Source organism: Ochotona princeps, chromosome 25, assembly GCF_030435755.1.
Source record: "Ochotona princeps isolate mOchPri1 chromosome 25, mOchPri1.hap1, whole genome shotgun sequence".
Taxonomy (NCBI): domain Eukaryota; kingdom Metazoa; phylum Chordata; class Mammalia; order Lagomorpha; family Ochotonidae; genus Ochotona; species Ochotona princeps.
Window position 1 is genome coordinate 13064294 of NC_080856.1, and position 144179 is coordinate 13208472.

Genomic DNA, 144179 nt, shown 5'->3' on the forward strand with positions numbered 1-144179 from the left:
GTCCGAATTGCTGCTTAGATAGCTCTAGGGTGACCCCACTGTTTCTGGGTTCTGAGTCAATCCTAAAGATTCCCAACGCCAGTAACTCTTCTTTTGGAGAACCTCTAATCACTCAATAATGCTGAGCTTTGAACACCTATAATACAAAAGATAAACCCCGGATTGTCTAGCAGGATATTTTTTTGCCTGACATGATGTTGGTGCAGGAGACTGGTCACATTAGGCAGGTCCATAATTTTAACTAGCACTCTAGAACCTTATACTGGGGTGGACTCTGTGCAGGATGTGTGGGCCACACCCTGTAGAAAGTTTGACCCCACTGGTAAACCTAAATTTTAGGTGGTTATGGACTAAGCTAGGTGTGACCAAGGAGCCTGCCATCAATCACAGGTAAAGGGATCCACCATAGACTGGACTGGGCAAGGCAGCAGCACCCAAGTGTGCATCCTGAATAGGCTGTGGGGTGGGCCGGGCTGCAACATTCACCAGCTCATACAAGGCCAAATGGGAGGCCAGAGTACACCGGGCACTGGCCTAAAAACCAATGGCATGTATGTAAACTGGGTTTGGGAGTGGATCAAGTGGAGGTACTTGGGAAGCTCCCCTGGCGAGTCATAGCTCTCGCTGGTGAACATGCCGTCCAAATCTGGGGGTCAGACTAGCAGGGCATAGTAGCTCCAAAATGTGTAACTTGGTAATGGACCGTAATGTACTGGGCAGGACTGAACAAACCTTTGTTTACAAGCAAACTAGAAACCAGCATGGAACACAGGTCATACCGAGCTAGGCTCTTGCACCTACTGGTCCCCAAAGCAACCACGGGCAGGTGCATGATTTACAGCTAGGAACAAGCCCAATCGGGGAGGTAACGGGACACCCTAACTAGGTTGAGGTTCCCACCAAGGGGCGTATGTGCTAGAATTGGAGCTGCGTTCTATCTAGGAAACAGTTGCAGTCACCCGAGGCACTAGTGTGGGCTGGGATTGGATGCACCAGGCCAGTTCAGACCCCAACACCATCTGGTGGCATGGAGAACCAGGGGGTAGATATGGGACTGACTAGGCTGGGTCTCAACCCCCTACTGAGCCATGCGTGAGCTGTATGTGGGTATGGACGAGCCATGGCTGGGCTGAAACATCCAACAACAAGAACCAGAATGGGGTGAAAGCCAGCCAGGAAAAGCCACTGTTCCTGCTAGGGCAGGAGGTGAACTGAGTAGGGTTGGCTCAAGGACCCCCTGGCATGCGCAAAACCTGCCTTTGGGAGGGGATCTGATGGAGGAGCCTGGGCAACTCCTCTGGCAGGACACAGTCCCTGCAGGTAAGCGCAAGAAGCATGATAGGAAACAATCCAGAATAGGCCATGGAAAGTTTCCCACTGGCACACACTCAGCATGGGTCAGGAGCAGACCAGGCTGAATCAGTCCGTATCACCCACTGGCAAATCCGATCACCAGATCAGAGTGTGGGATGAGCCGGGTTTGGTCGCGACAAAACCAGCACACATTATGGAATGCCAGGGCGTGGTTGCCTGTACTGGATATGAATGCAGCACCCAAACAGCACACATGAGATCCAGGAAGGAAGGGAGGGGCAGAACTGGCGGGGGGATTAAGGGGCTGGTTCCCTCGCCGGACAGCTACTCCCAATGGAGAGCGTGGGCTGGGATAGAGACAGACTAGACTATGCAAGGCTACAACACCTGTGCGCTGCATGTGGAATAGATCAGGGAAAAGCCAAGCTGGGCTGATTATTCCTGCTGGTACAAGCATAAATTAGAGTGGGTGAGGGATGTTTGGGCATAGCCGCAGAAGCTGGCACTGGGGACTAATTCTGTCAAGTCAAATCACAGAATCACCTAAAGAGTGCATAAACCGGGACAGAGAGACCTGGGAGGGAAAAAGTGGGTTCCCCCTTCTTGGGTCACTATTCCCGTGGGAGGGCATGAAGACTGGGACGGGGGCTGGGATGGCTAGATAGAGAGGCACTCAACAACACCCGTGAGGGCTGGATGGTTGAGTTGGTTAGATAGAACTAAGCTTTAATACCCATTGACACGTACAAGAGCCAAATGGGATGGGGGACAGACTGGTCTTCTGCTACACATACTGGCAAACCAGGGTAGGGGGCGGGCCTGGTGGGGGTTATTGTGGGTCGCCCCGACTAGGCTGCAGCTCCCACTGGTTTGTGTGAGGGCCGAGTACGTGCTGGGCAGAACCAGACTGGACTGCAACACCCATTGGTTCCAGTGCAACTCAGGACTGAAAACAGAACCAACCCAGCAATTGCAACCACCAGCTGATCGTGGTGATGGACTGTGCCGGGCCCTGTGCTTGCTAGAGCATACAAGAAACTAGTCTGGGAATACCTCAAAGTTTCTTTGGAGATCTCCCTAATCGAACTGCTGGACTCAGAACTCTAATCAAGAAAAGACAGAAGACAGAGCAGATCAATCATTCATCTCAGCTATATGTTGGCAGCGATATATGGGGCAAACGGAGACTTTATGATGGACCATATCAATCAGTGGACGACCTCATCGAGCGAAACTGGCAGCGATTCATAACCGGAGAACTATTAACACCACTCGAGCACATATCTCAGAGCATGCCCCACATCCGGGACTCGGGGTGGGCGGGAAACCGGGTGGGGCTTCCCCCTCAATATCCCCCTTTACCTCAGATACTATGTAAAGATTGTCAACAACACAATAAAATAGATTATTAAAAAAAAAAAAAAAAAAAAAAAAAAGAAAATGGTTGCTTCTTAAATGTTTCTGCCTCTTTGCACATTTCATATCACAAGTATAAACATCATTGCTGGAAATCTTTTCCATTTTCCCTGTGTTCTAACACTCAGCCATAGTGGTAACTGAGTCACCTTAAACATAGGTTTATCCTGTTTCCAAATTAAAACACAAAAATATACACCTTGATTTAAGGAAAATGCATATTATATTGGAAGAAATACAAGGACCATGCCTTCTGAAAATAATTACTGTTTTTATTTACTTAAAAAATCACAGAAAGAGTTGAATAACTTATTTTTTGATGAATTAAAGATTTTTCCTCTTCCTTTTGCAATATAAATTTGTTAGGTAATAAAAGGGGAAAGAGCATGGGTTTGAATTGTTTTTATACTACATATTGAGGTGTGAATGACCCTGTGGTTGAACTCATTAGGAAGTGTGAAACAGTTATCAAACAGTGTGCACTTGAGGGTTATCTAGAGGTGAGAAGCATTGGCTGATGTTTTCAATGCAAGATTCATTCAAAATGGAGAGAAAGGGAACAGAGCCATCGGTAGAAAAAATTCCATGATTTACTCCCAGTAATTTATCTTCTAAAATAAGAACATGAGAGATACCTGCTTTCCTTTTTCTATTTTGTTTTTTGCAAACATCTCACTAGCAATAACCTCCAGCTACAGGGAAGGATTATGTTTTCTGCCCAGGAAAGACTGAACTGAGATAAAAAGGCCAAAATAAAGGCAGATTGTCCAGCAACCCAAGGAAGCCAACCATTTAAGATAAACATCTCTGTCTTACAAAGGTCAGAGCCAAACTCATTAAAGTCTATGGGAACATCACCGGGTGTTCCTTTTGGGCCAGGATGCTCAGAATTACAGATTTATTTGGCTAAAGATCAGCCTGTATTTAAAAACAGTAAAGTTCTATTTGTGCACTTGGGGTCAGAAGCTATCCAGAACCCAATGTACCTTAACACCTACAGAATACATCTGCCAAAAGCTACCCACACAACAGTGTTACAGATAAAAGAAACACCCAAACTATGAAGAGGACAGACTGGGTCTTATCAGTTAGATTGAAAGATGTGCTAACGTGGGCACTGAAATGTTCCCCAGTGCCAAACTTTCTTTCTTTGATGGTTGAAATACGCAATTCACTCTTCAAGCATGACTGAGTTGGTATTTTTAAGCAGAGGGGAAAATATGTTTCAATGTAAATATAAAATGTCATTGGTGACATCAGTCTTTTATATCAGGATTTGACTTGAAATTTTAGTAGTTGCCGAATGGGTTGTGAAACACAGTACTTCTCGCCTTTGATTCTAGACTCTATGCTCAGAAACTTCATTGAAAGAATGAATTTCATCTTTAAAGGGCTTATTGCACATAATAACAACAAACTCAAAAAAATATATAAAACAAATCTCAGAGAATTGTTTAATTTCCCTGAGAATCTGATGTTTTTATTTTAGGTTACATACACAGAAATTTTTGATTTTTTTTCTTTTTATTTTTTTAACTTCATTGCCTTTTTTACGATATAACATTAGTCATCACTATGCAAGTTTTCATTGGAAGGTAACCCATCTAGGGATTATTTTCTTTTTGTTACAGACTTAAAATTTCTATCATTTCCAACTTTAATTGGAGCGCTGAATTTCCATGGCCACAGCTGTCATATGATGAAAACACAGCATTTATGTATACTTAAATATATGCATATATTTAATATGTGAGGGTATCTCAGAAAGTTAATGGAAAAATAGAATCAAAATAAGCCTATTTATAGGTAAATCATTTTGAAATTTGCTTAGTTTTCAACAGCACTTACCAATTGCTGTGAACATTGTAATGATCCTCCACAGGCATAGATTTGTTCTCTGAATTATTAAAGTACTTTCAAATTATATGATATATTGACAGAAATGTAGATATAAATACACATCATTTATTTATGATCAGTACTATTTGCAGTCAATAATATTACTTCTGTAAAAATAATATTCACATTAGGACATTTGACATATATTAATGTTTTCAGCAAATCAGTTATTTAAAAAGAATATAAAAACCACAAACAGTTGAAAAATGGCTTGAATGAGTTAATGGAGCCCAAAAGGTGATGGCTGAGAAAATGTGACCCCCACCAAAATTCAAATATGCAAAATAAAATGAGCTTACGTTTTAGCACGCTATGATTAAATTGCCCTAAATAGCTAAAGACGCATTGGAAGGACTATAAAATTTAGAGAAAATGATAAAATGTATACGAGATGTTTTCCAAATTAGATAATACATAGCTAAGTTTAAAAGAGTATAAATTTGACATCCTTTTTATCAACCTGTAACAATTATGAATCTTGATCCAATTTTTTCGTGTCCTATAGATTTAAATAGAATACTTTTTCCTTCGGTTTTGGAAGTACATAATCCCTCAGTTGCTGCAATTAGAATGCTCTGCACCCTTTCTCATACTAATAGTTATCCATGGTCTCTGCTTGTCTTTACCTGAATTAATGAAGTGATTCCTCTGAGGATTAACTCCTCTGTCTTCAAGGTTCTATGTTTCTCTTCCTGATGGGATTTGACAGAAAGAGATCATGCCTGACTATGTCCTGTAGTTCCCAGTATAACTTCTATGGGTCAGAATCTTTCAAATCATCCAAAAATGTCTTCTGACCAGTTATTTTTTCATGCTCATTCTCCCATTTTGAAGCCAGGGCTTATTTAAACCTCATGGTCCTGAGTACTTGGGTTAATACCACACTTTCCTTGGTAACTGGATGAGCAGATGCCGGCTGGCTTAGGAATCTACTTTGTTGTTTAAGAAGAGGTGTCTTCCTCAGCTTAAAACAAACTGTAACATACATTTAAACAGAAACATAAAATTATCCCCCTTATAGATCAACTAAATCACCTTCACAGTTGCTCAACACAGATTTAATCACATTTTCCCAATCCAGTACTCCTAGAATTACAATATTTACCAACTTCTTATTAACATATTTCTTAATGATTTCATTAAACTTCTGACAAGAAAATAATGTTGCATTTTTATGAACAAAATATTTTGTAATCCTAAACTCAAATACACCACATTTGTAGAAATAAAATGGAAGATTGAAAAATAGCAAATAAACTTATATTCCTTTTCATCTTTAAATTAAATGATTTTATTTCCATGGTTCCCTGAAGAAATTCCATCAACAATAATAATTTTAATTTTGTTAGAATAAGGGAGAAAATTTACTTCTCTAGACTTATTTCCTTATAATCTTTCCACGTCCACTATTATAAGCATTTTTTTAAGGTTGTTGGATATTTTCTTTGCATTTGACAGAGTCTTAGTCACATTTCAAGACCAACTCGGAGCCCCTTTGTGAGGACATTCACAGTTGTTACGTGCCGGCATGCAACAATTCCGCAAAAAGCAAGGCTGAACACAGGAGCTGAAAGGCTTCAAGATACAAGAGTTAGGATTGATGGTGGGGGCGTGGATGTGAAGAGAAAGGTTACTACTTCACTGCTGGTAGAAATGTAGGCAAGTACATTTCTATGGAAGTCAGTATGGAGAATGCTGAGAGAACTGAAAATAGACCTGCCATTACACTTCTCAGAATATATCCAAAGGAAATGAAATCTACACATAAGGAAGGGATCTATAATCCTATTTTTACAGCAACACAATCTATAATAGCAAAGACATAACCCAGATGCCTGTCTAAAAAGAAGTGGATAAAGAAATTGTGGTACATCTATTCAAAAGAATGAAATTCTGCCATTTGCAACCAAATAGTCCCAATTAGAGACCATTATGCTCAGTGAAATAAGGCAAACCCAAAAGGATAAACATTGTTGTTCTCTCTGATATACAGCAAACTTCATGCAAAATACAAGATTGATAGATAAAGAAAAGCTTCTACAATAGATATATAAGTAAGCTTGCATGTACATTTATTTATCGAGAGGCTCCGTATAATGTAGACAAGTATACCATGAAGTAGAGATACATTGCAGTATGCATCTCTACTTCTGAGTAAAAGATGGACTTCCAATGAAATTGTTCCATACATTTTGACAATGGAATGCTGGGGTTTGTATCATTGTCTATACCTACAATGTCATGATACACTTATAGAAGAATGATGGACTTGTGACTATCATTGAAGGACGAAATTGTTATTAAAATGTAGGGAAAAAACAGGGTGAAAGAAGTGGCAGGGGAAGGTGGAAGGGGAAAGCCCTGAACCTAAGGAACTCTACATGAAAAATAAAGAATTTTTAAAAAAAGGATTGAGCACAGGGACCAGCGGACTCGATACACTCTCAGTCAAGTGAGTGGGCAAGTCACTTCCGGACAGCAGTTTCTTTATGTTTCTTGCAACATGTCAATACATTTAAGGGCCTTGTGTAAAGAATAGAGAAGGAAGGATCACAGAAGCATAGCAACATAATTAACAGTCTTGTTCATCGCAACTGTTCCGGGCAACTGGATTGCAGGTGGTCGACCTTCCTCTCTCCGGATTAGCACTCAATCAACAATAAAAGGGTTCCCTGACCTCCCAGCCAAAACACAGAATTTAGGACTTCCATGTGTTTATTACCACCTTTCTCAGGCAGTTAGCCACTCAGATGTCGGGAGTTCCCATGCTTCTGATGAGGTTGCCAAGGGTAACACTGTGAGCAAAGAGTGTCTAACCTTGAGAAAACAAGAGGTCTTGCACTGCTCCCTGCTTGCCATGGCCTACTTAATTCCTAAGGCCAAGCATGCTGAACCACCAAGAATTCCCAACACAAAGTCAGGTCTCAATTACTCATTGCACCATCTGTGATCCCCTAGGCCCTTGATCATGCTTCATTCCAGACATTTAGCATATTTTCTTACATTTTAACTCACCTGTGTCAGTATCTCCTTTTAGACTGTGAGATCCTTCAAGACAAGAATGATGTCTTGGTCTGCAGGATCTGGCAGACCACTGGGTGCAAAAGAGATATACGCATTTAATGAAAAATCCATATGATGATTAGAAACACAATCACAACACTGAGACCCAGAAGAGAAGCCAAATGCTTCCTCTAAAACAAGAAAAGAAAGTTATAAATACAGGCTTGGCAGGAAACTAGAACCAGGAGATGGAGCTGGGAATAGGACTCATGTATTCTGAAGTCTGACCGAGGCTTTTAAAACACTACGCCAAACGCTTGGTTCCTTGTCTTTTCCAATACTGAAAGTATTCTATAAATAATTCACCAGTGAGAAAGCGAATATAATAATGACTGCATTTGATTAACACAATCAGTACATTAAAGCTTTCAATTATAAATAAAAGATTTATTGAAGTATTTAAACTCACTTGCTTTCAAAAATCAAAAATAGGATCTTACAGTCTAATTAAGCATATAAGCCACACATTAAATGTCCTGAATCAGGTTAGGTTCACCCAGATAAAATAACATGTATGTTTTCCTCAAATATTGTTGCCTCACTTACGTGTAAATACCTGCTAGTGTTAACCTTTGTTCTAGGCATCACTTTATGTTTGGGAAGGGGGTAAATGACACATCTCAGAAATCCTATGAGGAAATTTTCAAGAAAGTATTTACTTGAAAACCTTATCTTTCCACATTCCATTGGGGGAATCACGCTTACAAGGTCTAGTTCCTGATTCCCTAACCTTAACCCCCATCCAGGACCCCATGTACATTCCTAACACAACTCCTGCTTTGAGCTCAGTGCCACAGAACTGAACGTGACTTCTCCCAATTATAGGACTAGTTAGTTTAGGCTAGCAGAGTTACCTCTGCCCTCTTTGCATTCTGGACTGGCATTTGAGGTTTCTGCTTGCTTCTCTTCGTGTTTGTTGTGTTCTTTTTCTTTGCGCACCATAAAAACAGAGAGGTTAAAAAAAAAAAAAAGGCTCAATCAAAAGCCTAGAAAAAGACAAGTGACCCAATTAAGTTCTGTTGTCAGGCTGAAATCTGGAGAAATCTTCCACAAACTGTTAGTGAAATGCAGTGTTCAACCACAGTTATAAATCCTGGGCTATTCAGACAAGTTCAACCACAGCAATGGTGCTGTAAATAGTACTAATTTTTTTCTCTTTAACACAATACAGTAACTGCCTGACTATATAGCAAATATACATCTAGTATGTCCATTCAATCTGAGTCACAAACTTTTACAAGATAGTTTACCCTCTGGGCAGTGAATTTTTTGATGACTCAATAAGTAACACACGTGTTCATATTTTTGCTGACCATTTCCAATTAGAACAATTTATAGCACACATTACTAGAGGTTTTTTAGTAACAATTTGGCTCCTAAAATTGCATGGGTATGTATATTGGGGTACTTAAGGTTAAGTAGAAACTATTAGAAATAATAACAAAAATTAAAGTCCATGGTTGTACAACAAAAATTTTAAATCAATAGCTTTCTAATATTCAATCAATAGCTATGTAGAAAATTTATAAAATCCAATTTATATGAAAAATTAAAAGATAAAATATGTAGCTGTACCTTTCCAGGAAACATACAAAATAAAATCTCTAAAACTTACCATACCAAGATATATAAAATTAAAGACATTATAGACTGCACACTATATGCTTATACATCATGAAGATAATATTATAAAGATTTCAGTTCTTTCCTAAGTTACTTGGTAAGTTAAAGGCAAACACAAATAAAATTTCAAACAGTTTTTTTTAATTGTACAAAATTATACTGAGGATCAACTAGAAACATAAACAAGAATGAGTAGTTTTAAAAAAGTTTGACAAGTGAAAAGTAAAATAGGACAGCTCTTCTAGGTCATAAGATTTCAAATAGTGTCAATAATCAAGTAAATTGACTCTTGGAAGAAATAGTAAAATCAATGGAGCAGAACAAAGTCATGAAATGGATCAGAATATAACACATATAAATGCCCCATGTCAGTGTTATTTCAAGTCGACATGGAAAAACTCCTGTTTGACAAAAGGTAAAATTATAACCACGAGATAAACCAACATACAAAGAAAAAGTGCTTTAACATGTAAAACATGATTAATGTCTTTAGTTTAAAAGAATTCATATAAATCAATAAGGGAAAGATGAAAAATCAAAAAGTCAAAGATATACTTAAATGTGTAAGTAGAAAAATATAAATCATCAATTATCAAATGTAAATTTCAGTCTCAATAATTTAAGAAATGCAGATCTAAATAATGATTAACAAATAAGAACAATAAGAATGCAGAAGTCTAGCGATCTCCAACTAGTGAAGGTGAAAAAAGAATGTTTTTACATATTGGCTGTGGATGTACAAACTGACTCAAGCTTTCAAAAGGACATTTGACAACATCCGATTTTTAAAACCACACATTCCTTAGCTCAAGAAATCTGCTTGGAATTTTCCCAATGGAATGTTGGTAAAGTGCAACAAGATATTCATAGTAGTATCTGAGGAGATGGGTCTGAAATATTATAATACAATCATACAATGCAATGTGCATAAGGAACAGGGAAAATGACATATACTAGCAAAAATAAAATTCTAAAATATAAAATTCTATTTTCTTAAAATGCTATTTTTAAAATTTCTAATATTTTATTTTATTTGAAAGCCAGAGAGACACAAAGCAACAGATGGAGGGAGACCATCCATTTGTTGGCTCACTACCCGAATGCCTGGAATAGTCTGAGCCGAGTTAGGCTGCAGGCAAGCACCAGGACTCAAACTGGGTCTCAAACACAGGTGGTAGAGACCAAGGGCACCTGTTAGTCACAAGCTTCAACCTTACACGTCAACATGAGATGCAGATGTCCCCCAAAATTACTAAATTACAGTGCCAAAAAAGGCCCTAAAATATAAAATTTCTGAATGAATTTTCCAGTGAGGAAATGTTTGTAAGTATATGTAGTATTGTGTGAGAGAGCAAAATAAAGGCAGAAATGCAATTATAATGGAAGATTGTGACTTAAGGAGTTTGGAACGAGATGGGAAGAGAAGCACTCCCAGCTTGTATCTTTCTACACTGCATGTATTTTTCTACTCTCATTCAATTTTTAAACAAATCAGTATATGATACATGTGCTGGAATTTTAGGTCAATGTCTATTTTCCTGACTTCATTTATATTGAATATAAAATCCAGACTACTGTAACACTGTTAAAGAAATTGCTTTCTATTGCCTATAATTCATTCTAAAATTCTCAGTAGTGGACCATGTGATAGATGACTTTCAGTTTATTCTGTCCTAGGGGTGGGTACTTGTCATTTTGGAGATCTTTTTGGTTGGTAAGCACTTAACAAGCTCTAGGTAAAACTTAAAATCCAGAATCTGCTACACCAGCCTTTCAAACCTCCAATCAACACCAGAGACTCTGTTGTAAGATAGAAGTGATTTTTTGCACCAGTAAAATGGTGCATAACATTTGGGAGACTACTAAAGTAATCCAGATTGGTGATGATGGTGCCTGGGGTTACACAGGTGAGATGTAGTAGGATTCTGGATATAGGTCAATATACAGTCATAAGAATTTTCTAATTTTGATATGAAAAAAGAGGAGAAAGAAAGGAAAAGAGAAAGAAAGAGAAGTGAGAGACAGAGGGGGAAGAGAGAGAGACTCAAGGTTTTTAGCCCAGTAATTGAAGAGTGAGAGTAAGAACAATTGATTTGGGTAAAACTGTGGATGCAGCTGGTTTGGGGAGAAATATAAAACTTTAGTTTTGCATTTACAGACATAGTAACCATTTCTTGTATTCTTAATTGTTTTGTGTAAATCTGTGTTTCCAATTCATACCATTTTTCTATTTAAAGGAACTCCTTGAATATTTCTTATAGTAAATCTCAACTGTTGATTTTAAAAATGTATTCATTAGTCAGAAATATTTTATGTACTCTTCCATCTTTGAATGAATAGCCTGGCGTCTGGGCAATCCTAACTACAAAATAAACCCTAGCTCATGATTATGAATAACTTATTTGACTGCCTGATGGAAGATTTTTGTCACTTATTTCTTACTAAAGCATTAATTATATATTTTTTGAATTTGCATTTGTTTAGTTGTGAAGACAAAGTATATAGGCCAGTTGAGAGAGAGCTTCCATCTGCTGGTTCATTCCCCAAATTCCTGTATTGACTGGATTTGGGGGGAAAGCCAAACTCAACACTTAAGACATTACTGCTGTCTCCCAGAATCTGCACTGATGGGAATTAGGGAGTGAGGAGCTGGTGCCAGTATCAATCTTGGCACCTGATACAGGAAACAGACACTTGGAACCTTCTATACCAACCTAAATGCCCGCTCTAAAAATTAACATTTGACATTAAAATGTCCATTAGCCTCCGTTAAAGTCGGTATGCAAGTTTCTGGCAGAATGTCTATAATAATAATTTACACGGAAGGCCAGATGAATGCTTTTTTTTCCAATAGTCACTATAATGAAAAAAACTGTATGTGTATCAACATCAGTCTGAGACTTTCATTGTAATATATCACTTCATTGTGACATTACGGGGGAAGAGAACTAAAATCCTCATCTAACTTTACTTTTGGTGGTCATCCCATGTGTCTATACCACAGAATGAATTATTGTGAATGACCAACTTTCCTTAGGTCAGCTGGCAGCAAATTTAGAAAAGTGTTAGGGATGGGAGTTTGAAAAGAGAGCTTGCAAACCGCCTCCAGCCTGGTTCTCTTTCAACTGCTGGTCTCTATCACAGCTGGTTTCTAGAAATGCAGACACCAATCAGGGCTTTAGAATTTAACAATGGTGTTGAGAAGGATCTTTACATTTCTTCATTACAGTAAAAGTTGTCTATCTTCCCCTTTCCCGTGCCATTTGAGATCACTATCGTGTCCCCAAGGCTTTTCTCCTGTGGGGCTTCTTTGGCAGGCCTGCTATCAACTTTCCTCCGGAGATACTCAAAGCATTCCGCTGTCTCTCAATTTGCAATGCCCCAGAGCTGGTTTAGAGACTTCACTCACCCTGCTAAAAGCCCTGACAAAATCTGCTGACTGTAAAAAAAAAAAAAAAAAAAAAAGAAGAAAGCCCACATTAGCAGTAAAAACAGTGTCCTTCATAACATCAATTTCTACTTTCAGTCCAGTCATCTTCATTGTGCATTGCCACGTTTCCTTCATTGCTTGAACTATCACCTGTGTATTTCTCACTGGTTTTACTCTGAGGGGCAGGTTTCACCTTTCAATTGCCTCTAAAAATTTTAGGTTATCTAATTCTTTGGCACAAATACTTGGGACCTAGCATCCATGTGGGAGACTTGGAAGAAGCTCCTGGTTCCTGGCTTCAGAAGGCTCAGCTCCAGCCTTTTTGGCCACTTCAGGAGTGAATCGGAGGACACAGCATCTTTCTGTAAACCTGCCTTTCTGATGAAACTAAAATAAATATTAAAAAGAAAACACAGTAGTTCACATAAATTTGAATGCCTTGCCTTTACAAATGTGAATCTTTCGTGTATTTTATGGTTGGTTTTGTTTTTGATGTATCACCCTGGCATTACAAATTTAAATTATGTTCAGAGTTCATCACGGATGCAGTCAGTTATATCACAGGTTAACTCTTTGGGAAATTTAATTGGTCCTTGTTTTTTGGGGGATGGATTTTTGGCTGGTTTTTTTTTTTTTTTTTTTTTTGGTTGTTGTTGCTTCTCATCGGACTATAGTTTATGTCTCATCACTAATTTTACATTCTGTCCTCAGATCATCTGTTTTTCAAACAGGGAGGGGTTCTGAAATTGACTAGAAGCAAAATCTGATAAAGATCTGAGATAACTGGGATTTTAGCAGTGATGTTTCAGAGAGGTTTTGCAGGTTGTTCAGAGATATCTAGCAGGTCAGTGACAAAGCAGGAATCAGAACCTAAATCTCCTGGCCTCAGGCCATTTCTCCCAGGGATACCAGGGCACTTTCTCTTTCATTATCTGACTCACTATGGAATGGAAAAGTCAACCTTTGAAAATTAGAAATACCACATATGTTAAAGCTAAAATAAAACCTAAGTGGAAATTTTGAATTGCATTGTTTAGATAGAGATAAATTTTTAGCAACATTAACTCTTTGTTAATTTTTGACAACCAAAATTCTGTCTTATACTCCTTTTTTTATGTTACCAGTTCATTGGAGTTGGGGGATTGGTGGTCTTATGTCTTTCGATTTCTTTGAGACCCCCATATAAAACCCTTGGCATGTTGATGCGACTGAACCATTCCTGAAGCATCATTTCCAAATTCCATTCTTTGTCTGTAATAATTTTACTTCTAACCCTAAAATAAATGACTTTCTCCCCTGTATTATCTTTATTAAAAAATACTTATTTTATGTATTTGAAAGGGAGCTTGGGAGAGAGAGAGAGAGAGAGAGAGGCTGGAATCTTCCATCTGTTAGTTTACTCCTCAAATGGCCTCCTCAAATGGCCATAATGGCTGCAAATTACATAATGGCTGTGCTAGGCTGGGCCAGAACCAGAATACAAATTTCATTCAGGTCTCCCATATGCATGGCAAGGAACCAAACACTTGAGCCTTCTTCCACTGCTTACCTGAACATCTTAGCAGGGAGCTGGATTGGAAACAAAGCAAGATGGTGCCTTTGCAGGCTCTGACACTGGTTCCACACTGTCCTTCTTCAATTTCACTTTGAATTGGCATAGGATAACAGGTACATAGCGACAAGCGACACTATGAAGTGGGTTCTTCTATCCTGAAGCAAAGATAATTTCTCAATTACATGCATTTGATGCTTTCTGGTAGTTGATCAAGGTCCAAATGGTACTGCATCCAAATGAATACCTGACCCCATATCACTTATAGTAGTAATAGCATAAGGTATGACACTCAGTAAGCACAAGAATTTTTTAAATCTATTAAATCATGTACAAAATACAGTATCTTGAAGAGGTCCTCTAGGTATGGTTCAAGTACTTTTGAAATTATTTTAGTTAGTTACACAGTATCTTAGAAACACCTAAATATCATTGAATATTACTGTCAGTTTTTTTAAGCTTAGCTTGGAATTCTGTTTTCTTTGATCATGCTTTCTTGCAAGAATTTTTCAGTCCTTTCTCTAAAAAGTCTCCAGGTACTTCTGCTACCTAGTCTGCATTGGTAAAACAATCTCAAATTTCATTTCGTTGTGCTCATTTCTCATTACCACATTGTAATTCTTTTTCCCACAAAACTAAAAATAAACATTAGACAAAAGCAAAGTTCTTCCTCTGTTTTCACATCCATGGGACATGATACACTTGGAGAAATGACTATCAAAGGGGCAGGTTCATAGAAACTCAGGTATGTAGAGAATGAAAGATATTGAATCTCAAAACATGTTTTACTTCTTTGAGTAATTATCTCTGTGATCAACTCCCCTGGATTTTATGTTTCTCAGCTCTAAAATAGGGATCCTAAAAACATAAGCTAAGATGTAACTAATGTAAATCTTGAATAGCTGTTTTACTATCTATCACATAAGAAAACACAGTAATATGACCAGGCAATAAAGCTGTCCACTAATTTGTTAGTTAGCCAAAGTATATATACTTTCCTCATGCATACCTAATCTCATGTGTGGAACAAACATACACTTATAAAGGACTCATAAATGGCCAATTATCAGTTTTTATCTCACTCTGGTAGTAGATCCACAGAATAATGAAACCATATTCTTTTAAAATTATTAAATTATAACACCTATTATATGATAGGCATTGGAATGTATAATCACATTACTAGAGTATTCTGGGGTTATTAGATGAAATGAGGTGGAATTCTCTGAAGTTCAGTGTTTCAGTGCTTTAAAATTTCTCTTTTCTCCCTTCAGATTTTTAATATTGCTTTTTAATTGTTAAAATAGGATAAAATTGACTTCAAACAATATTAGGCTGTACCATAAAAGGAAAGGTTGAGTAACTAAAATATTGCACGTTATTATAACTGATAAAATCAATTACAGAACTGGATTCGGTTTTCTTTTAGTTTTAAATGACTTTTAACAATATTTATTCATTTTTATTTTACAGAGAGCAACAGACTGGGAGAGGGGCCTTCCATCCAGTGGTTCACTTCTCAAATGGCTAAAGCTGAGCTGATCCAAAGCCAAGAGCCACGACCTTCTTTCTTGGTCTCCCATATAGGTGCAGGGACCCAAGGATTGGGCCATTTGCTGCTGCTGCTTTCCCAGGTCATAAACAAATAGTTGGATTTGAAGTGGAGCAGCCAGGACCAGAACTTATGCTCATATGGGATGCCAGCTCTGGCAGGTGGAGGATTACCCTGTGACACCATCTAACTGACTCCTTAAATGATTTTTTAAAAAAGATTTATTTAATTTTATTACAAAGTCAGATATACAGAGAGGAGGAGAGACAGAGAAGAAGATCTTCCGTCCGATGATTCACTCCCAAAGTTACTGCAACGGCCGGTGCTGCGCCAATCCGAAGCCAGGAGCCAGGAACCTCTTTCGGGTCACCCATGCAGGTACAGGGTCCCAAGGCTTTGAGCCATCCTCCACTGCTTCCCAGGCCACAAGAAGGGAGCTGGATGAGAAGTGGGGCTGTCGGGATTTGAACTGACGCCCACATGGGATCCTGGCGCGTTAAAGGCGAGGGCTTTAGCTGCTAAGCCATGGCACTGGGCCCTCCTTAAATGATTTTCAAAATCATTATTTCACAGGCAGAGAGACAGAATAACAGAGACAACCCTCTCATTCATCAGTTCACTCTCCAAATGTCTACAACAAATTGGGAAAGCAGTCGAAGACGGTCCAAAGCTTGAGACCCTGCATGTGTGTGGGAAACCCAGAAGAGGCTCCTGGTTCCTGGTTTTAGATTGATTCAGCTCCAGCCATTGTGGCTGCCTGGGGAGTGAATCAACAGATGGAAGATTTTCTTCTGTCTCTCCTCCTCTCTGTGTATCTGACTTTCCAATAAAAATATGTATATTTTTCAAAAAAAAAAAAAACCACAAAAACAAACAAACCAGGTGAGGGTATAGCATGGTAGCCTAGCAGCTGAAGTTCTCGCCTTGCACACGCCAAGACCCCACATGGGCACTGGTTCTAATCCCGACAGTCCCACTTCCCATTCAGCTCCCAGCTTGTGGCCTGGGAAAGCAGTCAAGGATGTTCCCAAAGCCTTGAGACTCTGCACCTGTGTGGGATTACCAGAAGAGGCTCCTGGCTCCTGGTTTCAGATCAGCTCAGCTCCAGCTGTTGCGGTCACTTGGGGAGTAAATCATCAGATAGAAGATCTTCCTCTCTATCTCTCCTCCTTCCTGTATATCTGCCTTTTCAATAAAAATGAAATAAATCTTAAAAAAAAAACAAGGTGAAAGAAAAAAATAAGAAAGAACATTGCACACTCAAGAAGTTTTTAGTTGCTAGTTTGAAATTGTAGTAATAAGCATTATGAGTTTAATAGTAAACAATCAAGAAGATTTAAAAAGGTGCATATTAATCTCATCAAGTTAGCATAACAAGAAAAAACAGACTAGATGACTTGAGAATGGAAATGCATTTTCTTACACGTGAATTACACAAACAAAAATATTCAGTTTCTGGTGAGGGTTCCCCTCCTATTTTTCAGATGACCACCTTTTCAACATGGCCTTACTTGGTCTTTCCTTGGTAGATGCAACAAGGGAGAGAACGAGAAAACAAGAGAGAGAGAGCGCGCTTTGGCATCTCTTCATCTTCCCGTTGAGACATTATTGCTGTAGAATTAGGGTTCCACTCTTAAAACCTCATTTCACCTTAATTACCTCCTGAAGGACCTTTTCCAAATATATTTACATTAGCCTTGGGATATCACAGTATGAAGGCAGAAGTTAGAGAGAGTCAATACATTCCATAATATTTGGATTTACTAAAATATTTCAAAATATTTGTTTCTCTACCTCAACTGAAGCCAGGGATAACTATTATGTTTTCTAATTGAGATCACCATAGGAAGTTTATTCTCAATTATCAAGAAGGCCTCAGCATTCTTATTTGGCTAAGATTGACCCTCTACCCTGAGGAAGAATAGTGAAACAGGATGGTAGCACAATTTAGTCAAGGAAAACACACACACACAAAGTATGCTGAAATGAGAATTTAGTCACTTCTGCCTTTAAGCAAAATTTTAATGTAAATTCAGTTCTCAAACTGGCATCACACTGTCTATAATTCCTGATATATTATCAAAAGAGTTCATAAAAAGAGGAAATATATAGGGAAATTACACTGGTAACAATGTGAAAATAGCAAAGCAGCTAATATTTTATGGGTACGAAGTACAGATTCTTGGAAAAAGACACATGTGTAGACAGTCTATCTCAAAGCAGGCAGGAACTGAAGAGGAATTCCATCATTGAAAAAAAAAATGTACTCAATAAGATCCATATGTACATCCTTGCACTTGAGGCTGTGATATAATTAAAACAAAAGAAAGAAAAACAAAATACATCATCATAAATATGTATGACAGAATTAGTGAAACCAAACTTGACTGGGACTTTTAGGGGTAAATTCAGAAATAAGAGTATCATTCAGAGGCAAGCTCTAAAATCTTGAAACAAACTACACAGCCAGGGCAGACTTTGAGAGTGTTAGGGAGATGTAACAGCAACAGCAGAAATGTTAAAACAACACAACAACAAACTCATCTAGTGATCCAGCTGCTGGATACTCGGGAAGAACAGTTTAGAAAGTGTTTAGTTGGAAGATTGTGGCACATGCTTCAAGGTTCCCATCGAAATCTCAGAATAACCATGATTGTTGACCTTTTAAAAAAAAGGAAGGAAGGAAGGAAGGAAGGAAGGAAGGAAGGAAGGAAGGAAGGAAGGAAGGAAGGAAGGAAGGAAGAAAAGAAAGTGGGAAGGAAGGAAACAAAAGTTGCTTCCCAAGACTGAATCACGTGCCAAAGACCAAGGGCGAAATTAAACTCTAAGATTGTGGCTAAAAGATTCTGTAAAACAGTGAAAAATAACTAAACCTCCCCAAGTTCAAAGTGATGAGCTAATAACAGTCAGTTGGTCACAAAACAATTCAACACTTCTCATAGAGAATTTTAAAAGTCTAGAGTCTCAGAGCACCATCAACAGCATCCAGTGTGAAGTCATATATTAACAGACATGTCAAGAAACAAAAAAAGTGTAATCTCTTGTCAAAAGAATCAAGAGTCAATAGAAAAAGATTGCAAACTGACCTGAGTGTCAAAATCTCCAGGCAATGACTTTAAAAGAAATTATTATGAAGATATTCTTGACTTAAAATAATGACTAAATTGAACAAACACATGTGCAAATTTCAGCACAGAAATGCTATTGTGCAAATAACATAATGAAAATTCTAGAACTGAAGAATAAAATGAGTATATGAATATTAGTCATCAAGAAAATATAAATTAAGAACAGAGTGAAACATAACTTTTCATTATTTGGATACATAAAATTTAAAAGCTGACAGCACCATGTGCTAGCATGGATAAAGACCAACTGGAAATTTTACACATTATCAGGAGGATCAGAAAATGATGAAGTCATTTGGGAAAAAAAAAAGTTTTCACATTTCCTACAAAGTAAAACACATATCTCTCCTTAGACCCACTTTAATTCCTAGACATTTTTTTTTTAAATGAGGCTATGTGCCCATACATACTTTCAAGGAATGTTAATGGCAGAAACATCTCAATTGTTTATCAACAGATAAATGAATCAATTATTGATGACCTCTTTTTATTGTGAAATATCATTCAGTAATAGAAAAAGAGTATTTGCTTTTACACAACATGAAAGAATATGAAAACCATTATATCATTTGAAAGAAGTCAACAAGAAAGAGGATATACTATATAATTCCTTTTATAAAAACCTGAGAACAAGTCAAATATTTCTACAGTGATAAAATTTGAACATTGACTGCATAGAGTAAAAGACATTAACTAGCAAGGACGTAATACAACTTCCAGGAGTGTTCAAAACATTCCCTCTCTTGTTTGAATTGATGTTTATATGGCTATATTCATTTATTGAGATGCATCAAATTGTTTTCATATTTTATCTCAATAAAAATCATACACAGGTAATCTGTATATCTTATCAGGTTTAAATTTCTCAGCATAATTAGAAAATGTGAACTCATTACATATACTTTTCCATGAAAAGTCATGACGGCATTTGGTTCCCTATGCAATCAAATACAAATACTAAATATAGAAAACAATGAGAATGTGAAAAGAGGGAAGAAGAAATATTGAAATATTCCAATCTTACAAAATAGTACAGACTAAGAAAAGGGAAGCTACAAATATATTTTCTGTTCCTTCTTAAAATTCTCTTTTCCTTAGAATTTAAATCTACATATTAAGTGAGAAAGAAAGAATCCAAACTGGTTCACTCCTTTAGAATGGACTCTATGTCTAACGAGGCAGAGTAAAGCATTATAACAGAACTGTTTTCCTATTTTTTAATTTAACTTTTATTACTGCAAGGTGAATAAATGTCATATGTTTCATATAAATATGTATGTATATAAGAGCACAATGATACTGCCTTCCCTCTCTCCCACCTTCCTTCTGCCCTTATTTTTCTTTTAATTTTAACAATAGCATATTTTCAATTTTCTTTATAATCACAAGCTTAACTCTCCACTAAATAGAGAATTCAACAAATAGTAAGTACAGTAAGTGTTGTGAATAATAATCAAATCTCAGAATGTCAATTTTGCTGACATATATTACATTTCTTGTACTCTGTGTATTGCTGCTACAAATCATCATGTTTGTTTTTTGTGATTGACTTACTGAACCAAGCACAGTGGTTCCCAGATGCATCCATTTGTTACAACAGGAATGGACTCTGTCTTGCTAAGCAAAGTAAATCATTAACATAGATTTTTCTATTACATGTTCATTTTCTTCTAATATCTTGTGAGTTAAAAGTTAAATAGTAACTCTGGAAGATAACACATTCATAAAGGGCAAAAAAAAGTGGCGGAAAGAAGAAAGAAAGAGGGGGAGGGAGAAGGAGACAAAGAGGCAATTAAGACCATGAGTGTCCCCTGACATAAAGATGCTCAGTTTGAGCTGAACATTAAAGTCAGATTTTAAAGTTTTATGCCAGCATTTGACCTTCATTAGTTAAAGCAGAATCTTTGAGGTGTACTATTATGGAAATACAAACATCAAGAGGGAAATTGTTGCTGTTGCTACTGCTTCTGGTTTTCTACTTTATTCAATGTTATATCTCCAGAGTTTGATACAGTGTCTGGCACATGGTATATTATCAATGAATATTTAATGAATAGATGAATGAATGATTTAGAGCCAACATTGTGACACAGTGAGTTAAAGCCATCCCTGGCAGTATTGGCATTTCATATTGAGGTATCAGTTTGAGTCCCAGCTGCTCCCATTAGAACACATCTGGCTCCCTGCTACAACATCTGGGAAAGCAGCAGATGGGCCAGGTACCTTGCTTCTGCCACATACATGGATAGAGCTCTGGTTCCACTCTGGCCTTTCTTGGCTGTTATGGACATTCCAGGTGTGAGCCAGCAGATAAAACATCACTTTTCCCTGACTCTTCTTTTCTCTCTGTGTATCACTCTGCATCCCACATAGATGAAAATAAATCTTTGAAACATGAAAAAGCAATGAATTTAGTTATTAGAAGCCAAGGAATCATTTTGGTTTTGCACAGAAAGAATTTCTCTAGATGGTATAGGATATGGTAGTGCCAAGCAGTTAGTTTTTTAAATGTTTGATAATCTGTATCTATTTTAGTTAAAAATTGCTATGTTCTTATGGAGAATTTTCTGTGGTTCAAGCATTGTCCTCAGAATAGGAAAACCTTACTCACAAATGCAAATAAGACATGCCTCTGCTTTTGAGAAGCTCCCAGTCTATTGGAGATTAATGGTAAAGAAAAAGGCCAGCACTGTGGAGGTAAATTAAGACCACTGCCTCCAGTGCTGGCATCACGTATGGGCTCTAGTTGGAGTCTAGGCTACTCCTCTTTGACCCAGCTCCTGCTAATGTGCCTGGGAAAGCATTGGAGAACAGCCCAACCTTGGCTCCCTGCACCCACGTGGGAGACAGGGATGAAACTCTGGCTCCTGGCTTTGGCCTGATCTGCTCCTGACCATTGTGTCCATACAGGGAGTGAATCAGCAGATAGAACTCTCTCTCTTCCTCTTGCTCTCTCTGCCTTTCAAATGATCATATCTTCAAAAAAGAATCTGTCATATCAACCTTCCTCCATTTATCCACTAAGTCAACATATATGTTAAGCATTTTTAAGTTTATTAAAAGGTGAGGAGATCACAAACAGATATAGTATGTATTATTAAACACTTATTATGTACCATGCACGTAGATACCAAGGATAAATTGTAGCAAACAAAGCAAATGTGATTCCTGTCACCAGGAGTTTACTGTATACAGAAAGGAAAAGATAATAAGCAAATCATTATAATTTATCATAAATGTTGTAAATGAAGGGCTATAATGCTATCAAAGAGACTTTTGGTTAATAAGAGGGCATTATTTTCTATGTATTGGTTTGGAAATACCCAGCTTATGCAGCACCATTTCTGTTGAGATTGTAACAAGGAAAAGAAGGCAGGAATATAAACTGTTGGCAGGAGAGTTTCCAGCAAAGGACACAACATGTCCAAAAAGCTTAAGGTGGGAAAGCACTCTGCAGCTTCAGGTTCTAACAGAAGCCAAAGGCTGGAATCTAAGTGCAAAGTGTAACGACCTGAAATAAAAACAGGAGCAGTTATAAATTCAGGACCTGGTAAGCTATGTAAGAGATTTTAAATGTTTACTCTAAATGCAATAAGCCATTTAATGATTTTAAGTGAGAAAATGGCATGATGCAATTTGTATGCTTAAGTGCTTATTGCTTTTTGCAAATGTAAAGACTGTATTAGGGGCCTATGCTGTGGCTCAATTGTGTAATCCTCAGCCTTCAAGCATCAATATCCCACACGGGTGCCGGTTCATGTCCTGGCTACTTCACTTCCCATCCAGCTCTCTGCTTACAGCCTGGGAAAGCAGCCCTGGATGCTCCAAAGCCTTGGGATTCTGTACTAGTGTGGGAGACCTTAAAGAAGCTCCTGGCTCTTGGCTTCAGACCCACCCAGCTCTGGTTGCTGTGGCTATTTGAGGAGTGAACCAGCGGACAGAGCATCTTTCTTTGTCTCTCCTCTCTGTAAATCTGCCTTTCACATAAAATTAAATAATTTTTTTAAGCATTGCAGTGGGCCTGGCATGCTAGCCTAGTGGCTAAAAGTTCTCGCCTTGAACACGCCAGGATCCCATATGGGCACCTGTTCTAATCCCAGCAGCCCACTTCCCATCCAGCTCCCTTCCTGTGGCCTGGGAAAGCAGTAGAGGATGGTCCAAAGCCTTGGGACTCTGCACCTGCATGGGAGACTCAGAAGAGGCTCTGAGCTCCTGGCTTCGGATTGGCTCAGCTCCAGCTGTTGTAGCTGCTTGGGGAGTGAATCAGTGGACGGAAGATCTTCCTATCTATCTATCTATCTATCTATCTATCTATCTATCTATCTATCGTCTCTTCTCTAAATATATCTGACTTTGCAGTAAAAATAAATAAATCTAAAAAAAAAAAAAAGGTATTAGAAGGTAGACAAAGACAGAGGTGTGCAGTCGAGTCAGAAAACCCTTTGGGAAGTTTAGGAGAAAGAGAATGGACAGTGCATTTGAGAAGCCGTAACAGAGACTAAGGAACACGAACAGCTTTGTTTGACTGGGGGGGGGAGGGGCACACACAGTATATTCTGGAGAGTTAGATGTGGATGAGGGCAAGAAAAAAACTCCACAAAAACTCCCAGTTTCTGGTTTATAGGGTGGGAGGATTAAGAAAATGCTTACCTAGAAGAGAAAAAAAATAGGGCAACCAGAACATTCAAAGTTCAGATAGAAAAGGAACTATGGAGAATGAGTAAGCGTGACTAGGGAAGACAGAGAAACCATTAGAAAACAAGGAATCCCAATATCTCTTAAAAAGGAGAATATTTCAGAAAGGAATATATAATCAAATAGATTAAATGGTTCTAAGTGTCTTAAAATCAGCATAAAAGTGGCCACTAGATATGAAAAAATGAAGTTTATTCCTTAAATGCAGCAGTGTCTACAGAGTGTGGGGGATAAAATTCAGATTGGAGGGAAATGGAAGAGCAGATGAGAAATTACACACTGGAAACAGACAATCATTCCAAACTTAAATTTGAAGGAAAAAAGACATTGGAAAGAACTAGAGGGAATTAGTTGATCAACAAAAGATCTCAGAAAATATTTGGGCACTAATGTCATGCTTCAGTAGCACAGGCCAAAAAATTGATGGTTTAGGTAAAGAGAGTGCATTAATTAAAAAAAAAAGAAAGACAGACAGAAAATGCCTAGTAAAGCAGGGTGTTTTCAAGAGGATAGTGGCCAGTGCAGTCTAAGCTGAAGGATGGGAGAGGATGAAGTAGAGGATTACTGTGTAATGAAAGCCAAAGACGAGAGCTTTGGAAGCTGGGATGAACAAGGCAAACCCAAGCGCCTGAACAGCAGGCACACTTGGGAAAAGAGGATGAGCCCATGAGGACAGCAGTGGTTCAAGTGTGTGTCATAATAGCATGCGTTGGAGACATACTCACTCTTTTAATAGTGGAACTTCTAAGAGGTGTTTAGTCCCTAAGGGATCTGCCCTCATGAATGGGCTAATTGCACTGTTGCAGGAGTGGGTTCCTTACAGAAGGATGAAACTCACCTTCCTTTCTCTGGGCCTTCCCTCTCTACCCTCTCACCCCTTCTTCACTCTGTCCTTCCCCCCCTCTTCTTTCCCTCTCCCTCCCCACTCTCCTCCACTCTATTTCTTGCCCTTTTGTCTTTTCCTTTGGGGATACAGTAAGAAGGTCATCATTAGGCATACTTGATCTTGGACATTTGAGCCTCCTGAACTGTGAGAAACTTGTTTCCATTTATTATACATTGCTCACTGTGATATTTTGTTATAGTAGCACCAATCAGCTCAGAGACACAAGGATGAAAGAATGTTGTGTTGTTTTTTGAGATTACAATAAAGAGTAAAAGTAGTGAAAAGAAATGTAATTTCAAGCTTGAAAGACTGGGAAGGGAATTGCATGTCCTATCAAAGTGCTTGAACTCAATCTGTTGATAATTAAGATTATTCAGATTCTTTCAAGTATAAATACAGGTATGTACTCAAGGGGCTAGTCTCACGGCATAGTAAACTAAGCCTCTGCCTGTGGCACCAGCATCTCATTTGGGAACCAGTTAGAGTTCCAGTTACTCCACTTCCGATCCAGCTCCTAGTTTATGACCTGGTCCAAGTCCTTGGGTTCCTGTACCTCTGTGGGAGACTTGGAAGAAACTCCTGGCTCTTAGCTTCACATTGGCTTCGTTCCAGTTATTGCAGCCATTTGGGGAGTGATCCACCAAGTGGAAGATCTCTGTCTCTCCTCGCTGTGTAACTCAGCCTTTCCAAGACATATACCTGTAGAGCTGCAGCAATAGCTCAGTTGGCCAATCCTCCACCTGCAAGCATCAGCATCCCATATGGGCACAGCTTCATGTCCCAGCTGTCCCAACCCATGTTATTATTATTTTTTGCTTTCGTTTCCTCATTGGATTTACCTCCCTGAATCCGTCTAATTTATGTTCCAATCTATCCTTCAAAATGAAGTATTATTTTTAAATGCAATTTTTCAAAAAAAACCTGTTCATTTTGCTTCTATACTTTAGAAAAAAAACTTCCTGTCTTCATAGTTTCAGGACCTCCTGCCCACATTTCTAAGAATATTTTCTTCTATGAGCCCTGATGCTTATCCACAGAAATGTGCCTGCAGAAGCTGTGTTTATTCCAAAAACTGCCACAATCGAGGCACAGTTCATTTGCAGCAGCAGTGGGCACCTAAGTGGACACTATGAACTATGAAGCCAGTGTGTTTAGACACAATGGAGCAGGAAACAGACTGAGGGGGAAGCGTGAAATGAGCCACAAAATAATTCTATCATTCCAGTCCATTCCAAGGGTGCCACTGTGTACCTGCTCCTTAATTTCTGAAAATTCAAATTTCTATTTATTGCCATTTTTTATTCGAGAGAATGAGTGAGATGGAAGGACAAATGGAGATCTTCCATCAGTTGGCTTATTCCCCAAATGTGCAAGACAGCTCAGGCTGGGCTAGGCAAAAATCCTGAGCCTGTGGATGGTAGGTACTCACATACTTGAACCATAATCTATTGCCTGCGAGGGTGCACCTTTGTGGAAAGCTCAATTTGAAACAGAGCTAGGTCCCAAATCTAGGCAATCTACTATGGGAAGGAATAATAAAAAGATACTATCCCTCTCAGAAAATTCTAGTCCAAGAGACGAAATGAGAAATGCAAAAGAGCAGACAGATTTATGGAAGAATATGAGAGAGAGAGCGAGCTGCATTTTAGAATCCAAACAGGAGCTTTAAGAGGGAAGATACTTATCAACAATGTCAAATTCTGCTAGAAATAAAAGTAGGACTAGAGCTCAAAGGAGGAGAAAGGATGCGACAACTGTAGCCTTGCTGACCTTTCTCAGAGCAGACTCAGTAGAGTGGCAGGGGTAGAAGCCATGGCAATGGGTTGAGAAGCAATCAGGAGGAGGAGTGGAAGCAATGCCCATGGCATGCACTTTCCATAGGTGCACACAAACTAACACACATGGAAATTGAATGATTTCTTATATTAAAACTTAACACTGGATCAGTTGAATTAAAACTAGATCACTGGCACAGGACCAATGAAACAACATAATCCCAATGCCTCATTCTTTGCAAGTTACCTTACCAATTATATTTTCCTCTCTATTTTCACTGGTTTTCACGGCATCATTTCTTTTTTTTTTACTTCATCTTGAGACATGTGACCTTTTTTTTTTGCCAATTTCATTAAAGCTTGTGCTCATTTTCTCAGATTTTCCTATCACTTGGGGTAATTGCTTCCCACACAAAAAACCTAGACTTCTATTAACTGGCTCATTACCTTGAGAGAAAAGTTCAGAAACTTCTTCAAACTGAAATCATTGCAGTGTCCTGAAAAGACACTTTTGAAGCCAAGACGTTTTTAAAACTTGGATTCACTCACTTACGGATCCAATCCATTCCTTGGTGCATTGCTAACTGCATCAGTTTTCCTGTCTCATTATAATGGCATATTCATTATTCTCTAACTCATAACAGTGGCAAACATATAGAGTAACGGAGTGCAAAATCAGTGGATATGTAGATCACAGCTCTCTGTTGGTAAAAACAATGTGATTCAAAAAAGAAATATTATAATGACACTAGCGTTCTCTCTCTCTCCAGCTGAAGATAATTAGGCTAATAAACATTTCTACTCATTATTTCCATGATAACTACTTCTGTCTTTGCATTTCCTAGGCCTACCTCAGGAACGTTATAGATCCTAAAAAAGCTTTTGCTTCATTGGATAAGTGAGAAAGACCAACAGATATGAAGTTAAAAAAATACTGATAAGTGATCCTAACTCAGCATACCTAGTGAGTAATTTCAGTTCTTCTTGATAGCATAGTTAAGCATGTTCTCAAGTAATTTTTTTCAACATATCTATGTGCACTTAAAGTGGAAAAAAAATCACCTAAAATGAATAAAAATGTGCTCCTTCACAATCAACTGTCATGGCTGCCAGGCATTTATTTAGTACGTAGGCAAGGTGGTCACTGGAATACAGGCATGGGCCTTGGATTCTGTCCTTGAGGATCACACAATGAGTTGAGGAGGCCAGAGCAGCATCTGTGTGAAAGTAAAGGTTACCCTGAGTGGTGGTGCCCAGTAAAAGGCAGTTTGAATAGGTCCCAAGCGTGTTCTCTGTCTCACTATGTGATGCTTTGCACTTTCTAGGGAATCTTCCAACAAAAAGGTCATTGTCAGATGTAGCTCCTTAGCTTCTGACCAGATCCAAGAGCCTCAATAACCTTATTTTCATGATAACATACCTAAACTTTTGTGTTACTGGCAACAGAAATTAAATCATCTTTGAAAATGCTAAGTCTACTGAGTCATGGCTCAATATATTTTTGTTGAGTACATGAGGAATTTTTGGAATATTGATTTTGGAGTGAAGATTTTTCAGAAGCTCTAGGTAAATTGGAAAAATATGAATTATAATATACAAAATATAACTACAATATACACAAAATATGTAATTACAATATGCAATATGTAATAATTATTACAATTAGTGAATTTTCATTGGGCTTCACAAAAAAAGCATTCATTTTAATCATATTACAAGAATATTTGACCAGAAATAACAGTGAATTTTAGGATATATATGATGATTCTTTGATATTTTGTCTTAGAAAGCCTTGTTGTTTCAGAGTTAATATTTCAGGTCTCTGTCACAGCTGTTAAGATGTCATTTTGAATACCTAAATTCCATACCGGATGACTTGCAACATTAAAATCTAATTATTATTAGGATTTTGATGCTAAAAAAAGCCACAATGAAGTAAATCATACCAAAAACCAGTGAGGAATAAGAATAAATAAGTAGTGCTGTAGATAATTCGAAGAACTCCTTATATAGCCTCTTCGACACGAAACAAGAATACAAGAATACCCCATGAAATGGACAACAATTTTGCAGTGGTTTCCCAGAACCTATTGGTCAATTCAGTGCCACATCTCAAATTTCGATTTGGATTTCTAAACTTTACTTTTCATCTCTGATTGCTATTTTTGATAATTCCCATTGGAAAGAGTACACATCGTATCATTAAAATGTGGTGACTTTATATCGTCTGTCGAAATTTCTTTTCCTCACCATGAAATGTAAATAAACAGAACAAGGTATTTTTTTTTTCTTACCAAGAACATCTCATCCTGGTGGCTCTTTGACACAGGACGTTAATGAAAACGGTACACGAACACGGAGAAAGGCGCAGAAGCTGGCAAAGCATGAGGATGGGAAATCCAGTTATCAGGGCTTAGTGCAGTGCTGAGAAATGCCTCCTTCCCCCAGACTGGTTTTTCCTGCTCAGCGAAGAATGTTTTATATTTTCCTTTGCCCCACGAGTCATCTGAAATAATAGAGATTTTTTTTTTAAACAAGATGTTTATGGTAAATAAACATCACCACAAGGGAAGAAATGTTTTGATAGCAACTTGGGTATAGAGAATATTTGTTGATAATGGCATAAACATCTTTCCTTAAATGAATCACATTTGCCAGTAATTAGTAGTTAGCTCATTTAAGTGGAAAATACCACTAGCATTCCTTTCTGTGCTACTTTCACAAAGTCTTTTTCTTCTTCTTTTGCTAATCTCTTTGGAGGAATATAAATTTCCTTTGACACTGTGAACTTGGGCCAGCTGCCAAATCCTGTTAAGAAAACTCAATGCTGGTATTTCTCGGGATTTGTCATTCTATGCCCCATTTGAATTCACGCAGATTTAAAATAAAATCTGCTGCCTAGTTGTTACTGCTTGAGTTGCTTCTAAGGAATAGTGGGAAGTAAAAAACAAATGGAAAATGTGGGCTGTTCAATTTACTTGAAAATGGTGAGTACACAGTCTTACATAAGTGACTTTGTTGTATTTTTAAATAGGTGCAGCATACTCTGGTTTTTAAAGATTTATTTTTTTTTTACTTGAAAAATGGATTTACAGAGGAGAGAGAGAGAGGGAGAGAGAGAGAGAATCCTCCATTAGCTGGTTCATTCCCAAATGGCAACCATGGCCAGAGCTGAGTCCCTCTGAAGCCAGGAGCCAGGAACTTATTCTAGGTCTCCTACATGGATGCAGGGGCCCAAGGACTCGAGCCTCTTCTATTGGTTTCCCAGTCCATTGAAGGGAGTTGGGTAGGAAGTGGAGCATCCAGGACTGCAACTGACACATACATGGATGTTGGTACTTGGAGGTGGAGGATTAGCTTGCTGCACCACTGTACAGGCTTGGCTGACTACTTTTTCTGGTTCTTTTTCTTCTTCTGGTCTTGTTCTTCTTCGACTTCTCCTTCTCCCTGTTTCCATCTCTCCCTCTCCTTCTTCTTCTCCTCCTCTTCTTCCTCCTCCTTTTTTGCATCTTACTTGAAAGGCACAAAGATGGAAAGTTTCCACCTGCTGGTTCTCTTCCCAGAACCTCGCATTAGGAGTACTGAGTCAGGTAAAAGACCAGAAAACCTGGATCTCCCATGTTGGGGTAGCAGGATCCCAAGAACTTGAGGCATCCCCTGTTGTTCTCCAGAGTGCACTAGGAGGAAGCTGGAATTGGAAATAGAGCTCATTCCAGTACAGACTGTAAGCATTTGTAGACCACTGCATCAAAAACCTGCCTCCTTTTTATTCTTTTTTTTGTTATATTTTAAGTTAAATATCCTGCTAAGCAGGATATCACATCACCAATCAGAATGAAATTTCCAGAGTTCTTTAAAATAAAGGCCTTTAAAAAATGTCAACATTGGAGCTTAGAGCAGCCATTAAAACACCAGTTGGGATGCCTAGCTCTGGCTATTGCACAGACCCGGGGAGTGAACCAATGGATGTAAACCATCTCTGCCTTCAATAAATAAGAATTCAAAAACTCATGACTACAAAATTTTTTATGACTACAAATTTTTAATATCTCTATTTGATAAGATTGGGCTGAAATAAGCATCCACGTGTGTTGCAGGTTCAAGGGAAATTTGGCAGTCCACATCAAAAACCTTATTATGTGTGGGCAGGTGATTCATCTAGCAGGAAAGAGACAGCTCTGGAACCCACGTTTGGTATCAGAGTGCCTGGGTTCAAATCCACGTTCTGCTTCCAACTCCAACTTCCTGCCAGTGTACACCCTAGGCGGCAACAGGTGACAGCTGGGTCTGTGCCAAATTCAGTTCTCATCTTCTGGCTTCAACTTGACTCAGGCTTAGTTGTTGTCCCCGCATACTTGCCCCCTTCCTCACCTTCCTCAACCCCATCTCTCTGCTTTTCAAACAAATAAAAGTTAATTAATTTAAGAACCCCAAGCCTTATTTTATGCTTGGGCTCAGGAATTAGACTTTTAAAATATTTAGTCTAGTGAAACATATGATTAATATACAGACAAATGTGTACAAAGTAGTTCCTCTCAACATGTCTTATAGTACAGTAAAACAGAGACAGTCTAAATACACAAACGGGATTGATTTGTGAAATGCTATACTATTCATGCAATAGATTATCACACAGCCATCAAAATATTTCCCACTTGAAATTGGTGTATTCACTGATGAGTTTCCAGATGACTTTTATTTTCCTTACTCCTTTCTGCAACTTTTTTGCAATTTCTCTTCATAATTATACATCATTCTTTTAGAGATGATGTGTTCGTGTCTCTGCTTGACCTTCCTTTGCACTTGAACTGGTAGGGACATATTTTTCACCTTTAAATTCCGCTCATGTTCTCCCTCCCCCTTCCCCCTCTCCAACTTTTCCAGTGTTCAGGTGAGTGTGGAAGACTTTGTTTCTTCAGGGTCTTCATTTAGTCAGAAAGTATCATTTGAAACAGTTACACAAAGCGAGCTTTACCCTTATGAATAAAATCATTGACCGCAAAGGTCTCTTTGCAACAATGTTCATATGTCATGTGACCAACAACTTCAAACCGGAAGCAATCCAGTATCTAACAATTCCTTTGAGAATTGGGAGCTCTCAGCCGGGTTGTTTGCCGGCTCTGCAGCAGCCCAGGTACCACTTAAGGTATTCCTGCAGAGTGGAAGAGGCCCAGAAAAGTAGACAAAGTTAGTTACCACATTTGCCCAAGGGCTTCCCAAGTGCAGGGATGGGGAGTGCAGCTGGGCCGAGTAGGGTGGCACTTCGGCACCCTCTGAGTGGAGTAACCCTCCAGATTAAAGAGTTCACCCCAGCCGCCTTTAACAGCACTGAGTCCTGAAGCGACTAGGTTCAGGGCAGGCTCCCTCCATCATCGGAGTGCTGGCAACATCCTCGAAGGTCTTTGAGGCACGTTTTCCCACCTTTCCTTCTCTGTTCTCCCGCACCTCCTACTGCCTTTCTTGGCCCTCTTCTATCTCCATTTCCTCTATCCTTGCTTAGTTCAGCAGCAGCACCTCAGACTCCTATTGGCTATCACTGTGGGCAAGTGAATTCAATCCTCTGTTGGCAGCCATACCTCCATCTCAAAGTGTAAAATTCCGGCGCCACCAAATCATCTCAAAACGCCTGAACACGCCCGTGACAAGGTACTGCGGGGAGTCTCGGGTAGAGGCACCAGGCAGACGGTGAGACGTGAGGAAACCTCAACCGCGGAACCAAGCCCCACACTAAGCAAACTCGGATGCGCAAGCTTGCGGTTCATCCCGCGTCGGCCGAGGCCCGCACAGAGCGCCTGCGCACTGAATCCGGGGGCGGGGCAGGGAGCTCGGGCCTGGCCCGCCCACCGCCCGCAAGCCACGCCTCCTCCAGCTGCTTGCCTTCCCAAACAACCTGGTGCGCCGCCGGCGCTCTGCGACCATTGGCCCTCGGCCTTTCCGTTTCCGCCCAGCCCTCCACGGCCCACCAATCAGCTTGCGCGTGCGGGAAAAGGGCCACCTCCGAAGCTGTCACTCCAGCTCCTTAGCCGCCTCCGGTGGCTGCCTCGGCTGCTGCTGCTTTCTCCTTCCCCACCTCCTCCGTCAGGGAAGCGTCTGCAGGGGCCTGAGGGGCGGCGGCGGCGGCGGTGGCGGCGAGATGGAGCCGGGGGCCGGCGGCCGAGGCGCTGCTCGCGGGCAGGGGGCCGGGCCCCGGACCCCTCCGCCGCCCCGGGAACAGGAACGGAAGCTGGAGCAGGAGAAGCTTTCCGGAGTGGTGAAAAGCGTCCACCGGCGGCTCCGCAAGAAGTACCGAGAAGGTAAACAGGGAGCTGGGCGCGGGGGGGAGGGGCGGCCGCATCCCCCCCCAACTCCCGGGTCACTGCTCCCCTCCCCCCCAAAGAGGCCACCATTGAAACCTCAAGGCGCTGCACGTCAGCCGCGGCCGGGGCCGCTCTCCCGGCCCGGGTCCGAGTCCTCCGTCGGCGTCGGGAGCCGCTCCTCCCGCCCCCATCCCCATTTTTTTTTTCTTCCCTACGTGGGCCCTTCGGGAGTTTGGGGCCTGTGGAGGAACGGAGTGCCCACCCCTGTTTCCCTCCTCTGCAGTCCCCTGTCCCCAGCTGGGCTTCTGAGATTGTCACCGGCCGGGTCTGGGGAGGGGGTGGGGGTCGCCGATCGCGAGGGACGCGAAGGTGAAACGCGGAGACAGGTCCGAGCCTCTCACCGCCGGGCTCCCACCAGCCTGTTGTTCCCGGGCTCTGGCGGCCAGATCTTCCCCACCCACCCACCCCCGTTTTCTCCTGCCTCGTCGCTGGGCCATGCGAGCCTCCTCACCCTGGCTTGCAGGGCTGCGAAGTCAGCAGGCCTTTTCGCTGACTGGACTTCACCTTGGTTAAAAAAAAAAAAAGGAGGGCAGGCTCCATCCACGCCCCCCCCCCCCCGCACCCCTCCAAGCCCCCGAACCTTATTCTTCAACTGCTTGATCTTGCTGTTTATTTAGGCGGGAGAGGGAGAAATCTGGGGCAGGTTCTCCAAATGCGGCTTGGTTGGAAGAGTCTAAACCACCGAAGCTTCTAGAGGCACAGTTGCCTAAGAAGCCGCCATCAGTGGGAGCCCCTCCATAGGAGATCTCGAGTGAGGGGGAATGAATGCCTCAGGACCAGCCTTTGCGTCTGCCTGAGCAGTGATTCTAGATGGAACCCACGGCTACCCTGGGTATTTTTAAACATAGGCTCTTAGAGCAATTTGACATCATTTCTGGCAGTGGAAATTCTGTTGGGTATGCTCAGCAATGAATCTCGAAAAACGGGGCATCATTTCGATCGTTCTCACTTGGCTTAGCTGCAAACTGAAACGTCAGCAGTCTGAGTTCTGAGTTTGGGATTGGAAACAAACTTAGGACAGTGAAGAGGCACCGAATTGAAAGGCCCTGTAACTTTTGAGTCATGCACCTCAGTTACTCTGGAGTTAAAACTAAGTATCTTTGGCTGCTTTGAAACAAAGTTGATGTTACATTTTTCAGTCTGTTCAAAGTTTCTTCCCCTTGGCAACTCAAGGCTAGTTTTTAAATGGAGACTTTCCCAAGGATGGCTTATGGTTACTTTTTTTTAAGAGGTAGCAATAGAAAGAGTTACATAGTTAGGATGTTGAAATTTGCGTCCCCCCATCCCCCGCCTTTTGTTAAAGATGCTTTAAACGCCAACCCAGAACTTATTCAATAAAATGAGTAGTTACTGTAGCAACAGTTGCATCATTCTTGATATTAAAGAATACACTTACATAATGGCATTCAGGGTAGATTTTTCTTATTTGGAAAAATGAAGAAATAAATGGACACACTTATGTAATTTGTCATTCTATACTGTAAAAATTTAGGTGCATCCTTTTAAAGATCATGGTTAGCATAATAATTCAGTTGATTTTGGAAAATCTAGATGATTTTCCACCTAGCATGTCTTTACCCTGACTATTAGCCACAGGAGCACTTGTTTATCGTGAGATTTGGCAGTTGGAAGTTGCCCGAGCTAGAACAGCTGTATGTGGTACCTTCCCAGAAGGTAGAGTCCTAGCGAGCAAAACGTCTGCATGAGACTCTTCTTCAGGCGTTTGAATATCCTGAATTCCCCCAATAATCTGGACTTCTCCAGGCTTTCTTCAGTGATACACAAAGCTCCAGCAACAAACCAGCAGTGTAAATGATCCTCATGAATGTTCTGACAAATGGGTCAAAGTTTAGCTGTATAAAAGTCATCCATGAAAACATCTGATTGCACTCAGAGTGATGGGCAGTGTTTTACACTGGGGAGCCTTAATATTGTAATATTGATGGCCTTCGGTCTGTATCATAGTTTACAAATGTATTTGCAAGTAAGCTGTTAAGATAATAGAGGAAGTGCTTAGGTGCTAGGTCGACGTACAGGGACCTGTTGAATGAGAAACATACTTGAACTGTAGCACCAGTAACTATGGAAACTGTCATGCTTTTGTAATTGCCTACCAGAACAATACGACAAAATTTTGGTTTCATCTCTTAAGAGTATTAGCCCAAAAGGAACCTTCACATTGATCAGTGATTTGCAAACATGGCCTAATGATAGATTCATGGGGAAGCCTTTGGACAATTCCGGCCTTGCACTTCAAATCTAGTTTCCTTGTCATTCACACTTAGCAATTTTGTCATCCAGACTTTGGAGTGAGAATCTATCCCCTTCATTTTATAGGTGAATAAGCAAGTCCCCAAATGATTAATGTGCTAGAACTTTGAATAGCTTGTCATTATCATTGTACATATTATAGGAGAATAATATCTCCTACCCCAATGTCAAGCTTAAGTGACTCAAATTTTCGAATGAGTGGAAAGATGGGAAACAGGAAGTAGCCCTAGAATCTTCAGTATAGAAAAGGTTTTGAGTTGATGAGAGTGAGTGAAACCTGAGAAAGATACGCTTAACTAAATTGAGATTATTGGTTTTTAAGGGAGAAATGGAAGGGAAGGAAATAAATTAGGGTGGAAAAAACAAGGAAGAAAAATAAGGGCCTGGCGCAATGGCTCGATTGGCTAAATCTCCCCCTTCAAGTGCTGGGATCCCAGAGAGATGACAGTTGGTGTCCTGGCTTCTCCACTTCCCATCCAGCTTCCTGCTTGTGGCTTGGGGAAGCAATAGAGGACAGCCCAAAGCCTTGGGACCCTGCACCGACATGGGGCACCCTGAAGAAGCTCCCTGGCTTGAGATCGGCTCAGCTCTGGCTATTGAGGTCATTAGGGGAGTGAACCAGTGGACAAAAGATCTTTCTGTAAATCTGCCTTTCCAATTAAGTAAAGCTTGAAAAAATACTTGCAGTGTTAAGGATAGTAGAGAGGGTTACACTGGGTAGAGTTGGAAAATTGAGTTTTTTGTTGTCTTTGATAGAGGAGTTGAAAATGAAGCAGGAAGAATAATGTAATTGAGATTTTTCTGAAGAAGAGATTTCACTCCACTCCTTCAATTCAAGTAATTCCATTCAATTAATTGACGAGCTGATGCTGGTTGGTGCTGATGAGTAGGCCTGGAGTTGCGCAGTCAGCAGGGGGTAGATTGTAAAGACTGGAACAGAGGTTTAATGTATTCATTTTCTCTCTTTTTTAAATATTCATTTTATTTTGTTCATTTGAAGAGTTACAGAGAGAGCGAGACAATATTTTCGATCTGCTGTTTCATGCCCCAAATGAGCTTGTTGGCTGGGACTAGGCAGGCTGAAGCCAGTAATCTCGAACTCCAGCCAGGTCTCGCATAGGGGTAGCGAGGCCCAGGCATTTGAGCTGTCTTCTGCTGCTTTCCCAGGTACATTAGCAGGTAGCTGGATGAGAAGTAGAGCAGCTGGACCTCCCAACCTGTGCTCATATGGATCCCAGTATTTCAGATAGTAGCTTAACTGGTTGTACCACAAATCCCAGTCCCCTTTTCTGTCTAATACTACTTTTCCTTTTTGTACTCTGTTTTATTGCCAATAGTCTACCACCACGGAGAGATTCTGTGTCAGTAAGGAAAAGAGTAAAGAGAATTCACAGTGTTTTCTTGGCAGTAGTCATATCTGGAGTAGTTACTAAAAGGAAGTGTTAGAGAAATGTTTAGCAGTAGTAGATGAGAAGTAGTAACGGTAGATGAGAAGGTGTGTTTCTGGTCTTAGCCGTTTGTAGTGAAGAGACAGTAAATAAAATATAAATAAAAATATTTATATGGAAGGCAGAGTGACAGAGCTTCCATCCAGTCTGTAAATGCCTGCAATAGCCAAGATTAGAACAGACGGAATTGGATCCAGGGACCCCATCTGGATCTCCCACATGGGAGACAGGAACCCACATACTTGAGCCATTGGAGGTGGATCAGAAGTGCAAAGGAGCGGGAGCTGGGACTGGCACCCGTGTGGATGAGTTATACCTCAGAGGGCTTGAACCTGTGCTGCTGTCCATTCAGTATTTAGACTGAGCTTATGTAAATGGAAGTATATTTCCACATAGAAATGTTTTCTGTTTGTATTGTGCATTATTCTTAAAATCTGTCTTCTGTGTAAACCACAAATACCTTATAAGTATCGTAAGATTTGTAGACAGCTTTATAATAAGAAACAGCTCATTTTGCTTTCCAGACACAGCTTTATCACTTAATCAGATGTGATATTTGATGAATACAAGTCAGACTGGGAATTGAAATTGAGCCATATGTATTTTCAGGGTTTTTTTATACGATTTTTTTCCTGCAAATCACCTGAACCCATTCCAATAATGATTGTTATTAGTCTTGACATTTCCTTTTCCCAACTTAAAGTAATCATGTAAATATTCCAAGAAAGTGTAAAAAGCTGCAGTTCGTTTTGTTTTTTAAAAAAGATTTACTTTTTAATTTTATTTGAAAGGCAGATTTTAGAGGCAAGACAGAGATCTTCCATCCGCTAGTACACTCCACAGATGACCTCAGCAGCCAGAGCTGAGTTGATCCAAAACCAGGACGAGGAGCTTCTCCTGGGTCTCCCATGTGGGCACAGCGGGCCAAAGGACTTAAGCCATCCTCAGTTGTTTTCCCCAAGCTATAAGCTGGGAGCTGCATTGGAAGTGGAGAAGCTGGGACATGAACCAGTGCCCATATGAGATACCAGTGCTACATATGGAGGACTGTGCCATTGCACAGGGCCCTGGTTTTGTTTTTCAAGCCTATTTTGTGATTATCATAGCAAGTTTCATTGATTCATTCAGTCCCTGAATTTACACATCAAATATATCCAAATTAAAGCATTTTGTTACATAAATGCATGAAACTCATAAGTCAGAATAAAAATAGTACTAATCTGTTTTACAGTGTTATTCTCAAGGTCATGGAATTATGGGTGATCTTCATTATATTTTTCTATATTAAAAATCCATGTTGTTCTAGTAATGATAATAATCCAGATGCAGTTAATGTGAGCAAGATGAGTGATTCTGAAGAAAAGAACACAGAATAGGTTGGCTTTGTAGACTAAGTTCAGAAAGAAACATGATGTTATAAAAGTTAACAGTTGTGAATATCATAGTGTAAAACAAGGGTTAAATAGCCAAGGTGTTAATCCTTCTTTACAGTGTGAGATTGTAGTGTAGGGTGAACAGAAAAGTAGATTTGTGAATGATCATTTTTTAATATGCACTTACCAGAAACTGCATGAACGAGAGAAATCTATGAAATAGATATAACTGTAAATTGAAATCAGGAAGTCCAAATATGGAAAAAAATGAGTGTGAATGGTGATATTCTTCCTAAAACAAAGTTTTGAAAGTGTTTGAAAAGTTAGAATCACAGACTTTTCAAAAATTGAGTTTATTTTCTTCAGTGGCCCTTCCATACAACTACTTTAAATACCAATTCTATTACCTGGAAAAACTAAACTGGTTCCTATGTTTTCTCCTGTCTTCAAGTGAGATTTCCCCCTATTTTCTTTTTGTATTTTTTCCAGTTATCGTGCAGATATGTAATCAGAAAGATCAGAAAGCTTTTTGTGATACAACCTTTGCTTGATAGGCAAAAATGAGTAAGGAAAAGATTCCACAACAATTTTAGTTAGCTTAGTCTAGGAGAGCTTCAGTTTATATTCCAGCAGGTTAAAAGAAAGGGAAGGAGAGGGCAAGGAGCTTAATAATTAGTAAACTGAAACAGAATGGTAGTATTCATTTTGTAAATTCAATGAAGGGTAAATAATCGCATGCAGTGATGTTAAATATTTGATTTTCTTACCGTTCACCATCTTTGTGGAAGGGAATCTTTGCAAGGACTTACTACATTTAAAAAGATACAGTGAAAACCAAAAGTATTGACGCACATATTTTGTTTTATAGAAAAAGCAGTTAATATATATGCTTAGTGTTTTGAAAACTCCAGAGAACATACAATGGCTAAGAGGTTGAGGAACACTGAACTAAAACTGTAGAATTGCAATAGGAAGGAGCCTAAAAGAAAGGAAATTCTATCTTTTATTACTAGCCTGATTTAAAATTGACAGGGACATAAATAGCAGTGATCATGGAACTAACAAAAGGCAAAGACTTCGTGGAAGTGAGAGAGTAAGCAGGTTGAATAAAGGTAAGAGGAAGTCAAAGATGATGCCAAGATTTGTTGCCTGAGAAAATGTAGGTAGGAGCCTTTAGCATCCAGCTTGGAAATGTGTGTGCTTGGGCAGAGGTAGGAGATGGGAAAACAGGGTAGCTAGACAGGTTGGCTTATTACAGGGCTGGGAGCTATGATTTCACTTTGAACATATCCTTTGGATGTTTACAATTAGAATCGCTCTCTGTGCAGGTTAGCTGTGGAGGGCAGATGAATTGCCCAGTGGGGTGATTGTAATGTGTGGCAGTACAGACCTTTTGACAACACTTGTGGTTAGGGTTTGGAAAGCATCACAAAACACAAGTGGTACTCTAGGGACTGTGTTTCTGCTGTGCTGGGGCTAACAAACTAGAACTGTCCATTGCCATTTATACTCCATAGTGACAGCATATGGTACTCAAAAAAAAATTAAATTGTTCATTGAGATCTCGTTGAAGAACACAGTGATTTGTTCTGATTTGGGAAGATCCTCAGTTTCTGTTGGTTTAGATGTGATGTCTTTGTTTTCTTATATAGGTATATTGTGCTTACGGGTTTAAGGCAAAGGCGATGGCTTTTAGGATTTTGTTGTTGTTGTTGTTAAAGAGTTATTCATTTTTGTTGGAAAGGAAGAATTGGAGAAAGGAGGAGAGAGAGAAGTTATGTTTCATCCACTGGTTCACTCTTCAGATGACTGCATTGGCTAGAACTGAGAGGATCCCAAACCAGTTGCCAGGAGCCAGGAACCTCCACATGGATGCAAGGCCCCAAGGCCTCAAGCCATCCTCTGCTGCTTTCCTAGGCCACAAGCAGAGAGTTGAATGGGAAATGGATAAAGGATTTAGGCACTTGCAGATAGAGGATTGGCCTGTTGAGCCATTGCACCATCCTTTAGATTTTGTTTTTCAGGCAGCGATTCTTAAGCTTTAGTGTGCTCCAGAATCCTCCGCTGAGTTTTTTAAATGTTCATCCTTAGGCTTCAAAAAGCAATTCACTGGGTGAATGCAGATGATCAATGCCTTTTTGCAAACCACAAATAAGGTTCCTTAGGAAAAAAGACACATAAATGTTAAAGACTGTGCTTGCCCTGGGAGCTGTAATTGTTTTTCACATTCCTAATTTATAGTTTGAAATATTTTGTATATATAATAAAAGTATAGTATACAAAGCAAAGCACCAATTGCAGTAACTAATGATTTTTAAATAGTGGATATTGTAGGTGCTATTTTGTAAAGAGTTACTTGTATTAAGATAAATTGTATGACTAGTTGCCATCTCAAGAAGTTGACTTTAAGTTTCTTTGTTAATAATTTTGACACATTGATTTCCTATATTAGATTTTTATTTTGTTGCTACTTCCATGGAGGAAATAGCACACTTCCATGATTATCTCAATAACCCAGGCAAATCTGTCTCCTAGTCACTATGACAACCATCTCTCCTTGCAAGAATTTTGTTTTTATCATGTTGTTACTCTTTTAAATTGTAACTTTTGTATACAGATATCTTTAAATTTACATTATGTTTCTTACATTAATCTTATCCTTAGTTAAATGGCCAAATTGTCATTTTTAAATTAATTTTTTCTATAAATGACACTGTAAACAGATATTGTCAAATCCAGTTACTCTACTGTAACAGTGGATTCTGTTTTTTCATATCTGCTACTCTTCCTTACATGTTAGTTCCTGCATGGCAGTGCCAGACAGAGTTTTTTGTTAAGATTTTTGTGAGTACATAGAATTGAGAATAAGATACTATAATAGATGTAAAACTGTCTGTTTTGATATTAGAAGATTGTAACAATCTTAATTTTTTTTAGAATTGTTTATTTCAGAGGCTGTAAGGGAGGGACCGAGGGAGGCAGAGAGAGATAACTTCCATATGCTACGTCACTCCCAAGATGGCTACAAGGGCCAATGGCTGGGACTAGGTCACAGCAAAGCTTAGCACGTGGAGCTCTGTCCAGGACTCCCATGTGGGTAGTAGGGCTCCAAGTTCTTGGGTCTTCTGCAGATGCTTTCCCAGGCACATTAACAGGGAGCTGGATTCAAGGTGGAGCAGATGAAACTGCTCACATAGCAAGTGGCAATTTAACCTACTATGTCACAAAACTGCCCCCAAAGATGGTAATAGTCTTGTGTATTTGTGTATATTTACTTAAATTTACATACCTAACTTCACACACAAACAAATGTGCAATCTGATTATCACTCTTCTAGATTTTGTAGGTAGACTTTATATTGGTTTCAATGTCTAACATCTGAGAACCACTGATCTAAACTGTCCTAATTTACTATACCTTGTTTATGTATTGATACTCATTGCATGATTATTTTCTTTTCCTTTTTTTTTTAAAGATTTATTTTATTCTATTACAAAGCCAGATATACAGAGAGGAGAGACAGAGAGGAAAGATCTTCCGTCCGATGATTCACTCCCCAAGTGAGCTGCAACGCGCCGGTGCGCGCCGATCCAAAGCCAGGAACCAGGAACCTCTTCCGGGTCTCCCACGTGGGTGCAGTGTCCCAATGCATTGGGCCATCCTCGACTGCTTTCCCAGGCCACAAGCAGGGAGCTGGATGGGAAGTGGAGCTGCTGGGTTTAGAACCAGGGCCCATATGCAGCATGGCCTAGTGGGATCCCGGGGCTTTCAAGGTGAGGACTTTAGCTGCTAGGCCACGGCGCTGGGCCCGCATGATTATTTTCAAATAGATGGCTAATACACCTTCCTGTTAAGGTACATCTGAATATTCCCTACTCCCATTTATATAGAAATTTTCTACCTAATTAAAATTAAATTCCAGAAGTTTGTTCAGAAGTCCTTTGCTTGAGAATTCAAAGTTATGCTTACCAAGTGATCTGTGTGTGATCATACGCACATCTATAAAGTCAATTTTCACTAAAACAGGTGTTGGTAGTATTGCATTTACTTCTTGATATTATCTTCTTTACTGAAATACTTTTGCATTTTGGGCTAAGCATTTTAATCATAAATACATCATAATTTAGAAGCTGCTCCAGAGACAATAATACCATGAACCAAATTTGAATTTAAAAAAAAATGTGATCCATGTTTTTTTTAGAATTAAATTTGGGGAACCAACATAGTACATTGCAGGCTAATCCTCTGTCTGTGGCATGGCAACCCTTTTGGGCATATTCTAGTCCTGGCTGCTCCAGCTTCCTGCCTATGTATGGTCTGGAAAAGCAGCAGAGGATGGCTCAAAGCCTGTGGCCCCTGCACCCACTAAGAAGCTCCTGGACTCAGATCTGCTCAGCTCTGAGTTGAACCAGTGGTTGGAAGATCTCTGTCTCCGTAGCTGTGTTTTTCAAGTAAAAAAATAAATAAATCTTTAAAAAAATTAAATTGGATTCTTCAGACTACTCCAATCCATTGAGGTCTGTGTTGTCTCACCAGGCATTTAGGTTACAACCGACTCTTAGGCCATTGGCTGTACAGTTGATTCATCTAAGATGCATCAAAATAAAGAACTGCTTTCCACAGCAGTCCTGTTAAATGAAACTTCCAAGTGATTCTAAAATGCAGCCAAAGTGGCAGCCAGAGTGTAGAACTATTGCCAGAAATCTAATAAATAATGCAGTTACAGGGACTAAATAATGACTTGGCTGACAAAAGCTGATTAGTTTGTAGTAGTCATTATTCTTTGCTCTAGTACAAAACTATATGTGTGAAAGTTTATCAATTAAAAAAACACCTTGTGAAGAGCGGTCAGGTGCCATAACCACTGGAAGTATGACCTGGATGTCTCTGTGTAGCAGGTGATCTTGCTTTCACTTAATGGTGAGTTTCTAGGAGAAATGAGCTTTTGTAAGTACAGCTATCTCTTTTACACACTTACTAGTTCAGTCCCCAAATGTGAGTCAGGGCTGGGCCAGGCCAGGCCAGGCTGCAGCCAATACCCTGGAGCACACCCCACTTCTCCCCTGCTGTTCTCAGTTCTCAGCCTGCTGCTGCCTTCCCTGGCACGCATTAGCATAGCTGGGGCTGCAACCTAGAAAATCTGATACTTGGTTTTTGTCTTTCTAATGATACTTGATCCTAATAGGTGAAGTGGCATCTCTTTGTGGTTTTACTTTGTGTTTCCTGATGATCAGTCATCAACTGTAGGCCATCCACGTGTTGTCTTTGGAGAAATGTCCTCTTAGCTCCTTTGCCTATTAATCAGATCGTATTCGTTGCAGTGAGTTGTCTGAGACCATTATGTATCTTGGATATTAACCTCTTGTCAGACAGGTTTATAAATGTATTCTTTTCTTAAATTCACCTCAGATTTATATTTACTATTTCTGTTCTTTGTTTTCTGTGAATGAGAATTAGGGTATAGTTGTTGAAAAAAGTAGTTTTATTTCAAATACACTCTAAACACATTGTCCTGATATGTAAGACTAGAAGAAACTTAACATCACCTATTTTTTATATATAAATAATTTCCTAGCTAATTAATTTTACTAATTTTCCTTAAGCTTACAAAATTTTCAAAGATTTATGTAGTGTTATTAAAGAATGTAATGGATGTAATTGCACTGCAAATTTTTCTTTTGACACTAAGGTGAAGTGAAGGAAATTTTCTGTGTAAAATAATTTTGAACTGATTACTTTTCTGAATGTTGTAATGTTAAATTCAGTTTTATTGCTTTTGATTTAGCTGTCTGTTGACAGCTATCAACTGTAGTTTATTTGAGCAGTTAATTTGAGTTATTTATAATTTTGGTGTTTCCTGTATTTTTTAGCATGATGAGAATTTAAATATTATATCTTTTACCAGCTAGACACCATAATTAACTCCTAGAATTTATGCAACTTATCAAAAGTAGTCTTTGCCTTTTAGCTTATACTTCCTAATGGAAAATCACGCCTTGTTTTCCTAGAAGTATGTATAAATGAATGATAGGATACTGTGAGAGTGGCAGGTGCTTCTGCGGGAGAGTTGTAAGATAATTAAGGGAGGCAGATAAACCCTTTTGAAGAAAATATGAGTTTAGTAATGTTTTGGACAAAAGAAATTTGATGTTCCGGATGGCGAGAGGTAGGAAGAATAGCATCAGCTTCAGAGAGCAGGTTAGGGTTTCCAGTGGTGGTCCTGCGTTTGGAACTGGCACAGTGCTGCTCTTGAAGGCATTCATTTTCATCAATGAATGACTCCTCTCACTGTACTTGATTTTTATGAAGGTGATTGTCCTTAAAGTGATAATAATCAGAAATTATCAGGAATAGAACTCTATTTCTTTAGCAATTAATGAGTACACCATTTTTTCCTGGTTAGTTGTCATGATCTTTAATAGGCAGTAGCTCATATTTACTCTTTGGTTGTGACATACAGTGTATGTGAAGGTAAATCTGATCAATAAATAAGGTATTATTTTAAAGATTTTTAAGCTTATATTTCATTTATTGGACAGAGAGGGACACTGAACAAGCATTCCCAGGTTTACTCCTCAGATGTTGCTAATGGCCAGGACTGTGCTAGATTTTTTTAAGCCAAATACCATTATCTCTTATACTAGTCAGACTTTGAGTTGCTTTTTAAACTAGTTATTTGAACAAATGGTTTCTGACTCTGTCTTTAAATTTAGTATTTTAGTTTAACCATATTAATCATAAAATATTTATTAAGTTTTAGGGAATATATTTAATTGTGTTTCCTGTGAGCAGATTTTTTTATGTATTTAGGTTTTAAAAATGTTTCTTTTCACTTTTGTTTGAAAGAGAGATAGAGAAGTCCTTAGAGAGACAACCAGCTGATGAGCTCCTCAAATGCCCGCAACAGTAGGTTTGGGCCATACTGAAGCCAGGAGCTTCGAAGACCCGAGAACTCTCAGGATTGACATTAGCAAGAAGGTGAATTGGAAATAAGTACTTGGGACTTGGTCTAGGCATTCTTATTTGGAATTCAGGAATCCCAGGCAGCAACTTAAGCCATACCAAACACTTGCCCCTTTTCTGTGCTTTTAACATAATAATTGTATTTATTTGTGGGGTTACAGGATGATAATTCACAAGTATACATGATATGTGATGATTCAGTTGGGATATTGGCATTGCCATCTCCTTAAGCATTTATCACTTCCATGTTTTGGGAGCTTTGAATGTTTTTCTTCTGGCTTTTTGTAAAATATTACTCGTCATGAACTATAGTCACCCTAGTGTGCTGTCACCCACGCTTCCTGACTTCTGCATAACCGCTCTGTTCCCCTCCACCCAGCTTTGTAGCCCCATATTCCATTCTTTGTAGCTCCTAGTGATCTATTCTCTGTTTCTACGAAATCAACTTTAAGCTTTTATAGCTTCTACACAAGAGCAAGAATATGTGGTATTTGTCTCTCTGGATCTAACTTATTTCACTAACATACTGTGCTTCAGTTCCATCTATTTTGCTGCAAATGACAGGATTTCATTCTTTATGTGTGTGGCTAATGCTATTCTAGCGTGTATGTGTGCCGCACTTTTTCATGCGTCAGCCAGTAGACTCAGTAGTTCATTGCATATCATGCCTATTATGAGTAGTGCTGCAAGAAACAATAAAGTCTAGGAATCTTAAAAATAATTTTTGAATTCTCTATAGTGAGATATATGTGCTCATTGGAGATTTTATCTCTTTCCTTTTTTATCGCTGGAAGACCCTATTTTTCTCCTAGAATGCTGGTAAGAAATGAGTAAGAAAATAGGCCATTAATCCCAATAATTTTGAGTTATTCCCAGTATATTAAATCATAAGGCTAATTATTTATTGAGCTTTGATCAGTTGACCATAAATCCTTAAACATTTTTTGTACTGTATTAGATAGAAATGTGATTCAGACCTCAGAAAGTTCTAGTTCTTAATTTGTTTTTGAGAGAGTGTTCTTTTGTTCTTTTACATTAACACAGTTTGTTAAAGAGTGACTTACTGCTAGCTGAGTGATAACCAAAACTCAAAATAAAGCTTTAGTATTTCTTTTGTATATGTAGGTTCATTGCGTTAGCAGAAGGAATTTGAATTTGTATATTGGGAACTAGCCTGCTATACCACTGTACTGGCCCCTTATGTTTTAAATCATCTCAATACGTTTTCTAGGATATTTTGGAAAGTCATTTTTCCATAATTGAAGAATAGAATAGTTATAATTTTTGTTTAATTGTAACCACTAGACATTTAACATAATGCACATCTGGAGGTTGAAATTTGGCACGTTTTTGTTGAATAAATACATGAATGAAAGGTTTTAGGTTTAGGATGCCTAACACTAGTCTTAAGGCACATATCAGGTTCATGTCTCTGGTACTGTAACATTTTCTGCATGTCACTTATTTATGTGTCTTCTCCCCTTCCTTTGATGCCAGTGATTGCTCATGAGCTTCTCTCTGTAGTGTTTAACACAGAACATTGTGGGGGGCCCATGTTGTGTCACGATGGTTTCAGTTGTTCAGAGAACCTGTTCAAGTCCTGGCTCCTGCACTTCCAGTCAGCTCCCTGCTATGTGCCTTAGAAAGCAGGGAAATAGGGATCGCTTGCATCCATCTGGGAGCCACTGTAGATCTGCAAAGACATCATTAAGAAAAATACTATTGTAAAGGCTTTGCTTGCTTTAATTGTATTTGGAGAATTGCTAGCTAACTATGTATGTAGAAATATTGGTAAGATGGAAGACTTTTTATTTGAGAATTTATAAAAATTTAGTTTACTGCCAGTCTGCATAACAAATTTACTGCCAGTCTGCATAACAAATTAAAGCCCTGTCACTGTATATAAATGTTAATGAATATTGGTGTTTAGGTATATAAGTCCCTCCCAAAATTAAACTTTTCACCCCTCTAGGTTTAGAATTTTGGTACAGGCAGAGATTAGGATTGATGCATAGTCATCTTAAGTGATATATGTATATATTGTATATGTTTTATATCATATATAAAATGTATAAATATATGTGTGTTTATGAATATATGTATTTGAGGCTGTATTTGTTCCCTTACTCATCTTTCTTGAAAACTAATAGTTGGTTTTTTTTTTTTTTTAAAGATTTATTTTATTTTTATTACAAAGTCAGATATACTGAGAGGAGGAGAGATACAGAGGAAGTGGAGCTGCCGGGATTAGAACCAGCGGCCATATGGGATCAAGGCAAGGACCTTAGCCACTAGGCCACGCTGCCTAGCCCTAATAGTTGGTTTTTTGCTTATCACTCATTAGACTGGGAACACAAAATAAACAATAAAACAGAAATGACCAAATATTTCAAACTTGAATAATAAGTAATTGTTACATGTAAAGTATTGTAATTCCTTTTCTGTGGAAAAAGGGAAACTGTTAAATGCTAAAACTTGGTAATTTACTTGGAGAAAATTATTGATGAAATTTGGCTCTACAATATGTGGTTTTTCTTAAAGACTTATTAATTTTTTATTGGAAAGTCAGATATACAGAGAGGAAGATCCTCCGTCCGATGATTCACTCCCCAAGTGACTGCAACGGCCGGTGCTGCGCCGATCTGAAGCCAGGAGCCAGTAACCTCTTCCAGGTCTCCCACGCGGGTGCAGGGTCCCAAAGCCTTGGTCCGTCCTCAACTGCTTTCCCAGGCCACAAGCAGGGAGCTGGATGGGAAGTGAAACTGCCGGGATTAGAACCAGCACCCACATGGGATCCCGGGACGTTCCAGGCGAGGACTTTTAGCTGCTAGGCCACGGCGCTGGGCCCCTCTACCATATGTTTTTAAGTTTATTCGATGATCAGGTTATTGCCTGCATTCCAACAGGGAACAAAAGAACCTAATTCCTGCGTCTAAGGACATTGAATGAAATTACCCTGATGGTTTGTTTTACCCTCAATCATTCTTCACAGTGGTATTTCTGATTTCATATTAAATGTGATGAATGATGTAATTCTAAAAAGGAAATGGCCAGCCAGATAATGTAGTCAGCTTATAATTATTTTTTATTTAGAGCATTCTATGAAAATTCAAAATTTTGGAGAGACTTCCAAAGAAATTTCTTCCAAGCAGCATTTTTGTCCAAGCGTATAGTTTTTCCAAGGTTACAATATCACTGGAGCAAAATCAAGTGTATAAATGTTTACTTAACATTTTCATTTCACCTACCAGCTTCTTTTTTAATATAAGAAGTGTGCAAGTATGTAGAAATTAAAAAAAAAAATAGCAGGCAAGAAACAGGCTGTGTTTTCATTCTGCTGCCGCAAGGCCAAATTGTCCACTGGGAGCAGGAAAGTGAAGATTAGATGCCAACCACAGTTGTCTCCTACCAGCATATTTGTGGCTGAAGAAATAGTAACTCATACATTTCTATTTACTTTTAATAGTTTTTTTTAGCTTCTAATCTACTTGATTATGAAATGAGAATTAAAAGGATGGTTTGTTCTATTTGCTCAGAGGAGCTCTTAAGTGTTGAAGACCTCATAAACTTTTACTTCATGATTTTGTTTATATTAATCTTTAAATAATTTTGAGTGTGTTGAGACTTTCAAGAGCTTGACATGTTTTTAAGTAAAGCTGATTTTCCCCCCTTATTTTTAGTGGGAGATTTTGATAAGATTTGGCGAGAACACTGTGAAGATGAGGAGACACTTTGTGAATATGCTGTCGCGATGAAAAATCTGGCAGATAATCATTGGGCAAAAACTTGTGAAGGTGAAGGTCGTATCGAATGGTGTTGTAGGTGAGTATATTTACAAACAATTTCAATTTTTAATGGACTGCTCAAACTCTGTAAAGCTCCCTGGTAATGTACATGTGGAAAATGGAAGCCTAGAGATATTTTAGATCAGATATCTCAAATAACCTCTTTGTCCCTTTTGCTTAACTTTTCCTCTGTTTCTTTCATTTACCTATTTTTCGATAAATCAAGTTGCTTTTCTTTGACATTGAATTTCCTATTTTTAACTTTTTTAAATTTGGTTTTATTACACTTGAACAGTAGTACATTTAAAATGTAAAAGATTTAATTCCTGACTCATCAGTAATAAGGTAGTAATAAGTCAGTAATAAGTTAGAGAAATTTCAGTACCTATAATCAAAAAAAATTAATTATTTGAACTTGAAAGTTTTGAAATATCTTAAGTTTTTAACTCTTGAATTTTAAAAGCAATTTAGCTGATACTCTGGCTGGTGCTGTGGTATAACGTGATAAAAGCAATTTAGCTGATATTTTAAAATTGCACATACTTCTGAGGTGCCATGTCATGATTTGATCCATATATATATATTTCAATTTTATTTTTATTTTTATTGGAAAGACAGATTTACAGAGAAGAGGAGAGACAGGGAAAAATCTTCCATCTGCTGGTTCACTCCGCAAGTGGCCACAATGGCCAGAGCTAAATCGATCAGGAGCCAGGAGCCTCTTCCGGGTCTCCCAAGAAGGTGCAGGTCTCAAGGCTTTGGGCTGTCCTCTACTGCTTTCCTAGGCCATAAGCAGGGAGCAGTCAGGATACGAATCCATCCCATATGCCTGACATATTCAAGGCGAGGGTTTAGCCACTGAGCCGTCATGCTGAGCCTGCATATATACATTTTAAAACATTCAAATCAGTGTAAACAAAGCGACTTGAACATTCATTATTTCCTTATGTTGAAAACATTCTGGGGCCCAGTGGCATGGCCTAGTGGCTAAAAGTGCTTGCCTTGAATACGCCAGGATCCCATGTGAGTGCTGGTTCTAATCCCGGCAGCTCCACTTCCCATCCAGCTCCCTGCTTGTGGCCTGGGAAAGCAGTCGAGGACGGACCAAGGCCTTGGGACTCTGCACCCGTGTGGGAGACCTGGAAGAGGTTCCTGGTTCCTGGCTCCGGATTGATACAGCACCAGCCATTGCTTGTATGCACCTGAATCTTGTATGGACTTGCCAGTGTTGGGTCCAACTGTGTCCATCATCCACGTCAGCCTAGGCACACACTGGTAGTTGCAATTGTTGGCTCAGTTCTGTTTCCAGCCCCGTCTCTTAAGTAAACCAATGGATGCAGCAGTTCAGCCCAGCCCTGCCCACCAAACACTTGGCCCCCACGTACACCTGTGGAAACTGCAGCCTAGTCAGAATGACCGCCAATGATCCCCAGTAGGCCTGCCCTTTAAAAAAAGAAAAGTATATTCATAAAAGGCTCCATTTTTCCTCATTTACCCCTGCCTTATGTAGGTAATTTTTTAAGACTTACTAGTTTTTATTGGAAAGTCAGATATACAGAGAGGAGGAGAGACAGAGAGGAAGATCCTCTGTCCGCTGATTGACTCCCCAAGTGGCCACAATGGCCGGAGCTGATCTGAACTTAAGCCAGGAGCCTGGAGCCTCTTCCAGGTCTCCTGTGCAGGTGCAGGGTCCCAAGGCTTTGGACCGTCCTCTCCTGCTTTCCCAGTCTGAGTTGAGAGGAGGAATGCGAACAGGTTCTTTCCTAGATCCCGTAGGGGTAGAGTCTGGTGAAGCGAAAGCATCTGCTGCTAAGAGTGACAGTTCTGGTGCTGCAGGATGGAGTGGTTTTGTATCTAGGTCCTTCGCATTTAAAGCCACTTGTTTTGGGGGTAGTGTGTTGACAGTCATGAGCCTAAAGCAGCCACCACCCTAAAAGGTTGCCTGGGTACTGCAGATCAATCTAAGTTACTCCAGAGATTGCAGAAATGAAACCAGCAGTCTCAGATCTGCAAGGCACAGGAGAAACTGGGCCTGGCTCCCACACAGGACCATGAGCTGGAAGATACAGGAAGGCCTTCTTCAGGTCTCATCTTGTTGGGTTGTTTTTGGGTTGCTGTCTTCCCAAGAAGCAAAGGGGAACTTTCCTGGTTCTTACAGTATGAGCATATGTGGCTATGGGGCTTGTGCCCAGAATTCACACACTTCCAGGATGCAGTTAATCTGCTCTTTGCTTTGAAAGATGTCTCGTCACGGACCCTTCTGATAGCAACAGGGCTGCTTGCTCTCTCCTAAGTTAGTACAGAGTTTAGTTGCAACTCTACCCCAACAGATTGGAGTCTGATACTTTGGATGAGGAAGGCAGTGTGAGTTCCTTTTTTTTTTTTTCTTTCCAGGGGAAAGCAATCACTTATACCCTAGGCATCTCTATCAACTGGATTTAAATTCATTGAGGACTGTGGAATTCTACTGTAGTTAGGGCAGCCAGTCTATGGTAGCTGTGGTATTTTCTTCTGACTTTTTTTTCGTAAGATGGCATCCACTGTCCAGTAGCTGACAGTGTAGAAGCCGTGGTAGTGGTGTTTGTTTTCTGTCTTTGATGGTTTATGAAATCTCTGCTGTTCATCACTTCTTTACTGAAATTTTCTCTTTTTTTTATTATTTATTATTTTTAATTCATTAATTACATTGTATTATGTGACACAGTTTCATAGGTACTTGGGTTCTCCCCACCCTTCCCAAACCCTCCCACCATGGTGGATTCCTCCACCTTGTTGCATAACCACAGCTCAAGTTCAGTTGAGATTCCCCCATTACAAGCGTATACCAAACATAGAGTCCAGCATCTTATTGTCCAGTCAAGTTCAACGGCTTCTTAGGTATACCTTCTCTGGTCTGAAGACAGAGTCAGCAGAGTATCATCCCGATCAATTAAAAGCTCCAACATACCATCAGCAAAAATTTACATCATTATGGAGTTAATTGACATAGTAATGAGTAACCAATATGTTAAAAGTAAATGCGAGTTCCCAGCCACCTTCTGTGACCACCTCACCTGCACTTCAATTTTAGTTTATACACAACATATAACATTCATAACATAACATGTTATACATAACATCATATCATCTTAAATTAAGGCAAACATGTGGTATTTAACCTTTTGCGATTGGCTCATTTCCCTTAGCATTATGGTTTCCAGTTTGGCCCATTTGGCCACAAAGAACTGCAGGCTGGTACAGCCTCTGTGGAAATTAGTATGGAGAATATTCAAACAACTCAAATTCAACATACCGTATGATCCAGCAATAGCACTCCTAGGAATATATCCAGAGCAATTGTTTTATGAGAAACCAACATGCACTCCTATGCTCATAGCAGCACAATCAGTAATTGCAAAAACATGGAAACAACCAAAATGCCCATCAACAGAGGATTGGATAAGAAAGCTATGGTTCATCTACTCCATGGAATACTACTCAGCTATTAAAAAAAACAAAATGCAGTTCTTTGTGGCCAAATGGGCCAAACTGAAATTTTCTCTTAATCGGTCGTCCAGAAATGCAGTCTTTCTGATTGTCCTAGTGGTTTTTTGTGGCTAGCACACTGTTCTCTCTCCAGATATTCTTATTCATGGTTAGGGTTTCTCCATTTGCATTTTTTTTTTGAGAGACACAACAAGAGAAAGCATGTGTCTTATCTTGTGTGCTGGTTCTCTCCCCAAATGTCTGTGATGGCTGGGCCTAAACCCAGCAGCTAGGAACTCAATCAGTCCAGATCTCCCACATGGCTGGCAGGGACCAAACCGCTTGAGGCATCACCTGGTGCCTCTTAGGGCACATTTCAACAACAGGCTGAAATGCAGCAGGGTCAGGACTCAACCCCATGTACCCTCGTGGGAGAGTGGACATCCCAACCTACAGCTACCACACCAAATGCCTGCCCACTGATCCAGCTAAACGTGTTATTATTGGGATTACATTATTTTTATTACAAACTGAAAAGAAAAAGATGTTTTTTTGTAATATTGAATCATCTTATCCAAGAAAACAGTATAGTTTTATATTTGCTATCCTTTTTAGTCAGTGGTATTGTAAGGGTTTCTATATGAGGGTGAAAGAAAGTTGATGGTGAAACAGAATTTAAAGAAATTTATTTTGGCACAAAATCAATTTTGAAATCCATGCATTGTTTTCAGATTATAAATTTTCCATGAACTTGTTGGAAACCCGTTATGTAATGATTGGATACATTTCTTGTGTTTATTGCTAGTATCATTTTTTTGGTTGTTGTAAATGTGATTTTCCCTTCCTTTACATATGAGTAGTATTCTAAGAATCTTTTAGATTCTTCTGCTTTATATCTTGTCATTTTAATGACTTTTCTTGTTTGCCTTAGATTGTGGTTGATTTTTTTGGGTTGTCTATATATGTATCAGTCATCTTTGAATACACAGTCTTATTTCTTCTTATCTACTTCATTTAACAAAATCCTTTTGTATGCTACATAGCTGTCCTTTATTCAGATGAATCTTTGGAATCACAGTAATTTATGGTGTGTTCCCATTGAGTAAGTTAATGTGATTTGGGCATATAAAAACAATTTTACTGTTATAATCAGTTGTGTTTTGTTTAACATTTTGTCTAAAAGTTGGTGTTATCACTTCTTGGCCTTTTTGCTAAGATGAAATGAATCAGTGTTAAATTTTGTTGAATAATTTTTCAGCATCTATGAAGATGAAAACATTTTCTCCTTGGATTTATGAATATACTGAGTCATATTAATGAATTTTTTAATAGTGAAACATCTTTGTATCTCTGAAATATGTACCAGATGGTTAAGTATGATTCTGTTTGTTAACATTTATTTCATGTTTTACATTGGTATTTATAAGTTATACAAAGTGTATGTTTTTTATAGTTCTTATCAGAGTTAATTATAATTGTTATTTTGCTCTCTAAAAGTGACATTAGAAAGTTTACATCTATGGTTATGAAATTTTCATGTAGTCTCAAGATTGTCTCATTTGTATCCATGAGATTGTTGCATTGGGATTCTTGGATTGGTCCACAGAATTGCAAAAGTGGCTGGCTTGCATGTGAGCAGCCTGTCTCAGATCAAGTTGTTTACTAAGAAATAACCCTAGGTGGCATAGTCTTTTTCTTTCTTTCTTTTTTTTTTTAAGAGGGGAAGGATATCTGTAATTGACCTGCCCCTCCCATTCCCCTCAGATGTCAAAGCATAAAATACAGAAAGCTTAAAAAAACTCAGTAATTGAAGGGTTGTCTATTTTTCTTGTAGACTTAAGAATTCCTTATTGGACTGCCTTTTTGGTGAGATATTCCCAATCACTCTCTAGTTCATGTATGGATTTGGGTTTTATTTAAACTTTTTATTTTTACTAGAATCAAATTTAGTAGATTATCCTATATTTCTGTGTGCTGTATTAGGATATTTTCCTAGAAAAAGAACATTATGAGGATTAAATAAACTGTATATTTGTTGGTCTTGTTTTGTCCTAAAGATTATTTCTTCCCCCTTTCTTTTGCTTTACTCTCTTCTCTAACCCTTGGAATTGAACTTCTATTTACCTTTGTTCCTTTGTCTGTGTTGATATTCTTTGTGGCCAAATGGGCCAAACTGGAAACCATAATGCTAAGGGAAATGAGCCAATCGCAAAAGGTTAAATACCACATGTTTGCCTTAATTTAAGATGATATGATGTTATGTATAACATGTTATGTTATGAATGTTATATGTTGTGTATAAACTAAAATTGAAGTGCAGGTGAGGTGGTCACAGAAGGTGGTTAAGAACTTGCATTTACTTTTAACATATTGGTTACTCATTACTACGTCAATTAATTCCATAATGATGTAAATTTTTGCTGATGGTATGTTGGAGCTTTTAATTGATCGGGATGATACTCTGCTGACTCTGTCTTCAGACCAGAGAGGGTATACCTAAGAAGCCGTTGAACTTGACTGGACAATAAGATGCTGGACTCTATGTTTGGTATACGCTTGTAATGGGGGAATCTCAACTGAACTTGAGCTGTGGTTATGCAACAAGGTGGAGGAATCCACCATGGTGGGAGGGTTTGGGGAAGGGTGGGGAGAACCCAAGTACCTATGAAACTGTGTCACATAATAAAATGTAATTAATGAATTAAAAAAAATTTAGAAAAAGGGTCTGAATTTTCCTCAGGTCACTTATTTTAGTTGAATTCCTTAGATTCTGATGTGAAATACTTCCATTGTATGTTTTTAGGAATCTGATTTTATTAGTATTTCCTTATGGTATTTTTATTAGTATTTCCTCTTTGGCTCAAGGGTTCTTTAGTTAGTTTTCAGGTAGAATGATTTTTTTGTTTTTAGTTAATATTCTAATTTTATTATGTAGTGACTATATAATTTCCTGTATTATTTTTCCTTTATCACTTACTATATGTATATGATAATGTTTGTGAAATTTCATGAGAACTTGCAAAGAAGCTCTACTCTAATTTGAGTGCTAAATTCGTCTTTTAACAATAAAGTAACCTTAGTATATTCTTCCAGGCTTCTGTAACCTTAATTATTTTTCATTCATGTCTGTTTCATATTGTATTATGTCTGTTTCACTATGCATCTCATAGAATTTTGTTTTGTTAGATGGCTTTTATGATAAATAACACATAAATATTCATAGCTATTATGTCTTTCTTGGCAATTGTGGGCTTTGGCATTACAAAATATCTTTTTGAATTCATTTAATGCTTTTTGTTTGTTACTAGCCTCTTCAGCAATATTTGTCAATTACCTCATGGTTATTATTCATCTTCCAGTAGATTCCTTTAAAAAAAGTTAGTAATCATAATGTTCCCTGAATCTTTGTATAAGAACAACTAGTTTTATGTAATTTTGTTACAAGATGCACAGCTTGACTAGATATAAAATTCTTGACTCACAGTAGTTTCTTCAAAGTCAGTATTTCCTAAAATGTTTCTCATTTTGTATTCCTATGCAGTTTTTTGTGATTGCATTCAAACTAAACATTATTGGAATGGATATTACGTATGTAGTGTTTTGTCCTTTTAAGTGTAATATACCAGACGTACATGTTATCTATTACATTTTTTTCCTTCTTTCTAAGGTTTATGTATTTATTTGAAAGGCAGGCTTTTGGACACAGAGAGTGGTACAAAGTGAGAAAGACAGAACAGAGCTCTTGCACCTGCTGATTCACTCCCCGATGCTGCAGTGGACAGCTGGGCTGGTCCAAAGTCAGGAACTCTGCACGATGGCTCAGTGACTGAAGTCCTCACCCTGCATGTGCCAGGATCCCATGTGGCCACTGGTTTGTGTCTCCGCTGCTCCACTTTTCATCTGGCTCCCTTCTGTGGCCTAGGAAAGCAGTATGGGGTGGCCCAAAACCTTGGGACCCTGCACACGCATGGGAAACCCAGAGGAAGCTCCTGGCTCCTGGCTTCAGATTAACTTAGTGCTGGCCATTGTGGCCACTTAGAGAGTGAACCAGGTCCAATCACTAGGGCCTTGCTCTGCTGCTTTACAAGGCCATTAGCAGGGAGCTGGATCAGAAGTGGAGCAACTGGGATTTGAACTGGTGCCTATCTGTGATGCTGGCCTTACCAATGGCAAATACCAGGTATGCTACAATCTAGCATTTTCAGATTGGCCTCTTTTAATTAGTAACATGCATTTAAAGTTCCTACATGTCTTTTCATGACTTGATAGCTCTTTTCTTTTTACCACTGTATTCCGTTTATCTTTGGAAGAACATTTTGCTTGCTTCTAAATTTTGGCAGTTACGAATTATTAAAGCATCTTTGACTATAAATATTTACATTTTTATTTATAAGTTTATATATAGACAGAAATTTTCAACTCTGGAAAGACAACAAGAAGCATAATTGTTGCATTGGGTTCTAAGAGTGTGTTTAGTTTTGCTTGAAATTGGCTGTGTCTTTGAATGTGATAATAATAATTTATATTACTACTAGTAGTTAATGTTTCTGTTGTACCACATTCTGGCACATTTACTATGGTTATTGTTCTGAATTTTGGCCCTTTTCATAGATGTGTGGGGTACCTTGTTTTGTTTTTTCTAGTAACATGTGATGTAGGATATCTTCTCTCTCCCTTTTTTGAAGATTGATGTATTTAAAGGCAAAATTACAGAGAGAAGAGTAAGAAGCCTTCCATGCACTGGTTTACCCCCAAAATGGCTGCAGTGACCAAGGCTGAGCCAGGCAGATGCCAGGATCTCCATCCAGGTCTCTGGAGCCTGAGTGGTAGGGACTTGGCTCATCTTCCATTGCTCTAATGGGCGCATTAGCAGTAGTTGGAACATTTGGAATTCTACGCTTTCACAGGATGTTTATGTTGCATACAGCAGCCCAACATTCTATACCATAATACTGTCCACTTACATGTTTAACAGTTGTTATCTTTGGTGAGTTGTTTTGCCTTTTTAACTGGTTCATTTTCATATGGAGTTTTAAGAGTTGCTTGTATATTTCAGGTAATGATTCTCTTATCCTGAGTGTATGCCTTTTGCAGATAGTTTCTTGCTTTCTGAATGATGTAGCATTATTCACATGACAGTGTCTTTTACAAGAGTAGCAAATTTCATTTTACTGAAGTCCAGCTCTGGTTTCTTTCTCATGGATCATTGCTAGAGGTGTTGTACCTCCAATTATCACCGTTTTGAGGCCATCTAAATTATTATCATGTTATTCTAGTAGACAGCAGGTAATGCCTGCAGTCCTCAGGTTCCTGCCACCCATACTGGAGACCTGGATTGAGGCCTGCTGTTGCCTTCAGCTTGTGCCGCCCAGCGGTTGTGGACATTTGGGGAGTAAATCAACAGGGAGAAGAGTGTCTCTTGTAATTCATAACTTAGTGAAACACTGTATCATAGACAAACTATTTTTAGTATAACTATAATGTGTATAGTTTAGGAGTTATTTCAGTTCCAGGTTGATTAAAAGCTGTACTTTTTTCAACTTAAAGTACAATTTATGTACAATACAATGTACATAGGCCTGTATTGTTCAATGGGTGTTAATAATTCATTATGCTTATGTAACCACCATGACCATCAAAATGTAGGACATTTCTGTCACTTCAGAAAATTCCCTTGTACACTTGGAAGATTACTTACTCTCTAGTGTTAAACCTGATCATTCCTTTCTGTGTGTGCTGGTACCAGGACGTTGTCATGTCTGAGTCGTTCTATCCACATTTCCCTGGTAACGTCATGTCCCTTCAGCGGAGGTCATTCTCTGCAGGGTCCGTCTTGCTGTTCTCCCCATTCCTCTGCATGTCCATCTCTGCCTGGAAGCACCTTCCTCCAGACCTAACATTCTTCCTTGCCTGGCTTATTTCTGTTGAGCTTTCTGAAATCTGCTTATATTAGCAATGTTAGATTGGCTTAGGTATTTCATTTATATATAGTTTGTCACAGATGCACATTGTCTTAATTTCATCATCTTTCAGATTTCCAATAGGATTATTTCCTTCACTACTCTGAACCTCTTGAGGATAGCATCTGCATCATCGTCTGTTTGTTTTACCATCACCTGTGTGCCTTCACATGTGATAGAAACTTAATAAGTGCTTCATGATTAATGAGTTTCAATTCCTACATTCAAAGTGTGAAAACTGAATGTACAGAGAATAAGTTACAGAACTAAGTTAAAATTAGGACTAAGGAAAACGGAAGTTGAGTTAATGGTATCCTATAGTTGTGAGAGAGAAGTGAGGGTTACATGTTCAAAACTTATTTCTGTTTGCATAAAACAGTTTCAAAAGAATTCAGTTTTTTGCTGCCTTATATTTTTAGACCTTTACAAAGCAATACCTGGAGAAAAGTAGCCTAGTGGCCAAATAGCCAGAGCTGAGCCAGACTGAATCCAAGAGACAGAAGCTTTTTCAAGGTCTCCTGGGGGTTTCCAGTTCAGAAGGCCCCCTGCTCCAACTGAGGGGGTGAGGCAGCAAGAACCAAGGAAGACAGTCTGATCGAGCATGTCCACTTATTCTAATGCAAGCATAAACTTACATAGACTAAGAAAAGGAAACAGAAGGGCATTTCCAGACGGTCCTCCCACCCAGCAATAGCATTGTAATTGGCTAGAAGGCATGTCTATATCTCTGGACCCTCCAATCATGTAACAGGTCAAGTACAACGTACATGGCTGGCAGGTCATGTGGACCACTGCTACTTCTCAACATTGCTTATCAAGGCATCACAGCACAACTCATCCAAGGACAGAGAAGAGAGACTGGGTTCAACCCACCGCCCTCACCTATATAGCTAGTAAACAGGCCAGGTTGAGATCTCAGTTAGCCGAACCCATAGTCAGGGGTTGCCCCAGGGACACAGTGTGCTATATGTCTATGACCTCCCACATAGACCAAGCAGGAAGAGATCCAGGGGTGATCTCCCACGAAGGTCTTCCATGTAGCAGTAGGGGCACAAACACTTAGAGCATTTGCACTGCTTTTCCAGGCACATTAGCAATAAGGTGGATCAGAAATGGAGTAGCACAGACTCGAACCAGCACCCTGATGGGGTGCTGATGTCACAGACAGCAATTCAAATGGCTGTGCCTAGTGCCAACCAGACTTGATTTTTTGGGTCCATTTGATTGTCTTATTACATACTCTGGTATGATGCCCTACTGTGTTCATCCTACATTTATATTAGATGCATTATAAATTTTAAAATTGCTTATGTGTCAATTATCAGTTTAAGTTTGAACAGTATCTTATCTCAACTGAAAATGATATATCTCAAAAATAAATCTGTTTAAATGGTGTAGGAATTGGTATATGAAGAGTGGTCTCTTGATGAGAGCAAGGATAGTTTCCAAGTACTGTAATAATAAGAAAAAGAATTCCTGTATTCAAGTTTCTGGTCTCTTTGAATTTGTGCCTTTTGGTAATGATACATTGCTTTCTTCCCAGCAAGAGATTTTTATGCCCTTCTCTCAGAGCAACTTAAAAAGACTCTTCAATCTGTTGACACCCTGAGTGACCTCACGAACAACTGTTGGGTTATCTGTGTACTATTTGCCAAACTGACTCAAAGCTAACGGTGGCTAGTGTTCTGTGTGGATGCTGTCTCTGAATAACGGTGTTATCCAAGCAGTGGTGGGCAGCTCATGTCTTAGTTACAAATACAGATGAGTGAAATACATATAGGCATACCTGTATTTTTGAAATTTTTTTTATTAAACATAATCTCTTACTGTTTTTTGTTACTGAGAGCTCAAATATACCGTTTAATATTTCAAAGTAGAAATCTTTTAATTTGAAAGTTTCCTGCATTTCTTTAAAAGATTAACGTTTTTCCATTTTGTTCAATAATCATACCTTTTGTTCTAAAACGTAAACTTCATTTTGACTTTTAGTGTATGCAGAGAATATTTCCAAAATGGTGGGAAGAGAAAAGCACTTGAAAAAGATGAAAAAAGAGCTATACTTGCTACTAAGACCACTCCAGCCTTAAATACCCGTGAATCTTCTAAACTTGAAGGTCATTTAACCAACCTCAGCTTTACAAACCCTGAATTTATAACTGAGTAAGTACATTTTTTCTACTTCAGTTATTTATTTATTAAAGATTTATTTTATTTTCATTACAAAGTCAAATATACAGAGAGGAGGAGAGACAGAGAGGAAGATCTTCCGTCCGATGATTCACTCCCCAAGTGACCTGCAACGGCTGGTGATCCGAAGCCAGGAGCCAGGAACTTCTTCTAGGTTTCCCATGTGGGTGCAGGGTCCTAAGGCTTTGGGCCATCCTCGATTGCTTTCCCAGGCCATAAGCAGGGAGCTGGATGGGAAGTGGCATTACTGGGATTAGAACCAGCTCCCATGTGGGATCCCAGTGGGTTCAAGGTGAGGACTTTAGCTGCTAGGCCTCCGCACCTGGCCCTACTTCAGTTATTAATGTTGTAACTAACAATACTAGATGATTTAAAGTGATGTAATATCATAGCTTATACCAAGTAACAGGCATTGAATTAAAATTTATCAGAAACTTTTAAAAGCTATAAAGCTGTCTGGCAAAGGTGTAATTCTGTAGCATGTATTCTCAGTAAAAGTGAAAAGACAGGACTTTATTGGCTGTTATTGAAGCTGGGGATTTGGCACAGTAGGTTAAGCTACCTCCTGCAGGGCCAGCATCCGTATCCGAGTTCAAGGCTCAGTGGCTGTGATTCTGATCCAGCCTGCTGCCTGTGTGCCTGGAAAAGCAGTGGAAGGTGTCCCTGGAAACTGGGCCCCTGCCACCCACGTGGCCGACCAAGATGGACTTTCATGCTCCAGACTTTGGCCTATTCCATTGCTGCCCATTGTGGCCATTTGGGAGTTGAACCAGTAGATGAAAGAATTTCTGTCTCTCCCTCTCCCTGTCACTCTTACTTTCAAATAAATGAATAAATCTTTCTTTAAAGAAGATGTTATGATTTTAGTAATATAAAGATTCAAAACAGCACAAATATAATTAAACTGTAATTGAAAGTATCCTCTAGGAAATTACAAGTGGAGAAAAAAAATGTATTATTAAGTGGATTAAAAATCATTGCCCTGATTTTTTTAATCTGTAAAATCTAACAGTTTCATGTACTAAGTCAATTTGAGTTTGCTGCTTTATTTTTCCCTGAGAATCAACCATGATTTTCTGTAATTTTTTTTTACATATCACTAATTAATAGCACTAGAAAACAAAGCACCAGCTCATATTATTATCCTGCTGAAATCTGCCGATCACTTAAGGAAAATATGATACAAATTCTACAATTTATTCCTGAAAAAAGTGAGAGAGAAAGTTTCTAAATTCATTCTATGAGAGAAAGTTTCTAAATTCATTCATTTTTTTTTAAGATTTTTTTTTATTGGAAACGTAGATTTGCGGAGAGAAGGAGAGACAGAGAGAAAGATCTTCTGTCTGCTAGTTCACTCTCCAGGTAGCTGCAATGGCCAAAACTGAGCCAATCCAAAGGCAGGAGCCAGGAGCTTCTTTTGGGTCTCCCACTTGTGTGCCGGGACCTGAGGCCTTGGGCCATCCTTTACTGCTTTCCCAGGCCACAGGCAGGGAGTTGGTTGGGAAGTGGAGCAGCCAGGACATGGACTGATGCCCATATGTGATCCTGGTGCATGCAAGGGGAGGATTTAAATTTTTAAACACTGAACCTATCTTTTCCTAATGTAACCAATTGTATTAAGATGATTAAATATTAACAATCTATTTGGGGATTAAAAATGTACTGTGCTCTTTTTTTTAAAAAAGATTTATTTATTTTTATTGGAAAGTCAGATATACAGAGAGGAGGAGAGACAGAGAGGAAGATCTTCTGTCTGATGATTCACTCCCCAAGTGGCCACAACGGCTGGAGCTGAGCCAATCCCAAGCCAGGAGCCAGGAACTTCTTCCGAGTCTTCCACACAGGTGCAGGGTCTCAAAGCTTTGGACTGTCCTCAACTGCTTTCTCAGGCTACAAGCAGGGAGCTGGATGGGAAGCTGGATTGTTGGGATTAGAACCGGTGTCCATATGGGATCCCGGGCGTGCAAGGCAAGGGCTTTAACCACTACACTATTACACCGGGCCTATGCTGTGTTCTTAGTGTGTGTTTTTTGTTTATTTGTTTGTTTAAGATTTTTTTTTAATTGGAAAGAGATTTATAAAGAGGAGAGACATAAAGATCTTTCATCCACTGGTTCATTCCCTAAATGGCTGCCAACAGCTAGAGCTGAACCGATCTGAAGGCAGGAACCTCTTCCAGAGCTCCTGTGTGGGCACAGGATCCCAAGGCTTTGGGCCATCCTCCATTGCTTTCCTAGGGCATAAGTAGGGAGCTGGATGGGAAGTGGAGCAGCTGGGACACAAACTGGTGTCCAATAAGGGATGCAATAGATGTCGATCCATCTGTACACACTTTATAGGCTGGAGAATACTCCAATAAATAGAGACCAGTTGCAAGGTATGATAGATGGGACTGTGAATCAGAATACAATCAAAAAAATAAGTTATAGTACCTGTTGGGAGGGATGCAAGGAAGAAGTCTCTACTGACCTTTATCTTATGAAGTAAATGTTTTATGGGTTAGGACACTTGAAGAATTTTAAGAAATGGGAAGATAATTGGAACTATTTTGTATATTGAATTTGAAAGTACTTCAAGCCTACTGTGCCAAAATATTATATATTATTGAAAAGGTGAGTCTGGAGCTAAGAAACAAGTTGAAAAATCAGAAAATAGATGTATAATTCTCAACTGCCAGGACTGGCATTCTTTGTGGCACGAAGGGTGAAGCTGTTTTCTGTGATGCCTGCGTCCCGTGAGAGTGCCAGTTCAGATCCTAGGGAGCTCCAGCGCCTGGCCTCCTGCCACTCCCCAGGAGACCCACCCACCCACACAGAGTCCAGGTGTTGGCTTCATGCTGGCCATTCCTGGACACTGTAGCTATTTTGAGTGAACCAGTTAATGGAAGATCTGTTTTATCCTTTTTGTTGACTGTCTTTCAAATAAATAAATAAACCTTAAAAAAAAAAGGAAGTGTTTGCTGCATTTTTGGATTATAGGGTTTTGTGGAACTACGTGATATGATCAAAATATAGGAAATGTCGACTGAATCAATTTAGAGGAAGATGATAAAGGAGAGAAAAACTTCAGTTGTTTAGATGAAAAGGAATGTCTGGGATGAAGAGGAAGCCACAGTGAAGATCAGAGTTGAGAAGGCTAGTCAGCGAAGGAGCCAGATTAACAAGTCGTTGCCTTTGAGAGAGGCTTGTGCAGTAGTGAGAGTGGCAGCTGTGGGTGTCCATTTACTGATGACCAGGTCAAGGAAATGTGATATATATACTCTAGGAATACTACTCAGCCATAAAAAGTGAAAACTTGTCTTTTGCAACTGAATAAATTCAATTGGAAACCATATGTTTAGCAAAATAGACCAGTCCTCAAAAGACAAATGTCAATCGTTTTCCCAGATCTGTGATTATTAGTACACATAGTACGAAAAGAGTAGATATGAGTAAGATAGACATTCTGGGGTTTGATTATTGTGTACTTTGTCTACACTAAGAAATAGCACTTTTTCTCATTTTCTACTTGCTGTGTGTTCATACTTTTACCAAATGGAGTGTTAAACCTGTCATTGTGAAGTAAAATGAAGATATACCAATTGTGAAAATTAACGGGAAAAGTAAGGAAAGGAATGTGGGCTGGAGGCAGGGTAGGGTAGGAAGTATCACTATTGCTTTTTAATTTGTATTATGAAATAAGTGAAATGTGTTCACTTTATAGAAGTAAGAGAAAAATGCTATTCTGTTATTTGTCCTTTTAAATCATTGAAATAAATTATTGTGTCCAAAGATTGTAGATTGACTGCAATAATTTGACTTGAGAGTGGATTCTTTGACCTACAATTGGAAGTCTCAAAATGCCTCCTGGGGATTTGAGATACTTTTCAGGTCCTTACAGGGGCGGATTATTCATAAAAAAAAATACGTTTTCTCACTTTGTACCTCTCATGTCATGAGTACAGAATGGAGTTTTCCAGATCCCACATGGTAGGTGAGGTTGGAGCAGGTGAATGCAAAAGCAGATATTAGAATCATTGATCTTTCGCTAAGCCAGACATAAAGAGACTTCAAAAATACATATAATGTCTCCCTTTTTACTTTTCCAAATGTAGTATTTTTAAAACAATATACAGGTTTTTAATGAATGAATATTCTTTTAACTTTCACATTTTAACAGCAAATATGGTCAAGAGCAAAAATTGTGCAGTATCCTCAGTAATTTTTGAATGTGTAAAGGGGTCCTGGGACTAAAACGTGTAAGCACTAGTAATCGGCATTGCCTTTTTCATTCAAAAGTATGAATTTTCTCTTTATTTTTACCAGTTTTCTTTATTTTGCCTTTTATAACATAAAATTTCTGCTTTCAGGTTGCTACAAGCCTCAGGAAAGATTCGATTACTTGATGTTGGCAGCTGCTTTAACCCATTTCTGAAATTTGAAGAATTTCTGACTGTTGGCATAGACATTGTGCCTGCTGTGGAGGTATGCAAGTTTTGGTTTCATGCTTGAGTATTAACATATGTGTAGTAAGAGAGCAAGAGCAGTGTGCTCCTGTGCCTCAAACGGCAGACTTCCTGTGTGTCATTTGATAAGATTTTTTTCTTTCAAAATCAGTGTCCTATAAAATTTTGAGCTTTTAATTAATGTGACCAGTACCATGTTTCTATTTATTTATCATCTAAATAACAAAAATCTGTAACTGTGCTATAATAAAACCATTGTGAGTCAGAAACTTCAGTGGATTGCAAAAATATCCAAATGACTGCAGTGTTAGGCTTTAAGATTTGATTTAGATTCTTTTACTAATGCATCTCTTTCTGAAATATACAGTAAACTCATTATGGAATGAGTAGAAAGAGCCTTAGGCCATTGGAGTCAGCCAAAAGTTTGAACTTTTGTTATTAAGTTCAGCTGTAGGAACTAGAGTTGATAAAAGTCTGTAACAATATACATTTACTAGGGAATTCTCAGTGTCCAAATAGCCCTTGGCCGGGTACATTATTGGTCACTACTAAATGATAGTATCTTCCCCTTTGATAATATCCCAGGAAGTCAGTTATGGTGATACTGTCACTTCAACTCAGTGAAGCAGAATCACCTCATTTCTTATCAGTTCCTTTTTGAAATACTGTGAATACAATGTTAAAAGAGTTTGTGTTTTGGTGATTTTTATGAAAGTTGTAGGCACATTGCTTATTTATTAGATTGGGGAAAATGTTTCATAGTATTTGCCATTTCACATTTTATATAATTTTTAATAATTTTTGATATATAATTTTAATAATTTTTGATATAGGTGCAAAGCCTTGTAAATTAAACTTTTTAAAATAAGATCATGAAATCTTTGAGCCTACTTTTGTAGATTTTGGGATCCGTTTTCTCATCTGGGTACCAGAGTTAGTAATAGATGCTATGTCATTGGGTATTAAATTATTGAAAACCACCTAATAGTGTTCTTCATGCAGTTGCACCTGCCTGTGGCCTTGAGAGAATTCCTAGGCACCAATACAGATAAGAACAACTCAAGAAGAGCCCAGTCAGCTCCCCAGGTTGTGGAAATGGAGAGCAGTTGCGTTTCAGTAGAGATCAAGGAAGCTAGAGTTTGTGTAATAGTGCTGAAAATATGAGTGCTGCAGAGGCCTGCAAGGGCTCACCTGAGTACTCAGCTTAGTACTGTGCAGCACACTGTACTCACTCAGAGAAAAAGTTGCACAGCCATCGTGGTAGACACAGAGAAAGCAACTGATACAAGCCAACATTTTATTCTGATCAAAGTCATCAGTAAAAATTGAAGGGAATTTCCTTAACCTGATAAAAACTTGCTTAATATCATCTTTAATGAAAGAAAAAATAATTTCTCATAAGATCAAAATAAGGACATTATTTGTTTGTTTGTTTGTTTTTAAGATGGATCCTTCTCCATTAGAAAGGCACATTTACAGAGAGAAGATAAATATCTGTTTGCTGGTTCAATCCCCAGTTGACTGCAATAGCCGGAGCTGAGCCAATCCGAAGCCAGGAGTCAGGAGCTTCTTCTGGGTCTCCCACACAGGTGCAGGGTCCCCAGGTTTTGGGCCGTCCTCCATTGCTTTCTCAGGGCATAGGCAGGGAACTGGATAGGAAGTGGAGCAGCCAGGACATGAACTGGCACTCAAATGGGATGTTGGCACATGCAAGGCTAGTATTTAACCACTAAACCACCATGAAGGGCCCAGGATATGTGTTCTTGCCACTTCTATTCAGTATTATAGTTGAAGTTCTTACAAATGCAATAAATTAAGGAAAAGCTGATGAAAGGCATCCAGATTTGAAAGGAAGAACTAAATCTGTCCTTGTTCCTGGGTGTCATTGACCATATATTAGGTTATTACATTGAAGATAATAGAAGTAATGAGTTAGCAGGGTTGCAATATGCATGATTAATGTAAAGAAATCAGTTTATATTTACCAACCACAATCAGATACTGAAGTTTAAAACAGTATTATTAGTAGTAGTATTAAAGATAAGCTTTCATGACATGGCACGATAGCTCAGTGGCTAAATCCTCATTTTGCAAGCACTTGGATCCAACATGGGTACTAGTTTGTGTCTTGGCTGCTCCACCTTTCATCCAGCTCCCTGATTGTGACCCTGGCAGCATAGAATGGTCCACGGCCTTAGGACCCTGCACCTGCGTGGGAGACCTGAGAGAAGCTCCTGGCTCCTGATCAAAGATAAGCTTTCAGATGCGAACATATATTTAGTATGTGTCTGACAAAATATTGTAGAGAAACCTCTACACTGAAAACCAAAAATTGAAAGATCTGAATATGTGATTAATACACTCGGTTTACTGGTAGAGATTCAACATTGTTCACATGTCATTTCTGTCTTAATTTATAGATTCAATGCAGTCTTCAGTCCAAATCTTATTAGATTTTTGTAGGAATTTGAAATTTTATTGGAAAGTTTATTGGAAGTTTGTGTGGAAATTCATAGTACCTAGAGTAGCTCAAAAAAATGTTGACAAGAGACAGTACTAGAGAGTAATATTATCTTACTTCAAAACATATAAGACTGTAGTAACAAAAATGTGAAATCTACTCACTTTATATAAATTAAAATTGAATATCATTAAAAAATAAAAATTATAGTAATCAGGACAGTGTGGTATTGGGGTGAGCATTTGACCAGCAGTAAAGACACCTGCGTCCTTAATGAAGGTAGGAACAGCTTCAGCTCCTGGCTCCCACTTCCTGTGAATGCACATCCGGGGAGTCAGCAGCAATGAAAAGAATGTAGTTCCTGTCAAACAGGAGACCCAGTTGAGCACCGAGCTTTGGTCCAGCCCAGTCCCAGCCATTTCAGGCACTTGAATTGCTCACCGGTGGGGAGGAGTCTGTCTCCCCACTCCCTTCCCTTCCAGCTCTCTGCTAATGCACACTTTGGGGGAGTCCACTTGTCATCCACATGAGAGACCTGGCTTGAGGCCCTGTATTCTAGGTTTGCTGTTTCTCTGAATATCTGCCTCACAAATTTTTAAAAATGCAAACATCCTATTGAAAGAATTAGATGAAAAGCTACCTCACAATGAGGAAAATACTTGCCAGTCATATATCTGGAAAGGGATTGGCTTGCATTCACATGTATGAAGAATTTTCAAAATCGCATAAAAACTTTTAAAAACCTAAAACAACTCAATTATTTTCAAATGGGTAAAAGTTGTGAACAGTTAACACAGAAGATACCCAGATAGTAATTAATCTGTTTAAAGATGATAAACCTCATTGCTAATTTGGAAAACAGAAATTCAAACCACAGTATACCACAACTGTTACAATTACTAAAACAGACTGACCATACTAAGCATTGATGGAGGAAGTAGAACAACTGAAACTCCCATTTGTACCGAGTGTACAGCTTTTTAATATAGGTTCGAGGTTATACATCTAGGGTCTGGCGCAGTAGCCTAGTGGCTAAAGTCCTAACCATCCATGAGCTGGGATTCCATATCGGCACCTGGTCATGTCCCGGCTGCTCCACTTCCCATTCAGCTCCCTGCTTGCAGCCTGGGAAAGCAATCAAGGACAGCCCAAAGCTTTCGGACCCTGCACCCCTGTGGGAGACCAGGCTTCGAATCAGCTCAGCTCTGGCTGCTATAGCCACTGGGGGTATGAGCCAGCAGACAGAAGATCTTTCTCTCTGTCTCTCCTCTCTGTGAATCTGAATTGCCAATTTAAAAAAAAATGAATCTTTTTTTTTTTTAATTAAAAAGTTATGCATCTGCTTCAAGATATAGCCACCTCTCTCCTGGATATTTACCTGAGACAAATTAAAGCTTGTCAATGCCTACAGACACTTTACCACGACCTAAGTTGTAATAGGCAACAATGAGAAACAACCTGTGTTGTCTCTATAGTACAGTGGAATACCACTCAGCAGTTTACTATCCCCCCAAAAAGGGAATATGGTATTAATACCTGTAAATAAATTAATAGAAGAGTGCATCTGAAAATGGTTATTCCCTAATGAAGTAAGCCAGAGGAAATAGAAGTATACATTTCTTGGTATTTTATATATTTAAAATTCTAAAAGAACTCAGACTCTCCTGATAGAAACCACCTCAACTGATGTCTTGCTCAGGACAGCATCAGGGAAAACACGAGGATGTCATTATAATGGCACACAAGAGAACTGAGGGAAGGTTGGCTCCATTCATTTGTTTGATTGTAGTAGTGTTTTTACAATTGTATAAATAGGTCAGAACATATCAACACAGGGTAAGGCTTCGGTTGAGCTGTCAGTTTGGGTTCCCAAAACCCACATCACAAGACCCGTTTTTAATACCTAACCCTGGCTCCTGACTCCAGCTTCCTGCCAACACAGCTCTTGGGAGGTAGTAGTGATGGCTCAGCTAGTTGAGTTCCCTCCAACCACATGGGAGAGCTGGGTTGAGGCCTCATCTTCTCTTTTCTGTAGACATTTGAGTTAACTGGCACATGGGAACTATTACCTTGATAAAATTTTTTGCAAAAATGTATTTTAATAAGTATTAATGTTGATGTCAGTTACACACCAATAAAGCTTTCTTTAAGAAAAAAAAAAAATTAATGAAACAAGACTCTTCTTCCTGAAATAGGATATCCCTTTGCTCAACAGACAGTCCAGATGATTATGTGACTAGCCTGTCTGTCCACTAACAAGAATGAGAGACTAGCTCATTTGTGTTAATAACTATTGCTAGGGTAGTCATCTGGACTCACAATCACAACATCTATTCCTGTGTTAGTAACCTGGATTCTGTTGCCCACCTCTGGCTCCCGAGGCCAGCCTCTTCCTAATGCAGACCCAGAGACGCATAGTGACTGCTCAGGTAATTGAGTTCCTGCCAAGCATGTGGGAAGCCAAGATTGAGTTCTTTGCCCAGCTTTGGTCCAGGTTATTGTGGGCATTTGGGACCAGTGGATGAGAACTAGTTCACTGTTTCTCTCTGTCCCATGGTTTTTTTAAAAGGCACAAGCTTGTGGCCTTAAAAAAATGCTGCATCAGAATAATTTTAGCTAATTTTCTGTTTCTGTATTATTTTTATATAGTCTTAAAATAAACAAATTGTATAATGTGGTTTATTCCTTCAATGTTTCCATGTTTTTTTGGCTTTGCTAATTAAACTTCTAAGGATTAACTTTGTAATAGAATGAAAATAGTATTAAGATGACTTTTTAGGGGGATATAGTTAAAAATTTTGAAAGCTATTATTAATGACCTTAAATTTTGGCATCATTATGCTTGTACAAACTTTAAAATGTCTTTCTTTATTCCTTCACTTCTTGGACACATCCTTTATACACACACACACACACACACACACACACACATACATACATAAACATGCCTGTTCTGGGTAACATTGAATGTTAAAGTGAATATAAATAGGACCAAGCTTAATAATACATTATTTCTGTAAACACTTAGACAAAATTAAATTGCAAATAAACCTTTGATTTTTAAAAATGTATTTAAAAATTACTTCTAATTTTAAATTGTTAAGCAGAGCTGTATACATATTTTAGACGATGCCCACAAATTCACTGAAACTAATTTCTCTTGAGATTTTTGGAATTAAAAAGTTTCGGTTACATACATCTGCATGCTTAAACATTTAGAAGGCATAGGTACGAAGGTATGTATTTGGAGCTGGAGTTCTATAAAGTGTTGTGAAGTGAAATAATTTCATTTAACGAGTGTGTCAGTATAAAAGGTGGATGCGATCTGGAGTTGTTAATATCCCTTGTTTTTCCTCTTTCTGCAGAGTGTTTACAAATGTGACTTCCTGAATTTACAGCTTCAGCAACCACTCCAGCTTGCACAGGATGCTATAGATGCTTTTTTGAAACAACTGAAGAACCCTATTGATTCTCTTCCTGGAGAACTTTTCCACGTAGTTGTTTTCTCTCTTCTTCTTTCGTATTTTCCATCACCTTATCAGCGATGGATTTGCTGCAAGAAAGCCCACGAACTGTTAGTTTTAAATGGCTTGTTACTTATCATCACGCCTGATTCCTCCCACCAGAACCGACACGCTATGATGATGAAAAGCTGGAAGATTGCTATAGAGTCTCTGGGTTTTAAACGCTTCAAGTATTCAAAATTTTCCCATATGCATCTGATGGCGTTTAGGAAAATCTCCCTAAAAACCACAAGTGACTTGGTTAGTAGGAACTATCCAGGGATGTTGTACATTCCTCAAGATTTCAACAGTGTAGAAGATGAGGAATATTCTAACCCTCCCAGCTATGTCCGATCAGATATAGAAGATGAACAATTAGCGTGTGGTTTCACAGAGCTCCCCGATGCTCCGTATGACTCAGATTCAGGAGAAAGTCAAGCCAGCTCTATTCCTTTCTATGAGTTAGAGGATCCCATATTACTTTTAAGTTAGTATAAAAACAGAAGGCCCGTTCAGTCCAGATTCCTAAACTAATTGCTTACACTAATTGAAAATACTAACATGAACTCAGTACTTAAAACCTGGTTTGCATAGAAGAAATGCAAAGGTTTACACAGAGTTTGCTATTTTTCTCTACTTCTGGATTTTTAAATTTATTCTTATATGGAAAGCTTGAAGTTTCATGCAGAGTGACTCCTGTCATAGCAAAAACCACTGTTACTTTATAGCAGTTAGCACTATTCTAGAAAGGTACCTTTTTATTTTTTCCTCTTTAGTGCTGCTGTGAAAAATGAAACAAGTTGCTATCTGTTTTCCTTTTCGGCTTTTCCATGTTGACTTTAAAGCATTGCAGTGGGAAACTTTACGATCTGTAGAGAGCTGTAGCTTGCACTTTGATAACTCACAACTTAAATATGATACAGACATGGATTGGCTTAGTTCTTTGTGATGCACTTACCTTTTCCTAAATTGTTACCGATCACAGAAAGCCATCTTGTGTTCCGTTTTGTCTGATGATCTGGTATTTCTTGAATTTTTTCAAATTGATGAATTTTTTTCTTCTATTAAAAGCTCATTGGATAACATCAGACAATGGGGAAAATATTTCCCCCAAAATGTATATCCGATTTCATGAGCACAATAAACACCATTGCCAAAGTAGTATTTCCATAACTCCCTTAATGATTTGAGCCTTGGTGTGGAATATATTTATCTATAAGAGTTCACTTATACCATTTTAAACATAGGTTTCATTTACAAAATTTTCTACTTAAGCAAGAAACAATGTAGTACTCAATACTGACCTGAAACACCTTCGTGAAAGGGTTTGCACTTGATAAGAATTTGTTCTGTCTCAACCAACTTTGAGAGGGTCCTCACCTTTCCATTACGGAGGTGCTGCACTACAAGTTTGAAATTATTTAGACAATTTAAAAATAACCGTTTGCTGGGAATCTCAAAATAATTTCAGCCTTTTGGTATCCTTACTTTTGTCTAAACCCGAGCAGAAAATTTTCTTCTTTGAATATGTAAACCATTCGTTGGCTGTGGGAATTTTCCCTTTCCACGTTGATAAATGCTGTGTTTCTGGATCAGAAGCAAATGATTAAGGAGAAATATATGCCCAAACAAGGCAAGAGTAGTTTTAATCCGTTAAGAAGATTTTGTCCACGTTGTCTTGTCAGCCAGCAATTGTCATGTCAACTCTCATTTTTAAGAGTGCCACTGTGTGGATTTTTTTTTCAAGTGGTTGTTACATTAAAATTGCCTCATACTGAGGTTTTTGCACTGAACTGTCACAGTTTCAGACTTCATGGTTACTGTTGTGTGTATGTGTATGTGTGTTTTTAAAGGAGACCTGCATTTTCAATAGTTGATCCTAAATTTCATGATCTGCACTTCGTTATTCTGGTAAGGCTGATGTTTTTGTGCTTATTGTGAATTGCTGTAGTTTCAATGTCAGAACTTTTATTTAGAAATATAAAGCTTACTTTTCAGGATATAAGTGAGTATGTGTACCTGATATTTCAAATTAAATTTCACATGCTAATTAAAAGTTTGGAAATTGTTAACTAACCCACAAAGAGTCAGTTGACTAAATTCAACAAATACTGGTTGTTCAAATAATCCACAAGTAACCTGCAGTTTTCATTTACTTTCAACAGCATAAGATTTCTTAGACTTTTTTTTCTTTCCAGTTAAGGACTGAAGGATCATGACTTATAACTTAAAAAAAAAAAAAAAGAACAGTGTGTTCACAATAAGTAACTATTTTGGTAGTACTTGTTACACTAGTTTCTCTTGTTCGGCAAGATTTGATCTTAAGAGCAAAAAAAAAAGTGTACCAAATGAAATTGATTTTGAAAGTAAATGAAAACAGTGCTTTTGAAAGGCTGATTAAGTATATTCCTTGGAGTCAGCTGGTCTTTGTGTTACAGCTACAATGTTGGTGCTATAAATCCTGATTGTTTACAGGTGTTCATTCTGCTTATGCTCCAAAGCGTGCATGATGTATCTTAAGTAGTACTTTAAAGAAAATTCTTTGTAAAACCTACCACTTACTATGAATTTATTTGAATCTATACCATTTGTTACTGTAAATTCAGCTCCTTCAAATTAGGATGTCACAGAATTTAAAACGGTGCGTGTGTTCCACCAATGCCAATTCAGTGTGTAAGTGTTGAGATGTAAGCAGTCATGATGGCATGATGCTGAATCATAATGTAGTGACAGGAGAAGTTAACAGGGCCTTCTGAAACTGTATGGGCACTCTTAAAAATGACTTCATTTGAATGTAAAAAAGGGGCCTCCTGGCACATTCACAACAGATTCTTCAAAATAATTTGGCATTTCAAAAACAAATAATCATCCGGTTGGATTCTTTGGGATCACGACTCGATTATGTGGTTTTCCCATGGTTGCCAAGTGGTGGAAGGTAGCATTCCTGAAAATGTATGTTTGTGTTGTTGTATTTTTTCACATTTTGTGAACAAAGCACATTTATTAAAAATTTTAAATTTTCTAATACTGTTTGTCTATTGCTTATAAACAAAATGTCAATGTCTCCAATACCTGAAGTGCTTCAGGATAGGAAAGCAATTGGAGTGCGGTGTAGAGTTTTTTTTTGAGTTTCATCTAGTAAAATCCCTTCATTTCCATAAATTAATTCACTGAGATACAGAGAACTCAAATGATTGGGATATTTTTCACGAAGACAGAACTAATACAACAGTGTAAATTCTAGTTCGTTGTTTGCCAACCATATGTATTTTATTATCTGATAGTGTCTGGGGAGCTAAGTATATCATTTCTTCAAAAGAAGCAAATGAGCTTATAGTGCTTTTTAATTCAATAAACACATGTTTAGATTCTTCCACATGCAATCTACTGAAAAGCCGACAGGTAGCAGAGCGATTACAATGCATACATACAATACATATACAATACAATACAATATGTAGAGTTTAAACTCCGCCGAAGGAGACTGGCGTTGCACATACACTTACCATCTGCGTCCAGGAATGACGACCTGCTCATCCTGCACTTTCGCCCCTGCTTCAAAGTCCTTTCGTTTTCTTGCAGTAATAGAAGGTTGAAAAGAACTTTAACACAGACGGGGAAACCAAACCAAAAAAAACTAATAACAGGAATTTATTGTCTTCCCTCTTTAAAAAAGTGCAGGCTAAATATAAACTCTTAATATAGAAGCAGCAAAAACCAAAAAATGAATTCAAGCTCTTACATGCTTACAGTGCTGCCGCATGAGGGTCAACACACTGGGCCTAGTGTAATGGAGGCAGAGATCTGGTTTTGCTTTGGTGCTCACTTTTCTATGATAATTCACGATACAGAATGTTCATATCTGCTGTGAACACAAACTCCTCATGAATATTAATGCAAGCCTATGCTGCATTAACAACAAAATAGGAAAGAATGACAAAATGTCAATGTGGTTAGTCATCTTATACATGAGAACAAAATTTTTTTCACCTGTGGCACTCAGGTGCCTGGAAGAAGTGGCATTTGAAGTAAGTTTTGAGAGGCTAGCATGGTGGCTCAACAGGTTAATCCTCCCACTATAAGTGGCAGCACTTCATAGGAATGCCAACTCATTCCCAGAAGCTCCACTTCCCTTCCAGCTCCCTGCTTATGGCCTGGGAAATCAATGGAGGATGGTCCAAGGCCTTGGGACTCTGCATCCATGTGGGAGAGCCAGAAAAAGCTCCTGGTTCCTGGCTTTGGAACCAGGGAATAGATCTTTGTCTCTGTCTCTCCTCTCCCTCTTCTCGGTAAATCTACCTTTCCAACAAAAATAAGTAAATCTTAAAAAAAGATAGTTTTGTAGTGAGATCTGAAGGAAAAACTGAAGTTGGTAGAAAGTAAAACCAAGAAAAAAGTATTCTAGCAAAACAAATGAGGGAAAGATAGAGAAGAGGCAGATGAAACTCCTTAGAGGGCAGTTCCACCTGGCAGCGCAGCAAACTGAATGGAAATATTTCAAACTATGAGTGCAATAACAGTTCCTGCAGTGTTTTGGGGAAGGCTTCTAAACTTCACAAGCAATGAGCGATTGCTGAAAGATGTTTGACTTCAGGGTCATGGAACAAGATCCGAAGAAGCTCATTAGATATCAGAGGCCCTGAAGAGTCCCCCACCCCTGGAAGGGAAGCTGTATCCCTTCGGCAAGGCAGTGAACATGGTGCAGACCATGGAACCCGGTAGGCAGGGTGTGGGGGTAGGGGTCAGGGCAGTGTTGAGGGAGACAAGGAAGGCGGGAGTCCGTTTGGGAGAAGCCCCGCCCGAGACAAGCTAAAAATGTGATCTGGGTTTTAGGAGAGTCTCAGGCAGACAAGATGGAATTCGGAACCAGTTGCATTGAAATGAAAATGCACCTTAAGGTCGAGAGCTAACAGCTGGGGAGTTTGGCCAGAGACTGAAATAGACATTCCAAATGAATTTCCGGGGCAGGAAGGGGTGGGGAATCTCTGTAGGGAAATGTGTTGGGAAACAGTGTTTGAAAGCCATTAGGACAAATAAAGTGAAAAAACGAAGGAAGAGTTGTAGGCTTGCTTTAGTTCTCTATTGGCTAGACCTGTGGGAGTGGGAGTGGGTCCACTAGGGAAACAGTGAGCACCTCCCTCTTGGGTTGCCACTCACACTGGTGAGCATGAGAACCAGGATTAGGGACAGGAACGGATAGACAAAGAGGGCGCCTGCTGGCACCAGCCTGGGCTGGATAGTCGGGTTGGTTGGGTTGAACGAGGCTTCAGTGCCCATTGACATGTATGAGACCTAATGGGATGTGGGACAGAATGAACCAGAACATCACATGGTACCCATAAGTACATGCATTGCCCATAAACATATGCATTTTACATGTCAAAGACTTACACTGGAATCCACAGAGAATCTAGCTCAAACATCTCATCTACATATTTGGAAGCTGACTCCTACAGATGTGCGGCCCATAGTGTCCTATTATTTTTACAAATGTTTAAATACCAAATACATGTGAGGCATTGGACTACTGGTGAACAAGACCAGAAACCCGTGCATTTGAGGAAATGAAAGCAAGAGGGGGCCTATCAACTGAGCGTGGGGAGGGGGATTGGAAATTTGTGCTCAAAGTAAGTGCTACAAGTAAGTGTGGGTAGACCACATAACTTGGTAGCACTTACTTAAGGGCTCTGAGTTTCAGCAGAAAGTTTTAAGGTTTTGTTTTGATTTTCTGGTATGTTCTCTTATCTAATCTGTACAGTAACCTTGTAAAATAAGTGCAATCCATGGCCACTGACATGAGGACACTGGGTTTGGCGCTGATTCGACCTAAGGACTACAAGCAGTAGACAATGACGGGAAAGAGAGAGACGCTGGAAGAGTTTCTTAGGAAGGATAGAAAAAAAACTCACACTTTCTGAGGACCTAGTGCCAGATGCTTTGCGTGACCAAACTTTCTGGAGGCATCTAAACCACCTTCTGGGTACGTCTGTGCGCTTCTTTGTAAAAACACAGTTTTAAGAGCGCTGATGTCTCTGGCAGCATTTATAGTCCACGTGAGCCCCTGGCCACCTATCCTGCCCCAGTTTTGGTTCAGTCCGAGGCGGTGGCCTAGATGCCGGCCGGACGTTTCGGTCTGATTCTTGGCGGCCTTGCCGGTTCCAGGTCCTGGGGGAGTCTTGGGGCGGAGGTGGGGCGGCTGTCACCGGAGCGGGACTTGCAGCACCTGCGGCCCCGGCCCTGCGCGCGGCCGGGCCTCGGGAACGAAGCGCCCTGCGCCGTGTGTCCCCAGCGGCGCTCCGTACCGTCGCGGCCCCTGCGGCGGAAGCATGGCGGCCGTGGCGGGGCCGGTAACGGAGAAAGTTTCTCCCGAGACTGATGTGTACTAGTGCGTGCAGCTTCGAGCCCTCCTCTCCCCTGGCCTGCCGCCTCCCGGTCCCGAATCGCATCCTCCACCTCCTCCGACCCCGAGGGCTGGGAGCGCGCTGGCGGCGGCGGCCGAGTCAGGTAGGGGGACGAGGCGGGTGAGCGGCGAGACCCGGGCGCAGACACCGCCCAGGGCCCCGCGTGGGGCGGAGCGCTCCGCCCTTCGGCCTCCCGGGCCGGGGGTGGGGAGGCCAGGCCCGGCGGGATGGAGGCCGAGCGCACGCCTCGAGGGGACGGCCGCCTCGTGGTGGGCGCCGTCGCTCCTCCTCGGGCCTCGGCACAGCTCGCTGAGGAGGAGGCCTGGTGGGAGCGAAGTTGCAGGTGAGAGCCCGTGGCTGAGAAGTTACGTTTTGGAGATTCCGTTCCTCTGGTTCATGAGAAGGGACCGGGGAGATCTTACCAGGAATCCAAAGCTTGAAATTCCCCGGTGATGCCAGCTTCTGCGTGGGGTTTCTCTCAGACTTTGGCACTTCCTCTACTGGGGGGCAGAAACAGTCTCGGTGGAAGATGGTGCAACTGTCAGTTTGTCTTGAAGCCTTTCCCTACAGATGGGACGGACACACACACACAGAGAGAGATAGTAACTTACTCGTTTGGCAGGATTCGGGTGAATTGAAGAAAGAAACCAAGAATCCGTGGAATCTCCCGTGGCTCTTGCCACTCACACTGATATTTAGACAAGTTACTTACTGTGTGTGTGCATGCATAAGTGACCACTCACAGCTTCCCGTTACTTCCAAATGTCGCTATTTCTGATTGCTCTTCATTTTTTCAACAAGTGTTTGTTGACCTTGCACTTGATGGCCGACTTTCTTGTACAGTACTGAAGACGCAGCTGCAGAGACACTGAGCTAATGGAAATTGTATGCGTGTCGATTTTTCCGTTCTAGAGCCAGTACTATAAAATGGGGCCAGGGAGATCTCCCTAAGAAAATTATTTTTAGATGAGGCCTGAGAGAAAAGGGAATAAACAAGTCTGAGGACTGGGGTGGATCCCCTGGGAAGGAAAGGAGTGCACCTGGATGTGGAATCCTGTGTGCAGTTCAGAATTGAAAGGCAGGCTTGGCTGCAACACGAACTGTGAGAGGGAAGGGAAGTGAAAGCACTTTATAAGGCAGCTGGTGGAGTTTAGGCTTTCTTGCTGGGAGCAAGGGGAACTGCTGCAAGATTTTTACCCAAGAGTGACTTGATAAGTTTTGTATCAAAAAAAAATCCCCACTTTGTAGAGAAGGACACAAGCAGACGTTGCAGTGTGAGGGTATATCCAAGGCAGGGATGGGGGCCTCAGGGATGCGAAGTCCGAGCAAGGAGAAATGGTTAGGAAGGTAGGTGGGACCTGCTGGGAAGTGGTGAAGGATGCGAGGGTTACAGTGATACACGGGGGTCTGCATCTGCCTCTGAAGTCATGTTACATTGAATCTAATGATAGCAGACAAATTGAGAAGGATTATAATGGCATTTTCTGTTTTACTCTCTGGTCCAGTATCTTTGTCTTTTGAAGAATATCAGAATATGGAAAGACTTTTTTTTTATGATACGATTTCTAGAGCACAGACATTTCCTTTCATCCTCTCATTCCCTCCCCAGCCTCCAGCTGGTTTGCCCCGTATTATTATAATAGTATAGTCCTTCAACAATCATAAGTCCATCATCCTGCTGTTTAAGTGTATTGAGGCATTGTAGCTGTAGGCAATGGTAAAAAGTCAGGTATTCTGTTGTCAAAGTATATTTAGCAGTTTAATTGGGAGTACGTCTTTTATGTGGGAATAGAGATGCTACTGCAGTGTATCTTCATTCTCGGTATGCAAATCTCCATTATACAAGTATCTATGAAAATATATGCATATAAGTTTATGTATCTATTTATCTTGTATTTGGCATGGAGCTTCCCTTATATCAGAAAGAACGTATGACAATTGTCCCTTTGGGATTGGCTTATTTACTGTGCGTATTGGTCTCCAGTTTGGAACATTTTGTTGCAAATGGTGTAACTTCATTCTTTTTAATGGCTGAGTAGTATTCCACAGTGTGGATGTACCTGGTTTCTTTATCCATTCCTCTTTTGATGGGCATCTGGGTTGTTTCTATCTCGCTGCTATTGTGGATTGTGTTGCTATATATCTAAGATTTTGGGTTACTTTTCCATATACAGATTTCACTTCCTTTTGCTTTCCTGTGAGTATGAAAGCTGAGTCATGTGGTAGGTTTTGAGTTGTCTTAGCATTCTCTATACTGGCTTCCATAGCGGCTGCACTAGCCTGCCTTCCTACCATCAGTGGACTAGAGTTCCTTTTTTCCCATATCCACACCAGTAGGTGTTGTTAGTAGAGTTCTGAATATTAGCCAATTTCACTGGAGTTAGGTAGAACCTTAGTGTGTTTTTTATTTGTATTTTCCTGACAGCTAGGGAGCCTGAGCATTTGTCATAGGTCTAATAGCCATTTGAATTTGTGCTTTTGAAAAATGTCTGTTAATTTTGTTTGCCTGTTTCTTCACAGGGTTGTTTGCTTTGCTGTCATTGAATTTCTGAGCTGTTTGTAAATCTGGATGTTAGTTGTCTGTCGGTTGTGTAGTGTGCAAAGATTTTCTCCCATTCTGTTGGTTATTTCTTTGTCAATCATTTCCTTTGCTGTATAGAAGGTATTTAGTTTGATGCAGTCCTGTTTGTTTATTTTGGCTTTGACTGCTTTTGCTCTTGGTGACTTTTCTTTTCTTTTTTTTTTTTTTTTAAAGTCTGAGTTGATAGACACACTAATTATCCTTAGCAGATTTAGTAGTGTTGAGTTGATTCACACTATTGTACAGCTTACCTAATCTTTTTTTTTTTTTTTTTTTTATTACAAAGTCAGATATACTGAGAGGAGGAGAGATAGAGAGGAAGTGGAGCTGCCGGGATTAGAACCAGCGGCCATATGGGATCAAGGTGAGGACCTTAGCCACTAGGCCACACTGCCAAGCCCCTCTTGGTGACTTTTCTAAGAAATCCTTCCCAATCCCTATAACTTGTAAAGTGCTTCCTGCGTTTTCTTCTAATAGTTGGGTGCTCTCTGGGTGCAGATTTAGATCCTTGATCTATTTAGAGCCAATTTTTGTATAAGGTGAAAGGTGGGGTTTTTGTTTATTACTTCTGTAGGCTGCTAGCTAATTGTCCCAGTGCTATTTGTTGAAGAGATCAAACTTTTTTCTTGAGTTATTTTCAGCTTTCAGTTGGTTGTGCATGCTTGGGCTCTCTTCTAGGGTTTCTGTTCTGGTCCACTGATCTTCCCTGTTTCTGTACCAGTACTAGACTGTTCTGATGACCACTGCCCTGTAGTACGTCTCAAGGTCTGGAATTGTGATTCCTCTTGCATGATTTTTATTCTTCAGGGTAGCTTCAGCTATTCGTGGTCTCTTGTGCTCCCAGATGAATTTTTGTATGTTTTCTGTTTCTGAGACGAATGTTGTTGGGAGTTTGATTGGGATTGTCTTTGATCAATGTATTACTTTTGGTACTATGGACATTTTAATGGTGCTCATCCTTCTGGTCCAGGAACATGGTAAATTTCCCATCTGTGAATGTCTGCTTCTATTTCTTTTTATAAAATCTTGTTATTCATCATAGAAGTCTTGCTTGTCATTGGTTAGGTTTATTTCAAGGTATTTAAGAATCTTCTGTGCTGTTTTAAAGGGGACTGCACTTACAAGTTCTTTCTCAACCACGGAATTATTTGTGTGTATAGTAGGACATTGATTTATATTCATTGATTTTGTACACTGCTACCCTGTCAAACTCTCTTATGAATTCCAGTAGTCTCTTTATTGAACCTTTCAATTTTCCTATGAAAAGAATTATGTCATAGGTGAGCAGGGATAATTTTAATTCTTCATTTCTGATTGGAATTCTGTAAATGTCTTTTTCTTGCCTAATAGCTCTAGCCAGGACTTCCAACACTGTGTTGACTAGCAGTGGTGAAAGTGGACATCCTTAACTAGTTCCAGATCTTAGTGGAAAAATTCCAGTCTGGGGAAAAGATTTTTTAAGTTATCCATCTAAAAGTACCTAACTGTCATGTTGCTTTTGACACACAAGAGTGTAGCTGCACATATTCAAGGATATTGATACATTGCACTTTAAAAGTATTACAGTATTGTTTACATTTATTTCCAAATGTTTATCTCTGTAAATTGATAACAGCTAGTGCTTTTGCTTCTGTTGAGTAGATTAACATATGTGGACAGTTAGGTGAGAGATAATGATCGTAGACTTGGACAAAGCTGGGATTAAAATGAAAGGAGCGTGTATAATGAAAGATCTCAGATATGCTTTCATTTGTTTGCTTTTAAGATGTATTTATTTTTTAAAAGTCAGGGAGAGGAAGGGACAGAGAAATTCCATCTTCTCGTCCACTCCAGCCAGCAACCAGGAACTTCTTCCAGAGGGGCTGGCAGGGGCCCAACTTCTTGGCCCATCTCTTGTTGCTTTTCCCAAGTAAAGGGAGCTTAATTGAAAGTGGAGCAGCTGAGACTTGAACTGCTACTGTTACAAGGTGCTGGCAGCAAAGGTGGCTTTACCTGCCATGCCACAATGCCAGTTCTCCAGGCTTGGGATTGAACATTGGAGGAGTAAATTGAGAATGAAAGAGCTTTCAAGGAGACAGGAGACACTAACGAGCCAGAAGGAAAGCTGGAGACTTGGTCTTTGAATGGCAAGGGAAGGGAAGCTGAGAGGTGTCAGCAAAGCCATAGGGTATGTACAGATTGTGCAAGACTCGGGGGTCAGTACCCACTGGATTTGGAGTTTACAGGCCATTTCAGAGCTCGACAGAGCAGACGTGTGGTGGCAACCATGGCTTAGCAGTTTCGAAAGTGAGTGGATAAGAGATGAAGCAGCCAAATAGAAGAGATGCAGATAAGCTAGTTTGGGTTTTGTATTTTTGGGGAGGACGGCAGTAACATTTAGGAAAGATTTACAAGTGTTTAACTGCTAGCAAATAAGAACAACGTTGGGAGAGAATGTGAAGTGGCCTTTTGAAAGAGGCAGAAGGGAAGAGATACAAAGTGTGCTGGAAGATTTGGGCTCAGCTAGGGAGAGGGCACCCGTTGCTGGCCTGGAGGAGCTCAGGTAGGCAGGCCTTCGTGATGTTGGGAACTCAAGTGAACTTCGATCTGACAGCCTCTGTAGAGGACAATCTTCTGGTGACAGGAGGGTGTAAAATGGGTTCCAGAGATGTGAGCTAAGGTAAGAGAGGTCGTGGATAGTCTCAGAATGGGAAAGATTGTTGACAGGGGAGATACAGAGAAAGAGTTCATGATTTGGAGTGGCACCATTTACCCCCAATGTGTGGTTTTCTTTTTTTCCTTCAGCATTGTTCGATAATCTAAGACAAGACTGTACCATCAGCCCTTTTAGATGTATATTCTGACACACAATGTCATATAACACGCAAGATTGATATTTTGAAAACCTCAATGTATTCCAGATTTGATCAGTTTCTCTTAAGTAACCAAAGATAAACTAAAATATACCAAAGGAAGAATGGATAAAGGTGGCATCTTGAGACGTTATTGAATTAGAATGTAATTGGGGAAGACCAGTTGGAATACTTAAAAGAATTATTGTTAAAATAAGAAACTTTTTGAACATGCAGTAGTAGAATTAGTAATAATCCTTGGTGCTACCTAGACACCCCCAGGTCACCTGAGCAGGCATTACTTTCTAGCCACATGAGTACTTACAGGATGAATTCCAGATAATCTCATGTTTCTTTTAGGTCTTTTAATATGTTGCCATGAAGAAAGTACAAATGAGTTGCTCACAAATTAGTTACATTTTTAAATTGGTTGAAGATATTTGTCATCAGTCATTTGTCATTGGTCAATTCTTTTCTAGCCGTATATTAGGAATGGTGGAAAAATCAGCTAATACATGTTGAAAGCATGTTTTGATCATTACATGTATTACCGTGTTTTAGGTGCAGTGTGCTGGGGCACGAAGATTGAAATAATTATCTAGATTCAATAACAAATATTAACTTTTTTCCTTTAAGCAGATCTGAAAAGTTCATTTACTTTATAATGATTCTTGGTCAGTGTTCTGATTTTTCTCTGTTTTGTTGTTGTTAGGAAGTTCAGGAATTATTACAGAGATATTGCTTAGATTGGAAAATAAGCTTGGCAATCAAAATAATCTAAATTGAAAGTACCAGGAGAAGCATGGGTCAGCCTTAGTAACTATGTCATTTCCCACAGTTAAACTTTGCTTTTATGAAGTTTATTAGACAATATGAAGACCAGGATTTTATAGCATTTCTTAACTGCCTTATGATAAGAAGTAGAGGATTTTAGGTGGGTAGCAATGATCGCTACTAGTGTGTGCTGGCACTTTCCAAAGTAGTGATAGTGATGGATTTCCTCATTGCAACAGCTAGATAGCATTCCCTGGTGCCAAGGCTGTTGGCTATAATTTAAGCTAGATTGAGCATCTCATGTTTGTGTAACATTGAATGACAGTGTGGGGGGGAATCCCAGAGCCTATGAAACTGTCACATAATGCAAAATAATTAATAAAAAAAAAATTAAAAAAAAACATTGAATGACAGTGACTTAGATGACTTCTCTGCCTTGTCGGCAAGAACACGTTCCTTGATGGCGCCTCAGCATCACTTAGCATGTGATGAGTTAAAGCGTAGTCATTCTCATCTGAAAAACTGTCGAGCTTTTCAGTTATCAGTAAGAGAATGCAAATCAGGTTTTTCTTCTGAAATGGGATGGCAGAAGAAATTTTTGAACTTATTTTGCATAAAGAAAATGCATATCAAAGCTATTGTAAGGCTAACTTGATTTTTTTTCTCCTTTTTTTTTAGATCATTAGAACCAATTTTCCACATGAGAAAATGTTGAAATAAGAGTGACGGACACATCGGAGTTGCCGGATGTAATATAGACTGTTAATTTTTGTGACGTGGGGAAGAAACCAGGGTACATGTGTAAATCACTGCGTTACTGCTTTAGTCATTGTCTGTATTTAGCAATGACAAGACTGGAAGAAGTAAACAGAGAAGTGAACATGCATTCTTCAGTGCGGTACCTTGGCTATTTAGCCAGGATCAATTTACTAGTTGCTATATGCTTAGGTCTTTATGTAAGATGGGAAAAAACAGCCAATTCTTTAATTTTGGTCATTTTTATTCTCGGTCTTTTTGTTCTTGGAATTGCCAGCATACTCTATTATTATTTTTCAATGGAAGCAGCAAGTTTAAGTCTCTCCAATCTTTGGTTTGGATTCTTGCTTGGCCTCCTCTGTTTTCTCGATAATTCGTCTTTTAAAAATGATGTGAAGGAAGAATCAACCGAATATCTACTTCTAGCTTCCATCGTATTAAGGATATTATGTGCTCTGGTGGAGAGAATTTCTGGTTACGTCCGTCACCGACCCACTTTACTAACCTCAGTCGAATTTCTGGAACTTGTTGGATTTGCCATCGCTAGCACAACCATGCTGGTAGAGAAGTCTCTGGGTGTCATTTTACTCGTTGTAGCTTTGGCCATGCTCATTATTGATCTGAGAATGAAGTCTTTTCTAGCTATTCCAAACCTAGTGATTTTCACAGCCTTGCTGTTTTTCTCCTCATTGGAAACTCCCCAAAATCCAGTTGCTTTTGCATGTTTTTTTATCTGCCTGGTAACTGACCCTTTCCTTGACATTTACTTCAGTGGGCTTTCAGTAACTGAACGATGGAAACCCTTTTTGTACCGTGGAAGAATTTGCAGGAGACTTTCAGTGGTTTTTACTGGAATGATTGAGCTGATGTTTTTTATTCTTTCAGCATTTAAACTTAGAGACACTCATCTCTGGTATTTTGTAATACCAGGCTTTTCCATTTTTGGAATTTTCTGGATGATCTGCCATATTATTTTTCTTTTAACTCTTTGGGGATTTCATACCAAACTGAATGACTGTCATAAGGTCTATTTTACCCACAGGGCAGATAACAATAGTCTCGATAGAATCATGGCCTCCAAAGGGATGCGTCACTTTTGCTTAATTTCAGAGCGGCTGGTTTTTTTCAGTCTTCTTGCAACAGCAATTTTGGGAGCAGTGTCCTGGCAGGTAAGCTGATTGTTTTGTCTGTGATGTATAATAAAATGGTAGCTTTACGAGTTGAATTAAAATTGTAAAATCAAGTTGCTGAATTAAAAATGAGATTTTTCCAGTGGCTCTGTAATTTTATACAGTTGATGGGATTGAAGCCCCAAGTATATTCTGACTGGATAATTTATTTTGTTCTCTAGCAAAAAAAGTACCAATGTAGAAATACTCAGTATGTGACATGCCTTTTACTTCTTAATTGTTCATTACTGAAACACAGATTAAAAAGCCCTAGAATATTAACATTTGGAGAGTACTTAGAGGTTGTAGTTTAATCTTTTTGTATTACCCATGAGGAAGCTAAAAGCCAGAGAAGATGGGTCACAGTGCTAGCCGGAACCAAGTTGCTCATCTTCTCTCTAGTCCCTGGTCTTACCACAATGGCACAGTTCTTTCAGAGAAAGATTTCATATAGAAGTGATTAGATATATAATAAGATACTATGTTCTTAATTATAGAGATTTTCTTTAAGAAGGAGAAACAAATTTTATAGTACATCAACTGTCCAGAAATGTTTCACATTTTTGTTAGACAAGAATGTCAGTTGTACAGTTGGATTATTAATGATTTGCCTTTATTAATGTTTGTTGACTGTGAACTTTGTGCTGGCATACTGTAGGTGCTGAAATTCTAGGCTGGCAGAGTCTCTAATGCACGGGCAAGAGGCTGGCATATAAACAAACAATTGTGATTCCAGCGTGATAAACACTCTGACTTGAGCACATCAGGTTGGAATGTGGGGCATAAAGAAAGGTCAGCTCTCTGCACCAGTTTGTTGCTGCAGAGTGCTCTCCTGATACGGGTGTTTGAAGGCAGACTTGCCTGGGCCTGGTGCTGTCTAGTCAGTGTGAGCTGGGGAAGGAGCCTCTGTGGGAGTCAGACCAAATGATACGTGTTGGGTGTTGCCTGAGGGAGTCGTCCTTACTGTGCTCCTCATCAGCACCAGGGACTCAGAAGAGCTCGCCTGCCTCCCCTTAACGCTGTTAGTGTCTTTCCCGGATCTAACTACTTTTTCTCAGCTGAGTCAGCCTCATTCCGGCAGAGTGCCTTTCTAAGGTATCAGATCCTATCACCCAAATGCTTTCTTGGTTATCAAATCTGCATGTGTGTGTGTGTATGTGTGTGTGTGTGTCTCTTTATGCAGTAGTTATCTTCAGATGGAGGATGTGTTTGCCTAGGAGTACACAAAAGCTTTCAAGAGAATGTGAGCTAAGGTAATTTTAAGAGTCAATTTCTAGGTTCTCACCTTCCATTCTGCATTTTCCTGAAGTTGATATGATTGAGAACGCCTCTCAACGTAGGCGTGGGGTGGTATCCCATGTTTGTTTGTTTTAAAGATTTATGTATTTATTTGAAAGGCAGAATTAGAAAGAGAGATCCTCCATCTGCTGTTGCACTCTCCTAAATGGCTGCAGTGGCTGAAGCCAGGATCCAGGAGGGTTTGCTGGGTCTCCCACACAGTGCAAGGGCCTGCTGTTGCCAGGTGCCTTAGCAGGGAACTGGATCAGAAATGGTGCAGCCAGGTCTGGAGGTGGCATCCAGATGCCACTGTTGGGAGATTAAGCTGTATGTCAGCCCCTCCCACGTGGTTTTAATTATCTCTAATTACTAGTAATGTTGAGTTGATTATAATATGCATGCTAGCTATTTATTTATTTTTGAATTATCCATCCAAATCTTTTCCCCAGTTTTAAATTTAGTTCTTTTTCTTGATGGAGTGGGTGCAGGGACCCAGACATATTTGCTTATACTTTGAGGTAAGGATATAGGGTTTTTAAAAGATGAATTTCGATTGTTCTACACTTATGTGTTGAAAAGACTCAAGTTTTCCCCTATTGAATTACCTTAGTACCTTTGCCTAGAATCAATGAAAAAAAATTGAAGCCTTGTTTTCCTTCTTATTCTTGTAATATTGATCTACGTGTCTGTTGCTAATGCTGGTGCTTTGCTGTGTCATGAGATATTTTCTAGTGTCCTTTGAAATTTCTTTCTGGATCCATGAGTTAGTTGTGTTTTTCATGTGTTATGCTAGTACTAGGGATTTGTTCCCTTTATTTCTGTGGTTGCTACCTGACTCTGTATGGGTGGAGAATATAATTTCTATGATTTTAGTCTTTTTGGACTTGCTTTATGGCCTGGCATCATATTTTAGTTCATGTTTCTTTGAGAGGAATAAGTACAGTGTTGTTGGGTGGAGAACACTGTAAATATCAGTTGGTTGAGGTGATTGATAATGTTGCTAATGTATCCTGTTATTTGTCTGGTTCTGTCAATATTGAGAGTGAGTAAAATCTACATTATAACTGGTAAACTCTATTTCTGTATTGGCGCATTTTCTGTTCCTATAACAGAATGCATGAGACCGTGTAATTTAGTCAAAAAAAAGAGGTTAATTTTGACGCATGGTTGTGGAAGCTGGGAAATCCCTAATGGAGTGGCTGTTATCTAATAAGGGCTTTATTCTGCTTCAGCCCCTGGCAGAGAAGGTCAACAGAGGGAGCACTTATGAATGGAGGAAAGAGGGGCACAAAGCTCTCAAATGGTTAATCCTTTCCTTCAGCCAAGAGTTAATCCTTTCATGAAGGTCCTGTCCTTGTGACCCTGAAACACTACTCACTAAGTCCCACCTGCCAGCACTGCTACACTGGGGACCAAATTCCAACATGACTTGTAGGAGACAAACCATATTCAACCATAGCAGTTTCCTCATTTTGCCTCATAGCTTCTGATGTTCTTTGCTTACATGCAAATGCATCTTTAGTTGTCACACATCTTAATATAGTGACTTTTTAATCATATCAATATAGTTGAGAAATTATATAACCTATAATCTTTTCAGAATTAACTAGCTGTTTAAAATTTTTTGTTTTTTTATGATACAGTTCCATAGGCTCAGAGATTTTTCCTTCTACCACCTGTTTCCCCATATTTTTACAATAGTATAGTCCTTCAGTAACAGTCACTGCATTCTGCTATTTAAGTGCATCATGACTTTGTAGGTATATTATAGGCAGTGGTAGAAAATCTAGTATTTTATTGTCAAGACGTATTTAACAATTTCATTGGGAGTCCATCTTTGATTTGGGAGTAGAGATGCATACTGCAATGTATCTTCTATGCTAACTTCCATTATACAGTTCCTCTAGGTGAATAGAAGGAGAATTAACTGGCTTTTTACAGAAAAATTTTGTCAACCTTTGTTCTAAATCAATGCCTCTCAAACTGCTTTTTAAAAAAGATTTACGGGGCCCGGCGGCGTGGCCTAGTGGCTAAAGTCCTCACCTTGAAAGCCCCGGGATCCCATATGGGCGCCGGTTCTAATCCCGGCAGCTCCACTTCCCATCCAGCTCCCTGCTTGTGGCCTGAGAAAGCAGTCAAGGACGGCCCAAAGCTTTGGGACCCTGCGGCCGTGTGGGAGACCCGGAAGAGGTTCCTGGTCCTGGCATCGGATTGGCGCGTACCAGCCCGTTGCGGCTCATTTGGGGAGTGAATCATCGGATGGAAGATCTTCCTCTCTGTCTCTCCTCCTCTCTGTATATCTGGCTTTCTAATAATAATAATAATAATAATAAAAAGATTTACGTATTTTTTATTGCAAAGGCAGGTTTACAGAGAGAAGGAAATGAAGATAAATCTTCCATCTGTCGGTTCACTCCCCCAGTGGCTCCAGTGGCCGGGGTTGAGTCAATCCAAAGCCAGGAGCTTCTTGGTATCCCATGCAGTTACAGGATCCCTAGGCTTTAGTCTGTCCTTGACTGCTTTCTCAAGCCACAGACAAGGAGCTGGGTGGGAAGTGGAGCAGCTGGGACACAAACCAGCACCTATATGGGAACCTGGCAGATGCAAGGCAAGGATTTAGCCACTGTGCTATTGCACTGGATCATTTATTTATACATACATATATATATATACACACACATATATATAATAAAATTATATTTATACCTAAATTATATATAATTTTATTACATATATTTTATTTATATGCATAATTTTATTATATATTTTATTTATATATAATTTTATTTATATATAATTTATAATATATTATATAATATATAATTTTATACATTAATATATTATTGAATATATAATTTATTATATATAATTTTATATATTTGAATTTATATATTTATAATAAATATGTAATAAAGTTTATAATGTAATTAAAATAAAAAGTTAATATATACGAATCATGGAAATATATACTATATAAGAATGTAATATATAAATATAATGTATGAATCATATGGAAATCTTACTAAGACTGAAGATTGGATTTCATTACTTTTGAAGAACAGCCAGCAGTTTTGCCTTCATAAAAGTTTTTCAGATGGTGTAGAGACTCCTGGTGAGCTGCACACTTGCTGAGTGCTACTAATTTGTTCAAGACTAATCTACTCGAGTTAACTACATTCTCCAATTGTTGCTATTTGGGAACTGTTATCTCTGGTATAGGCCTTGGGCCTTGGAGGCAGTTTTAAACTTAATTTTAATTTAACCTAACGTTATACAGAAAGAGTTCCCTGCAAACTGCTCTGCTCAGTGTTCTGTGAGATGTTAATGACTGTACTCAGAGAAGTGGTGTTTGAAGAAATACCAAAAGAGACATTTCCAAATCTACTTGACCATGAAATCTTTGCTTCTACCCTTCATTACTCGTGTTGCATACTATCCAGACAGCTTTTAACCTCTGTGTGAAACAGAATGTGGAAACACCTGCTGGATTAGTGCATGTTCAGTCAACTTCCATGATGAAAGAATCAGCAAATTATATATGAAAGACACATAATTAAGATCTTTGTTAGGACAAGACTGTTCTGGGAGTAATAACATCATTGTTAATCCAAGTACATTGTAAGGGCTATCTCAATCTTTAAATTGGATTTTAATTGAAATTTGAATTGGAAATTTTTTTAAACATTCCCGGTGCTGTTGATAGTGAATAACTTTTAAATAATTTAATCTCATTTGTCACATTTCTGTAAGAATGATACTAAAATCCTAAACTCATTTGTTCTCACTGTCCAATTAAAACATCCTGAGTAGCTTTCTACTGGAAGGAACACAGCCAGTTTGACAAGGAAAAAAAAAAGAGAAACAAACAAACAAAACAAAAATCCAGGCAATTACACAGTCATCTTGATTAGGTCAGCTTGTTGGCAATGCCAACGGGACTGGAGGCTAGCTAGGTGCAAGGGATGATGAAGATCTAGATTATGGTGTTGCAGGAAACGTGCTATGAAAAGAACAAGATAGATTATTATCCAAGGAATACCAGATTCTAATGTGGAGCAACATTTTAAAGAAAATTTGCTTGATAATGTGTACATTTTTAAAAATTTTATTTTTGATGATGTTTGCATAGTTGAGCAAGATACATGCCCATGCCGACCACTTATGAGGGTGGGAAGGGTTGAAGAGTAGGGGAAAGTGGATGGTTTGTTTGTACTTTTCTTTTTCTCCTTGCTGTTTCTGGGGGAGGCAGAGAGAGAAGGTGAGAAGCCATGAGAAGCCACAGCCAGCACCCTAAGGATGCAGACAGTCTTACATGGTGGCTAGTCAAGAAGATGGTGAAGAACTGAAAGGAGCCGTGGGAATGTGTAACAGGAGAAAACAAGAATTCCATGGAGTTAATCACCTAGTGGACATTTGTAATTTACAAAACCGCTTCAGTTTGGTTGATTTGCTGTTTTGGGGGAGTTTATATGCTTTTTGAACGTATTTTTAGGGAGTCAGATGTCTTTTTCTTACTGTTAGAGGAGGACAGCAGAACAGATGCATGAGGTTTCTGTGTCTTAGGGAGCGCAGTTGTAACCTGGACCTTATTCCCAAGAAGTGAGCTTGGCCACTTTTCCTTATCTCAAACTATTTACATTTAGAAAAACTTCAGTTGTTAGTAAAGCTAATCGATACATTGGCAAGCAAGTAATTTGCATTAAGGAAAAAATTTCATAGTAATACAGCCATTTCAGTCCACAAATTGTGATTTAAACCAATGCACATACACAGTTTTGAGCACCGCTACCACTATCAAGATGCGGGGCAATTGTGTTACCTCCCAGAAGTCCTCCCAGGCCCCTGCTAGTTAGAAATCCCTGATTTATGTTAATTGCCATTTTCCTACTCCAGAATAATACACACATGAAAACATGTAGTATGTGGCCTCTTGAATCAGTTTCTTAGCATAAATCATGTGAGATTCATTTTTGTTACTGTGCATATCAGTACATTTTTCATCCTTATTGCTGGGCAGTTTATCCGTGACTCAGTTGAGGGAGATTGAAATGACAGGTTTGGGTAATTATGAACAAAGCTGCTGCAAACGTTCGTATATAGGATTTTGTGTTAACATAAGCTTATGTGTGAGAGTAGCTTGGGGTTAGTGTTCATGTTTTATGTTTAAGAAGCTGCGAGCTGCTTTTCCAAAGGGCTGTACTGTTTTGCGTTCCTAACAGCAGTGTGTGGGAGTTCCAGGTGCTCCACATACCCAGCAGTGCTTAATATTTTCTATTTGGTTTTTAACCGTTCTGTAAGCTGGCCAATAGCAATTTGTTGTGGTTTTATTTTCCATTTACTCAGTGACTAATGATGTTAAAATGTTTTCATGTGCTTACTGGCCAACTGTATGCCATCCTTATTAAGGTACCTGTCAGTATCTCTTGGCCATGTAACCGTGGGTTATTTGCTTCGCACTGAGTTCTAAGAGTGTTTTGTTTGTTTTACACACAAGCCTCACATCAGCTATATACAAGGACTCTTGAAAAATTCATGAAAAATGCTCATTATGAAAAATCTATTCTTGGATTTCAGTGTTTTTTGCACCAAAATAAACTTTTATTTCCATTTCCCTGCAAACTTTAAGTACTCTCATATGTCTTGTATATGTTTTATCTCAGTGTGATTTGCTTTTTCATCATCTTACCGTGTTCACATAGCAAAAGTTTTTAATTTTGGTATACTTCAGGTCATCATTTTTTTTCCTCAAATGAATCATATGTTGATGTCATAACTAAAAAAGCTTTGCCTGATCTCATTTGAAGGATCATTTTTCTAACCCTATCGGAATAGCTTTGTTTTTTGTTAGTTTTCCTGAACGTAATATTTTCGGAATGAGTCAATAGTCATTTACATTAAAAAGCTAGAATTTCACCATTAACTTCTGTTGTGTTTTCTTTATAATCCTCTAAAATGCAACATCACAGCTGTCGTTTCTTGCAATTTGTATTATACTCATTGAATGTGCTATTTGCTTTCCTCTTTTAAACTTTTTTCCTCAAATAAGTCCATCAGAAAGGCAGTACCATAGCATTTGATGCCGGTTTTATTGCTCAGCCATAGGCTGTTATAATTGATAATTCACAGAAGGATGAAACCGGGAAAAGTATGTAGATATTGAAGAGCCCCATGGCTCGTTCTTACGTTTAGGAATTCTCCATGTGATCTTTCACGTGAGACTTTATATGCCTTTCCTTGCCGAGCCATTGTCATTTGCAGACTGAATGGGGACTTGATACAGATTTTCATAGGAGCCCTTTTCACGCAAGCCAGAGGAACCATCACTGTGGATTTCTTCAAAGGGGCAGCAGTGCAGTCACCGTGGCTGACAGGTGTCTTTAAGGTCAGCTTCTTATCTGTGTAAGGCGGGGCTGGCAAACACCCAGCCCTCAGCCCCGGAAGGCCACAAATCAGTTGGCCCAGGCCTGGCAGGGCAATTGTGTGGGACTAGTTTTTCAGTTGATAACTTCGTATGGCCCTTGGCAGAGAGGTCCTTTCTGAGGCAGCACAGCTACGTTTCTAGCAAGACGGCAGGGATCAGCCATCTCGGTTCATTGTGCAGGAGGAACAGGAGGCTTAACGGTGGCCAAACTACAAGTGTTCATTTTTTATAAATTTGTTTGATTTCTCTTCCTAACACTTCGAGCTGTTTTCATCTAGGTGAGAGGACACTAACTCTTAGCCTGTAGCTAAAATGTTATGTTTTATCACTTGGGCTAGAACACTATGAAATAGCAAGTCTTGGTCTGCTTTATGTTCCTGTAACAGAATACTACAGAATGAGTGATGTATAGAGGAAGTCTTCATCACAGCTGTGGAAACTGGAATGTCCGGTGGCAGAGTGCCATCATCTGGTGAGGGCCATTTCGTTGTGTCACCTGGGGTGCAGAGAGAGGGCAGGGAAGGCCAAAAGATCTAACTTACAGCTTCAAGCCTCCTGTTTGGCAGTAATCCACTGCTGAGCTCTCCTCATGGCCCAAACACCTCCTGCTGGCCTGCATACTGCTGCGCTGGGGGTTGTCTCCAATGCGTGCTTTGGGGGCTACATTCAGAGCAGTCGCAGTAGAGGCTCCTTTCTGCCCCAAACTCATACCTGAATATTGTTTTCTTCAGGAGGAAAGAACATGATACAATCTTTCATCACTCAACAACTAGAATGAGTTCTGAGAAATGCAATCCCAGACAAGTTCATTTTTACACAAAGCGTACTTGCACAAACATATGGTTTGGTCAGTCACTCCATGTGACCTCTTGTTGAAATCAGAGATGGTCTAAACACAAAAGGTGTGAGGATTCTGCCAGCTTGATACAATGAGGTTTTTCAGTAAACATTTTTTTAAATGAGTGTACCCTAAGTTGCAAAGTATAATGTAGCAAATAAATAAACCAGCAGTGTCGTTTGTTATCATTATGAAGTGCTATCTATTACATGTAATTGGACCTGACAGCAAAGTTAAACTGTTTATGTCAGCCTCAACCCAAGTTGCTGAGTAATGGGTTGTACTGCCATATTCCAAGGGCTGTGGTGGCTAGGCAACACTTTTCAGCTCTGTTACAATCTTACAAGAGCACCTAACGGGTAACTTCTTTATACCGAGATGGTGTATGGGGTTTGTTGACTGAAATGTCGTTATCTGGTGTCATTACCTCTAACATTCAACTAGTCTTCCAGCTTATAAGAACAGTTTAAAATGATTACAGGTTTTCCATTTTTGCCATTTTAATAATGGCATTTGTTCGTGGTTACATGTGTGCTGAGCGTCTTTCTCTGTGTGTACTGGATTGGCCTTCATTCACCTTATCCTCACGACTCTGAGATAGGTACCCTAACTGTTAGTGTTCCCAAGAGGAGCAAGTGCTTGCCTTGAGGAAGCCGGTTTGGCCGGTGGGAAGCCACACACAGTACCTTCCCCACCTTTACTGCTGCTCACTTGGTTTCATGGACTTTTAGAGTTGGAAATGAGCACAGAGTAGTTAATGTCTCTATTCTATATTTGGACAAATCAATAGCTTGAATTTTATTCAAACATTGCTCTTTCACTTTTGTGTTCCGAAATTTTTATTATTAGATATTTTTATTTGAAAGGCAGAGCTACAGAGAACTCCCATCTGCCTATTTGTTCCCCAAATTACCTCTGAGGGTCAGAATTCAGTCAGGCTGAAGCCATGATTGGAAAACTCCCCCTGGGACTCCCGCAGGGTGGCAGGAATGTCATTACTGGAGCTTTTACCTACTGTCTCCCAGGGCAGTGCATTAGCAGAGAGTTGGACTCGGAACTGGGACTTGAACCCAGGCACTCTCATAGGGGTTGCAGGTGCCGCAATAGGCATCTTAAACACTATACCCGGTGCCTGTCCCGTTTACCTTTAAGGATCTGCTACTAGAAGATAGATTGCTAATATATCCACGGGGATCTTAACAGCTACACATAAAGGTTTCAACAACAGTAGTCATCAAGGTTAAAAAGTAATAACTGTTGAGTTTTTTGTTGTTTTGTTCATAATGACCTCATTTCAGTGGTCAAATGCTTCATTGCATAGCAACATTTATTGTGCTAGACATATTTTATGTATGTCTAATCTATAGAATAGCTCATAAAATAAGTATACCCTTTTTATGGATTCAGGAAATCAAGACTATAAAGGTTAATTAACTTGTTCACATACACACAGATGGTAAGTGGCTGAGTGAGCTTGATTGAACCAAAGTCTAACAGCAAAACTTGAATCCTTTCCATTACAGCCTACCGCTTCTACATAAAAAGTCACTTCCATTATAAAACTACAAAGCAGCTTTGGAATGTTAAAATGCCGGAACCAAGCAAAGCTGTGCAAGTTGTCTGTGTTTTCTTAACTCTAGGTTTCTCACACTGAATAGTGTAGTATGTCCCTTCACATATTGCTTTATCATACACGTTCCTGTTTCTTGGGGTTCACTTTCTTTGTATGTTTTCTAAACCTGGGTGATTTACTATAGCACTTAGGAAAAATACTTCTAAACAAGAATTAGATAGTGCTTGATGCAAATGCCAGATTTGCTACATGAAACTGTGACACTGGTATTCATATGTTGCATAATGATGTTGCCCCTATTACTAGAAAAATCTTAGGATACACAGTGTTGATTATGTGACCGTAACTTGCAGATGCAGCTAGGATCATCAGCGGCCTAAACCTACTTTTATCCAAAGGATACTGCTTACACTTGTTTGTTGTTCGCTACGATGTGCAGTTTGTATTTGTTCCAAAATTCCATCCCTGTCTTCTGATTTGACAGTGACCTTAGGCTGGTTTAGAGAAGTGAAGAAGGAAAAGTACTTAGACTTGGTGGCTTTCATCAGAAGAGCTGGTCTGAGTGTAGTCAGTACTTCAGAGTAACAAGGCCTCTGAGTTGAAGCTGTGAAGGCCCGAAGCCAGGGCAATTGACGCTTTCTGGGTGTGGCAAGTAAATAAAGCATCCCAAGTTTGTTCTGGCTTTCCCTGAACACATTCACCATCTGTTCTGTTAAGATGGTAGCTTTTTTTTTAATTGCCAACTACGTTCATGTTTTTTGCGTGTGTTGCATTAATATTTAATATTGTTTCTCTAAGCTTGCTTACACAAAATACCTAATGAAAGTAATGATTTTCTCCTAAGAATTTTTCTTTTTGCAAATTTATGACAGCATAAAATTCTTGATTTTCCAAGGGTTTGTTAATATAAAAATGAAGTAATGATAGATTGCCTATCATCTATAAATTGTAGCTAGTAACCCCCTAAATACCTACTTTAGTTCTACTGTGTTAAGTATTATTTTTGGTGCTGTATAACAAGATAATGAATAATATCACCATTTTAATTAGAATTTTAAATTAGTTATTCTCCTGTTATGTGCAAATTGGTCATCAAACTATCTTTTACTTAGTTAACTACAAATGAAACTCTTAATACCTTCTTAAACTGGTTAAAAAAACATGTATTTCACAGTATCTCAGTAGCTTGAAAATTCTTTATATGAGAATCAGAAAGACCAATTTCTACATGGGACATATTTAGATAAATAGGGTCGTGTTTAAAAATAAATATTTTAGCCCTGCTTTTTTTCTTTTAAATTGCTTTTTATGACCGGGTTTCATAGGTTCTGGGATTCCCCCAACCCTTCCCCCCACCCCCCCATGTTGGATTCCTCCACATTGTTGCCATAGTACACTTCATATCCAGTCCTGACTCCTTCATTGCGAGCGTGTACCATGCAGAGTCCAGCCTCTTATTGTCCGGATAGTTTCAGCAGCTTCCTTGGGAGAACATCCCTGGTCTGAAAGTAGAACTGGCAGAATATCATCCCCTTCAGTGAAAGGCCCTGCTTTTAAAAATGGCATTTGGGTGAACAGAAAAGACTGATTTCTCTTTGCTCTTCCCTGCTTTGCAATAGATAAATAATAAGCATTTTTTAAAAATTCCGCTGAAGATTATGAAAGATGACTTGAATAAATGGGAAAACATGTTGTACGTTCCAGGATAAGAAACCTCAATGCTGTTCCTGGCAGATATTTGTCAGTGTATTGGAAATGACGTTCACAGCTATGCCGCAGTTCTTGGCCTCCTCGGGAGCAAAAATGAGGACTTCTAAAATGGGCTCGCTGGGAAATTATCGTCCACTTTAACCAAACATATTGAAGGAAAAGGTGGTGCCACATATATTAGGGTACTTGAAAAAATTGTGGAAAAATGAATTGAAACATGCTTATTTTAGTACAAAGAAATTTTCAAATCTTTGCATTTCCATGAATTCCTTGAAGATGTCCTGTATACATGGATTTATTTTGTGGGTGCACTCCAATGCCCTTCTAATTCCATTCTCCAGTAATATTTTTTTGAAGTACCCTTTTAGAACAGTTAATGATAAAACCTGGATTAATATGTGTTTATTTTATATGATGTGCTCTCTGAAAGAAAAAAACAGAATCCCCTCTTGGAGAAAGTGTCATTTTTCTAGGCCTAAAGTAAACCATATGATATCTAAGTTTTTAACATGCAGTATTCAGTTCATAAAATGATCAGGTGTCCCGACATAGCACCAGCAGTAAGCAGCAGCAGAACCAAGAAAAGGTAGAAAAGAATCTTGGAGCAAAATCTATTAAAATGATCAAACATAAAACCACATACATACTACGTTGAAAAAATTAATGGTAACTTATGTTAGGAAACTAAACAGTGACAAGGCAGAATAAAAAAAATAGAGTCTCCGACGTTGCTAGCAGCAAACTGCAATTGATTACAGCAGGCAGAAGTGAGTGTTAGTGAGGTGGAAGATGTGAAGAGCAGGAAGGTGGGGATGTGGAAAATACCGAAGAGAAGGGATGGAGAAGATGATGTAGTGGAAAGATCTCCTGTGTGTTGAGAGTCCCAGAAAAGGGGGCGGGGAGAGAAGAGAAAGAGAAGGAAATCCCCAGTCAAGAAAGTGCTTGATTTATGGTAAAAAGCTTGACCATTCCGTCAGGTAGAATGGTATTTTCAGTAATTGGTTCTTGGACGATTAAATTGGGTCATTTTCATAAGCATCAGTCAGCTAAATTTAGATGGCAGACCTAAACGTGAAGGGCAGAACAAAGCCTGTAGAGGGTAATATAAAATACGTTTTTTTATTTAGCTTTGTTTTAAAATATTATTTTGATTTGATTTGATTTGAAACATCATCCTCAGTTGGTTCACTCCCCAGATGCCCGCAGCAGCTGAGGCTGATCCGGCAGGTGCCGTCTTGCATGTGGGTGGTGGGGACCCAAGCCGCTGCCTCCGGGATACGCAGTTAGCAAGGAGCTGATGACTGGCAGTGGAGATTGGAGTCAAACCCAGGGCTGTGATGCGGGAAGAAGGCAGCCCAGATGCTCCATCAGATGCCCATCCCTTAAGTAGTGGCTTGATAATGTGGGGAGAGGGCAACTTAACAAGACACAAAACAACACATTACAATTAAGAACTTAAGCAGAAGCACTTAAGGGAGTCGGAGAAGGGAAAAGGTGCTTTCAGTACAGCCAAAGACTGAGCTGACACATGTAAAAACAAATCAAAGCTATGTAAGCCAGTGAGAAAACGTTCCAGCCCGTGGAAAAGCAAACAAAATATTTAACAGCCAAGGATGAAACCCAGATGAACAAAGATATTTCATGAGTAACCAAAGAACATATTTTTTCTAGTTTTGTTTGTAATAATGGCAGTGTTTAAGCAAGCAAAAAATCAGTGGTACAGGCTCAGCTAAAATTAGACCTAATGTTGGAATGGCTATACAGGTGATTTAGAATTATGTTAATAAGCTGACAATATGCTAAATTCACAGAATATCATTCCATTTTGAAGGGAAAATCCTACGGTAATGTGCACACACATGAATATGTATTTGTAAAAATAAATATTGCATTAAGTCTGGAAATATTTCAAAAGTTCATATTATATAGTGATGACACTTGAAATTTTAATCATGTTCTCTTTTTATAAATGAGATATGTACTGTGTTATTGATCGTTTATAAACTTGAATATGCCAAAATAAGGCACAATATCCATTTTTTCATTATACAAGTCAGTTTTCCATTTTTAATCAGTTTTTTATTTCTTTAAAATTTTGATGAGGTGAGCCATGCTTCAGTGTTAAAGAAAAGTGTTCCTGCATTTAGGTTTTATATTATGTGCAACAGGAATGCAGAACAGAAAATGTGGAACTGTGTTGGAATTCTAAAGGTATAATTCAGGACTTCACACTCTTAAATGGGGCCTTTGCAGTTAATGCCTAATCTTTCCCTGTTGGGATTTCTGCTTCCCTGTTTCCCATTGTCCTTTTAGGGTGCATGAATGCTGTTCATTAATTTTCTTTTGGGCTCTGTAGAAATTAAAGTGTTTTTAAAGATAAATTCTAAGAATGAAACAGTTCATTTGGCTGATTAAGCTGACTTCTCTGCTATAGCATACAATTGGTTTTAAATTAATTACTATTTTTATTCTTTTGGGGTGTAGAGGTAAAAGTATGAGTCTATATACAAGTTACAATTAGATACTGACATTTACTCTAAGACATTGTTTTCAATTTCTTTCAGCAAACAAATGGCATCTTCTTGAGCATGTTTTTAATTGTTTTGCCGTTGGAATCTATGGCCCATGGACTCTTCCACGAACTGGGCAACTGTTTGGGAGGAACGTCTGTTGGATACGCCATTGTGATTCCCACCAACTTCTGCAGGTACAGTAATGTAGGATGGTTAATAGTGACTTCTGATCGTAACTTTTTTCTAAGGATTTATATATTTTTATTGGAAAGTCATATATACAGAGAGGAAGATCTTCCATCCTCTGGCTCACTCCCCAAGTGGCTGCCAGGGCTGAAACTGAGCCAATCCCAAGCCAGAAGCCACGAGCCTCTTCTGGATCTCCCACATGGGTGCAGGGTCCCAAGGCTTTGGGCCATTCTCTACTGCTTTCCCAGGCCTAAAACAGGGAAATGGATGAGAAGTGAGGGCACTGGGCCAATTCTATCCTGGTACATTCAAGGTGAGGACTTTAGCCACTAGGCTACCATGCTGGGCCCAACATTTCTTAGTATTTCCATACAAATGAATTAAACAAAATAACTCATTTTTCTTCAAAGCTGTTTTCAAGATATAGCCTGTATAGCCTGTTGCATTTCTTTACCCCAAATTTTTAAAAGGCCTTAAGAGGAATATTTAATATTCAATTTAAGTATTTTGATAAGTTTGATTACCTTACATGTTAACCAGAAATCAATATACATGTATAAGTAGTACTCCATGTGTTTTATATATATGTATACACACACACACACACGCATATATGGTATGGTTACTACTACAGATTACAAATATGGAACATACTATTTTAAGCAAAAACTAAGCTGTTACTAGAACAGTATTAATAACACAAGAAGTAAAATGTAAGTATGTCAGATCCCTGATAGGAAAATTCTTTTTCTGGATAGCTGTGAGGATTTTTTCCCCTTGCATCATCAGTTATCAGTTGTATTTTTATAAGGCTTGGTTTAATATTTTTACTGTACTTTTTTTTTTTTGCATTTGTTTTAAGATTACATCTAAATCTCCAATTAATGTTCTGTAATATATAGGCAGCTGGTCTAATTTTTAGTAGTTGTTTTTAAATGCCATTAATAATTTTTCTGTTATTTATATACCCTGTCATTAAACATGAATACAACTTTATAATTTGTATTTTTAGTGCAAATATTATTTGTGTAATTTTAAAATATTTCATTTTACCTATTAAAATTTTTTTTTAAGAATAAACTGTTTAGAGCCTGGCGCAATAGTGTTCCTAGCCTTGCACGAGCCAGGATCCCATATGGGCACTGGGATTAGAACCAGTGGCCCTGCTTCCCATCCAGCTCCCTGTTTGTGGCCTGGGAAAGCAGTCGAGGATGGCCCAAAGCCTTGGGACCCTGCACCCACGTGGGAGACCCGGATGAGCTACTGGCTCCTGGCTTCAGATTGGCTCAGCTCCAGCCGTTGTGGTTACTTGGGGAGTGAATCAATGGACGGGAGATCTTCCTCTCTGTATATCTGCCTTTCCAATAAAAATAAAGTCTTTTTAAAAAAAAGAATAATATGTTTAAATTCCACCCAGATGTTCTTGAAACGCTTGCTATAGGGCCCGGCGGCATGGCCTAGCGGCTAAAGTCCTCGCCTTGAAAGCCCCGGGATCCCATAGGGGTGCCGGTTCTAATCCCGGCAGCTCCACTTCCCGTGCAGCTCCCTGCTTGTGGCCTGGGAAGGCAGTCGAGGACGGCCCAAAGCTTTGGGACCCTGCGGCCGTGTGGGAGACCCGGAAGAGGTTCCTGGTCCTGGCATCGGATTGGCGTGTACCGGCCCATTGCGGCTCACTTGGGGAGTGAATCATCGGATGGAAGATCTTCCTCTCTGTCTCTCCTCCTCTCTGTATATCCGGCTTTCCAATAACAATAAAAAATCTTTAAAAAAAGAAAAAAAAAGAAACGCTTGCTATAATCTCGTGTTTAAAAAATGTTGTCCTGAGGCCCAGCATGGTAGCCTAGTGGCTAAAGTCCTCATGTTGCATGAGCCCCAATCCCATATGCATGTTGCTTCTTGTCTCAGTTGCCCCACTTCCCATCCAGCTCCCTGTTTGTGGCCTGGGAAAGCAGTCAAGGATGGCCCAAAGCCTTGGGACCCTGCACCCATGTGGGAGACCCGATGAGGCTCCTAGCCTCAGATTGGCTCAGTTTTGGCCCCTGTGGGTATTTGGGAAGTGAACCAGTGGGTGAAGGTCTTTCTGTCTCTCCTCTTTGTAAATCTGATTCTCCAATGAAAATTTAAAAATCTTAAAAAAAATGTTATCCAGTATCTGCTATTTCGTAAGAAATCATAAAGAGCAAAAATTATATATGAATTTGGAGGTATTCTCCCAGCACTTAGATCGGTTATTTTATGATAAGAAGTAAGCTTCTTAGAAACAGGGTTTTGAGTTTCTACTGTTAATTTTTAGCACCATAGGAATTTTGGAAAAACTAATTTCTCAGAATGCTTCCCTCATAGTAGTTAGTAGCAACTGTTAGAATTCTGAGGTGATCAGTGACTGAATGATGGATGCCATGGAACATGGAAAGTATCTTAAACGCCCAAATGCCTTTTTTTCCCTCTCCTTTAGCCCTGACGGTCAGCCAACACTGCTCCCACCAGAACACGTACAGGAGTTAAATCTGAGATCTACTGGCATGCTCAACGCCATCCAAAGGTTTTTTGCGTATCATATGATTGAGACGTATGGATGTGACTATTCCACAAGTGGACTGTCTTTCGATACTCTGCATTCCAAACTGAAATCTTTCCTGGAACTACGAACTGTAGATGGACCTAGACATGACACATACGTGTTGTATTACAGCGGGCACACCCATGGTTCAGGAGAGTGGGCCCTAGCAGGTAAAGCCACCTGTAGCAGGTTCACTGTCATAAAGATATGCATAGAAGTGTTTGTGTAACCTGTTCTTCACACAGAGACATTACATTTCTCCATTTTTCTCTTCATGGTTTTCCAGGCACACATATAAGTCTGTTTTGTTTTCCTTTTCTCTGTCATATCTATTTAGAATAATTTTAATAATCTCTAATGACTTGGTTATGAGAACTATACCTTGAACTATTTGTGAAAAAGAAATTCTGCCTGATTTGAGACTTAAAATTGGTTTCCCTAACACCTTCCACTAATTCTATGCCATATTTGTAACTGGGACTTTATTTTAAGGAACATACTGTTTGAATGTTGAATAACTCACTAACTTTCTAGGAGAAAAGGTGAACATTTGCTGTTGGGCACCTCAGCATCAGCTATGTAATGCTAAGTACTTTATAAGTACTATGTAAGAAGTAGACTTACATCAGCTTTTTCCTTTCCTAGGAAGTCAGAAATTTACTCTGTAATTCATTATTAATTTTCCTTCATGATTTGTTAGAAATAATTTATGAAATCTTAACTCTACAATAAAGCTGCATTTTAGATAAATGTCTAACAGATACATTTTGAAATAACGTATAGCATTTTTTGAAGGATGCTACCATTAAATTGACTTTATGGCATTTCTTTGTTAGCCAGGAAGACCTGTTCCTGTGTTACTGTCTTTGTTGGAGTATTTATCTTCAGTAAAAAAGAGATGTGGAGAAAGCCTAGCCCAACAGGGTCCTCCCTTATGTCTAAATCAGCAAGTGTCAGGCCTGCCCTGGAGCAGCAGGCTTACCGCAGTTACTTGTGTTGAAGTTGGCCCAGAAGCTCTGTTTTCAGTTAGTTCTTACCCTGGCTTCTTTCACATAGAGCCTCAATGGCCCATTTGCCTCACAAATAACATGGAACATTCCTACTCCAAGGAAATTCTTCATTTATTCCCAGCTGAATGGCAAAGAACTTTAAACCCCAGGAATTTATTAATAGTTCAGCAACCTTCGAAATAAGAAACAGGACTGCATTTTAGTTGGGTTAGCAAGTCATCACCACTCCAGAACTAAATGCCTATCAGGGAAACAAATTATCCTTCATCACATTCCTTTACTGATAGCACTTAGAATATGTAGTCTTACCATTTGTGGTGTTTTGGAATAAGGAACCTAGTATTTTTGCCTCTTTGCTTGAGGGTAAAAAGCAATTGTAGTAGATGCAAGAGAAACAGAAATAAATGAAATAAATGTAATCTCTAATGCAGTTTATCATAGATAAAGCCTTTAAACAGCAGTCTCAGCTGCTTGAAATGCATCAGAGAGCCTTTTGTCTGAAATGGACTCCGGTGCTTTACATCTGGGCCAAAGCCAAGAGAAAGGCCAAACAAAAGAAAATGAGAAACGTTAAAAAGCTTTAATGCTCCGTTTTCTCTCTTGTTGATAGCTTGTCGATTTGTGAAAGAGAATTAGGGTAGAATGTGCTAAACAACATTTATTGAAATTGTGAAAAATGTTAGGCAATGATGTTTTGTGGCTAATGAAATTTATATAATGATTCTTGTTGTTAATATCCTTTAATCTCTTAGAGAAATTTAGCTGGGAAAGCTTTAATGAAAAATTAATATCTAGCCACTTTTAATAAAAAAAGTATCTTCTGAAATTACCACTGAAGCAACACGCCATGCGGGAAACCGCGTATTTGAAACCGTGCCTCTGACATGAGACACATGCATGTTAATGAGCAGCTCACAGACACGTTCCAGAGAGTCTAAAATGTAGCATGCTGATGCAGAAAAAAAGAAAATTCATTAAAAAATGGGATGCGGTCTGGCTGAAGAGATCGTGTTACTATCTGAGAGAGAGTTTTACTTCCATGGCATTAGCAAAACACCATGGCTGCTTTGGCTACAGATACACATTCTGAAGTTTGATTGTTGAATGTTTTGCTAGTAAATTGTCACGTATTAAAACTTTCTTTAATTATAAAAGCAACATAGCTAAGTGTGAGCATTTTAGGAAATATAAAACAACCAGACATCCAAGTGCCCCACTCTAGTTATGTAAACTTTTGTAGATATGCTTCTGTATCTTGTTTTTCCTGCCAGTATAAAGACATTTTCTCACCACTAAAACCTTAATTCATCTTCATTCCGCCTTTCGGATTCTGCGCTCCCTAACCTGTCAGTGGGAGGAAGATCATTATTTGTCATTTTTTTGCCCCATTTTTTGCTTCCATATGGTAGATTTCTAGTGTAGGGATCACTGTGCCTGTGCAGTATTGAGACTGAGCCAGGACTGAGATCAGGTGAGAGCAGCATAAACTGAGGGGAGCACTAGAGACTGATTAACCAAAGATATTTCAATGTGATATGCTGAATTATCACAATTGGTGCTCCCCCCAAAAAAATCCTCAACAAATGTAACACATACTAGCTATGTAAAAATGACTAGAAAATTATTACCTTAGTCCTTCCTTGTGTGTATGTGTGTATTTCTTTTGTGCTTCATGTATAAAATTCATTTAACTATAAGTCTGTTCTTTCACCCAGTGTAGATAGTGTTTCTTTTTCTTTTAATGGGGACCTATGTGTGAGGGTGGAAAACTGTCGTCAGCGTGTGGAACAGAGGTTGACAGATAGTTCTTGTAGAATGCCGGTAAGTTTTGGCTTTGTAAGCCTCACTTCTGCTGTCGCAAACTGAAAGTAATCATAGAATGTAAATGGATGAATGTGGTTGAGCTGTTACTGATGGAAATAATTGTATGAAATTTAAAATTTCTGTAATTTTTACTTCACAAACTGCTATTTTGTTTTTTTCTTTCAACTACCTAAAAATACAAAACTTTACTCTTAGCTTGCAGGGCATACAGAAGCAAGTAGCAGGCTGCATTTGGCTAACAAGTCTGTTTGCTACCTCAGATGTAGAATATTAGCTTTCCTATTTTATCAGTAAGTTTAACAATATAATACAATTTTTAACTTATAGTGTATCCCCTTTTTAATGTAACAAGTACGATTTTATACCTGAAATTAAAAATTTGCTTTTAAAAATATCTTCTACAAAGATATTTTGAAAGTGACACATTTTCATCTTTTTTTTTTTGCTTACATATTTAATTCTAAGAATTAAAAAACCACTTGAGAGGCTTCAGAAATTGTACTGTGAAATTTTCTTTTGTTCCAGGTGGAGACATACTACGGCTTGAGACACTTTTAGAGTGGTGGAGAGAAAAGAATGGTTCCTTCTGTTCTCGGCTGATTATCGTCTTAGACTGTGAGAATTCAGCTCCTTGGGTGAAAGAAGTGAGAAAAATCAATGACCTGTATATTGCTGTGCAAGGAGCAGAGATGACAAAGACCATTGATATTGAAGAAGCTGACCCGCCACAACTGGGTGACTTTACAAAAGACTGGGTGGAATACAACTGCAACTCTGGTCATAACATCTGCTGGACAGAAAAGGGCCGCACCGTGAAGGCAGTTTACGGTGTGTCCAAACGCTGGAGTGACTACACTCTGCATTTGCCAACAGGAAGTGACGTGGCCAAGCACTGGATGCTTCACTTTCCTCGCATTACATACCCACTTGTGCATCTGGCCAATTGGTTGTGTGGTCTGAACCTCTTTTGGATCTGCAAAACTTGTTTTAGGTGCTTGAAAAGATTAAAAATGAGTTGGTTTCTTCCTACTGTGCTGGACACGGGACAAGGCTTCAAACTTGTCAAATCTTAGTTTGGACCCCAACATGGAATGTTGCTGAATTCATACTACCAGTGTCACTAACTTGCCATTTTTTGTATGCTGTTTTTTTTAATTTGTGGAAAATACTGTCCTATTTCAGTAGCTGCCCTCACTTTATTTTTTCTCAAGTAATTATAGTGTATGTAAGGTATTGGGAATAAGCATTATTTTGTACTAAAAGTTGGTTCGGAGTCAAATGCTAACTGTGGAAATGCATAAGAGATGTTAAAAATAACTGCACTTCCAGGAATGTTTTCATATGCCTCTAATGGAAAGACGCCCGTTTTCTATACGCTCTAATGGCCAATGAAAAAGTACTAATGCCTTATTTTCTAGGCATAAAGAACGTAGACCGACAAATTTGTTTGCCACTTTAGGAAAAGTATCAGTTTACTTACAGAAGATTTTCATGAATAATAGGTTTGAATTTTAAGACTATTGGAAGAACAGCAAACTCTTTCTAGCAAAAGGAGGAAGCCTGCAAGCAAAACAAACGTAGGCTTCCCTTACACTCATTGCGTTCCAGGGTCTTGGTGTGACCTGTGACCAGTGCAGCTGGCAAGCCAAGATTATTTATCAAATCAGAACGTTCTTCATGCAGGTAACTCCTAAGGGGCTAACCCCTGTGGGTTTCTTCCTCACGCCGTTGATGAGGGCCTCTAGAAACGCTGGTAATCGGGGAGTCTCAGGTAATGTTTTACTAAAGAACAGTGTTTTCAGCCAGAAATTGCTTCCGAATAGATTGTCTTCTTTTTTGCAAAAAGTACTGATAAAGGAAATTTAGCAATTTCTCAGTAACAGTCCATTTTAATGTGACTATTCAATTTTAAATATTCAGAAAAGATTTTGATATCATCAGAGTTAATGCTCTGCTAGGAAAAGTATTTTTTAAGTTCCCTTCACTTGATTGACATTTTTTCTACTGAAGGCCAAAAGATAGGAAACAGGTCAGTTTCTTTCTAGTGTACGTGTGATGTATTATGTTAAAAAAAAAAAAGGATTCACATTGGTAATTTTAGTTCAGCATAATGGTGTTATAATTTTTTAAACTTAATTCAGTGTTCTGTCTGTTTAAGGCAGGTACTGTTCAGGGTATCTCTCAAGTGGTAATTCATTTCATGTTCCCTTCCAATAATCCTTACATTCTAAGTTATTATCTTTGAGAATTAACAAGAGGGGAACAATTAAATTGAGAGATAATCTAATCTTTGTTATTGAAATGGTGTAGCTTCTCACCATTGAAGTCATTTTCCATGTTCGAAGAAAGGAAATAATCCGTCCACTATTTGCTACCTGGTGACTTGAAAATTGAACTTTTAGTTGGAAGTCACTTAGGATCAGGGAACTTCTATACCACTATCTATGCATCATTGTTAGAATCTGTTATTTCTATGTAATTGAATATGATTTTCCTAATGTTTTGAATAAAATTTTGTTAAAAATTAGTTTTCCATTTAATGTGTAAATTACAGCTTCTGTTAGTTTAGAATATTAAAAGTGGAAGTTGGGCCCCAGCATGATAGCCTAGTGGCTAAAGTTCTCCCCTAACACACGCCAGGATCCCATATGGGTGCTGGTTCTAATTGGGGCAGCCCCACTTCCCACTAGCTTCCTGCTTGCCACCTGGGAAAGCAGTCAAGGTTGGTCCAAAGCCTTGGGACCCTGCACCAAAGTGGGAGATCCAGAAGAGGCTCTTAGCTCCTGGCTTTGGACCAGCTCAGCACCAGCCATTGCAGTCACTTGGGGAGTGAATCACCAGACAGAAGATCTTCCTCTCTGTCTCTCCTCTTCTCTATATATCTGACTTTTTTAATAAAAATAAGTAAATCTTTTTTTAAAAAATGCAGAAGTTACAAAAATGCCCATGTTTTAAGAGTTCACATTTGGTGCAGGTTGATTTTAAATTTTAAGTATTTACATTAGCATTGCCTGACTGAAACAGTATGTTTTCTTACAGGTCTATTCAGACACAGCACAGTGGATAAGCCAAATGCTCAAAATATGACTTTATAGCTTCAAAAACCAGTCAAACTCCTGTTAAGTAGAATCTTCAGTTTCCTGGCTAGAGTTGAACAAATTTGCTTTAACTAAAGCAAATGTCTTCACTCTGAGAAAGCCAAATAAAAAATATTACATCTAAATTCTTTATATAGCCTAAATCAGTACCAAAAATTACGTTCATAACATATATTTACAGCCACAAAGCTAAATTCTGTTCCGTATTTTCTGTAAAAGTTCACTCAGGAAAAGGTCTTGACTTGAGCCTACTTATTAACCAAAAAAATATCAACTTTGATGGATTCTCATACCTCCCTCTCCCCCCAGAATAACTGAGTGAGTCTTAAGACACCACCCTAAAGTGAAAGCTGCGAAGGTTGAAACATTAGTGTAACACATGGAGAAGTGGTGGTACAAGAAGGATGAAGTGACTGTTCACTTGTACCAAAGATGAAAAAGCAGATCTGACAATTAAAGAAACAAATTTGCAATTGGCTCTCATTTTATATGTTGGGGAGGAATTTAAGCTTAGAATGAAATAAACTATTTTATGCAAAACTACCATTTTACTATAAAGAAGGTGACATAGAATTTAAAAAGTAATTTGACCTGTTTGCTTATGTGGTACCTTGCTGAAACCACAGAAGTACCAGACCCTTAAAGCATCCTTTTTAAGAAAGTGTCTGCTGTTGAGTGTCAGGCTAAGGAGCCAAGTTCTTTCTCTGAATTTTTACTTATGGTATTGTTTTATTTAAAGTTCCTATTTTAGTTTGCTGTGATTTGCATTTGCCTTTCCATAGGGTTTGACCTTGCTCTTAATCAAGTCAAAATTCTATGGGAAAGAACTTTTTCAAAAGATTATTTTTATAACAGTATTTTCATAAGGTATTTGATTTGCAAAAGTTATTTTCTCAGTTAAAATACATTTAGATTTAATGCATTGATATATAGATTTTAATTTTCAGTAAATCTTTGCAATTGCCTCGTGGGCTTTTTGGCTTTATCTGTTGTTTGGGGGTACTGCTTTTTCATGTATATTCTTTCATATTTAGGGGCTTAGTCGCTTTTGAAGTAATGTTCCGCATTACCAGTAAGCAGGTACTGTAATAGTTAATATTTTGAGTACCAAGAAAACCTAGTTTAAGAATGTGGTTAGATGTATTTGGCAATAAATGATGAAAGGAGTTAATCTTTCAATACTTTCAAACATCTTCTCTGTTAGAAACTGCTGGACTTTAGGCAAATGCTTCAACAGCCTGACATTTCTGGCAACTTCACAGAAAAGTACCTTGTCCACAACAAGAAGTATTTAGTAAACATTTTTACTCAGTCAACTTATTTAGAATCCTAAGGAGAAATTGGAATAACAAGATTATAAATTACTACATTTCCTTTCCCAATTTATTTAAATTGATACAATTTCAAGTTCATCATTAAGAAAGTAAAGACTGTTACAGTATTTCCAAAAGGAAAACAAATTTCATATTTATTGCTAAGAGGAAGGAAGGAAAAATTGATTCGGATAAAAACATAGCAGATGTTGCCAAAAAATGGCTTATTTGGGGGTTGAACCCACTTACATCATGTTGTAATAATCTTTCATTTTGCCAGAATGATGTTTATGTTTTGGAGCTTTAACACAATTGAAGTCATTAAAGTCTTGACTGCTAACAAATGAATTTAACCACGCACACTGATGATGATCAAATCTTGAGGTCAGGAGAAATAGGCCTGCTAATTAAGTGCAAGTTAGGGATACTGCAAGTTTTAGAGTATCCTTATTTACAAACGAATACATGGAAAATGTATTCCTCCTCTGCAGGAGGAAGGGGTCTTCCCCTTAGTTCTGGTTGCTCACACCAGTAGCAAGCCATAAAAAATTCACACCCACTCAGGCAGAATTGGGATAATTCCTCCACTGTATCCTGCAGCACCAGGACTGTGGCAATTTGTTCTAAACTTGTCAATCTCACTGGAACCTGCTCAGTGAACCTGGGAATGATCCTGCTTGCATTGTATCTCTTTGGAATTCTACCTCCAGACAAAAAACTCCTGTATAGCTTGTCATCACCCTGTAGTTCTTGAATAGGGCCCGGTGTACACCCCTTAATCCTGGAACTATGGCTGTTAGAATCCCCTGCCAGGACCTGAATAAGAGTCCATCTACATTACACACTTCTAGAGGCACAGCATTTGGTGCGATAAGGCCCAGCATTATTCAGGCTTGTCAGTAGGGCAGCAGATAGGCACCTTTGTCACCCTCCATACCAAGAACAAGTCCCTAGCTATTACAATCCACAGGAAGAATGACATCAGGAAATCAATATTCATCTCAAAGCCTCATTTCTGACCCCAAAACTGAAGCAGATTAGATTGCTGTGTTAGTTGCAAACACAGCTAACATTAACTAAAACAAAAGATAACATAAAGACTGGGCTCACCTAGCATCAAAGCCAAAGCAACAAAGCAAGTGATATCCTGCATTCCAAACTAAAGCGAAACCTTTTCCAGTAAGATCCATTCTATAAAGAAGGGATGGCAGACATCAGCATAGGAACCCAGGAGACACAAAGAAGTAAGGCAGAATGACACCTCCAAAACAACAGAATAATCCTCCAAAATTAGATCCCAAACTGAGGGGAATTAGGAAATGGTAGGCTCAGAATTAAAAGCCATGATTGTAAGGAAACTCATTGAGATACAACAGAACACAGAGAAGCAAGTTAAAGCAAAGAGGATACCAAAGAGGTAAATGAATGAAGTATCACCAAGGAAGCAGAAATCATCAGGAAAAGATGGAGTAGAGGAAAGAATTTCTGACCTCAAGGACAAGACTTTTGAAGTAACTCAATCAGGTGCAAATAAAGAGGAAATGATGAAGAAGAATGAAGATAGTCTGTGTAAAATGTGGGATACCATTAAGTGACCAAACATTCACATTACAGATAAAATGGCCTTGAGAGCCTGCTAAAGGAAGATGAGAGTGAAAGTTTTCCAGGTCTTGAAAGAGACATGGGCATCTAGATATAACAAGCTCAAAGGACTCCAAGCAGACTCAACCAAAGAAGGTCTTCTCCAATACATACTGTCATCAAATTATCAAAAATTTCAAGACAAGGAGGGAACCCTAAGGACAGTAAGAGGAAAACTTCAAGTTATATATAAAGTGAAACCAGATAGATTAGTATCTGGCTTCTCAGTATAAATCCTGCAGGCTAGAAGAGAGTGGAATGATATATTCAGGTTCTTTAAAGAAAAATTCTCTCAAGAACAATATACCCAGCAAGGCTATCACTTCTTTTTTTTTTTTTTAAAGATTTCTTATTATTATTGGAAAGCCGGATATGCAGAGGAGGAGAGACAGAGAGGAAAATCTTCCATCCGATGTTTCACTCCCCAAGTGAGCCACAACGGGCCGGTGCGAGCCTATCTGAAGCTGGGAACCAGGAACCTCTTCCGGGTCTCCCACGCGGGTGCAGGGTCCCAAAGCTTTGGGCCATCCTCGACTGCTTTCCCAGGCCACAAGCAGGGAGCTGGATGGGAAGTGGAGCTGCCGGGATTAGAACCGGCGCCCATATGGGATCCCGGGGCTTTCAAGGCGAGGACTCTAGCCACTAGGCCACGCCGCCGGGCCCAAGGCTATCACTTCTAAGTGAAGGGTAAATAAGCTGTTTTCCAGATTAACAAGACCTGAAACAACATCAGACTAGCCTTACAAGAAATCCTGATAGGTGTCTACATTAGGAATAAACATGATGAAAACACACATTACTACCCTAATCACTAACAGACCATGTATAATCAGTATCCAATCAACAAAATGGTGGGTGTTCTTATCAATGCTAACCTAGAATGTAAAAGGAGTAAATTCTCCAGCCAAAAGACTTAGGTTTGCTGAATAGGTTGAAAGAAAAACACAACCCCCCACAGTATTCTAAAAGAAACTCACTTCACAAACAAAAATACACATAGATCAAAAGTGAATGGCTGAAAAAAGATATACCAGGCAAGGGGACGGGGAGGGAGAAGAGCAGGAGGAGCCATCTTGATATCAGATGAAATAGACTTTAAATCAATAATGTAAAAAGAGATACTTATTTTGAGAAAAGGTTTGGTTCAGTGACAAGACCTAGCATATATATTACATAAACCTGACACAGGACCATCCAGGTACATGCAGCAGAAGCTGTTAGACTTAAAGAGATAAACCCTAACATATTAATACTGAGTGATTTCAGTACTCCAATCTCACCAACAGACCCATAACTCAAAAGAGAGAAAAAAAAGAATAAATATACAACAGAGTTGAAATATATTGGCAAGTAAATGGGCCTAACACACATTTCCAGGACATTTCACCACAAAGCCACAGAATGTACATTCTTCTCATTGGTACATGGAACTTTACTATAGAATAGACCCTATATTGGGCCACAAATTAAGTCTCAGCAAATTTAAAAATATTGAAATTATACCATGTTTCTTCTTGGATCACAAAGGAATAAAACTAGAAAAGTTAATAGAAGTTCGTAAATACTGGGAAATTGAGCAACGTAGTAGTGAGTGCGTCATGGCAGCACCCATTGGTTGGCTGAGGATGGAGAGCAGAAAAAAACTGATCAACTATCCCAGTGAAGCTTGACAGCAAGTATCTGGGTTGAGGAAGACTTGGAGGCGGGCTATGACAGCCAGTCAACCCTGGAAGGATTTCCTCATCTCTGGAGCAGTGATAACGGCAGCATCTCAGAACTATCAAAACCACATGAGCAGAACCCTCAGAAAATGCTCCACAAAGGGGACCCTGGGATGACATCAGTGGCAGGCTGGGTGTAGTTTCTCCTTTGGTATCTCCCCCTCCCACATATACAAGAAGAAGAAAAAGAAAATGTGTAAACAGTGGTCTCATTCACTATGCCCTAATCCTCAACCCTTTCCACCTTGATCAATTACGTAAACATCATCAAAAGTAAAATTAAAAAAAAAACCCAGAAAATAAATTATAAAGAAAATAAAGTTCTTGAAATACATGAAAATGAAAATACAACATATCGAAACTTGTGGGATATAGCAAAAGTAATAGAAAGAGGGAGGTTTATACTTAAAAAGATAAATGTTTCAAATTAAAGAACTAATGAGGCATACTGAAAACTCAGAAAAATAAGGACAAAACCCAAAATCAGCCAGAGGGGAGAAATGTTAAGGATTACAGCAGAAATAAGGGAAATTAAGCATAAAAATAAATACACAGTATCAGCAAAACAGCTTGTTCTTGGAGAAGATGAGGTTGATAACCCTCTACCCAGAAAGCAAGGGAAAAAGAGAGAAAAGCCTTTGATAAATAAAATTGGAGATGGTAAATGAGAAATTACACCTGATGCTCCTAAAATACAAAAGATCATAAAAAACTACTGTGAAAAGACTTACAGTAAAACCTTGCAGAAATTAATAAATTCCTGGAGATATATAATGTACAAAGATGAAATCAACAAGACATTTGCATTTCCTCCATTTGCATTAGAATGGAGACAGCTGGAGGATAGCATGTTGAATGACATCAATGATACACAGAAATAGATACTGCACATTCCCCTTTATATTTGGGAGCTAATATCTTAAAATCTTTTGACTGCACAGGCAGTCAAAGCCAAAATGAACAAATGGGACTACATCAAACTAAAAAGCTTCTGTACAGCAAAAGAAACCATTAACAAAGTGAAGAAGCAACCAGCAGAATGGGGGAAAATTTTTGCACACTACACAAGTGATAGGGGACTAATATCCAGGATTTACAAAGAGCTTCAGAAACCAGGGACAGAAAAAAACCAACCAACCAACCAAAAACCCTGTAACAAAATGGGCAAAGGAGATGAACAGACATTTTTTCAAACCATCAGATTCAAATGACTAACAGACATATGGAAAGATGCTCAGGTTCCCTAGCCATCAGAAAGATACAAATGAAAACCAGATTGAGGTACTACCTAACTCCAGTGAGACTGGCCTACATTCAGAACTCAACTAACAACACCTGCTGGCGTGGATGTGGGGAAAAAGGCACCCTCTTTCACTGCTGGTGGGAGTGTAAGCTAGTACAACCACTGTGAAAAATCAGTATGGAGAGTGCTTGGAGAATTGCAAATAAATCTGCCATATGACCCAGCTAGCCCGCTCCTAGGCATATACCCAATAGAAGTGAAATCTGCATATGAGAAGGGATCTGTAATCCTATATTTGCAGCAGTACAATTTACAATAGCAAAGACATGGAAAAAATCCAGATGTGAGTTCCAAAGAAGAGTGGTTAAAGAAACTGTGGCACATCTACTCCATGGAATATTATTCACCTATTAAGAATGAAATTATACTATTTACAACTAGGTGGTCCCAACTAGATACCATTATGTTCAGTGAAATGAGTCAATCACAAAAGAACAAATACATAAGTTCTCTCATATAAGGAAACAATCCAATCCATGCTGTTTTTTGTTTGTTTGGCTGTATCCCATGTGTTTTGATTTTTTTATTTCAGTTTTGTTTATTCCAAATAATTTCTTTTCTCTTGTCGAATTCATCACTGGCTCATGGATTACATGGTGGCATCATTTTCCCCAAAAGACTTTTGTGTTTCCTTTTTGTCACTCATGTGTTGGTTACTTAGTGGCGCGTTTTTTCATGGTGCTGTAATTTGTTGTTGATGTTTTTGTTGTTGTTGTTGTGGCTGTTCTAACTCATACCAGTTGTTGACCTTGTTTCATGGCTTCTCAATTATGGAAATGTATAGCGATGGAGTACTGGGGTCTATCATATACAGATGTGGGGGTATACTGAAACATGCATCCCTATTTCCAGATGAAAGATGGATTCCCAATGAAACTGTTGGACATGGGTAGACAATGGGATGCTGGACTGCCTGACATTGTCTGTACCAACAGTGTCAGGATACACTTAAATAAGAGACTGATAGAATTATGATTCCTTATGAAGGACTACACCATTGTAGTAAAATAGGGAGAATCTGTTGGGGGGTTCGGAGTTTGGGGGGAATCCCAGCCTATATGAAATTGTACCACAGAATTCAAAATTTAAAATAAAAATGTATTTTTAAAAAGAGCATATGTTAAATCACAGTCTATGAATTTTATTTCCCTGGGGGGAAGGTTAAAGTTTGAATTGTCATTTTGGGAGCAAAAACTTGCATTGCTTTCAGACCAAAAGAGGAAAAAGCAGAATTTAAAAGAATAACCTCATAAGATGCCAAAAAAGGTCCTTGAGCATTAAAGATAAAAGGCATAGTGAGGAGGGAGAATTAATTCTACTTTCCCCATTTCAGAACTTCACAGGTAGTATAAGGCAAGAAAGACAAGAGTTGAACCAATTTATGAATCAAATTGTTTTGTGCTAAGAGTTCCTCTTGAAGAAATTTGCATAAATGGAAGTTTAGTAATTGGTATTTCTTGGACACTTCATTGAGGTGCCAAGAGCACCAGAAAGGCATCTTGGTCCCAGTGATGAATCTTCAAGGTAGGTTTGTATCCTCCTCTTTGAGGTGAGAATCACCCAATGCCATTTAGTTAATGTCACCAACAGGATTTGGATCAAGCCTAACTCATCCCAACTTCAACACACTTCCCACCATGAAAACTATGCATTTAACAACATGTAGTTTAGTCATGGTGTTCAAATATATCCCACGTTCTTAATTATCTGGAAGAAACAGATGGGCAAACATTTTCCAACAAAATTACATTCTGCATTAAAAAAATAGTACGGTTCCTGAGATTTTTCAAGTTGCAAAATAGATGTCCAAAACAGATGCACTAAACTTAGCCTGCAATTCTGAATGCACTCAAACCAAATGTTTTATGGAGGTACCAAGCATCCAATTTTCCCTATTGTCACCCACCCTGCATATGTACTTCAGGCTTCATTTTAATTCTGCTAAAAACTTGAATTCATTTCTGGGCAAAAGTAGAGTTTTCCTTTCCTTTGAAGTGATTTATAATACAAGACAATATAATTATGTTAGAAGACATTTCAATTTGAAAATTCATTTCCAACCAAGATTTGTGCAAAATAAAATCTAATTTATGCTAAAGAATAGCAAACCTGCTAATCAATTCTGTTTTAATGACTTTCAGGAAGAAAACTGGTATTGATTTATTCTCCATCCAGCAGTTATCATAATGCCTTTTAAAATTCTTCAGTCTGTGTCTACGTTTTCAGAAATGAGGGTTGCATTATCTGTTTACCACAAAATGAGAAGCTTTGCTGTCCAGACTATAAAGGTAAGCACTTGCATTCCATCCTTGCAGATCACGTATTTCCAGGTACGTTCACTTTTATTTCCTTTGCTTTTTATTGCTTGAATCCTACTGCCTTCTATACTGTTTTGTTAACTGTATCTCAGTGTTATAACATGATGCTGAAGCAATCAGAGTTTGTCCCAAGACCATTACAAGATAGCAAGTTGGAGAATTTTAAAAAATTACCACAATAGAAGATAAATAGATGACACAATGGTCCTTAAATGGTGTTTTTAATGGAAAATCCCATGCAAGAGATGAAAAGTTATCAGGAAACATGAATTGCTTCATTAACTTTATACTCAATTTCTATCAGCAAATGATTTTTAATGCCTATGTTCATCATTTTGTGGCTTCTAGTATTCTTTACGTACATTTTAAATTAAGCTTTTTAAGATGAATGATGCTTAGTGCATCATCTATATAAAGCATCTCAACCACTAATTCACAGAACCAGGCAGCTGATGAGCCAGTGTTGCTTTGTGATGCAAATGACTAATTATTAAATGTAAAATGTGGCAGCTATAATTGCCACTTTATTTGAAGTTACCTAAAAATTGCCAACATATTATGAGGTATGATTGTGGAAAATCAAGATAACAAGGTTTTCTTTTATTGTATTTCTATGGGATCTTTGAACCCAGGCTTGGAGTCATATTCAGATAGGCCATCAGCATCACAGAGCTGAAAACGGCGCCCTGTCAAAGCCAAGAAGGCTGAAGTGAACCAAACACATTAGTTTTCAGAGTTGGTTCTGGAAATGACAGTTCCATCAGCAGAGTAAACAACCCACTGACATTTGTAGGGTTGCCTGCTAAAAATACTTCTGTAATAAAATAGGAAAGTTATTTAAAACTGACGTACAAGGGAAAATGTTTCAAATAGAGATTTATAAACATTTGAATAAATAGTGGGGAGCAAAACCATTACAGTTAGCTATATTGTTCCTGGAAGTTGGTTAAAAAGAGATTTTCAGAAATTGGATTGGTTTGAGAAATGTTTTTGAATTAAGCACTAGGAATTTAGTTAACCTCAGTTAACAGCCAACTTCTGTTGTAAGCACTTGACATTGAGTTAACTCATTTAAATCTTCTTAATAAAACCTATGAGAGAGGTGCTATTATTATCCCAGTTTCAAGGATGGGAAAAAAAGAGGCAGAGATGTAAAATGAAGTGAAAATTAACTCACAGAAGGTTACACGTAGCAGAGGGACATGCAGACTCTGGCAGTATGTTCTGATGCCCAATTCCAACCATTAGGCTAAACTGTCTCCCCCAACTAAAATTCAAATTGACTATAAAAGGTCAGTTTTCATTAAAATCACAGAATAGTTGAAGGAATTTTAGCATATACTGAAAGACATGAACAAACCTCAAATTTGAGCAAATCATTCCTTATATTTAGTGGGCTTTCACTGGGTTCTTTCGTCCCTGACAACAAGACTCACCCTGCACCTGCAAACTCTCATCCCCTGACATTTAAACTGATGCTCAGTGCTCTGTGCTCTTTCTCTGAATCCTTATGTTCTCCTAGACAAAGTGGGTCTCAACCTCGCCATTTAAGCTGACATGATATGGGCTTTAGCAATGAGAGAAAGAGTTCCCATCCACTAGTTCACTCCTCCAAATACCCACGGTAGCCTGAATTAGTCAGGGGCCAGAGTGGTGATTCAATAGACGAATCCTCTACCTTGCAATGCCAGCATCCTATATGGACATCAGTTCTAGTCTCAGCTGCCCCACTTCCAATTCAGCTTTCTGTATATAGCCTGAGAAAGCAATGAAGAATGGCTCAAGTCCTTGGGCCCCCTGCACTGACGTGTGAAGCTCTGGATCCTGGCTTCAGTTGATCTGAGCTCTGGTCATTATGACCATTTGGGGAATGAGCCAGCAGATGGAAGATATCTCCGTCTCTCCTCTCTGTAAATATGCCTTTCAAATAAATAAATACATCATAAAAAATTAGCCAGAGCCAGGAGCCTGGAACTCAAGCCAGGTTTCCCACAAAGGGAGGAGAAACCCAATCACTTGAGCTATCACTGCCATCTCCCAGGGGACACATAAACTGAAAGGCTGGAATTGGGAGCCAGAGCTGCATCTGTGGATTCTGATATGTGTGGACATGGCATCTTAACAGCTAGCTTATGCCCTTTGGGAAAAAAAAACAAACAAACTTCTCTAGAAAGTTATTTATATGAAAGGCAGAGTCACAGAGAGAAAGGGAGGGGCAGTAAGATGAGACAGAGAAACTTCATCTGCTGGTTCACTCCTCATTGGACCACAACATCCAGAGCGGGCCAGGTTGAAGCCAGGAGCCTGGAACTCTATCCAGGTCTTCCACAGGGGTGGCAGGCACCTGACACTTAGGCCATCTTTTCACAGCTTTTCAAGCTGGATCAGTAATAAAGCAGCTGAGATTCAAGTTAGCAATTACATAGGATGCTGGGCTTAAAGGTGCCAGCTGCCCAACCTGCTACACCATGACACCGGCGCCTTAAAGTTTCTAAATGACTCAGACCCACACCTCTGCTTCTCAAGATTATGCTACATTGAAAACCACCATACAACCTAAATTTCCCCAATTCCTTAAAATTCCTTAAAATTCAATATTTCAAAACTCTTAGGAACTCATTTACAAGAAAAAACAGGGAGGATATATGTGTGATTGAAAGCACTTGTATAATTAACTTTTTCTTGGCCTGGGTAATACATCCTGTTTTATACTAAGCACCATCAGTATTTTTTTCCAGTCATTTAAAAGTTATTTTCCTACCTAAATTGACAAGGATATCATTAGTTTTTAGATTGCAGTTAAAGAACAGAAATGAAGATTCCTCCTGTTCACATACCATAGATACTCCATAGTCTTCTCTTAATGTTCTCAAAATAAAACTATTTCCATCTTGCTTTAAGAGAATCTTAGCTAGGGTTTTACTTTGAACATGATTGTCCTTTGTTCTCCATCTCCTATGAAGCTTTTCCATTCAGAAGCAGGAGGTACTCCCTGTGGGTTGACAAGCGTCAGATGGATGAGAAGTGCAGCCGGTTCTGAGGCAATGCTGCATCTCACTTAAAACTACATCTTTCTACCTTCATGTCCTGTGCTCAGACTTGGAATACCCAGCATTAAGACTTTCTTCTCCTCCAATTTCAACCACTGAGAACTGTGGTTGTGTCTCTTGTGTTAGTTGTTGGTACAGCTGACTTTAATCTTTTCATAATTTATATTGCACATAGGCTCAGTATTCTTGGGGTAGTCAACAGTACAAATATGAGTACTAAGGGCAGGCTTTAGTCTAGTGGTTAACATGTCCATGTGACTCACGGGTAAACCATTGCTTGCAACAAGGGCATCCCGTATCGGAGTGCTGATTCCTGTCCCAGCTGTTCCCACTTAGGATCCAGCTTCCTGCTAATGTGCCTGAAAAATTTGTGGATGATAGCTCATGTACTTGGGCCCTGCCACCCACTGGGAGACCTGGATGAAGTTCTAGGCTCCTGGCTTTGACCTGGCCCCACTCTGGCTGTTGCCACCATTTGGGAAATAAATCACAGGGTGAAAGATCTTTCTTCTCTGTCTCTTCCTTTCTCTCTGTAACTCTTTTTCTTTTTAAATAAGAAATCCACATTCCATACCAGAGGACCTGAGTTTGAATCCAGTTCCAGCTCTTAACTGTAGCTTATTGTTAGTATAGACCTTGAGAAGCAATGGTGATGGCCTGTGATCAGTAGGACACCTAGATTGAGTTTCTGTTGCCTCGCTCCAGCTTGATCCAGCCCATCCTGGCAGTTGTAGGTATTTGGAAGTTGAACCAGCAGATGGGAGGCCTCTCTCTCACCTCCACCCCTCTTCCCTGCATGTCAAGTGAATTTTTTTTATAAAACTAATGTTTATCCTTGTACCTGCAAATTCCTGTGTGTCTTCTTCAAACCCTTCTATACTAGAAAGAAAAGTAAAAGCTTTATTAAACTCTGGTTTAAAATGATAGAAAATCACAAATCACAATATTTTATGTCGAAAGGGTCTGAATATCTCAAGCAACATAGGAAGCAGAGTGGCAAGAAAGGTGAGGGGGAAAGTTATTGAAGAGAGAGAGAGAATGCATGGGAGCAAGCATTCCCATCATCTGGTGTCACTATTGAAATTAGACTGGATTGGAGGCAAAATCCAGGAGCTGGGAAACCCTAACAGCTCTCCCATGTCGGGGGTAAGAATCCAGCCACCTCAGACATCACCACTATCCTCCCCCTGATGCCTGAGTCTTCAATCACAGCAGATTAGAATCAGGAGCCAGAGCTGGGAACTGTCTATACAAAATACCCATTCTTTTCCTATTTGATTTAGAACTAAATGGAAGTTCTGTTTTTGATATCTCTGCCCAAATCTACCCTTCCTCCTACTGCTGGAGCTGGGGCTTGGCAAACCACACTTCCACTTTGCGGGATGGCTCCCTCCTAAATTCTGCCTCTGTATTTGTGTATATTTAGGTGGTGTGGTTTAATCCTGGGGCACCTGGTGGACGGAGAAAGAAATACCTGCTGTTTTTTCTGTCTGTGTTCCGTTCCTGGGAACATCAACTTGTAACGCTGCCCTCCTGACACCACAACACAACACTGACAGAACCAGCCTCCTGCATCTCCTCGGACTCCAGCACCAGCTGCTTGCTGATGCCCCTCCCCACACCTGACATTCAGCTCTGTGGGGCGTCTCTGCAGAACCCCTAAATTTTCATCAGGCCAACCTCTTCCTTTTGTTCTCCCAGCCGGAGGATGATAGCAGCTTCCTACGGTTGCTGCCTCCTGTTCTCTGCCTTTCTAGTCACCTAATTAACAACTTCATACCGAATGGATGACTCTCTTACATTCTCCTGGTTAGATAGCTAGTGTCAGTGCTGCATCCTGGAATGATCTTAGTGGCCACAAGGGACATAGTTAGACTTCTCGTTATGTTCACTTACATGAAAAAGCAAGACTCTGCCTAGCACAGCCACTCAATCTGCCTGAACTAGTGATGGAAAGTCCTCGCCATGATACTCCACCCACATGGGCCCAGCCTCATCCCAGATATTTCAGGCACTTGGGGAGTAAACCAGTTTATATTTTTCATGAACTTTTTAAAGACCTTTCAGAGTTTTCAAAAAATTATTGTACTAATATAAGCATTTTAAATTTGTATGCTCCACATCTGTATTAAAATACCCACGAATATAATAGGAATGAGTAAATAAGGAACCCAATATGCGCTGGCAAGAATTGTAGGCTAGAAAGAAAACGCTCAGGTTGAGCTCTGAACATAACTTGGGGTCAAATGTCACCTGTGTGAGGATTTGGCACAGTTATGGACTCCCTGAATGTCACTGACGGGAACGCAGAGTGAGGGGAGGATCATGCTGGCACAGTAGGCACTGAGTTTCATTCGAGCCGAAGAATGTTTAAGCAGGGTATCTCATGCTAGGCCTGCACTTCAAAAGGATCACTCTTGGGGCTGGCACTGTGGCTTAGTGGGCAAATCCAGCTCCCTGCTCATGGCCTGGGAAAGCAGCTGAGGAAGGCTCATAGGCTTGGGCCCCTGCACCCCAAAGATGCCTGGTTTTAGACTGGCACAAGATCTCCAGAAGGCATTTGCAGAGTGAACCAATGGGTTGGAAAGTCTCTCTCTCTCTCTCATGCTGCCTTTTAAACAATTTTTAAAAAGACCACTATTTGAAAACTAAAATAATCCTTTAGATTCAAATTAGAGAATGTGAAGAAAAGCCAATTAAGAGTCTTCAATCATAAATGTGCAGGAGAGAAATGATGTATTTCAAGGATTATTGAGTTAGCACCAAGGGACAAAGAAAAAAACCCCAGAATTAAAGCTATGAAGATGTGGTTTCCAACCAAAACAATTGGGTGGAAGGACAGACTTGGGAAGTATGAATTCAATGTGAGACATATGTGACTAGTGTATGCATTTTACATGGACACAGGTTTTCTCAGCCTGCTCACTGCTGCAGCATTGTTTTGGGAGATGCTTGACTGGAGAAACTGAATAAGCAGTAAAATGAGGTTAGCTCAAAACAGAGGTTGGAAGCCAGCTGTACACAGATGCTATCAAAGACAGAGAGAGACCTGTGCCAGGGGTGTACCAGCTTAAACCAGTGTCAACAATGCCAGCATCCGAAAGAAGTACTTGTTAGAGTCTTGGTTTACTCTGCTTCCACTCTAATTCCCTACCAATGCACCTAGGAGGCAGGTTGATGAGGAGTTGAGTAGCTGGACCCCTGCCACCTCAGCAGTGGAGTTCTTAGCTCCTGGAATCACCTCTGGCCTACCGCTGGCTATTTGTAGCATTTAGGGAGTGAACTAGCAGATGGAATATCTTCATCCCTCCTTCACTATGCTTTTCAAAGATTCATTTTGTTAAAAAAGCTCACTGTCCATTTTAAATATGTACTCTTAGTTCCATCTCAGTAAAGCTATTAAAAAATGAATACCTGGATCCAAATATTTTTATGATATGATCTTTCTCAATTTTCTCATATTAATCCAGTTCTGCATTCTAAGAATAATTCTTACTTGGTCATTATTAATTGTTTTCTTAACATGGCATTAGAATATATTTGCTAATATTTTATTTCTGTACCGTAGGTCTTTCTAAATGTTCATTTTCTTTAGTTATTTTATATTCAATATGGGAAGATTTCATTATCTGAATTGCATAGGATCCAACTCTACTGTTTGTCGTATGTGCTAGCCTGCCATCATTATAGTTTATTTTCCTGTTTAGTAATTTTGCATTGGATTTGTATTTGCTTTGACATAGGAACCCCAAAGGGCGCAGGCTGGAGATGCTGTCTCCAGGATTTTGTTTGCTCTTGCCAGACACCAAAAGTACTGCCAACCTGGGACTATTTTATTTTCTCAATGTGGAATGTTTCTGAATGTGTGAACAGTATAAATTAAACCTTCAAAATCACAAAGGACTGGGGAAGTTAAACATTCAGAAGGGACAAATACTGTGATTTTTCATTGCTGTTGCTGTTTCTCTCCCAGTGCTAGAGTTAGATTCCCTACCCCACCTGCTACCTTCAGAGTTATCAATTTTTCTGATATATTCCTGGGGTCAAACCCATCAAGGGTCCTGACCTTGTAGTTGTATCCTACATAGTTCCTGGATAGGCCTGGTACATTTCCCCCTTCATTTCATTCAATCAGCCCTGGGTTCCAGACTCAAGGTTTCTGTGTTTGCTCTGGAGTAGCCAGGCTTCTCTGTTCACTCCCAGCCCTTGCTCTCTGTTCAGCTTTATCTTTTGGCTGTTGCTGACTTTTAGAGTTCAAGGAGAATTTCCATCTGCTGGTTCACTTGCCTCACGGCCACACCATTAGGACTGTGCCACGCTGGATCCGGGAACTCTGTTCTGGGTCTCCCGTACAGGTGGCAGGAAAGCAGACCTTCTGCCTTTCTGGGCACATTGGCAAGCAGCTGGATAGAAGCAGAGAAGCTGGCATGTCCATATGGAAAACTGGCTTTGCTTGTGGTAACTTAACATGCTGAGCCACATTGCTGGACCCTCAGCCGCTTTTCAAGGGCTTCTTGTTGAGGATCTTTGGCAGCAAGGATATGTTGAATATGTGACTTACAGTACTAGGGAATTACTCAGTCTTATGAAGGAGACCTTTCTCCTCACTAAATTGGAGCCCCAGGTAGCAAACAACAGGTCTGAAAGCCATTAGTAGAGATAGAAAATTCATGCATACTTTTTAGGTTATGCCTTTGGGATTTTTAAGATCCTAAGAATATCTAGAAATTTGTATATACTCTTTCCAGGTATTTCTTGATCGTTGATTGTGGCCAGTGTAGGTGACAGACAACCAAAGATTGTAATGCTGTAGCATGTTACCCATAACAAGAGGCATACATTTCCCAGCTCTGTAATTCTCCAGTAGCCTCCAAATGTATGCATCTTGCTCAGAGAGCCACTGGTCGATCAAGGTTGCATGCTTTATTAGCTACACACGGTCATCATAATTATCAGTGGTTACAATCACTGCCTCGCTGAAACAATGACCTCCATCCCAGAGGACCACTGAAGTTCAGCTGGCGTTACCATCACCACGCACCACCTTCATAGCACACAGGTGCTACTTGAATATCCCTAATGAGGTAGAACCAGATACATCAAGTCACACTAAATAATTCTCCTCTCCTTTCCACAATGGATGCCAATGATGTGTGAGAATCCACCTAGCAGTGAAGGTTGCCAGTCTTTACCAATGATAAAAAATTCAAGGCAAGAAGACAGCCAAGTTCAGCGTTGGTACTTGATAGCAGTGCTATCAATAGGTCACCCAGCACCATCGTCAATTGCCACACCTGTTCTTAATTGCAAAGTCATGATACTTTGTAAAGCTGTTCCTAATTACTTTCCCCTGTGTTTCCAGGCAAGCCTAGGCAAAATTAAATTCTCCTATGTAGGGAATAACAAGTAGAGCATGCACTGGTTCTCAGTGATTGATACCCAACCCAGACACTGTCAGGCCTCTCTGGTCATTTCTTACCTGACCCCACTCCATTTTCATCTTTCTGTATGTTGGCTCCCAAATGGTTGTATATGGAAATGTATTGGAGCAGGACATACATATTTAACAATATCCTGCCTCCACTTTAAAACGAGTGAGGGGCTTCGGCGCAATAACCTAGTGGGTAAATCCTAGCCTTGTATGCACTGGGGTCCCCTGTGAGTTCCAGTTCATGTCTTGGCTGCTCCACTTCCCATCCAGCTCCCTGCTTGTGGCCTGGGAAAGCAGTCGAGGACAGCCCAAAGCCCTGGGCCCCTATACCTGCATGGGAGACGTGGGGGAAGACGCTCCTGGCTCCTGGCTTCAGATCAGCTCAGCTCTGACCATTGTGGCCATTTGGGGAATGAACCAGCAGATGGAAGATCTTTCTCTCTGACTCTCCTTCTCCCTGTAAATCTATCTTTCCAATAAAAATAAACAAGTCTTTTAAAAGTGAGTGAGAACACAGATAGGATACCTAGCATGTAGCAAGCTACTCATATGACAACCCAGCATTGTGTGTTCCGGCTGACTGTGGGCTCCACTGGCTCCCCTGCTTCGCCTCCTACCACGTGCACCTCTCTTGGCACTGATCTTTTGGCCCAGCTCTCCATTTGCCTGCAAGCCTTCGTCTAACTTGGCTACAGGTCCTGGCTTCAGCTGCTACATCCCTGAGGCCTATCTTTTACACACACCCTGCTCCCACTCCCCCAGCAAATCACAGCTGTGGCCGCTGAGGGGCTTGGCTTGTAACCAAAGCCTTGCACATGATTTTTGCAGGCTCAACCCTAGTCAGTTATGGATGTCTCACTTGGCAAATGCTACAGGAGAGCTGCCTCTCCCCAAACCCTAGCAGATCTGGTGCCTTGCCAATGTGTAGGGAAATTGTAGTCAAGAAGTAAGGCACCTCTGCCAGCCAGGCTCTTGGGGATGCTTGAATTTCTAGCCCTGGAAGCATTTGGCTAGGGTCTTCCACAAGTCCTTCGGCCAAGTCCTCCTCCTGGCAGATGGAGGAACCTGGAATGAGTCCCCAATGGTTTTCTAGTCTTAACCTCTTCCTCACTGGAAGAATACAGTCTTCTTTTGTCTAGGGCTCCCTCACCAGTGCAGAACAGTCGCATGACCTTGGAACAGCACTATGGCTTGGGGAAAAGTGGACCAGCTTTCTCCCATCACAATCTCCTCCTTGTGGCAGGTGAGAAAAGGCCCCTGGTTCCTCCAAACTTGTCTTCTGTCCACCACCTGCCCTGACACCTATGGCTCTCCCGAGCTCCTACATCGGTGACAGACTCCAAGCCCAGATCACTCCAGTTCAGACATCACGTGAAATAACCACCTGGCATTTTTAGCTGCTGTGTCTTGGGACAATTTGTTCATGCCCAATATGATATCTTTATCTCCCTTTAACACACACATCTGACTTTGAGCCACATCAAATTATTTTCGCATTTCACATCTATTATTCCACTTCTCCCTAAATGTAATCATTGCTGACCTTTACAGAAACTCATTTTGTGTGGGGCACTGTATTAAGTACTTAACATGTGACATTTGAGTAAATGGTCACAACAGCCCTGAGTCCTTCTATTCCCTTTGCTTTCTAAACGAGGAAACTGAAACCCCAGACATCAAGGGGTCACATACCATTACATCAACAGTAGGAGTTTAAGACAAACCATGGCTCTTACCGCTGCACAAGCACATCGAGCCCAGAGTAATGAGGCTGTTTGCTTAAGGCCTCACACCTGCCCGCACGCTTTGCTGAAGGCCACACCAATGGCAGTTCTCCAGAAGCCCCACCTCACATGCTGGAACCTTCACAAGGATTTATAGACAAAACAGTGTTCGCAACTGGAAAAAAGGAGTAGCCTAGACAAACACTCAGGCAGGAAATACACTCAAGAGTCAAAGACTCGTCTCTCTCGCGCGCGCTCTCTCCCCCACCTGGCAGCAATCAGGGCGATGCAGAGTCCTTACACGTGCTATTCTGATCCAGATCATGTCTTCTACAACAGGCAAAATCAACTCCAGCCTCATAGCCTGAGCAGAGAATTTAAACACACCCCAGCTATCCAGTGGAAATTGTCCCAAGGCCATTGTTTCTGCAAGAAGAGATTTCTCCATTGGTGGGGTTACAGTTGCACAGGAAGACTTTAGGGAGATAGTTTGTGGAATGAAAGCTTCATTAGTTCAGATTTAATAAATAAGACAATCACTCAAGGGAGTCCTGAGCTAAATCTGCATTTGAGGGCAAACAAGCAGCTGTATTTATCCACATGATGGGAAAGGCACAGAGAATGCCTATTGGACAAAACAGAGGCCTCACAGTCTTAGATCCCTGTACACTTAATGTGTTCGCTGTGGATTAAATCAGATAGGGCTGTCCGGGGGGTCTGGTCATCACTGCCAGGGGCTCCCTGGAAAGCTTGCTCTGTATTCCAAAGACCAACTGAGGCCCTCCCTAGACATATCAGTCTTAAAGCCCCACCAGGTGAGTCTCCTGCAATTGGATGCTACTGAGTTGCCTGGGGATCTGTGGACATGCTAAGTACACAACCAATGCCTCATCTGCTAAGGCAGGCTTCTAGTCTCACAATACGTGCAGGTAGAAACGCTGTCAGAGTGCCTGCACGGCTTGTAATTCCTAGCTGTTCACACTGGAGTCTTGCGGATGTGTCACCACTGCAGTTGCCGTGGATTAGCAAGATCTGATTTGGGTTCACCTTCCATCCTCCCCCACCGACCTTCTCACCAGGACAGAGCTCCAGCACACGCAGGCCCCCTTCAGGCTCTCCGAACGAGGCCTAAACGAAAAGCATTTTAGAAACAAATGGTTTGTCAGCTGTACCTCGGGTCTAGCAGTCCTAGAGACAATCCCACACCAAGCTCCAGGGGCAGGATCCTGGTGGCCTGTTCCATGCACAGAGGGCTTTCCAAATTTCCTTCCAAGGTCATCAGTAATCATCCTGCGTTCTAGAATCACAAGAGCCAAAATTCCAAAACTCAGGCAAGGAGCCGAGCCAGCCACAGGCTTTTTGAGCTCCTGGCTTGACCTCTGACCTCTGCCTGCTACAGGAGCCAGCCCTGGCCCACCTGTTTCCACTGATGAACTTCTCAGCCCTTGGGAATGACTTGCCCCACTTGTCTGGGTCTAAATATTCTCTGTAGTATTTGCCCAACCCAACTCAGGTTCTGATGGAAATTGAGTTTTTTACATCAAGGAGAATTTGCAAATATACAGCATTTCCTGAAACTGTCCACATACTTAAGTTATATTATCTCCTTTTTGGTTGTAATCACATGGAAGTCGCTTCTTATAGACCAAAAAAAAACCTCTGAACCGATTTACAAAATAAAATCAGCTACTAAAATCAAATCCCTCACATCATTAAGAGAATTTTAATTTGCTGATTTTTTTTCAGAAGAGCCCTTTGTATTTTACCCAAATTCATGAATAATGGATGACATCTCCTTTAAGATATCTCATTACATTTGCAGCATATAAAGTTTCTGCAAATGGCCTCCTGTCAAATTCATATGATTGCTATTTGTCTGTTGTTAATGTAATTGACCAAACACTCGATTCTACTGATTATGCTTTCCCTTGTAAACCACTTACTTTATGGGCAGAAGCAGCTGTGTTTATGCTTCTGTGATTTTTGGGTTTCATTATGAAGTTTTCAGTATGTGATGCGGGAGTGATAAGCATGCGAAATCCCTCGGGCCAGCTGGCATGGTCTTTTCAGGGCTGGGCTACCCTCCACCAACACTTGCCAATCCTCGGAGTGGGATACCAGGGGGCATACATGAAGCCGCTGTGAGCACAAATTGTAGGAAACCTGTTTAGGACACAACTGATCAACTAAGACAAGAAAGTAACCAGGACAATAAGGGCTTCCTTCCCTGCCCCTCCTTCGAGGAGTTGTTTTTTAACTTAGGAGATTGGCATACATATTCAGAGAGGGTGGAGTTAAGAGAGGCAACCAAGCATAGGGGAAAGCAAGGGGACAAAGACGAACTCCCTGCCAAGAGTAGCAGGGAGAGAAGAGGGACGGGGAGAGGAACAGAACAAGGTAAAAAAAGAGAAAGAAGACTTAGGGGTCCTAGAGGTGTTTGTGACCTCCACAACCTTGCACTGTACAACTGCCCACATCTCCCTCCATCCATCCCTGGAAAACCACTATTCCTGTCTACTTCTCCACCTTAAAGTAGCTCCCAGGCTATGCAGTCACAGATCAACAGAATGACTGCGGTCAGGAGATCTGCAGCATAGTCCAAAGCCAACGTGAAGCACCATGAACTTACCTTTTGCAGGGAGGGCAGGTCTCATGTTAAGTGCTCTTACCATCAAACAACAGCACAGAGGCACACAAGGAAAATTTACGTACCTATCTATTATCGTGATTGGGCTGACAGTCACAGGGCTATACGTGGAGAGCCAAACTCGCAGAATCATACATGATAGTTTTTTTTAAGATGCCAATTATACCTTCATAAAGCTCAAGAAATTAGACACACTTAAAAAAACACCTTCCTGGGGAAAGCTCTGTGGTGTCACTTGTGAAGCGTGACTTGTGATGCCAACATCCCGTATTAAGATGCTGGTTGAAGGCTTAGCTCCTCTTCCTCTGAACAAGATTCCTGCTCTTGGAATTAAATGGAATTGAAAGCTACATTTATTTTGGTGCCAAACAATCTTGGAATCCAAGCTTAGTGTTTTTCATAAAGCCATTTCCTAAAACTTTCATGCAGCTCCTTGATATGTGGACGCTCTGAGGAGACTGGGTTGGGTCCCTAGGAATTTTAATGTTTCAAGCTAGTCCACGTCCCATTGCCAGCCATTACTTAACTGCCATGTGTGTTACTACCAAGACCCAGGAGCAAGTTTCTCAGTCTGTCAATTCAGCTTCTCTGTGTTGACCTGTCTTTCCTGTTTTGCAGACAACAGTTTTCTTTGTGACTCCAGATGTCTGATGAATGAGTGAAGAGCTCATCGCTTCCAGGTTGTTCGTCTTTTCTTCCCCCTGTAATAAAGGCAAGAATAGTGGTTGCTGACGTCTTTACAGGTCAGGAAAGACACTAGATCTCACTCACTCTCATTATAAATGCTGGCTTTTATTTATTTATATATATATATATATTTTACTTCCAGCACTTTTGGTATTTTTACTTTTTAGCATTCTTTTGACTTCCAACAGTTTGTCATATTATGAAACAAGGTGAGAAGAAAACCTTACCCATTCTTAGTTTTCTTTAAATTTCTGTTGCATTGTTTTATTCCCTCACAAAATTTGATTTTCTGTCTGCTCTATCTACATTCTTGTATCCTGAAGAACATTCTTTAGCATACTTTATATTGCAGCAGATTCGGTGTGCAACCTTTGGAAATGTTTGTATTCTTACCATACTTTGTGGGATTTTCTTTTTTAAATTGGGTTATTTTAGAGAGGGGGAGATGAAGGAAGGGAGGGAGTGGGGGTGGCAGAGACATTGAGAGAGAGAGAGAGAGAGAGAGAGAGAGAGAGAAATCTTCTAGATATAATTCACTCCCCAAATGTTTGCAGTGTCCAGGGCTAGGCTGGGTCCAAAACCCAGAAGCCAGAAATTCACTCCAAATTATCCACTTGTTTGGCAGGCCCAGGGCTGTGGATCAGGCAGTGCACAATGCCAGGCGGCACCTGCCATCTCCATTATATGTCTGACAGTTGCCTGCCATGGTCACAAGGCTCTGCTTTGCTTTACAGGCTAATGTCAAGAAGTGATCATTGAAGTAGGTGCGATTCTAAAACAAGAAACCGCCTCTAGTTCCTACCCACAGCGCTCATATAATCTAGGACTCCTTCCTCCCACGTAACTCTTACACCCATGCAGTTATCTTACAACTCAGCAATTCTCTTACATCGCATACTCATTATCAAACAGCAACTAGAACTGCGATCAATAGGTCATTGGCAGAAGTCGAAGCAAGCAGAGAGTACTCTGCAATCCAAAGCAGAATTCTACCAAGTCAAAAAGTTCTTATCCCCACAAGCTTGTAAAGAAATTTTTGTCTCAATGACAGAACACACTTGAAGTCTCTTCTATGGTCTTAACACCAACACTTTCATGAGACTGGAGGTCCATGGGAGGTACTTGAGATGAAATTCCCAGTTGTGTGGTAGTCCCTCTTGTGATTCCCTCACAACTAAATAATTACTGGCCCATTTTGGGAAGTGTACCTAACCCTGACTACCAGCTTGGTTCTTGCACTTGCCAGTGGACTAAGGTTGGCCTGGCCCTGCCCGGTCCACCCCCTCCAGAGTCAACCCACACACTTGCCAATGGGTGGAGATACCCTACCTAGCCTGACCAACATCCAGGCCTGAAGCATATGCTCACCAGCGGGAGCAACAGCCCACCAGGGGAGTTTCCCAAGTTCCCCGACCAGGCCCACTCACAGACCCAGGTCTCACACAGCCCAGATCATGCCAGCAGCTACTAGGCCCTTACCTGGCATAGTCTTCCCCCTCTGTCCCAGCATTTGTATGAGCTGGTGGATGTTGTAGCCCAGCCTGCCCCACATCCTATTTTTGGGTGCACTGCAGCCTGGACCAACCTAGCCTGTACCCAACCCCAGTACCCATGAGTGTCAAAGGGTTCCATGGTCATGCCTAACTCAGCCTGTTACCACCCCAGCTCATAAGTAAACCAATGGAAAATGCATTTCCACATGGGTGGGCCAACATTTCCCCACACAGAATCTGCCCCAGACCTGATTCTCTCATGTGCTACTTAGTATCACTCTCACTGGCGGAGACTGTGACCTAGGCCTGCGAGGTGGGTCCCCTGCCCTAGCTTTAGTGTGCACCAGTGAGTGGTATTAGGTGGCAGCTGATGTTAAGTAGCCCAGCTCAGGTCACATCTTCCCAGGATGCCTTTCACATGAAAGTTTCACAACAGTATGACAATGGAAGGCCTGCTAGGCTTTGCAGCTTTTCTTGTTGGTTTTCAGAACACGAAATGTTCAAGGATCTCAGAGTATTTGTTCAACCTCATGAATTACAGAGAATTTAAAATGAAAAATATTTTCTTACCTCTCATCTGAGGCTTTAAAATCCTAGAATAGCCTTTGGTAAGCCTTCATTTTTGAGTCCTAAGAAGCTCTGTCTCCTGGGTGTGGATTCTCCTACACAAACTACCATATTTTTTTTCTTTTTTCCTAAAAAAAAAAAAAACAAACCTGATGATTAGAACACTAACCTGCTTGGTAAGAGCCAATGGTAAAGACCCAATATGGGAAACAGTGTATATTTTAGTCAAGGCTCTCTACAGAATCAATAGAATCTCTATCAGTGTACTTCAAAAAGTTCATGGAAAGATAAAATTAAAAGATAATTATTTCTATGGAAGAGTTTGGGAAATGTATGCAGCTCTTTTGGTAATATGTGTTTTCCATAAATCTTTGAAAGAGCTCCTTACCCCATCTATCCAGGATGAAGCTTATCAGAAGCTACTGGCTCACATCATTACAGACTTGAGAAGTCTCTTCAACTCCCAGCTGCAAGCTGGAGACCCAGGAAGGCTGGTCATGCTGGCTCAAGGTCTGAAAGCCTGAGAGCACATGGGACATATTCTGTTTTGGGCCTACAGGTGTCAGACCCAGGAGGACTAAGGACAGGGAAAGAGGATCGCTCAGCTCCCACAGCCAGCCAGAGTGAAGTCAACCTTCCTATGCCATTTTGTTCTATCCAGGCCCTTAGCAGGTTGAATGACACCCACCCACACTGAAGAGGGCCAAGGACACCCTCAGTCCTTTTTTTTTTTTTTTGGTCAAGGATTAGTTGACCAAATGTTCCAGAAACATTGTTATTGATAAACCCATAAATGATGTTTAACCAGTAATCAGGATATCCCATAGCCTTGCCAAGTCAACCTACAAAATTAATCATCACAATGTAATATGAGGAAATAAATATTGATGTGGGTTTTGGATAACAAGCATGTTGTGGTGCAGCAGACTAGCTGCTTCATCTGGTAGCATCTGGGAAGAGCCATTCAACCTCGTCCCAGGGTATCCTCTCCCATGCCCACAGGGAGCAGCCACACTCTCTTTGGGCATCATGGACACTCAACCCTCTGATGGGTCCTGCTCAGGGGTCGCTCACTCTGACTGAAAACAGGAGTAACACAGGATCCTGGACTATTCACCAAGACAGACCACATCCATTTTGCTAAAGAGAGTATGGGAGGTCCTTCTTGCTGAGGAACAAACTCACCTTCTGCCATGGGCACAGGAGGAACAAATAGTGTTCTTAATGCATAAGTTGTTTAGGAAGTGTATGACTGCCTTTGTGTAAGATATAGCAAAAGGTAACATATCTAAACTGAAAGTCCCTGGGTACCATCAACATAATCCACAAACCAATCCAAGCCTTGATTTTGCTCCAAGCAACTCATCTCCTTCCTTCCCACTCTTGGTACCCAGCCCAGACCCTGGTTTTTCACTGTGTGCAGATGATACCCCGATCATATCTTGAAGGTCCAACTGATGACAGGCATTTTACATGTGTTACTATTCAGTCTTACCATGGCCTTGCAACTCTACAATAAAGCTGTACTGCATATGAGGAATCTGGTGGCAAGTCATTGTTTGTTTTTCTGGCTGACTTCCTTTTCTTTGCCTCATCTTCTCAAGGGACATTGCTCTTTACCCCACCTCATTCCTGTGGCACCAACGATAATACCCTTACTGCTACTCCCAGGTACACTTAAGCCAACCATGAAACCACACATTCCTGACCAGAGGGATGTTCCTGGCATGAACTAACAACAATAACAGTGTTAGGATGACAACCACTGCAAATCATCCCAACTATTCCATTTAAATATTTCAAGTGGTTTGTCCTTATAACAATGCTATGACGTAAGCTCTATTAGCTTTCCCATTTGCCAGATAAGGAAACAGAAGTCCAAGAAGGTTAAGGGACTTACCTGAAGTTTTAAACCAGACTGCACAGAATCGAAGGACTTTAGCCAGAGCCCTTTTCTCTTTGCTGATGAAACTAAGGTGAGGTAAGTACCAAATGACCTCTAGTCATATCCTCCATACCCCATAGTGAAACCTGTGTCCACTTTTCTCGGGAAAGAGAAGAGAATTCTGAGATGTTTGCAGTCTGAACATGAAGCTGGAAGTTCCCAGCAGGCCTTTCTCAGAGTCTTTGCCCCGGAGTCAGTCCAGGCTCTCTGGGCAACTCCCTCAGCTGCCTGCTTCTCACAGCATTGTCACATCCCCTTCTTTCTGGTTGCCATGGCACAGCCAGACTTTCTTGACTATTACTTTCCCAACATTCCTCAACTTTCTAATACATCACATCCAAATCCAAAACCAGGTCTACTTGACCTTCAACATCCTCTAAATAAACCCTCTCTTAAATTTGAAAATTTTCCTTCCAACCCCTCCCTACCCGACAAGTGCCTGTGTCAACCCATGGCATTCACATTTCTGTGACTTTCCTTAATTTCTTTTAAATGGCAAGTATAACCCATCCAGAACTGAGTGCAGTAAATTCTGACTCCCCTTATCACAATTAATTTCTTTAACAATATCAAAACTTTCTTGTCTGGAAACCAATTTACCAAAGCAAGTGGAAGTGCAATACTTATTTTCTTATCTAGATGTATTTTTATTTCATTGCTTAAATATTTCATGAAATTGTCACTAAATGGGAAGTACAAAATAGAGGGTAAATATCAATTTCAATTATAAGTAATTGCAAAGGTAGTTTCCTTGGCTAATTTGCCTCTTAGTTAAATGGTTTGTGTTTTATTTTCTGTTCAGTAACTAATGCATCAGGATTCAGATAAACATCAATGAATTGAGGAAAAACAAGGACTGTAATTTCTTAGCCTCCTTCCTGCAAGGGAAAGGCCTTCATTAGTGCAAGGTTCCTTGCTCCTCACTAGGGGTGGTCTTCAGAGAAGAAAGACTTGCATTTCTCCCATCCTGAAGCAACCCACTCTGCATTTCCAATCATACTGCAGGTGTGTTAGGTAAACACAAACAAACAAACAAAGCCCATCACTGTCAGGCACAACTCTGTCCCTTGTTTTGCTAGAAATGCTACTCATGTGTCCATTTCAAACCTTGGGAGATACGTTTTGATTTTGTTTGCTTGTTTGGGTGAAAGATGCTTGAGTGTTTGACTTGTAGATATGTTTTCAAAAATGTATTTAAGAGGCTGAAAGACTACATGCTCAAATCTTCTGGTTCACTCCCTAAATGCCCACAAGGCCTGGAGTTGGACCAAGTTGAAGCCAGGAAATGAGAACCCAATCCATGTCTCCCATGTGCGTGGCAGAAACCCTATTACTGAAGCCATCAATGCTGCCTCCCAGGAGCTGCATTGGCAGGATGTTGGAGTCAGGAGTCAGAGCCAGAAATCAAACTCAGGTACTCCGAGGTGTGATGTGGGCATCTCCAGTGCTAAGCTAACAACCCACTCCTGACTTTGAGATCTTTGTATGGAACCCAAACACTCTTCACTCTTACCAGGCAGCATGCCTTCAAGCCTTGTTTGCTTGGTTCTCCAACTCCTTCTGTGTCCAAGTGTGGCATAAAGCATTCAGAAGACAGCAAGGAAATATTTTCAAGTCTGCAGGATGAGACGTTAACTTTTTAAACTAGAAACAAAAAATAACCAACTCTAAAGGAAAAATTAATAAATTTGACTTGACTTAAAATAAGAACTTATGTTCATCAAATGATATATCCCTAACACAGTAAAAGAAAAAAAAAGTAAGCCACAGACTGGGAGAAAATATATGTACATAAATAACTACAAATCAATGAGAAAAACACAATCACTTTTTCAAAAACAAGCGTCTCCATCCAGCATTTCCCAAGTGAGGGAATTTATATAAATTACATAAAATAGAAGGAAATGGCAGACTTGGTGAAAAGCCATGGAATTCATTTTAACAGAAGAAATACGATACCTCTAATCACCTGGCTAACGCAGTTAAAGCCTAAGGCTTAAAATACTGTGTTTGTAGAACTAGAACTCGCTTATATCACCAGTGGGAACATAAAATGTTACTACCCTTTTGGGGATCTCTCGAAAATTATCTACAACAATAGAGAAAATTCATTCTGAAGAATAACAATAGACACTCTTAAATCTATAATTCCATGGAAACCCATACACAAAAGTGTTCTTGGAAGTATTATTCATGAGAATGGCCCGAACCTGGCTAAATTCCATGGAGGAATACTCTACAGAAACTAAAATAAATACCTACAGCTAACGACATGGAATTTCAAAAATATATGATGGAGCAAAAGAAAGCGTGCACACACACACACACACACACACACACACAGCACTGTGCAGTTGAATTTACAGAATGCCCTCTAATCAAAAGAAACTAAATTATAAAAGAATTGAGAAGGTACCTTCAGAGCAGAAAATTCATTTAGCAGTACAGTCATGTCTGTTAACTTTTAACTTAGAATATATTTTTAAAAATTTTTTGGTCCGGGAAAAAGGAAAATCACTGGATTTCTCTGAACATTTTCAACTAATAGAGAAATTTGAAGTTTTTACATAAGATGAACATGGAAAGGAAATGCAATCAGTTGGTATAAAAATGCTGGAAAGATTGAAACAATCAGCAGCTGCTAACCCAAACAGAACTCTAATAATCCTGTCTCCATGTGCATGTTCAACTTGCTGACTCCTCAGTCTTTAATTAACTTGAGTGTGGATCTACACAGAGATGCTCTGTGTTCAAATTAACTAGAGTAACCCATAAACTCAATAATGAACATTTATAACCCATCTACAAAAATAAAACTCACTTTGTTTTGAGACAGAGAATCAGTTTTGAAGGCAAAAACGATTCTGACTTTCAGTTCAGAGCACTTTAGACTTGAAATTTGTTCCTAGAACAGTGAATACTGAAAGCAGACTTTTAATTATAAATGTACATATAGTCTATTATCTCAAGTTCTAATACTAATACATATGTCTTCAGTATTACTGGCCTACTTTCACATTCTAGATAAGTTGATTCAGCAACCTCTTATGCAATTAAAAACTAAACATTCATGTAGAAATAATAGTCTAGTATAAAAGTTAACACCAAGACAAATGGCACAAAGTAAATTGTTACTCAAGAAAGTTATTAATAAGAACTTTACTGTCCAAGTCTGTAAGTCTGGCTGGTTTTCCACCATGGAACTTGCTTACTTTCTTTTGTACATAATACAAAGCCATTATTATTTTTGCCATTATTATTTAATTAAAATAATTCCATTAAATAGTTGACCTTTCACTTGATAAGACTTTTTGCTAAGTGTGGCTCAAATGCTGAGTTGAGAGTACTCCTACCTGAAGGCAGAGATTCACGTATGAGCTCCAAGCCAGTGAATTCTCAGGCCACCTTAGTACATCTTCAGCTCTGCACAAGTGGCTTCATGAGGCCAAATAGCGGAGAGTGTGTGAAGTTTCAAATTAAATCCTAAGTCATCAAAGAAAAAACTTGAACACTAACGGAAGCATTATTTTTCAAGGTAATTTCAGTGAAAGTGAACATGAAATGAACCTGGAAATCATTCTACAAATTCAAACTTAATAACAACATTTTACTGTTCTAAGGTTAAGATACCCGGGCCAAAGGGCTTGATTGTTTCTACTTATCAATATGTATTGTCCAAAACAGGAGAGAGTTCTTTTTTAAGTGCTACATTCTGGTTTATTTAGATTTTTTGAATAGTTCTAAATGGCACTTAGAATGTTAAGATGAGGTCATTGTCATGATGTATCAATATAGTTATGCCTCAGGTATATGAACTCAAATATCTCCAAAGTACACCGACAAAACTCAAGATCCCGAGAGAGCCATGGTCTAGCCCTTCTAAGTCCAGCAAGCCAGTTCTAACAAGTGTTTCTTTACTGGTCTGTTGCTTAGAATCAGCAACCACTGTTGGATATGGTTACCCAACCACGGTACATTTCCAGGCAGCTTCATCCACTTTTCCATGTGGACCCAAAGCCACAAGGCAGGAAAAGTGCATTAAGGCAAGACTCAAGACAGAGAAGATGGAAGGAATAAACACTTGACGGTGGGATTTCATTTCTCTGATGACCTAAGAATAAATGAATGGGCATGCAGAGCAATGTGCTGGAAATAAACTAGCCTCTCTGATTTACACATATGAGGAGGTGGATTACAACTTATTAAAAAAAAAACTTTTTAAGATTCAGTAAAGATTTGGATTGTCCAAACGTTAAATAGACTGGGACACTCCATGAGATCCAAAAGTATTTCAAAGATGAAGAAATCGACTTGTGCATTACAGGATGACACTGTACCTCTTATGCCTATACTTTAGCACACAGATCTAATAGTTTTTCTACACATTTGTTTTCAAAGAACCAAGGGAAAATAAGTGGCCCAAAACAGAAAAGACAGCTGCTGACTCCAATGAGACTTTTCCTTTTGGATAAATGGGGAGAATCTTTTACCTTAATGTCTTTTACCTACAAGACATCAAAAGATGCCTAATCACACAAAAGACATTTAGGCTGCCAAATGATTATGTCAGTTTTTTTTTTTTTTTTTTTGTCTCTGAAGCCTAGAAACCCCATGAAAAATTTTCATTTAAATTTCAGGCAAAATTTAAAACACATTTTATTTTGTTGTTTTTAAGAAAAAAAAATAAGTATCAATCTGTTCCCTTCATCTGTAGGGGAAAATATACAGATTTTATGAACCTCTATTTCCACTCTCACCATTGCTGAATCCTAGAAAATGAAGCAATTTGAAAATTTTCCACTCAGTTCATCGACACAACTGAAGATGCATATAACTGCTTTTTCTGTCTCTTCTCAGTGGACCACAAGCCACCAGAGCACAGGGATCATTTGTGGCCATGATTATGCCCCGTAGTCAAGGACAGGTACACCGCAGGGCCAGTACTTTGTGGTCCCATCACATACATGTGAGTTCTTCATGTCAAGAAAAACTGTAATTCAGGAGAAATATTTTCTACATCTCTTAGGGTGGAATTATATGTAAGTATATAACATTTAACATATAACATGCATTGGGAGTCCATCAAGTTCATAAATTTCTTCCTTTGCAATTCTGGGGATTAAAAAACCAACTCTTTCAAAATGAGAATATGGGAAGATAAGCTTCTAATTTCCACACCTCTCTGGACAATCGTGCTTATCTTTGCAGGTACCTGAGAATCCACTCTGTAAACCAAAATGCCATTTGATATGTGGAAAATGAAGTCTATTATACATATTACAAGTGAGAACTTAGGGTATATACATTCTGCCAATCCTTGGCTAATGCTGGGCAAACACAAGGTGATTACAGGCCTCAAGTCTCTAATAAAAGTCTTACAATGCAAAATAATGTGTTCTATCTGAGACAAGACTCCAGTCTCAATACATGAGAAGTAATAAATACAATTTAATATTCTTTATTTCTCTAGAGAAGGTATGGGAGCTGCAATCTTTCACCCCTCCAAAGTAGAATATTTCCCAACAGATGTTCTTCCAGTTCTTTAATAAACTGCCAAGACTTATTTTAATTAGCTAAATTATTTATACACACTATGTTGAAGTGAAAAAAAATGACGCTTCCGAACAGATTAAGCATGCCAATGTGGCGGACTCTCACTCCGAGGGACAGAAAACATAGTTGACATGTTCATGTGAGAAAGAGGAACATAGGCTGCCGAGGTGCCTCTTGGGACTCTTCCTGCAGAAGGTCATGACATTGTGCCATGCCCCACCCTGGAAGACCCCAGAGGTGAGATTCGACAGATCTGAAGACAAAACTCTACGCTGTCACCTCTAGGAGGCACAGGGCCTCCAGCAGCAACAGTCACAAGGATGGATTGGGCAGGGGGGATTACTATCTGCGCCCCTTCAATACTCCTCCTGAATTCTCAGCTGCTGGCTGAGAGGACAGTATCCTACCTCTGCCCAGAAAAGAGGCTGGCAGGTGCCTGCTTTGGGAAGAAGCTGGGACTGACCTTAGAAATATAAGACAGTTGAGTGGAAAGTTCTACTTGAAGCTTAGGTCTAGCGCAGCGTTTGGGAGTAGGGAAAATCCCGGGCTGGAGTGGAGAAGTCATGGTGGGTTGAGAGGGCCACACTGCCTCAACCACTATTTGCTGCTTCACCAGCATCACAAAGCAACCAGACCCAGCTCGCCTGCACTGGGCAGGGCCCAGGGAAAGGGCTGGGTGGCAGGCTAGAGGCAGGGCCCACCACTGCCATCCTGAATGCTTCAAACAAGCGAACTCTCTACGCACAACAGTTGTCAACCTTATTCATTGCTTGGCTTCAAGCTGTCCCTTCCTTCTACTAACAAAAGACAAACCGTGACTTTCTGCTGTGCGTTTCCCTCGCGGGTGTGCCGGGGTCTCCCCAGGACTGAGAGCCTGCCTGCAATCTGGTGGAAGCATGATGTAGCCACTGGCCTTTGAGCCTTCCCTGCGGAGCTCCTTGCTGAGTGCTTCGCCATCAGGCGTTTTTGTCAGCCACCCCGCAGCCCTGCCCCGCCTTGTGAACTTGGTCCAAAGTCTGGTGGTTTCCCTCCACAGTCCTGACTGATGGACCCAGTTTTTGCCTGACATTCTTCACTCTGAACGAATGTAGTATAGTCCGAAATTCACCTGCTAGCTACTAAGTTTCCTACTTAAAACGCAAGTATTTCTGCCCGTGTTCACAATCCTTTCTACTCAAATCAGGATTGTTCAATGCTTTGTTTTCTTAAAATTACGCCAAGAGTGGATTCCAAGGGCGGCGGATGTAAATGCCTCAAGGGCCCTTGGAGGAGAAAGAACTTGGTTAAAGGTGCAGGCGCTCATCACCCATACTGGGCAATAGACAGGAGCCCCGGCTCCAAGAAACCTATTCCTCCTGTTCCAGGCCTGGTCTGGGGAATAAGTGGGTAGTAGTATAAAGTCAGGGAAAGGAAAGAACAAGTGGTGATGAAAACACAAACATCTTTCAACCAAAGGTTTTAACTAACAATGCAAAAATAAGTTACTTTTTTTGTTTGTTTGTTTGTTTTTGGCCAAGTTCTGCTGTAAAATACTGAGCAAAGACTCCCTTGGTAGTTTACAAATAGTATCCATTCCCAAATGCCCTGGCTTTCAGCTCTCCAAAACAGTTTCTCCCAGGTCCTGTTTTCTCCCACCTCGCAGTCCCAAAAAACGTTCCTCCACTTCCCACATAGAACAAGTCTTTTGGTTTCTCAGATCTTCAGTTCTCTGACCTAAAGGGGGTGTGCTGATTCTTACGGTGATTTATATTTATTGAGCAAAAGTCTCAACGGTCACCAAATAAATGAAGATGCCACAAGAGAAATAAAGAGAGAGAAAAGAATGAAGATTTTATTTCCTTAATAAGACAAAGGAGTCGATCATCCTGTCTTCCTACGTTTCTACTTCATACTGGTTATTTCCTTTGGTTTCTTCCTAAGACGCAAGACACATACTTCAACCTCCTTCAAGTCTGAGCAGCGTCCAGTTTCATTTTGAGAAACACACAATGTTTGATTTTTGCACTCTGGGACACTACTGATTTCATGAGCATCTTCAGTTCCTGGAAATAGACAGAAATGTGATCAAACAAAAACATGAATACACTTATTTGTGAATATATTCACAGAGTCCTAGTTGAGATTTCAAATACAAAGCTTGGTATTTGTAAGAGTGTCCCACTTAAATAGACTTCAAAAAATAGTAAGAAAGGACTGCAGGTGCACCTGACTTGGTGTAAAAGATTAACTGGTCTCCCTTGAAACTGAATAAACCCAACATTATAGACAGTCCAGGGAGAATCACCAAAGCTTCATGTCCTACCATTGTAGGCAGCTGAGGGTTATAGGGGCTTAAAAGCTTAAAGCTTAAAGCTCAGGGGCAGTTTCTTGGGAGGTCACCTGTACCTCTCCATTACTACCTGAAAGCCATGTCAAGTTCATCCTATACCCCTACTTCCACTTACGGCACGTAAGCCACCATTGGTCCCAGTTACTGTTTTCTAAACTAATGTTCTTCTCCCTGAATTCTTCTACTGTTAGTTTTTTTTTTTAAATAAATATAAGCTTACTTTTATGTCCAGGAACAAGAGGTAAATAGAGATAGGTAAAAAGGAAAAGACCAAGAAGATTGGAAGGAAGAACAAAGAAGAAGAAAAGATAGTGATGCTTATTATCATCTGCACGTGCAGGACTTAACATGCCAGAGACAAGAGGAAGGAGGAAGGGACAATGACACTAGAGTGGTCGTCGGCTCGTACGGTTTCAACCTTCACATGGCTTTTTTCTACTCTCAAAGCTCCACTAGACTATCTCCACTTGGATGTCGGCCCCTTCAGAGCACCTGTTTCTAAAACTCACTGGCTTCTTTCCTAGATTAGCTCCTTTCCTTTGGCTTCTCATGTCTAATCATGGCACAACTTCCTATGTCACTCAGCCCAACCCTTCCCTTTCCATCATCAAATCCTCCCTCTCCTCTCCTTCACTAACAGCTCTCTCCCCATCCCTTCCATTAAAAAATTAAAAAATTGTTTATAGTGTTTATTGTCCATGATACAGTTTTGTAGGTATAGGGATCCCCATCCTTACCTTCTCCTTTCCCCCTTCCCACAATCCCTTTGTGATTTTCTTCCATTGTTAACAGTATAGTCCTTCAGTAACATTTACAGGATTAACATTCTGCTATATAAATACTTCATGGCATTGTAGTTGTAAACAAAGGCAGAAAATCTAGTATATTATCAAGGTATAGTTAACAGTTTCATTGGGAATTCTCCTTTTATTCAAGAGTAGAGATGCTATGCCAACCTCCATTATACAGTTCACCTGTGAGAATTTTAAGTATATACATACTTGTTCACCCATATCTCAATTTTTTTGTGTGTGTTTTGTATGAAGGTTGTCTTATATAGGCCCTTATCACTTCATGGGCACCTGAAGTTTTATCTTATTTTGTTTTTTTTTTTTTTTTGTTTGTTTCTTTATTTTAAAGTTTTATTTAGTTTTATTTTTATTTGAAAGGTGCCTGAGGTTTTAAAGATAAACTCCAAGAACTTGACATTTTGCTGGCTTTTCTCCAGGCCAATTCTGTTGAAGGGTGTCCTAACCTGAGCAGAGTTATAATTAAAGGGGATAAACCAAAAAAGTAAATCAGTAACAATGGCCATTATAACAGTTAATATTTCGTGAGTAGGCACTATTTGTTAGGTACTTTTAAGAAGCCTTTTACATAAATGAATTAAAACTTCTAAACCTCTCAGTAGAACCTAATGAAGTGGATATGATTTGTGCCTTTGTTAGGCCAGCTAGAGAGAAGAAATACTATTTGCATAACATACCGAGGGTTAGAAAGCCTGGGCTTAAGGTCTTAAAATCATTGCTTGTGAAATGAGGGCACAGAGAAAATAATCATCAAGACAGTGGCCTTTCTTGGAAATAATCTAAGACTCTACCCCACAGCTGAGGAATTTTATATGAAATACAAAGATAATCCTGAAATTCTCCAAGTTTATGTTCTCAAGTTGCTCGTAAAAAAGCAAATTCATTCATTCAACAAACTCATCCCTCCAATGTTCATTGAGCACCCACTAAGTAACCTTGTCCACAGACAGTTGTTTGTCCTTTTCTCACAGTCTACGTCTTCTGATTTGCTTCAGGCCCTCCTTCGCTCAAGTCTTACCTGCAACTGACAGCAAGCCAAAGAAGAGGAGAGCTAGGACAAGATAACGAATCTTCATGGCAAGGGAGCTCTGAAGCAACAGCTTGTCTCAAAGAAAGATAAGCCACCGTCAATGCAGGTATTGGAACTAATGCATTTAGAGACGTTCATGGGTGAATGACACCTTTCATGCCTTAGTCTCTCTCAGATTTGTGGGACCCAACGCCCCTCCAAGCTTATATACTTGTCTGTGTAGCCCACATTATGACACGCATAAACCTTTATTACATCTTCACAGCTCCTTTTGCTCATTCATTTCCTCCTACACTATCTCAGGCAGCCACAAGCCAAACTTAACCTCAGCTCCCCCCAATACTTCAAAGATTTCTAACTTGATTATGCTAATACTCTTCTTTCAGCTGCTTTTCAGTTGGTTCATACAGCTGCTCTCCCACTGAGTGAAAGTTCCCTAAGGAAGGGACTGTATATTCTCCAATCCTGTGCGCAGTATAGCATATCAATGTAATCAATGCTCCTGGAAACTTCTAGAATTACTGGATTGATTACCCTTCTCCT

General features: G+C 39.6%; 2 protein-coding genes and 1 long non-coding RNA gene across 3 annotated transcripts in view; 2 read left to right on the top strand and 1 right to left on the bottom strand.

The window, feature by feature from the left end:
* The first annotated feature begins 32217 nt into the window (after window positions 1-32217).
* On the top strand, window positions 32218-73576 carry BMT2 (base methyltransferase of 25S rRNA 2 homolog). Its single transcript, XM_004592456.3, has 5 exons — window positions 32218-32626; window positions 48425-48566; window positions 59944-60114; window positions 64490-64604; window positions 70412-73576. The coding sequence occupies exons 1-5, from the start codon at window positions 32467-32469 to the stop codon at window positions 71039-71041; spliced, it is 1218 nt and encodes a 405-aa protein (XP_004592513.2). The 5' UTR covers window positions 32218-32466; the 3' UTR covers window positions 71042-73576.
* A 3225-nt stretch (window positions 73577-76801) lies between these two features.
* On the top strand, window positions 76802-107504 carry TMEM168 (transmembrane protein 168). The gene is made up of 5 exons (XM_004592455.3): window positions 76802-77053; window positions 83815-85061; window positions 99446-99588; window positions 102039-102313; window positions 105503-107504. The coding sequence occupies exons 2-5, from the start codon at window positions 83934-83936 to the stop codon at window positions 106048-106050; spliced, it is 2094 nt and encodes a 697-aa protein (XP_004592512.2). The 5' UTR covers window positions 76802-77053; window positions 83815-83933; the 3' UTR covers window positions 106051-107504.
* A 33773-nt stretch (window positions 107505-141277) lies between these two features.
* The window catches only part of LOC131477965 (uncharacterized), a 3305-nt gene continuing 403 nt past the window's right edge, over window positions 141278-144179 (bottom strand). The window contains exons 2-3 of the long non-coding RNA XR_009244219.1: window positions 143625-144179; window positions 141278-141510 (exon numbers count right to left, since the gene is read on the bottom strand). The exon at window positions 143625-144179 is cut by the window's right edge and continues 42 nt beyond it. This is a non-coding gene — a long non-coding RNA (uncharacterized LOC131477965). The remainder of the gene's footprint in view (window positions 141511-143624) is intronic.

What these genes read in the sequence shown, in the direction of transcription:
- BMT2 (XM_004592456.3), top strand. Translation starts at nt 32,467, where the DNA reads ATGGAGCCGGGGGCCGGCGGCCGAGGCGCTGCTCGCGGGCAGGGGGCC. An exon ending in CGTATCGAATGGTGTTGTAG is followed by an intron (nt 48,567 to 59,943) that starts GTGAGTATATTT and finishes TTTGACTTTTAG; the next exon opens with TGTATGCAGAGAATATTTCC. An exon ending in ACATTGTGCCTGCTGTGGAG is followed by an intron (nt 64,605 to 70,411) that starts GTATGCAAGTTT and finishes CTCTTTCTGCAG; the next exon opens with AGTGTTTACAAATGTGACTT.
- TMEM168 (XM_004592455.3), top strand. Translation starts at nt 83,934, where the DNA reads ATGTGTAAATCACTGCGTTACTGCTTTAGTCATTGTCTGTATTTAGCA. An exon ending in TGGGAGCAGTGTCCTGGCAG is followed by an intron (nt 85,062 to 99,445) that starts GTAAGCTGATTG and finishes AATTTCTTTCAG; the next exon opens with CAAACAAATGGCATCTTCTT. An exon ending in AGGAGAGTGGGCCCTAGCAG is followed by an intron (nt 102,314 to 105,502) that starts GTAAAGCCACCT and finishes CTTTTGTTCCAG; the next exon opens with GTGGAGACATACTACGGCTT.